The sequence below is a fragment of the Centroberyx gerrardi genome, chromosome 21 (genome assembly GCF_048128805.1).
Source record: "Centroberyx gerrardi isolate f3 chromosome 21, fCenGer3.hap1.cur.20231027, whole genome shotgun sequence".
NCBI classification, from domain to species: domain Eukaryota; kingdom Metazoa; phylum Chordata; class Actinopteri; order Beryciformes; family Berycidae; genus Centroberyx; species Centroberyx gerrardi.
This window is the reverse complement of record NC_136017.1, coordinates 7518299-7661618: the sequence shown is the minus strand read 5'-3', so window position 1 is coordinate 7661618 and position 143320 is coordinate 7518299. Positions and strand designations below refer to the sequence as shown.

Below are 143320 nucleotides of genomic sequence, written 5' to 3'. Positions count from 1 at the left end.
ATTTTTTATCTCCTATAATATCCCTATAGTACTCCTATAGGGACGTGTCGTATCTCAATGGTACTCAATAATGCGTTTTTAATAACCATATCCTACTTTGTCTCCTATTCTATCATTATTACATTCCTATAATATTCTTATAGGAACTTATAGTGTGTCTATGGCACTCATTGGTGAGTTTATAATAACTGTATCCTAATTAATGGTATTTTTATCTCATAATTTCCCTATAATATTCCTATAATGACTGAAAGTGTGTCAACATTATTCAATAGTGAGTTTATAATCACTTTTTCCTAATTTATGGTATTTTTATCTCCTATGATATCATTATAACATCCCTATAATATTCCTATAATATTCTTATAAGGATTTATAGTTGGTCTGTGGATCTCAGTATTGATTTTATAATGACCTGAGTGTACTTAATTGTATTTTTTCATCTCCTATGGTATCACTATCATGTTCCCAAAATATTCATATTCATAGTATTCTGTTACATCACCACAAGGCCATCTTGGTAGGAAACAAGTGACTGTAATAAATTAACAGGTGATTGTAATTATAATAGCACCATATTGGTAGGAAATGACATCATGGGAATACTATGAATATGACATTAGGTTGTTTTGATTTGATATTTGTGTAGTATCCTTCTAAAATTTATTACAGGGTTACTGTAAGTTCTTTTAAACATGCCCATAGATTACTGGTTTTAACCTTTAGTCTTTATTAGTGTAGCCTGATAAAATCAGTGGTGCTCTATTCAAAATGCCTCATCATTTTTGCATGACAGTGTCTGGACTGAGAGAGAGAGGAGAGAGAGAGAGAGAGAGAGAGAGAGAGAGAGAGAGAGAGAGAGAGATCTATAACATATATTATATATTAGAATATATATAATATGTGTCTGCGGTACTCAGTAGTGATTTTATAGCAATCATATCATATCATTTATGGTGTTTATATCTCTTATGGTATCACTATAACATTCCTATAAATACTTATAATTTTTGCTGTGATGTTTGCACAGCATCCTTCAAAAAGCATTACAGGATTACTGCAGTCCTGCACATTTAATACATTGTTATTCCAGCATTTGCATTGTAATTAGGCAGCCACTCCTTCGCCGGGCCTATAAAGATAAAAGTGATTTGCTGCCTGAGATCTAATGCAACATTAATATCTCTCCTTACAATATTTACCTGAGCGTTCAGCATTTCAACATAACCAGTAGTGGCAAAATGAAACGAATGCTCTTATCCAATTCTCGCTCATTGCAACATGAAAAATCCTCCCCGCTGCCTGCTCTAATCTAATATGCTTTTATTTCCATTACCTTATATTTGATTTTGCATCTCAGCCACCCACAGGCAAAAACCGCAATGCCATTGCCAAGTTTAGCTGACTTGATTACTGTAATATGCTAACCAGTTTCTACACAGGCTCCATCTGCAGACAGAGACTGTGTTATTATTCACCGGTGCAGGTAGACTACACAGTTCTGCTGTGAGTTAAGCCTGATGCAACCGGTTCCTCTCGACCTCAGGCTCCTCTGACGCAGTGTTGTGGTTCGCAGTGGCGTGTCCAGGCCATTTTGACTGGGGTGGCCGAGGTGGGGCACAGACTCAAGCAAGGGCGGCATTTAGGAAGGATGTAGGCAGGTCCCAGGTCAGAATTCTGAATTCCGAGTCAGAATTCTGACTTTAAACTCAGAATTCTGACTTTATTCTCAGAAATCTGAGATTAATCTCAGAATTTAAATACATTTTTCACATGTGGCCCTAATCCTCTTCCATACAAGGCCCAGGTTGAAAACAACCAGAATTATCAGGCATCACTGTCAACTGTATGCATGTAAAAAAATGTATGCTACTAACATTACTTGTTGGTCTTTATCTTCAGGTGCAAGCTGCATTCTGTTTTTTTCACATTGATCCCTAATTTGGTCTTCTCTTTGCTCCCCTTGGCGTGTTTCTTGGAACTCAAGGAGCATAGTTTTGGAAAAAGAAATTAACTGGCTTGATGGTCCGCCTCTAACATGGCCATCAGCCAGTCATAACTCAGGATTTTGGGGTGGCACCTGGGGTGGCCAATCAGATTTCAGGGGTGGCCAGTGCCACCCCTGGCCACCCCCTAGACACGCCCCTGGTGGTTCGTGCTGAGCTTCACTGATATTTCTGGGCCTGTACTGGATTTTGGAAGGGTTATCTACAGTATACTGGGCCTGAACCAGTATACCACCACACTAAACAGCATAGGAAGTGAACAGATTCCTTATATTTTACTTTTTTTGTTATGTTCTCGGATCCTTTTTGTGTTATTTTATTCTGTCTTACTGCTGGATTTTGTATTTGCTCTGTCAAACACTTTGTAACACTGTTAAGAAAGGTGCTATACAAATAAAGTTGATTATTGTTATTATTATTATAAAAGCCTGAAGCATTACTGAACTCCATTACTGCCAAAAGTGCCATTCAGCAAAGAAAAAGGCTTCAACAAACAGTATGACTTGATGACTGTCGCTCACAATCTTTCAGTTTTTTAAACTTTCCACATCCAGTTAACACACAGAGTTCCCTAATCGTAATCGTTTTTATTTTTCTGTTTTATTTCTGAAGGGGAACTTCTCTTTTTGCTTTCCCACCCTCCGCAGAGAGGTCAGAGGTCAAGTTTATAATAACCGTATACTACTTTATGGTATTTTTTATCTCCTATAGTGTCATCATAACATCCCTATAATATTCCTATAGGGACTTACAGTGTGTCTTGGTACTCAGTAATGACCTTATTGTGTTTTATGGTACTTATTATCTCCTATGGTATCACTATAATATTCATATAGGGGCTTATAGCATGTCTGTGGTACTCTATAGTAATTTTATAGTTAACTAATCATACTTACTAATACTAATCTCTATAATTGCTGTTGCACACATTCTGTCAGACTTTAATTTTCTACACAATCAGAGTTCCTTATCATCATCACTTTCATTTTTCTCTTTTATTTCTGAAGGGAAATTTTCTTTTTTCTCTCCACAGGGAGGTCAGAGGTCAGGGTCAGCAGCCCTGGAGCGTCTTGCAAGGCGCTTCAGCAGGGCGGATGCTCCCTTGTCACTACGTCACCCTGCTGCCCTCCATCACTCTCACCACCATCTCTACTGTCAAAAAAGACTTTTTGTCTCATCTGGTCCCAGCTTTGTGCTGCAGACTGGATTGGATACAAGTTACATTTATTAATCGAGGTCGCTCCTCTTTTGGAGTACAAGGGAGGCCTGTTGGGACAGCCGTATCCATAGCAACAGAGGATTATAATTTCTCTGGATGAGCTACGGAGCATCAGTTACGTAACGCGGTCGGTCTTGGAGGCATCTCTGATGCTGTTGTGCTTGAGTAAGCTCTTTAGGGTTAAAACCTCGCAGATACGCTGGATGCAGAGCTTCTCTCCCTGTAGATGCTTCATATGAATAAAAACATAAGCTATATATCTGTGAGGCCAGCAGCCCCGAGTATAATCCTTTTGTTTACACCTTACTCTACAAAGCACATCCATTTTGAAGAATTTAAAGGGGGAATACCACTCAAAACCAGAACTCATGCGTGTTATTTAACATAGTCTTGCATAGTCTAATCTATATTTGTGAATACAAGAGTCTTTCTCCCAAAGCTAAAAACCACAAAACTAAGAGCTGTGATTTTATAGAGTTCACGGCAAAATCGACAGTGTTAATTTAACTCTGAGAGTGTAAAAATCAACGCTATTCAACCATCAGTTGAATAGAGTTAATTTAATCGCTTTTACATAGTTTTGAACAGCCGCCTCGGAGCCATATCAGCTGTTTTAATGGACAAACAACTCTCTAATCAATACTTGTCAACTCCAAATAACTGTTACTGAAAAAAAACACACTGGAAAGTTAACTCCACATTAGTATTTTCACTTCTGAACCAGCAAACGTGCCGTTATCCCCGTAAAATTCCCACGTCTGCTATCACAGTCACCTTTACCATCACTCCCAATTCATTCTTCATGGAGCAGCTTCAGAGTTTACATCTCGACATCTTTAGGAGCGAATATTGATCGGGCGTGGCTAGACGTAGGGAGAATATTTATGAAATCCTTAACCTGAATGGTATTTCCCCTTTAAGGCTTCATCAGGATGTACTGATCAGCGTCTTTCATCCTCCTATAAGGATTACTTCAAATTCCAGTCCTTATTTGAACTCAAGTATTTTGTTTTGAATTATATAAACTAAGTACACAGGCGAGTGCCGCGGGGCCCGCAGATGATGGTCCAACAGCGAGGGGGGGGGTTAAGCAGCTGGTAAGATCTTCGTCAGTTATCTGGGACTGGAGGCTGTACAATGTGAGGAAGGCACTGCCATCATCATCAAGAGACAAATTCAGGTCAGTCAGTCAGGGATGAGACACTTCACCGTCAAACTTTGTCACGGTTTACAGCGCTTGAGAAAATCATTTTTTACAAACCATGTCCAAGGTTATTATCGGAAACTAAAACTAAGATGAAAGCGTTGGGGTTAGGTGTTAAAAAACTGAAATGATGTCGTAAACTGAAGAAAAAATACAAACGAGACTTTGTCAAATAACTAAAACTATCTTGTCTGCTTGTAAAAGTCAAATAAAATACAAATAGGCTATACAGTATGTGAAATGTTTTTAGTTTTCCTCTTTTTCTGACTGTTTTTGCTGAATACTAACTATGCCACTAGATGGCGCTGTCCTGTAGACTGATTTGTTCGGCCCCCATGAGGAAGTGCCGGTGTTGCCGACGCCATCGCTGTTTGATCGACTCATGACAAAAATACTTGGGAGAAAACGCCAGAGTCTGTTTGGGATTATTTGGAGCGAAATGTTCTGAATTCAGATCGCTGTTGAGTCTGCTGCTGCATTTCATCTGCAAGAAACCAAGAGGCCCAACTTTAAACTGGCCGAGGATATATTGAAAAATTTATGGAAATAACTTTTAAAAGGAATTTAGGAGTTATGGTTTGCATTACATAATACCTGTTGCAAACATATAATAAATGTTCTGAACATCTATCTTTTAAAATAACCCTTAAAAAACACCAAAACTACAACTGAAACTAAATAAAAATTAAACTAAAACTAAACATTTGCAAAAAAATAAACGAAACTAAAACTGCTAAACCCACACTGAAAACGAACTAAAACTAAACTGAAACTGAAATAACTACATTCAAAAAAATGTAAAACTACATTAAAAAATATCAGAAAAATCATAATAACCCTGAACATGTCAGATCAGAATCAAGGGATGTAAAAGTTGTGTATGAAAATTTCACATTAAGTATGATTCTTCACACCTGAGCTGTGAGTGCGATCTTCTCATTGTATCCACTAAGTTTGAAACACCATGGGACTGCAGAGTTTCTACTTGTTTAGTGTCAGGAAGCTCAAATGTAGCATCTGCATCTGTATTGTTTGCCCATTGGTTTTTGCTGATGCAGACATAAATGCAACACTCAAATGTGTGTGTATGCGTGTGTGTGTGTGTGTGTGTGTGTGTGTGTGCATACAGTGCAGTGATGTCAAAGTAGGGATTAGATTGGCTTATATTGCCTAGAGCAGCACATTTGCAATTCAGTGAACAGTACATTGGGGTTGCCAAATCGCTGATTATGTTAGTTTAACTGTTTTGCATCGTGGGGTGTAACTATTACCTCCGGTCATTCAGTTTGCATCCAGCGTGGGCTATTATAAGTCCTCTTTTTTTACACATTTGGAGCATAATGCCTGCAAAAGGAGATCATACCAAAGTACCTTACAGCAGTCGTGGCTAAAAAAGCAGCTCCTGAGTAATGATTTTCCAAAAATACGACTGTGTTTTGGGCCGGCGGCTGGAAGAGGAACGGCAATCAGGCTCGAAAGTCAACAGGCGAGCATGCAGCCTGCGCAAACTACCACTCTGCCACCACAGCAGACACATCACACACAGGCTGTGGACCAGACCACTTGCAGTACACACACAACTGGCTGTTAGTGGTTTCAGAGGGGAAGCCGTCGTCTCACCCAGCGCGGGCCCACATGAGTCAGACGCAGCGTGCAGACAAAGCGCGCCGACCTCAGCGCCATAAAGAGGTTTGCTTTGCCAGCGAGAAAACACCGACAGCACATTTGTATATCTGACAGCGCACGATGAGATTGTACAATAAACAGGCTGCCGGCCGCCGCGTGAAACTCTGACAGATATAATCATAAATCGATGGCACCTTTGTGAATTATCAGCCCCGCTCGGTAGGCCGTGTTAGGCGTATTTGAAAATGAGACACAAAATCTTTTCCACGCTGCCATGAGCCTCAAAAAGTGCAGGAACATTGGGGGGGGGGGGGGGGGGGGAGAGAAAAGAGAGCGAGAAAGACCCATAAAGAGTTCTTGTTAAAAAGAAGCAGAGTCAAGACTTCTTACAGCAGAGCCAGTTAGTCTAAAACTTTCCATCAAAGCCTCGCTGAGCTGCATGGAGTAATTACCTTTCACACAGCAACAGCTTCCAGGCCTTATTAGTGATAGTGTTTGTGCGTTGTGTGGGAGCCTGAGTGGGTGTTTGTAAGTGTGCATAGGTGTGTGTGTGTGTGTGTGGTAGCTGCATTATGCTTCCATGTGCCGGTCAGGGTGTGTATTTACATGTGTGTGTTTTTCTGAAGTGCACTCTCCCTCTCTCTCTCTGTGTGTGTGTGCCTGTGAAGTAACAGCACCCCAGAGCGCCCTGCTTTTCAGACATAAACCAGCTTGCCGGAGTGATAAACCGAGAAATGTTGTTATGACGGGTCGGTCCTAGCTGCTGCTGTCCTCATGACGGCGGAGAGGAGCCCACCCAATGTGCCGTTACAGAGCGTCTGTGTGAGATGGGTAAAAATAGAGCGAGGATGGCAGATAAAAAAAAAAAAAAAATCAAACCAAACTGGAAGAGCAAACCTCCTCCGGTGCCGAGCAATGCCACAACTCGCTGTTACACCATTTCTTTCACTTCAATTTTAAGTCAAATTGATTTCTTGACCTTACAAACATCCGTAAGATTTGGATTCAAGTCTCTATCTCTGTCGGTTTCATAGTTACGGCTAAAGAAAATGATAATCGTCTAATGGTGGAAATTCCAGATCCGGATTAGCAGCAAAATCGAATCAATTGCTCCTCGGGCCATAGGGCCGATCTGTCCACCAAATTCAATGGAAAGTACATTGATAAGTCTTTGAGCAATCCTGCTGACAGACAGACAGACAAACTAACAAGTGAAAACCAAACATAGCCTCCCAGGCAGAGGTGATGGCAGCTCCCTGACAGCTTCAATTTCAAATGTTTTCACGCTCGAGCTGCAGCGAAACCAGCATGGGAGACAGAAGACTTACGATCATGAGGTTTCAGGTCATGATAAGTGGGGATATATCACTGGACGTCCCGTTGGCTCAGTGGATATCGTCCCGTCTCTCCTGCTACCGTCCACTAGGGTTTGGACCGATATATCGCTTTGCCGATATCGACCTTTTATTAAATATCAGATATCGTCCAGTCATGTCGTCCACTGCCGATATGATGGAGGTTTCTCCCTGACCGCAGCTACATAAAAACAGTCTGTATTTATTCATCTAATTATTCAAAGTTTCCCCTACCACTGAATATTTGAGGTTGGTCTTTAAGCTGCTGACCCACCTAAAAGAATTTCATTAGTTTGGGTTTCAGTGGAAGGTTTTAGTGTCCTATGATGGACTAAATGCAGTTTCAGAGGCTTTTCCACCCTGACAAGACAATAAAATTCTGGGGGAAACACTGAATACTTGTTATGTTTTGGTATGAAAACAGTCAAATGTAAAGATATGGAATATATCTGCTATCAGTGAATGCACTCTAAAAATATCAGTATCGGTATACTGGCCTTCAAAAACCTATATCGTTCAAACCCAACTATCCACTGTCTAATAAAGCAAAACTTTCAAAAAATGAGAGTCTTGGTACAGAGTTAATATTCCCAAATTAATTAGACAACGAGACTTTTAACTCATGTGAATCAGAGCTGAAAAAACTCTTCGCTTGGCCAGAAAAGACCAAAAAAAACACGACGAAACAGGGAAACAGATCGATAAACTAAAGAGGAGCTAACCAGCATCGTAACTAATGTCATCTAATTTTCCAATGAGCAAGTTAGATGGCCTCTTCCAGCATAACTCATAAGCGAGTGGAGTGTTTATAAATCTCCCAGTCGCTGCAGATTTAAAACATTTAAATAATGTGCGCCCTGATGTTTCCAGGTTTCACCACATCATGAGATGGCTGTATTTTTCCAGAGTGGGGCAGCCAGTAAAACTCATTTGGGCATGCAGTCCGCGAGCCATGCCAGCAGCATATAGCATGAGACATAAAACTCCAACCAGAGAGCCTGAACTAGACAAATTATGTTAAGTGTTCATAAAATGTCTCTGGCCGGGCGAAGCTAAGATGGAGAGATTGGGAAAGAGAGGGAAGATCCTTTAAAAATGGAACACCGCTCCACGTGAAATGTTAATCCTGTTGTTTACTGCAGTCTAACGAATGTGTTTGAATGTGAACAAACTGTCGACCAAAACTAGAAACCGGAGAAGCAGGCTGCGGTTTTGGTGAGAAGATTGATGGGATCAGATCTGGGTCCAATCCTCTTGTATCAATTTTATTGGCCGAGTAAGTTTGCACATATTGGGAATTTGTCTTGGTGACACAAAACAAGTAGTACATAAAAATCAGAGGTGTGACCAAGTCAACTTTGCTCAAGTCCCAAGTCAGTCTCAAGTCTTGAGGCACAAGTCTCAAGTCAAGTCTCAAGTCTAAATGTAAACACCAAGTCAAGTCAGAACAAATCAAGAGTCCAGTATCAATTTCATATCTTAAAGAAAACTAAATATCTAGAACTTTTCAACTTTTTTTTTTTACTTTCCAATGCAATATCGTTTTAATAAGATACAAACTTGGTAAGAGCATCATGAGTTTGATTTCTATAATCAGTTTCAACTTCAATAAATTCAATCATTCCATACAAATTCAGAAAACAGAATTTAAATTCCATGTCATTTACACAAACACAAGATCTTTTGTCAAGACTTTAGAAACCTTTTCAAGTCATCAAAGCACAAGTCAAAGTCAAGTCCCAAGTCACCAGAAGTATTCTCTTCATGCATCAAGTCAAGTCTGAAGCAATTAAAATTAACTTGAATCTCACTTGAGTCCAAGTCATGTGACTCGAGTCCCCACCTCTGATAAAAATATCAAAAGTAGAAATTAGGGAATAGGTCTCTTTATGAGGCAGTATATAAAGAAGTAATATATAAGTAGTGTATAAATCTTAACTAAAAATAGAAATTCAAGACTTATGGATACTAGATCACATGTGAGACCAGAGATAAATGAATCCAAAAGGTTGACTCTTTAGTGTTCCCAGTCCCAGTGCAGTGACTTGCTTGCGGTCAAACCTCAAGGTTGGAGAAGTTAAATTGTGAGAGGAAGGTTGTAGTTTCAAATCCACAGATAAGCTGGGAAAATGAATATGTGAATGTGAGTCTGGAAAAATAAAAGTATAAAAAACAAAATAGATTACTTACGTGTTAATGAGGTTTGTGAGAAGGATAAACATAATGATGGATGGATGACGGCTTGATAACTTTTCTCCAGTAATTCAAATATACTTTAAGTTGGTCAATTCTTGTATTTCCCTGTCAAACCTCTTTCTCGTTTATTCATTTTTTACTCTACCGCCATCTTGTGGATTCTGGGTGAACGTGAGTATTATGGGACTCCGTGCGACTACGTCATCATTGTGCGCCTCGGTCGCCGCAACATGTGAATAAAATGTGGGGACGTTATATTTTGATTCTTCACTAGTGTGTATTATTGATTTGACAATTTGACAACGCCAAATGCGACTTTTGCGACTGAAAGTTTAATTTCTAAACAAATTACGACTCTGTACGTAGCTAACGTCAGCTAGCTTAGCTGCACTCGCTCGGTGGGACTTTTCGTGTGTGTTTTCCCCCTTTACTCCAGTAACGGTTAGCTGTTAGCTTGCTGACAACATGGATAACAGTGAAGAAAATATGATAGAGCTCCACGGAGATGAGGAAATCATTGAAGTCATCGACCTAAACGAGACGGAGCAGGGTCCTGGTAGGTAGCAAACAGTTTAAAACTTCATTACAGCTCATTAAAACTCACCTGCTGACAGGGTCTAGCTTTGAACACACGTTTGACAGCAGGTGTCAGGCTGTACATTTGCTTTTGGTAGCTGGAATTGGACTTAAAAGTTGTCTCTAGACGTTATGTCAAGGTTGACTAGAGCAACTGACAGTATTGGTGTCACCAGCAACACAGCTGCTGCTTGATGACAGTCCTAATTCCCATTTCTGACACCAACTCATTAATGAAGCTGAAAGGTTAAATCTCTCTTCTTTTCCTCTCTCCCTGCCACCAACAGATGATCTGGCCGATGACTTGGAGGATGTTGATTTTGAAGATCCTGGGATTGGAGACGAAGACAATGAAGGCTGGGAGACCGAGGATGAGATGGAGGCGGAGGCAGAGCAAGATGACAGCGAGCTCACCTTCTCCAAACACACTGGTACCAACCTCTCTTCTCTTACAAGACCCTAAGCTTGGGTTTCTACTCTTACTATTAGACACATCCAGTCTTTTAACTGTTTGACATGCTCTTCCATGCCTTTCTCCAGGCCCTGTGTTCTGTGTAAGCCTGGACCCTGTGACCAACAGCTTAGCTGTAACAGGAGGACAAGACGACAAGGCCTACGTCTGGAGGGTGAGCGACGGAGAAGTCCTGTTTGAATGCACCGGTGAGTGTCAAAGGCAGACTGTTTGCTCCTGTAGTTCAGTTTGTTTGGCCAGGTGAGAACAGTGGCATTATCTGGATAGCACCGAATAACATCACCGAGACGCCTGAAAATGCAGGTCTTGGTCCTCTTCCAGGAGAACTGTGGCGTTTGTGAGAAGATAATTCGAACCGACTACAGGAAACAACCCCAAAACGTAAGGGATTATGCACATTAGGAGACAGATGTTGACATCTGACACCAGCAGTTAGTCATACTTGGACAGTCTAGAATAACAAAATGAACTGAGGGCAAACTGCAGTCTTCTTAACTGGGTTGAACACCAGAGAAGGGAAATTATGGCAAACTCATGCTTAGCTAAAGTTACAGGGACTGGAATCAGATTTGTTTTGACTCCCCGCTGCCACCAAAATCTCAAACCTGACAGGATGACAGGGTACAAAAAATCTGTCCATTAAACGAGCTACTAGTGAGTCATGTGACTTTTGTTTACAAGCACTGGTTCACTTGTGATTGGGCAGCGTGAAAGTAAACAAACTAAATACAGAAATGCAACAAAGTAAACTTTTCCACTAAGGGTCAGGCCAAGGGAAACAAGCTGTAGGTGTGATCGCACCCTGAGATACATGATGCCACAACCAGAAATAAGCAGTGTGACACAGAAATAATTACAAAACAGTGGAAACCACCCATGATCTGTAACAGCAACCCGTTTCTCTCGAATCCTCAGGACACAAAGACTCGGTGACGTACGCCGTGTTCAGCCACGACTCTTCGCTGGTCGCTTCGGGTGACATGAGCGGCGTGATAAAGGTTTGGAAAGTAGAAACCAAAGAGGAGATCTGGTCCTTCGAAGTGGGCGACCTGGAGGTGAGGGCTTGTGTGTATTGAAGTGTGTGTGTTTGAAGGCCTGAGCAATATATGGGTGTCCAGATATTATTGGCTGATATTGGCCTTTCACAGATATATCAGTACTGGCAAATATACCCCAAAATATTCACAAAACATGGTAGATATTTTCCAAGGAGAAGTACTTCACCAATTGCCAGTTACATTGGATACTATTACTTTTCCTCTCCAGTAGGAAAATCCCGAAAATCCTGTAGCGGTCAGGCCGTAGTGTGTGTGTGTGTGTGTGTGTGTGTGTGTTTATGTGCATCTGCAAGTACTTGTGTAAGTCTTTTTATTGGGGCTGTAGGAATTTATGTGGTAGTAAGACAGGGGGATGACCGTCTCAGCCAAGAATTTCTGGTCTGGCGGCGGGATGTGAGCGATTAAACACTCTCCCCTTCCTCAACCACGACTCCCCTGTCGCCCTTTAGCAAGGCACTCAACCCCCAATCGCTCTAATAATATGCAGCGGGCGATTCCCGGGTGTATGTGTGTATGTAAATAAGATCTATGTGTGTGTGCTGGTCTGTAAAGTTGCCGTTAATGCCGGGTTGTCTGCTCTGCTTTCTCCCCAGTGGTTGGAGTGGCATCCCTGCGCTCCGGTGCTGCTGGCGGGAACAGACGACGGCAACATGTGGATGTGGAAGATCCCCGGCGGAGACTGTAAAACCTTCCAGAGTCCGGCGTGCCAGGCTACCCGTGGCAAAGTCCTCCCCGACGGTGAGAGATGGGGGGAAAAAGGACTCTCGAGTTGCTTGCAGAAAACAAAAAAAAATTATATTAAACTGAGTTTCTCTTGTCAAAAGGGAGTTATAAGGTGCTTTACAATAAATAAAAGTAAAATTAAAAGCCATTAAGAAACATTTAGAGTGCCAGACATAAATGAAACCACATAAAAAGGCAGTGGAAAAACCGGTTCCCAATGGGTCAGAGAGCATAAAATAGATAAGGTGGGAAACCGTATAATACACAAAACAAGTAGTTTATTTGCTATAAATAGTGCTGACAAATACAAGCAGTTCAAAGCAATAAATGACCACAAATATAGGCTTGGTTTAGCAGCTACTCAGATGCATCTTCCTCAGGTAGCATCAAAACTAGTTCCTCAGAAGTCTGTTTGCAAAAATAGAGTGAGTTGGTAAAAATAACCTTACTTGACTTACGAATTTACTCGGTGTGTGAAACGGCTTTATATTTTTCTTGTTTATTTCCAGGTAAAAGGGCTGTGGTGGGTTACGAGGATGGGACAGTCCGGCTGTGGGACCTGAAGCAGGGCAACACTATCCATGTCTTTAAAGGTGAGTCTGGCAGCTCTTATATGTAGTTAAATTATGCTATCACATGTGTATTTACATTTTAGGCATTTAGCAGAGTGACTACAGTAGAATAAGCTTTACAGAGTCACAGTAATCTGACGGAAAGATCATGTAAGAGATAAGTGCTTGGGAAAGAATCAAGGAGAGAGGTAGAGGGGATTTTTTATTTTCAAGATAAGAGCAAATTAGAGGAAGAAGACATGGGAGAGAGGATGTGATTCACTGGAGAGGGCGACGTCTGATGTGACTCTGCTGGTCTGACTGGACGGGGAAAGTCATGTCATCATTTGGAGCCAGGAAATGGAAGAGTCACCCTGCACATTTTAAATAACAGTAACATAGTAAACAGCAGCTTTATTAAATGGCACTTTTCATAGCATAGTTAACGAAGTTCTATACAAACGTTTAGACGGAAATGAATAAAAGCCAATAAGACAAACCATAAAACGTACCGGACATAAATCAGACACAGAGTTACAGCCGAATAAAACGGGCAAGTACAAACAAAATTAAAAATAGCCTGTCTTGGGAAAGGGTGGTATAAGAAGATATTTAGAAGACGAGCTTCTCAGGCAGGCTGCGCTTAAGTTTTTAAAATGATCGACAAGGTCACTGACAATACTTAGTGTAAACAATACAGAAAATAATTGAAAGTTAACGTTATACTATTTTCACGTGTCAAATCGGCGGTAAGCAAACAACACGACTATCACAGTTACAGTTAGGAGCCACAATTACCTGCTTCTTAGTTTCAAGTAGAACTATACATAGAATACAAGTTAGACACCATCTTCAGATTTATTTCCAGCTGCAGTGGTAGATGACATTTCAAAAGAAATAGAGTAGGCTAATAGCAAGCAGTTGGTGATTGAAAGCATCTCACAGGGGCTATAAAAATGTGCCAAGTGTCTGTATAATTTTGTATTTTTCTGTGATAGATTAAGTAACAGTAAAGTAGATTTAGTGTCCCTACACATCTTATGATACAATCCGTCTGTCTTATCAGCCTAAATCACAATGTGGGGCTGCAACAGAGAAGAGAGTCCGATCCCGCTTAACTGAGATTTGGTATATTTGCCCAAATTAATTGAAGAGTGAAATCCAAACTGTCTCCTAAACTGGACTCACCAACGTTAGATCTTTTTCCTCTCTTGTCCCTTTGGTATAAAGCGATCACAGACTTGCCAGGTTGTTAAACATGAGCTTGCAATTTACTGATGACATGATTTATGGGTATTGAAGTTTAAAATACTCAGATGGTTACCTTTTGCTGCCTAGTGCCTCTTTAAAGATAAAGTAATCACTCTGCTTAGGGTTTATCTGGGCAAATGATTGATTTTTTTAAATTTTCCTGCCTTTTGTTCACCGTCCTCCTTGATGTTGAGAAATCTTCATACAGCTTAGGGGCAGAATACAGTACAGCGAGTTCGTAAACGCCGCGTCTCCTTTAACAGGTCACGACGGGCACCGGGCGGCGATGACCTGCCTGGCGTGCAACAAGGACGGCTCTCTGGTGCTGACCGGCTCAGTGGACGGCACTGCCAAGCTCATCAACACCGCCACGGGCAAGGTGGGTGCGGACAGGACGGGACGGGACGGACAGTAGAGAGGGAATATACAGTGTATCTGTGCTGTGATGGTTATGTGAGCGCGTCCTCTACGTGTGTGGGCATGTAGACCTGTCTGTGTTGTGTGAAAATCCTTGAAAGTTTGTGGATTTGAGGAAAAATAAGGCTTTACAAGTGTTTGAAAATGAGTGGATGGCCTTAAAAGTACTTGATGTTTTTTTGTTTTTTTTAAACATTGCACCCAAATTCATCATTCCTCTCTCCGTCCAAAGATCAACACTTAACAACCTTCTGATGGAGATTTCTGTTGATGTAGCAGGAGTTCTAAAATGAATGATTTCACTGTGATTTCTTGACTTGACAAGATCATGAGTCATAAATGAGGCTTCCATGATGTCTGATTTTGATCAATGTCATGCCAGTTTTGTGTTCTTGAATTGCACCAAACAAGACCTTGAAAGTAATTGAATAGTCCTTGAATTTGATGTACAGATGAGTGTGGGAACCCTGTTGGAAACATTGCCCTGTTTTTTTTTGTGTGTTTTGTAAGACAGCATTGTTCAGCAACTTACGATCTGTGTGTGTGTGTGTGTGTGTGTGTGTGTGTGTGTGTGTGTGTGTGTGTGTGTGTGTGTGTTTAAAGGTGGTTGGAACATTCCCTGCGGAGGGAGGCAAACCCAAAGGCTCAAAAGACGAGGAAGAAATCAACTTTGTAGAGTCTGTGGGATTCTGCGACATGTGAGTGGCGATGCGCTGTTGCTTGTATTTGTGGAAATGAACGACTGCGTCACAAAGCCAGAGCTGAGATGTGGCTCACTGAAGATGAAGTAGATATTGACAATAACTGGAGAACTGATATTGAGGACCTGTAGCCTGTTTGTCTGAACAGAAGCAATAATAAATATCAGTAATATCTGCTCTTTTGTCTGACCAGGTGAATCCAGGTGAGGTTTGATCCCTTATTGATTTAAAATGGGGATATAAACGTAACTGTTCACACTGGAAAATGAATCAAACAGCACAAGACAAAAGTACAGCATAACAGCACTGGACTGGAGTGCTTCTAGCATAACTGGACTAGTGCATATTCCAGTTTATGTTTTAAAAAACGTGGGGAAAAAAGCAACTCCCAGTATAAATTGTAGGGATTAATGTTATGAATTCAACAAGGCACTAAGGCCTCACAGAGGGCAACTTATCAGATTTATTAAAAAGGTAATGGAGATGATCCCTCAAGGTTTGCTCATCCTTTTGTCTGGTCTGGAGCAGTTATATCTCTAGTGTGGATTTACAAAGTTTTCACCTGTTAAATCCACTTCAGTCATCAAGGGCATGTGTGGATGAAGAGGGGGATTGAATAGCCTTTATTTCTCCCTGATGTCAAAGTTGAGTATCTTTTTAGCTATTCACCACGGTTTGAAGGACCAGACAGGCCATTTACTGGATATAAATATGCTGTTTTTTGGAGAGGAAGCTGAAGTGTCCTTAGCTTTAAATTAGGATGAAGAGGACATTGATTTGCAGGTTTATTCAGAATCCCTTACCTGGGCAAATGAACCTGTGATGCATCAAACGATCCCTCATGGATAAGCTTACTAGTGAAAAGAGAAACATTTAGTAGTGATTTGATGTTGCTGAAACAACGGCTCATGGAGCAGCAGGTGGAATATGGCTTACATTTACACATGTATGCAACATACACAGTAAGACAGCACACAGTTGCATTGCACTGGAACAGAGTGCACAATGTGAGACGGATTTACAAATGGTTAAGATTATAGGAATAGTAACCTTTATTTACACAGGGAAAACATATTGAGAGCAAGTCCTCTTACAAATGTGCCCTGTTTACAGAATAGCAATAATACAGTACAATAAGACAATAGGAAAATAAACAGATAAACACCCACAAGCACACGGATACACACACACCTATACCTAACCTCTCTCTCATTAACACACAAACATACCTAACTGCAGAAAATATGAACAGAAACAAATTTTATGTATCTCATGTTAATAATAAGAAAACATTATCAAAAGTAATAATAACCACAGCTAGGTGAAACAAGAACGCTCAATAATAAAGAAGTCCTCAACTAAGGATATAGGATATAGGAATACTGCCATGATCTTTTTAAAAAAAAAACCCTTTGGTAACAAGCCAACACAACTCTTTTTTTTTTTTTTCAGTGTCATATTTCAGTGTTTCTTTTGACCTTAAGTCTTGACAACTGAGACACGGATTGTCCGCATGGGGGTGCAAATCAATTTAGCAAGGTGTTCCCAATGTTGTCGTACACTGAGTGAATACTAAAATTAAAGGCCGGGATCATTTTAATCGTCAAGGACAAAAAATGTAATGGTGGTTTCACAGTCAATACATACTGACAAGCCTGGCGCAGCTCTTCAATCCTCCGTCTCTCTTGTCTTTACCAGCCTGCCTCTGATAGCCGTGGCCCACCTGGACGGGACCCTGGCCATATACGACCTCTCCACACAGGCCCTGAGGCACAAGTGCCAACATGAGGTAACCAGCCATCAGAGAGAGTGTGTGTGTGTGTGTGTGGTCGTGTGTTAAGGTTTTTACATGTGTATGAGCTCATGCAGGTTCACACACACCCTCCCATGCATCCGCACTGTGTAACTCTGCAGAGGTCTGTTGTGTCACAAATCTCCTAGCAACCACATTTGGTGCCATCATGGAGGTCCATTATATATGGACATAGTGAATGTACTTTATTTTTCATTATCTTGAAGCCATTTTGATCTAAAGGCTTATGCTTAAATGCTTGAAATGTGTTTCTTAGACAAATATAAACAGTGAAGTTGATCCTATGTATGAATTTCTTTCCAAAGCCTTTGCCTTTCCATCAAGGCAAAGGGCGGCTACTTTAAAGAATCTAAAATATAAGATAGTTTTGATTTGTTTAACAGTTTTTTGGTCACTGAATAATTCCATTTGTGTTATTTCATTGTTTTGGTGTCTTTGCTATTATTCTAAAATGTGGAAAATAGTAAAAATAAAGAAAAATGTGGTGTGTCCAAACTTTTGACTGGTAGTGTAAGTCTGATAAGGTACATTTCTTTCCAAATTTAGTCAAAAACAACACAGAAATGAACAATGTCTACTCAATTCTGCCAAATCGTACGTTCAGAAACATCAGTTGTTCACAGCCATTGCTGCCCAAGATCTGACATCCTCCAATATGGCTGCCAGAAGGTGTGTTAACGTCACCTGAAAATCCTCTGCATGTTCTTCCAGGCTGGCATCGTCCACCTACGGTGGGAAGAGTCTTCTGCGGTGGTGTCTACCTGCAGCTTAGATGGAGCGCTGCGCTTATGGGACGCCCGTTCTGGCAACATGGTGTCCGAGTACCACGGCCACACAGCCGAGATCCTCGACTTCACCCTCAACAGGTAGGACTGATTAATAATAGGTGGTACGAATGAGGTTAAATGAGTAGTACTTGGATCGGTCGATCTACTTAATAAAGTACTTTGTATTGGTTTTGAATAATTAGTATCAGTGCATCTCTAATATACGACCTTGTATTCTCTGGGGATCTTGTTTCTTCAGACATTGATTTAGTCCCATTGATGAAAGAAATAGATTTTAGCATACATTTTTAAGCTGTCTTTTAGCACAACAGATCTCTGAGAAATCATTTCAAATTCTCTCACCGACTCCTCTCCGGACCTTTGACCCCTTACTGTCCTTTTCTCTGTCTCGCCTGCAGGGAAGGGTCTATAGCAATCACCGCTTCCGGAGACAACCAGGCGAAAGTCTTCTGCCTCCAAAGACCCGATCGGTAAAGAGAGTCCGGGGGGAAGAAAGGAGACGGGGAGGAGGAGAGAGAGGAAGGATTTAAGGGGGAAATAGCAGAGATGTGGGACAGGTTGATTTGACTGTTTTAGGATTATAGCAAACAGCGGTGAAAAGATTTTTTTTTTCCTGTGTGTTCGTTGCGCTCGATGCAGCCCGGCAGGCGCGTTTTTCCAGGGTTTTACCATCATGCTCTGGTGTCTTTTCTAACCTGCGAGCTAAATCAAGCGCACCTAAAGCAGCCGAGGAAAGAAAAGGAGTTTGTGCGTTTTGGTTCTGGTCTGCACAGCGTTTCGAAAGCACGATCCTTCAAAACAAACGGAGTCCTCATTAGTTTATCTCAAGTGTGCTATTGTACAGGAATCCCAAAGAGATTAAACAGAGTGAAATTCAAAAGAGTGATGCATTATAAACCCTTATGTGTTTAACTTTGCGATTCCTATTAATGTTTTGTCCTCTAGCAATGTTTTACAGATAATATCCCGTAATACTCAAAGCTTGTGATGAGATTGTTTTGATGTTGATTGTTTTGTTTTTTGTTCATAATCAGGTTTTTTTTTGGAGCGACGATCTAAAAGTTAGGACTAGATTGTCCAGACTCCCCTTCCTAGTTTATTATTCCCCGAGGATGTGTGTGTGGTCTTCCAGCTCTCAGACAGACCGCTCTGTCAACAATTATCTCGCCAAATTTTTGATGTGACCTCACCTCAAATGTAAATAATATAAAATAATTCATATCCTTTTCCTCTTGGTAACCATTAAAACACGTTTTCAACCAAAGACTCTGTAATTCGTCACTCCTACCCATTCCCAAGTGAACGTTATCGGTTTATGTTTGTCATCTATTTTGTCATTATTAATGTGTGCGCTATTATTTTAGTAGTGATTTGAGATAAGATGGAGATGCATCATGAAGCTGTGAGTTCATCCTTTGGGACAAAAGTGGTCGTTTTATTGGTCATGGTGACATTCGGAGGCCTGGGAAAGAGACCGGACTTACCGTAACATCTCAAAAAAACAAATAAAGTAGTCTCTTGCTTTATTTAGACTGTCTTTAGACTCTTTGATTCAATTATAACTTGGTTTCGTCTTATCTGTACTTCAGGGCAGACATGAGTAAAGCGAGCTGTTGAGTCAGACCGGAGACGACTCGACCCTTAAAGAAGTAGAGCATCTCAAAACCACAGCATCGATCAACAGGCTGTGTACTTTTACAGCTAGAACATTCTGTGATGCGAGTGTAGTGGTTGAGGTTGATCCATGTATATATTTGATCATAATCACAAATCTGCTCTTTATGTGTTGAATTTAGGCATGATCCACCTTAAAAACATTACAAAAATCTAAAAAAAATATAATAATAGTGAGGATTTGGAACTAAAATCGTGTAAGAAGGCTTTGACTAAAGATGCAGGAAAGCCCATATTCCGTTCTCATTAACGGCCTCTTTAATTTTTCAACGTTTTGTGGATCAGTTCATTTGAACAGAGGGCTTTTTGTCCTAGACAGATCTCATTAAGAGCCTTATTATGATCTATAGAAGTCATTTTTTTTTACTCATAATGCTATTTATGCCCTTCTGACTCCTTTCATTATGATGACAAATATATCATCCAACTCCTTTGGTCAGAGGGCAGAACTTTAAAATGGATTGATCCTATATAAAACCACCATTTCCTGGTCAGACATTTGACCAACCATAAACATATTTCAGCGTGATCATGTTAGGAAAACAATAAAGTCGAATCTGTCTTGTGCTCTGGTTTGATGCCAGCCACAAAAATGTTCACTCCATGCTAAAAGAAATTACATTTTGTCATTTGGTAGTACTGTTGACCTTTGCTACAGTTTTTTATGACCAGGTACAGACGTCTTTTTATGCTGAAGCACCAATAGGTGAAAGGAAAAGAAAAGGCAGGTACGTATGAACGAATTAACTAAATATGCCAATTGGAGAGAATCATATTTAATATATATATATATATTAAGAGAGAGAGATTAAGAGAAAATTAGATGTCCGGACCAAATGTGGGGAATTGATTTTCTGAATGAGAGTGAATTTGGCATTTTTCTTTCAGAATCCGAATCAGTTTATTGCCAAAAAGCATAGTGACAGAAATACAGACTGACACACATGGTAACAGGACCTTGTTTTCAGTGCAAGGAGACAGTCCAACACCTCCATTAGACTGTAGATATTATACATATCACTCTGTATGTTTATCATTATATCAATATTTGCATTCAGGCAGTGTGACCTACAGTGCGTTGCTGTGGATGGTGAGAGTCCAGCAGAGCATCGGAAAAACAAACCGTAAGATGGTTTTACTCACACAAGGATGGAAGTACAAGACTGTGTAATAATGAACAGGATGGAGTAAAACAGTTCATATAGTAGTATTGTATCCTAGAGCAGTGATTCTCAACCTTTTTCATATCTAGAACCCCTAATATAGTCCACATTAGGCCCATGGACCCCCCATTTGACCCAAATCTGAGAATATTTTTATTGTTAGATTTGATTTTGTCCAGAATTCCATGAATATCTGTAACTTGTAACATAACTATGACCAAAACAGTCATTCTTCTATCTTCTCTAACTGTGTCAACTTCTTGTAAATGAAATAATGGTGAAGTTTAACAATTCGTCAATTTGCTGGGGACCCCCTGGAACCCCCTCAAGGACCCCTGGACCTCCTGAGAACCACTGTCCCTAGAGTTTCCCCTGCCATTGAACAGATCTAGTGGGTCACCCTGCCTTAAAGAACTGCGATCATTTCATTAGTCTGGATTTCAGTGGAGAGTTTTAGTGTCCTATGATGCTCTAAATGCGGTTTCAGAGGCTTTTCCACCCTGACAAGAATAAAATAAAATTCAGAGGAAAACACAGAATCTTTGCATTTTTTGGCGTTAAAAACGACACATTTAAAGTTGAATGTTGAATATCTGCACCTTCAATACACAAATATCGGCCTTCAAAATCCCATATTGGTCAAACCCTGCTATTCACTTCTTGTTTTGCTTTCTATGGGTGACTGTGGCAAGCGTTTACCGTCTATGAAACGTCTATGTGGATGTTATTGCCTGTGCATCATGCCATTTTACTGCCCTGGCCCATATTTCCCCCGATCAGGAAAACACATTAGCTCACCAGCCAGCAAAGGCGCTATCTTGTTGCCATGCCAACGCTTTTAATCAGACTATACTGCCAAAGGAGGGCAAGGGTAACCCCGCGTGTGTAAGCCAGTGTGTGTGTGTGTGTATAAGAATGGGAGCCTGTAAAACGATATGGTCACAGCATTATTGCGTTTTATAGGTTCGCTAAGTATTTGTTTTTCACTCTTCAGGTAGAAAGTGCGCATGAAATCCCTCCCAGCAGGGATTCAATACTGTACCATCACTGTCCCATTCACTTGTATTGATGGATGCATATTTACAAGTCGTGATTTTAACCTGTGATATCTTACCTTTTTATGTAATTGCATTTTATTGTCATGTCTTTTTTATGTGCGTATTTCTCCTCTCTGTATTGTAAAGCACTTTGTAACTATGTTTTTCTTTTTTGTTATCAAATATTTTTTTTATTTTATTTAAACAGACGATAATGGACAACACAAATGGGCAATTCAACGATACGATAACGATTAGACAACTATCTAACAAAGACAAACAAAAAAGACACAACAAGAGTCATAGAAAAATGATAATAATAATAATAAAAACACCCTCCCATCACCACCCAACTTTGCCCTGCTCTGCAATTTGAGGCAACTTTGGCCAAACCTGTGAAGGGAAAGGAAACAGCTGCCTGTCATCCAGTGTAATGTATGTCTTCCCAACACTCCTACCAGTTCCTCTTTACAGCCTCCCTCCCCTCCTCCCATCCTCAACCCCTCCTTTAACCCCATATTTCAATTCTGCACCAACTCATGCGTTTGATTTTTTTGACTGATATTGCACCAGATAAAAGCCACCGCTAATTTTTCATCCCTTTCTGAAACACTGCTTAATATTTGCGTCAATTTTTTTGCTTAACCCCACATTGTTTTTAATCTCTCTTCTTCCGCTCCCTCCCTTTTCTTCTCTGCCCCCCGCTCGCCCTTTCGTCTCCAGATGAGGAAAAACAACCGTCCCGTCAGTATCCTGTGCACAAGAGCTTCTTCCTTGTACCTGGATCCTCCACTCGAGCTCATTGTGTGTGTCTGAATGTGTGCGTGTGAGCGTGTGCAGAGAGTCGCTTGCGAGCACAAACATGTTTTTACGTTTCTCATGGGCAGAGGTGGGGACTCGAGTCACATGACTTGGACTCAAGTGAGACTCAAGTCAGCTTTAATTGCTTGAGACTCGACTCGATGCATGAAGAGAGGACTTGAGGCTTGACTTGACGGGTTCTGGTGACTTGGGACTTGACTTTGACGATTTGAAAAGGTTTCTAAAGTCTTGACTTGAGATCTTGTGTTTGTGTAAATTAGTTTGATTGAAAGTGATGAGATTTGTTCCAGCAGACGACTGAATTTAAATTCTGTTTTCTGAATTTGTATGGAATGATTGAATTTATTGAAGTTGAAACTGATTATAGAAATCAAACTCATGATGCTCTTACCAAGTTTTTATCCTATTAAAACCATATTGCATTGAAAAGTCCTAGATATTTAGTTTTCTTTAAGATGTTAAATTGATACTGGACTTGGACTCGACTTGGTGTTCTACATTTAGACTTGGGGCTTGTCTTCAGACTTGTGCCTGAAGACTTAAGACTGACTTGGGACTTGAGCAAAGTTGACTCTGTGACCAAAGTGTGACCAAGCTTATGAGACATTTTAGGCACTAAGCAAACTCTCTGCTATGACTGAACAGTTAGGGATTACATTTTTTTCCCGAGAAACTAGGATGGGGTTTGGTTCACTTCTACAGGACAGGACAGACGGCTGTTTATGAACAGACACTGGCTGCTGTGGGAGTTGAACCTGTGATCTGTTGGCTGTAAAGTGCTTCTAAACTGCTAAACCACCCTGCTGCATCATACAGTAGAATACACTATGCAAAAGTCTAGTCTAGTCTAGTTTATTTATATAGCCCTTTGTCACAGTCAAGTCTCAAAGGGCTTTAAATACCATCACATACATGTCATATACCATACTAGATCACACATACACATACTACAATATATATACACATCACATACAGCCTATACTAGGTCTACTTTTTTTGTTTGTCAAGAATTTACTGAATGTTTTCAAGAATTTACTGTATGTTTTAGGTTTTGTTGTTCTTTTCTTTTTTGCCTATTTAATGGATTTTCTTGTTTTGTGTCTTATTTATTATGTTCGAAATAAACACACATAACATAACGTATACATACTTCATATACATAGTTTACTACATCATATACATACTATACATCATATACTACATTATCAAAAAACTTAGAAAATAGTCATATATGTTTTATTGCATGTCATTATGCATTGTATTGAATATGATCTTCTGAGGTGACCATAATGTGAAAAAGTACATATACTATTTTAAGAACATCTTCCTCATATTGAGTTTCAGTCCCTTTTGCACAATCCACATCTCAACTGTCTCAAAGCTTAAAAATCCTCCTCTAACTCGTCTGCTTCTCTTTTTCCACATCTCCTCCTTAGTGATTGGTATTGATTTATTAGGGGGAAATCAATAAGGGATAATGGCTTTTACCTGGATTCACCTCATCAGTGGACTTCATGAAAAGAGTAAATGTCCCTATTATTTTGTACAGTCAGTGTTAATTAAGATTATAATGTTCTGTTGGTGCCTTGCAAGTAAAGTGACCCCAGAAATTGCACTTTGCATCAATTCACATCCGGTCTGAACATGGAAGCAGCTGCACAACGCTCACCCAGCGTCACCTCAGTGGTTTCCCAGCATTACCGCATACAGCTGGAGCTTAACTAGCAACCAGGGGAAAATAACACCTGTGATGTGTGCAGTTCAGCCAGGATATTTTCCTCATCTGTCACTGGATGGTGTTTGGCCTCAAAGGTCAGCGTGTGTGAAGACAAAAGGCTGCAGGAGTGGCTGAGGGATTATCGCCCTGCTGGGAGCGACCGAAGCCCGTTCTATTAAATAACAGCTCGTATTCACCAGGGCTGCTGCGGTGACAGTAGATGCTGGAACAAATCAGTTAAGCAGAGGGGCAGGTGCCGCTGTCCTGCCAAGGTAAACATGTCTGAAGGAAAAGGAGTCAAGCAACATATCCATTAAAAATACATATTTCATAATGATGAAAGCGGAGTTAGAAAAAAAAACCTTTTACAACGTTTGCAGACATCTGGACTACTGATTAAAAAAATGATAAGAGGAGAATCAGCTTTAAATACCTGTGAAGAGCATGTATTATCAACGATTCCTGATAAAGTACCTTAAAAGGGCAACAAGTTATTAAGTTATAAGAGTTTTACTTCTGATGTCTGGCTTTCAAAACTCACTTTCCGGCCTGTACTGTGGTCTGGAACTTCCCACCTATTTGAGTTTCAAGAGCCTCTCTCTCTCTCTCTTCCTCCCACCCACTCGCATTTTCAACTGCTCAGCGATGGAGGTGCTACGAGCACGTGACCAGTGTCACAAGACATTTCAGCTACGAAGGCTAAAAAGCCCCTGCGGGGCCACTGTGGGGTTTTTGTGGGCAGTGTGGGCTGGGGCAAATTACCACTCTAATCCCACAAGGGCCCACTGTGGTTTTGCCCATGCAGTCTTTTCCCACCTATGGGCCCCGTATGGGTTTTTTGTGGGCTGCCCACACTTGAGCCAGCCAATAAAGTCATAGAGTAGGTGCACCTTTAATTGTCACATTCCACAGTTAGAAAGTCACCTTAACATCGTGTAGAAATCATTGAAAATATATTCATTTATTGTAGTGTATTCCCCCAAGGAAACCCAACTCTGACTTTGCCTTTGTAGCTTTATGTCCAGATTGTCCTCCCTGCACAGTGTCTTGTCAGACACTGAAAGCGGGGGAACGTTATGTTTAAAGCCATTATCTGCCCGGAGCTCATCCATCTCCACCGGACCAGGCCTCGTCCAAACTATCACTACTATCTTCCGTGTTTGGCCAACACCACAGGTCTGCCACCGGCCCTCCATCCAATGCTATGTTTAAATACCAGACATGTTTGACAGCTGTTACGAATTTATACATACACACTGTTGTATGTATATGTTTAGATCAGACCTGGGGCAAATAGTCGTAGCAAATAAGTCTTAGCGTTTGTTTTAACCTATACTTGGAGCACAGTATGACCAATTCAGGGCAATGGAGATAGTGTCAGGTACGTTGACTTCTCAGAAAAATATGCTAAATTGGCTTAGGCCTAAGAGAAGACCTATAAGCTGGCAATTGAAGGGGGAAAATATAAATGAATAAATATAATTTTGTTTATACAGAAGGTGGGAAAAGTCATTTTTTCAATTTTGAAAGCGAAGATATTTCAATTCTAAAACTTGAAACAACCATCAGTTGACAGCAGCTTGGCTTTTTTTTTGTGTTAAATACTTTCCTGTTCTTGTGTAAAGTTTCTAGAGGTGAAGTACACAATTTCCAAGTAAAAGTGTGAAGTACCAATTCAAATCCTTTACTCAAGTCAAAGTATAAAAGTACATTGTCTTAAATTTACTTAAAGTATATTGGTGTCGCTTTGCTGTACAAGTAGGCAGGAAAAAAGAAAAAAATCTGTTGATTTCCCGAGAGTAACGAGTCAGTTTTGAAGATGTAGTGAGTAGAAAGTGTAGATTTTACTTTTGAAATGTGGTAAAGGAGTAAAAGTAAAAAGTCTTAAGTGAAAGAAAAACTCCAGGAAAGTACAGATACTTGAAACTTGTACTTAAGTACTTCCCACCTCAGAGGATTTCTGGCACACATTGCATTGTCCTATGTGGCAGACCGAGTCCATGTGTCGCCTGAGAGGGTTAAAAAACACATAAAAAGCGTTTGCAAATACTTTTTTGATACAGATTTGGATTGGAACAGTGAGAAATATGGAGGACAATATGCTTGACAGAAGGACTGCAATATGTTGCTTCACTAGGTCAGGTGCTCTGTTGGGACTTATGTAACAAAGGAGAAAAAGGAGCAGAGCTGGATGTTGAAAATTATTCTCTTTCAGTTCATGCAGTGTATGCAGATCCCCGGCTCTTTCTCAGATCTCAAGACACAAACTCTCTCACTGAATAAAGTTGGCTTTAGTTGCAGATCATACTTACAGGCCAAGCGTCTTGCTGAGGCTGCCTTGAAGCATCTGGGGCCCATCATGGAGGGTGTGAAATGGGGGGGCCTCACGTGTCCAAAACCACATGCCATGCTACTGATGAACCTGGAATGTTATCATTTGCTGGCTACAGTGATAACAACTTTCCATCTTCACAGTGTACTGCGGTCCTGGACAGTATTGTAAAATCTGCACAGGGCCCATGAGAACAACATGGATAAAAGGTTGCGTAAAGATGACAGAGAACAAATTAGTAGGTCACGCGTCACTGGGTGCTGCTGTCTCATGTCGTGTGACACAAATAACCCCCCGACCCCCCCATCATCCCCACTGTGACCAGCAGCTCCCCTCTGGGAAGGAGAAACATACAACACCCGCCACCACTTCCCCTCCTCCTCCAGCATGTACTTCCCCTTTAAAAGTTTCAATCCGAGGAACACCCTTGCACTTGGCTGTTCTCTCTCTCTTTCTCTCTCTCTCTCTCTCTTTCTCTCTCTCTCTCTTTCAGTCTTTCTATCTCTATCTGTGCCTCTCTCTCAGTCTTTTAAGAGGTTTTGGAAAGGCTGCTGTGTAGCAGAGTTGATCTGCCGTTGGAACATGCAGAAGGAGCTCCAACAGTTCCTGATGGACGCCGTGTCTTGTCTGTGCCTCTGGATGTGGATATGACATGCAAGTCACAAGGAGAGGGATAAGGAACAGTGTTTTTATTGAATTTCCTCTGTCAAGCGATAGATGACCGGATTGCTCATCCCAAAAAGGTAAAGGCTGGACTAGTTTCATTGAGTTATGTTTCCAAAAGTTCACAGAAGTTTGCAAAAGGTCGTTCTGTAATTGTGGTGACATATTTTTGCATTATGTCACTGATACATTATTATATCAATTTCGAAATTGTAGTATTGTAGTAAAATTGTAGTTTATTATATTCATATTGTGAAAGACAATTTCATTCGATGAAAGTATCTGGCTCCTTTTACAGGTGCCTCTTAGAATGAAATGCAGTGCTGGCAAAAAACAAAAAAACAAAAAACAATTTGGGAAGGAAAAAAGCACTAAACCGAAGAGGTTAAGATTTGCCATAGTTCAACAAAACTATGTTCAACGCAGACATAGCATTGTGTTTTATAATAATATATCAATATCAATAATGTTTTCCCATGTATTTACCACACTGAGACCTTTTGAAGTCTGCATTTGTCAAAACTGACACAGGACTTTGATACCATAAAATTCCCTTATATTTAATTGGGTTTTAATGTGATTAGCAAATATAATGTTCCTTATATTTGCATTTGCACAGTTGCATTGAATATTTCTGTTTAGATTCTATTCTTAAACATAAGACACATTTTATGTTACACATAAAACTATGTGTAACATATAGGTGTGGTTTATTGTAGGTCTACATGGAAGATTATAATGCACAATAGAGACAGTGTGTGATCCTTGTAGACGTGAGATAGTATAACGTTATCTTAAGGATATGTGTCACTTTCTCCAACTCAATGCAAATGTAGCATTCATATTTGAAACTCAAGCACATTGACTATAAAAGGTACACCACAATCTTCCCTTATCAATTATTAAGTGATAGTTGCCTCACGTTCATTAGCTTCTATAGCTTCTTCTCATCTTACCTATTACCTAACACCGGGTTAAATTGGTTTTGTAGAAAGATGTAGAAAGGGAACCATACAATTGTTTTTCGACACACATCAGAAAGAAACGTCACACAATCATTCGTGAACACAATCACAATCATTTGAAAAACATTATACATATCAGCCATTCTTGTTGAGGGAGGGAGGGGGAGAGAGAGAGAGAGAGAGAGAGAGAGAGAGAGAGCAGAAAAGGGTTACCAGGGTGCTTTCGGACAAAAAGGACCTGGTTCTTTGTGAGAGAGAATAATTTCAAGCTATTTGCAAGTTAAACTTCAAATGGAGGAGTTTGATTCTATGTCATCCATAGTAGAGGATATCAAAAGTTACATCTGAAGACATCACTAGTGACATTCTTTAGTTTTAGTGACAAATATATCACAGTAAATACTGACACTAATTGAGGAAGATGATTGCAAAGGACATGGTTTGTTTTGTGTTTTGGGAAAGATGAAATATTGGCCAGGAATGTGTATTTATATTGTTCCAGCATCTGTGATCTTCTGCTTTCTGTATTTCCTTCCAAAACATGCAGCTATGCATCCTTGCTTCTTTGTCTCTGCCACCTGATGGAGAGGGAAACCGAAATGTATGTTGAAAAGTTTCAATAATTGCCTGCTTATCTCTAGGCCTACCTACTGCCCTTCTCTTCCAGCAATAGGATCTTTTCCATCAGTTCCTCCTCCCATTTCTTCCACTCTGCCTCCATTTTTTCCATCTTCAGCTGGTTGGCTCCTTTCCGCTGGAGTTGAAGGGTCTCAATTTTATCTTTGTCCAATGTGTCCTTCTCCTGAATAAGTTCCTGTGCTGCTCTTAGGTCCTTCTTGTCTTCTTCTGGGCCATCGGGGCCTTCTGCAGGCTTGCTCCTCATCCCTCTGGATGTGGTGGGACACCAGCTGATGTAAAGCCTCCTTTCTGTTCCTCTCCACATCATGGAGAGTGGCCCGAACTTTGGCAAAATCTTTGGCATTTCCCCTTTTGAGGTTGAGCTCCATCACAATTTCATAGGCAGCAAGGGTCTCCTTTTTCTCAACGAGGAGGGTTTCTCTCTTCCACAATGACAGCTGACACCTCAGTCTTCCTGGGTTGCTGTGATAACAGCTGGCTGGACTTCAGTTGACTCTTAAGCTCTGAGACTGTCACATTGCTAGACCTCAGCTGGCATGGTAGCTTTCTCGAACTTCAGCGGGCTCTCAAGGCCTCCCCACAACAGAAACCTGGTTCATCTCAGCAGCCGGAGTGGACGTTGCCAGGTTGAGCAGGACAATCTCTAGCTGGCTCTCGGTGTCTTTGATCTCTGGTATGTAGGACTTCAGCTGATCCATGGCAGCCAAATGTTGTTCTCTCTCACTGAGGAAAGTAGTCTGTTTACTCTCAGATTCACTAAGGTGCAATCTCAGCTGCTCCTCTACCTGTCTCTGGACTGACAGGGCCTTTTGAAAGCCTGAAAGGCCTTTGAGAGGCTACAGCATTCCTAGTCTTTGAACGCAGGGAGTCAGTATTTCTCTGCGATTTCCAGACAGCTACACTGGCAGATCCATTTCAGTCTCTCCATCTCCTTATCTTCAATCTTTCTCACCAGCCTGGAGTTCTTCCATGGCTTCATGCAGATGGACTCGCTTCCTCAGCCATTTTAAGCCTTTTCCTGCTCCATCCTGGCTCTCCCAACCTGGAACTCATCAATGGCTCCATGTAGAACTATGCATATTGAGACTGTTAGGCCTATCATTCTCCATGTCTTGCTCATCCTGGCTCTCCCAGCTTGGAGCTCATCAATTGCCAGGGCTTCAAGGAGCTCATCTATCTTTTCTTGTTCAATGAGGACAATCTGTAGCCTCTTGACTGTCTGAAGAGCTTTTGCAATCCTCTACTTTATCCCTCGCAATTCCTGCAGCACGCTCATCCAGCTGGACCGCTTTGAGCTCACTGTCTGCTATATGAGCTTCATGGTTTCCCTCTCTTTCTGCCCCATCTCAACATGTTCAAGATTGATTTGAGCATAGATCTTGTCCAGCACCAGTTGGTCCATATACATATGGTATCATGATTATACTCCTTCAGCGCCTCAATCTCTCCCAGCTGCTCTCTCATTCTCTGCTGGAGTTCTACCTTGAGCATGAGTCAGCATGTTCTTTATTTTCACAACCCATCTCTGACATTCCAACGTTCATATTTCATCCTTATACTCGGTTCTGTTTCCACTCCATGTCTTATCAGGCCAGTGGCTGCTTTTAGTGCTTCTCTACCTGAGGATTCCATAAAATATCTTTAGTTACTACCTTAATCGTGTCGCTTAAGAATTTTACTTTTCTAATTTTAAGGATTTGTTTTGGGCTCATTCATTTTAAGCTTCTCAAAGCCTTAAGCCAAGGGTTTCTATTTCTTGTTTTATGGTCATTTCAGGCAGGACACTGAAACCAGTCCAGCACCAGTCCAATGTTGGAACAATAAACAATAACTGTTACACTTAACATGCTTTATACAACACAAATTGATAATGTTATGCTATTTTAATCACCACAGCAATTAAGGAAGTGTTTTTGGGCCAATGTCAGCGAAGTCAATGAAGATGATTTCACCTGATTTAATTTTAATTTTAATTTAAAACTTCACAAATTTTTGCCAGACTGACAATTTGCTGAACATTACTCATCATTTATGGTTAAATTTGAAACATATGACTTGTTGATATGATACATGTGGCATTCATATGTGAGTAGCACTTGCTCACACACACTTTCCAGCTCCCTGTAGTGATGACATAGTTTTTGTGGCCCCAACTACCACCAAAGTTGCCTATCCCTCTATTTACCTTGTCATTGCCTCCTTTGAGAACTTTTGTGCTGTGCCTCCATACAGGACACCTGCACCTTGATGGGAGTGGAGACAGGCTCCAAGGCGGAGAAGGTCTGGTGGTCTGATTTCACCTGCGATGGACTGCAACGACTCCCAACCCCTGCTGTCCGGGGAACAGCTCATCTACGCCATCACCGTACCGCTGTCCACCTCCATCATCCTGGCCAACCTGGTCATCATCTTGGGCATCGCCTGCAACCGGCAGCTCCACAACACGCCCAACTACTTCTTCCTCAGCCTGCTGGTGGCCGACTTGTGCACGGGCGTGGCGCTCCCTTTCATACCGTGGATGGGCCTGAACCGAGAGTTGAGTTTTAGCTCCTGCCTGGTGGTTCACGTTTTCCCAAACTTCCTATTCCTGGCGTTCCTGTTCAACCTGGTGATGGTCCACTACGAGCGCTACATATGCATCGTCAGCCCCTTGCATTACAGCAGCTTGTGGATGCATCGCAGTTTTCCGCTTGCGTTGCTAGTAGTGTGGACACCACCACTACTGTACGCATCCCTACCTGCTTTTGGGTGGAACAACTGGACAGGCCCAGACTGGAACGGCTGTTGTGCCGGTAGTGGACGAATAACGCCGCTTACGAACTGCTCAACAAACGGAACCGCTTGCTGCTCGTACCGGCGAGTTTTCCCCAACGCTTTCATCTATTTGGAGGTGTACGGGCTCGTCTTACCCGCTATCCTTATCATTGCGGGCATGACGGGCCGCGTTCTGTGGATCACCCGAGGCCAGCTGAAGGACATTTGCCGCCTCCATCGCTCGGTGGAGAGGGGAAGTCAAGCCTCGGACCGGGAGCAGAGGCTGAACCTGCGATACGCGCGCTGCGTGGCGGCGGTGTCGCTGACGTTCCTCGCGTGCTGGGTGCCCTACATCATCTACATGCACGTCTGCGTGGCGTTCTTGCTGAGCGAGACCAAGTGGAGCTCCACCACTCATATCGTGCTTTCATGCACAGGCATCGGGAGTATGGCGGTCGTGCCGCTGGTGCTCGGCCTGGCAAACAGGCAGTACACAGAACCTGCGTATAAACTGATGCAAAAACTCCGAGACAGGTGGAGACGAAGAATGCGGGAATCGGAGGAGGTTTCGCTCTAATACAGATGGATTTTCATATTTATGATGATGAATGTGCAGTTAATGATGCAGCCAGTGATCTCAAACCAATGATGTGGATGGACGGCATTCCTACTGATCAAGGCTGCTGCGAGGAAATGTTGCAGGAAATCACCAGAAAATCTACAAAGCAACACTGCATATTTTTCTTTGATTCTCTGTTACATTTATTTATCAATGTTCTCCAAAAAAGCACTCTCTGGGGCTTTCCACTTCTTTAGGTTTACAGTTGCATTTACATTTTAGGCATTTAGCTGACAGTCTTATCTACAGTGACTTACAGTGAGTGTGTAGTTATACAGTAAGTGCAGTATCCAGGACAGCATGACAAATTACATTAATCTGTTTCACAACCCTTCATAACCAGCCTCAGTCTCAAGAATCAAGTCAGTTGAGTATATTGAAGACAAATAAAAAGAGAAATTAATTCTGTCTACTTGTGAAAGATTCTTTCAACCACCGATATCCATAAAACAGGTAACTTATGAGGTCTGTTTTTCTTTTCTGGCCTGCAATATATGAAAGTGGAAATGTAAATTATAGAACGCGAAATCAAAGCACCCTTGTATCTGAGTTGTACTTCATAGAAATATAATCAACCCTTTCAAAAGACATTATTTCTGTTGCTCTTTTCTGCTGTGGACTTTCTGGAGACATCGATGGACGTCAACTAAGCCGGTTGTAGATTTTCTCCATCCGTCACCCCCCTGCCTGCAGTGTTTACTCCTACTTCTCTCTCCAGTGTTTATCTACATGCTGGTATGTGAGCTGAGGGGGGGGAGAGGATGCATTCACAGTCCATAATACATCTGGAAGACATGGGGAGATTAAGCCTACAGCAAGAACACGAGGGGAAAACTAAGTTCACATGAATAACTCAACCCAAGAGTCTCATTATATACACTATATAGGGGTAGCCATTAGTACATGGCTACTCCTTAAAATAGCAAGCCTGCTTGATGTGAAAGCTGAAGTGAAAATCCACCAAGACATAAGTTTCAAATTCCAGCCATATTTGGATAAAATGTTAAATGAAGGTGAAATAAAATCATGCCTGTACTGTGGTTGTGCTTCACAGACATATCTGCTCTTTCAAAGACTTATGTCTTAACATCTTAAGTCTTTACTTTTATGCAAAATATCTCAATCTGTTTTGTTTCCCACTCAAAACTGTTTTTAATGTGCAGTGGATACATATATGGGGGGAATGAGACAAAGACCAATATTTTGTTTACCTACTAACGCTAACTTGATGCACTTGATGCAAACATACAATTTTCTTCCAGATATGTGTGTGTGTGTCTCTATGTGTGTGTGTGTGAGAGAGAGAGGGAGAGAGAGAGGAGGAGGAAGGCAGGGGGTGTTACTGTTGTTATTTTTATGAGCATTTCCAAGTTTGAAACAGTGGAAATATCAGGTACGTGCAGGGAGAAATGAATGCAGGATGAGACCGCAAGGCTTTCCCCTAACTCTCCTGCCGATGACTTATTCCCACCTACATGAACCGGTGTCCCTTCAGAAAGCCTCTCTCTGTTTCCATCGAACAAACACAGAGGGAACACACCGTGCTCAAACCATGTCTGGATCTTTTAAAGTAAGAACCAGATAGCATCTTCAGTTTATTTCCATAAGTTTGTGTGTGTGTTCTGGTCGAGAGAGAGAGGGAGGGAGAGAGGGAGAGAGAGAGAGAGAGAGAGGGAGAATGTGCGTGATGACCATCTATTGTGCGCTTGCTTAAAACTATGTACATACTGTCAGTATAAACATTAGCATCCTGGATACATATTCTGATATATATTCTGATTACTTTCAACCATACTTGAGGTATAAATGTACCAGTACAGATAGGAAAATGTGTAAAATTACTACTAATTATTAGGTTCAGCAAAATTATTTCAGGTTTGTATACAAACACACCTGACACTAAATGGCCTTCTGAGTTTCTTGCTTTCACTTTAAAAGTATTTCCAGAAGTAATCCTCTAATTTTTCACAAGTATCTCTGTATATCAGAATATATCATTTTTTTAGGTAACAGTTATATTTTTTTGTATTTAGAAGATGTAGTTCTTACAAGTATTACTACCCGACCCCAGTGATATGAGTATGCTGAACACACAATGTGTCTAGGAAACATTATCTCTGTGTATGTATGACACTGTTCACTTGTTTCTACCTTCAAGATATTAGTAGATGCGGAGCAGCCAACGGAAACACACGCTCGATACCACAAGTTCCCCTTTTTATTCTGCACTCCATCAAGACACCTTCAGACTGTTAGGTATGTGGGGCTTCCGATTCACAAAGACAGAATTGTATATATTTCCATTTGGCTCACAAAGCATGAGAAAAATCAACGGTAAGAAAGGTGAAAACAACACAAAGCGAAGTCAAGTTTGGTACAAGCATTGCTGCGAGTCCGCAAATATAAACAAAGATAAGAACTTTTTAAAAAAACACCATAATATGAACAAAATGTCTCCAACTTCAAACAAAACCTTCCAGGAAAAAGTATTGAACCTCCCAAGACAGTAGATAATAGTTAAACTCTTAAACTTGGCCAGATAAACCAGGAAGCACACAGAGGGAACATTCTGATCATTACATTCAGTATCATTTGTCGTTTCTTTTTTTCCTCAAGAGTGCAAGTACAGATTGTGAATGTGAATTTCATCTTTTTTTGTAGTGCTGACAGGACAGATCGTCTCAATCGTCAGCGTAATGGGAGCTTTCGGACACGACTCTGCCTGCCTCCACTTCCACTCGGACCAGCAGGCGCTTCTTGGAGACGGGGCTTGTTGTTGCCGGGGCAACGGCGGGTTCGATGAGGAGTGGCTTCACTGGTGGCTTTTGCTTCGATGGCGAACGGACAACGTCTGCGTGCAAGCAAGGACTTGGATTGGTTGGATTGTTTTTACAAATCTAAGCAAAAGAGAGGGTTGATTTTAGTTGGGACACAAAACATAAATCAATCATTAGTATAATGGGGAAATTTCTTGGCTTTTCTCATTGTCCGACTTGCCAAAATAGAATTAGCTCTCTCTGCTTGAAAAGTACTATGTCAATACTGTTATTATTAAAGGAAAAATCCACCGTCTGATACTCTTACACAGATAGATATCAGTCTGTGACGTTCAGTGCTTTCCAGGATCTATTTTGTGATGAAGTGTTCACCAAAAAAATTACTTTTTTGGTGAACCCACTTTCCTTTAACCCGCCTCGTCTACTTCTACTTCAGTTTGTGATCTCCTACATTTCCTAGGCTACTGTGGGTGGTCTCTCTCCTCTTCTACGATGGATTTCTCCCTGTGTGATTGTTGAACGTCTCTTGGTGCAACATGGCGGCTCTAGGAAGAAGCCCTCGGTCTTTGATTCTGAGGGACTGACACCAAAACCTGACGTAAAATATTTCATTGTGAAAAATAGCCAGTAGCTGTTTTTTTTTTTATCAGTGTTAAAGTGTTTTAGGTGGATTTTTCCTTTAAGAATTGATGTCAAAACTATTTAGAAACAGAATGTCTCTTACCTGCCTGACGCATCATGTCATTCATTCTTTAAAGAGATGGAGAGACAAATGTTAGTGTAAGCATTCATGTATCATGGTATGTACATTTTAACACCCAGCAACATGGGTGAATACACTGAATATGACCGCATGCATGTAGATATGTGTCCATACAGCCCCCCACCCACCTACACACACACATACACACTTACAGGCTTCCTCAACACACTCCCCTCTCAGCCACACCTTCACACCACTTTCCCCCGCTACTCTTCCCTCCTCCCCCCCCCCCCCCCCCCCCCCCCGCCTGCTCACCTCTTCTCCTCGCCCTCCAGCAGCTTGCGGTAGGTGGCGATCTCGATGTCCAGGGCCAGCTTGAGGTTCATCAGCTCCTGGTACTCCCTGACCTGCCGGGCCATGTCCTGCTTGGCCCGCCGCAGAGCCTCCTCCAGCTGGCCGATGTTCTCCCTCGCCTGGTCCAGGTTCTTCTGGCCGTCTGTTTCTGTGTCCATGATTTCCTTCTCCATGGCATCTTTCTGCAGGGGAAAGAGAGGATTACGAGGTGGAATTTATGAAGCAGTCAGTCGATGTGTATTTTGCGTTGTAGGCTACATTCACACTGCGGCTGAAAGTGTCAAATAGAGGGCTTTCAGTCTCAACAGAATTCAACATGGTTCATTTCTGTCCAGTATTTGACAGGGAACTGATCGTTCTGCTTCTGATAAATCTGATCAATTTTGTGTTTAGATGTCAGCTAGCTGTTCGGTTAGAAGTGTCTAGTAGTTGCATGTTAACAGTAACTTCAGTTGCTTTGCTAAATTAGCTCGCTGGCTAGTTAGCTAACAAAGCCAAAAACCAACTGTCAAGATTAACTGAACACTTTTCAAGCTACTGTGTCAAAATAACCTAAATTTGAACACAAATCTACCTTATCTGACTAGTCACTTTTACTTATAACATTAGTTAACTGACCTAAAGCCACATTGATCTTAATCTCTCTTTTTCTAGTGTGGTTGATATATATTTAGACATCATTTGCATACAGTTGTGGTTGCTAGGTGATGTGTGACACAACAGCAAAACCTCTATTCTGATTTTTTCTCACATGACAAAGATCTGATGTTTTCTGATCAGTGTGGATAACAAGCAGCTGCATGGAGTCCCATTCATTCAATTCTAATGTTGACCACAAAATTGGCCTTATATACTTAGTCTGAATGTGTGTGTGTGTGTGTGTGTGTGTGTGTGTGTGTGTGTGTGTGTGTGTGTGAGAGAGACCCCCACCTTCTTCCTGAGGGCGTCCAGCTCCCCATTGAGCCTCTGGATGAGGCGCAGCATGTCTGCGATCTCCTTCTTCACGTCACGGACGTCCTGCTCGTGCTTCCCTGCATTAAGGACCAGGGCGTCCATCTGAGGAGACGGGAGGGAACGGCAAAATGTGTTGTATGTTGTTGATGTATGTATTTTTAATCCAGGGAAGGTTCGCAGAGACACACACGCTCTTTTTCAACAATGTCCTGCTTCACATGCAGTTCACACACACTTGCATCGTGAGGGATTAAGTTTGAAATGAGATCCATATTGAACAAAATCTCTTGATGAGATCTATTTAGTAGTGTAAGGAAAAACAACTGAAATTAGGAATAGAATCAGAATAAAAATATGAAACCATGTAGCCTTAACTGAAAAAATCGGCTACTGATTGAAGCCAAAGACGTTCTGTGAATTCCAGCATGTGTCTTTTTGTTGGTTGTAGTTTTACTTTTTGAATAGTTTAAATAGTTAAAAAGTTGAAAATACTTGCAAGTCATGTGTCTAATTTACTGGCACAAATCTGCAGCAAGGCATGCCTCAACTGCTTCAAATATTTGCCCAGGTATAATTATTTATACTACTGGTTTAAGGAAACTCTCTGAAATTTCTTCAGTACATTTTTGAGCGATTAAGATGCACACAGTTACCATAGCTCATTGTTTGGTTATACTTGTTTATTAGAATTAGTAGTATAGTAGCTGTTGCAGTAGTAGTAGTAGTATATATTATTATCTCTTCTTATGTATATAAATCTCCTCCTTCCTCCTCCTCACCTTCTTCTGGTTCCACTGCTCGGCCTCCTCCCTGGTGCGGGAGGCCATGTCGGCGTACTGGACCTTGACGCCCTCGATGATCTCGTCCATGTCCAGCGCACGTTTATTGGTGTTACGCACAATCACCGTCTCGTTCTGGACCTGCGACTCCAGCTCCTTGATCTCCTGCGAGGAACAGACAGGAGGAACACAGAGTCAGTGAGAAGACGGTGATCTACATCCACTTCTTCTCTGCTTTTAATGTTGAAGGTATATTTGTAGAGTGATATGTGTTTCATGTCTTGCACTGTATGTGATGACCACCATGTTTCACTATGCACCGTGTTATTATGTATAAGTTATCGATTTGTCAATCAATTTTACCTCATCATAGCCCAGCCTGAGGAACTCCAGTTCTCCCATCAGGTCCTCCGCCTCCAGAGCCAGGTCCACTGTCCCCAAGTGACCTGCGTCCACCTCCTGTCTCACACACACACACACACACACACACACACACACACACACACACGTGGATAAACATGAACAATCTATGAGATTACTGTTTTAAGGACTTGTTTCCAAAATGTTGTGTATCCATGTTTGATAAAAACATTTAAAAAAAGCCTTAAATTCATTATTCAATATCTATAAAATACAGTAAATCTGTAAAATTTCAGTTACCTTCCATCCCTTAAAAAGTACCATAATATGTTTGAAATTTGTGTCATTTTATGAGTTGGTGTTCTTCATTTTTATCATTATTGGCTAAATAAATGAGCAGAAAGGCCAATCTTCTCACCTTTTTGTTGATGACAAACTCATTCTCCAGTTCATTTTTCTTTTGCAAATCTTCCTCATACCTGAAGGCAGACGGGCACACACTGAATCACTGAATGGTTCCTGTTTTGAAGCCTGTGTACGTGTGTGTGTGTGTGTGTGTGTGTGTGTGTGTGTGTGTGTGTGTACGTGTGTGTGTGCATGTGTGCTGAGCAGATCCAGACTGAGTTAGCAGGCCACAGGGTGGATGGATGTCCCGCCCCGGCCCCTGGATCTCTGCCCTGACAGTTACATATTCTCCCCCAAAATCCAAAATCCACAACCTCCATTCTTAACCTTAGACATAGTGCAGGATCCTCCTCGAACCCAAGTTAACCCCTCTGACACGAGCTTATTTTAAGCTTGATGAATGGTAGAAGCCCTCTCAAGAGCAGCGAACCAGGTGGGAAAACGGACAGCGAGAAAATGCCATTTGTCACTGCAGCAGGATATGAGGCTCAAAAACATAGCAGGGACTTTTACTGTCCTGTCTTTGCCTGTAGCATCTACACATGTATATTTGTGTGTGTTTTTGTGTGCCTGCATGCTTCATTATGCTTTAAAAAAATCCTGTCCACACTGAATAGAAAACTATCTGACTCTTGCTCAGTGATTCATCCTTTGTTCCTTTTATTTCTACATATTAGTCAACTAGCGAGGTCAAGAATCTTCCTTATGTGAATTGAAAACAGAACAGAAGAGAAAAGAAGAGTTGGTTGAGTTAAACCTCAGTGGGCAGAGCCAAAGAACCACAGTTTTTCAAACTAAGTAACAGACTGACTGAAGCCCAGTGAAAAGGATGAGGTAAGAGAGGAGGAAGCTAATATTAGGGAGGTCAAAACGTTCTGCCCACAGTGTAATTACTATGGCTAGATTGTATTTTTTAGTTAGTAGCAACTTATCTAGGTTAGCTAGTTAGCCTAGCTGACCTTCCAAGTTCAAACTAGCCATACTAGCCTATAGCTAGCTAGCTAACCTTCCAATATCATGAATGCCATGGTCATGAATGAATGGAAAAATTAGTCCTTGCCATTCATATTTTTATTTATAGTTTGAGTTCCTTCTTTACCATTCAAGTTTGTCAGTTAGCTAACTTGCAACTGTGGTTCTTTGGCTCCGCCCACTGAGGTTTGGAGTTGGAACTCAACCAATGAGATTATTTCTACCTCCAGACCAGCTCTGCCTCTGAGAAATGTCATGGTATAACTAAAACTGCAGTATGCAATCAATCAGTCAATCAATCAATCAATCAATCAATCAATCAATCAATCAATCAAGCAATCAATCAATCAATCAAGCAATCAATCAATCAAGCAATCAATCAATCAATCAACCAACCAACCAACCAACCAGTCAGTCAGTCAGTCAGTCAGTCAATCAATCAATCAATCAATCAATCAATCAGTCAATCAATCACTCAATGAAAGCAGGACGACAGACTGACTTGTTCTTGGTCTGCTCCACCTCCTCCTGGCTCCGGAGTAGCTCCGCCTCCAGTTTGGCTCGATCGCGCTTCAAGCCCTCGACCTGCTGCTGCAGCTCCACCGACAGGTGCTTCACCAGGTCCTCGATCTTCCCCTTGTAGTCCTCCTGCTCCTGGAGGATCTTCAGCCTCGTTTCAAGCACTTTGTTCTCATTCTCCAGGTGTTTCACCTGAGAGGGAGAGAGAGAGAGAGAGAGAGAGAGAGAGAGAGAGAGAGAGAGAGAGAGAGGGAACAGGTAGATGATAATAGTGAAAACAAAAAAAGGAGGAAAACAAAGACAGGTAAAGTTGACAGAAAGGAGAGAATGAAAAAGTTGGAGAAAAGAGTAGGTGCAAAAAAGTGTTGGAGTTTTGGAGTGAGGTAAATCATAATGATTTATATAAAGATAAAAGCTTTTTTTTGTCTACGTCTTGTCTCTGCGGCATGTCAAGATAACTTAAATCTGTATATCCTGTCAGGTGTAAAAAAATATGTAGGCTGAGGGCCAAAGTTTACGTTAAATTATGACTATGGTTCATGCTGATAATGACATGATGATTCCTAATGCATGTGTGTGTGTGTGTGTATGTGTATGTGTGTCTTAATGAGAGAGAAAAAAACCCAAATACCTAGACTGAAGAGAACACTGCTAAAGGTTTGTTGCAGTTATCTAATTGGCCGCAAGATGGCGTCTTAGCTGTAGACCATTCTTTGGTGTGTGTGTGTGTGTGTGTGTGTGTGTGTGTGTGAGGCGATAGACTGTAAAGGTGTGAGGAGACGAGAGGCTTTTTTTGGCCGCAGGCTCGGAAGCCTCAGTGCGTCTGACAGGTTTTCAGTGCAAATATTTTATCTCCCCAAGGCTTATAATTTACTGAGGACTTGACTTTGGTCTGTTTTTGAGACTGGCAAGAGCTTTTTTTTTTTTTTTTTTTGACAGAGAAGAAAAAAGAAGTAGAAAGAGTCACCCAGTCTAAAAAAAACAAAAAAAACAAAAAACAAAAACAAAGGCCTAAAAGAATACAAAATAACATAGATTTTTTATTTTTTATTTTTTATTTTTTTAAAATAAAATAGGCCTAGGCTTACACTTCATATATTATATAGCCTACACTATAACCCCCAAAAATAAGAGAAAAAAGGCCTAAAAGAATCATTTCTCAAGACCCATTTATACAAAAGGCCTTTTTATAATTTTACTTTCATGTTTATACTTAACTTACAATTATTTTTTTTTTTACCATATTAGGCCTATTATAGCCTACTTTTCAATAATTTCTTTTATTTCCCCTTACTGTTTTTCCCCCAGTTTTTTTCTTTTTACCACCTGTTTAAGCACTTTTTAACTTCGTTTTTAAAAGAAGTTAAAAGTTAACTTCGTTTTAAAAAGTGGCATAAATAGGCTAAATTGGGCTAATATTTGGGCTATAGCTAATTAGGCTAGTTATTTGGATTGTTATAACATAATAAAAGAAACGTTGCAGACCTTGTCGATGAAGGCAACGAACTTGTCGTTGAGTCCGACCATCTGGTCCTTCTCCTTGGTCTTGGCCGTCTGGTCCTTCGGGTCCACCTTACGGTCCACCGGGGCGAGCAGGGTGGGGTTGCTGGGCCCGACGGTCGGGTAGCTTTTGGGCGCTCCTGTCCTGCCGGCCGGGGAATAGGACTGGCTGCTGTATCCTCCACGTTTAGACATTTTGGTGCGTGTAGTAGAGTGAGATTTACCCCAAAAGTGGTTCGAAATGATCAAGTGCGCAGGCAAGGGAGTCTACCTGTATACCTGCACCCATAGGAGACACCTGCTTTTAAGGCGAGCGGGACCACCCCGCACCTCCTCAAAACTCTGCCTGCGTCCAATCAAGACAGGACAAGTGCAAAATTACAGTGAGGAAAATAAAAAAAATGAACTTGAAATACTTGATTTTCGACCCTGAACCTGTTTGTCAGGAGGGGTGCTGGACCCGGGGAGCCAATGGCATCAGCGGGGCCGGATTCATGCGTAAAACCCCCAAGTATAAAACGGTACCTGGATTCTGTACAGCTCTATACCTGACCAGGTGATACCAGCTCCAGTCGGACTCTCTCTCTCTCTGTCTGTCAGCTCACTCCCATCCAATCGTCGTCATGCCCAGGAACAGCGCCGGCAGCATGTTCGGTGGAGCCGGGGGAAGGGGCTCCAGGGTGTCCGTGGCCAGTCTGGAGGGGCTGCGGAACGTGATGCGCAGCGACCCGGAGAGGGACGCCGCCGCCGCCCCCGCCGCCGCGGCAGCTCCGGTGGCCGCCGCGGACGACAAGAAGACCATGCGGGGTCTGAACGAGCGGCTGTCCGGGTACCTGGGCAGGGTGAAGCATCTGGAGAAGGCCAACCAGGAGCTGCAGAAGCAGATCGATGACATTTTGGCCAAGAGGGGAACGCCCGATGGACGCGACTGGGAGGCGGTGGAGAAACCACTGGCTGGCCTCAGGAAGAAGGTGATTATCTATCTATCTATCTATCTATCTATCTATCTATCTATCTATACAAGTCGTTACATTTAGTATTGCACCCTAAAACCTTTTTTTCCCTAATTCCAAGTGAAATATTCTAACAATGAGCTGATAATTTGATCCAATGCAAATCAACTTGATACTAGAGGAAGAATAAAGCGGGTCACTCTACTAGATTATCCAGATAATCAGAATGATTGAGCAAGTTAATTTGTATTGGAAACAAGTTAAATTATCTCATTCACTTACAGATATTTTTTTTTTAGCCTATACTTGTGCTAAGGAAAACTACATTTTAAGACTAGGCTATATGAGTTGTCAAGATGGATATTTTTGCAGCGTGAATTAACCGGAGGGCCAAATGTTTCAACATACAGTTTGAAATGTTGAAATGCTAAATAAAATTAAATTTTACATCAAAACAATGTATTTGTTTATTTTTTTTAGCCTAATAGAAATATTAATAATACTTTGCATTCTTCCTCTCAGGTGAAGGACATGACCATGGAAAACGCCAAGCTGCTGCTCCAGATTGACAACACCAAACTGGCCAACGACGACTTCAAGACCAAGTAAATGACATGCATTTTTGATACAAAATCAATAACAACTGATGGTAAAATATTAGTTACTGGCAAAATGATGCATGATGGTCTAGCAAACCTATAATGTAACATTATTCCCACGAGAGAGAGATGTGGATCAAGCAGTGAATTAACAGGCTTTGCATACATTTTGCCTGCCACATCATTTAATGAATTTACATGATTTCATACATTTATTAGCATAACTATAATTTGCATTGCCGTTTCTGCTGTTCACGGCTCACTGTCGGGTTCCTCCTCCCCCCTGTGCAGGCTGGACGGTGAGAAGCAGGCGTGTCAGATGATAGAACAAGACCTGGCTGGTCTGAAGAAGACCATCGATGAGACCCAGCTGAACCGCATGCAGCTGGAGAACCAGATCGAGTCTGTGAAGGAGGAGCTGGCCCGCATCAAGAAGGAGCACAAGGATGTGAGGCCAAAAAACACACACATACACATCTCCACCCCCCCAAAAAAACCAGCATATGCATATTAACACATGTTCATATTGCAAAAACACCCATAAAAACACACATAGCACAAAGATGCAGACTTGCAGCACATGCCATATTTGCAGAAACATGTTATCTGAAATTAGGGACAAATTTACAACTGCTCTTCCGTGGCTCCTGTAGGAAGTCGACGCCCTCCGTAAGAAGGTCAAGGACTCCAGAGTTGTGGTGGAGATGGATTCTCAGGACTCCAACCTGGCCGAGACTCTTAAGAAGATCCGCGGCCAGTACGACAAACTGGCCAAGAAGAACCTGAAGGAGACCGACGACTGGTACCAGAGCAAGGTGCGTCAACCAAAAGCATGTCTTTTCCTCTTCCTCTCTAATTATCTTGCTGTGTTCCTAATAATCCTCTCTCCCTTCCCTTTTTTCCCTTTCCCTCTCCCCCTCCCTTTCTCACTTCCCGCCTCCATCTTGTTTTCCCCTTCTCAGTTTGACAACATCAAGGTGGAGGTGGCCCAAAACACCGAGGCCTTGCAGTCGGGCAAGACGGAGCTCAACGACCTGCACAGACAGAGGCAGCAGCTGGAGATCGACATCGAGACTATGCTCAACATGGTAGCCTCACACACACACACACACACACACACACACACACACACACATCAGGTCAAATACACACACATGCGCACATACACCCCCCTCCAGCCTGTTCGCAAACCTCACTTGTAATAATATACACAAGACGAGAACAAAGTGAAATGTATGACCTGGAGCTATAGCCTACCGCAGACAGATATACAAGGAAAACAATGGAGTTGAGCTTTATTGTCAATGCTTCAATGGCAAAGTCACTCTCAAGACAAGTTTGGAGACGCCCTGATTTGACACAAAACCCCTCAACATCAACGTCTTCTTGTTTTCTTAACATCGTTACAACGCAGCTCATTCAAGACACCAGGCACACTTCGCATTAAACACCAAAGGCAAAGCTCTAAAAAAGCCTTCTAATGTCATGTAAAGAATGAGAAAACCGCCTGGAGGGGTGTAAGTGCGCCTGTCCTTTTCACGAGCATTCCTGACTACCTTGTTATTACACTGTAAAACTGATAGTTCAAACCAGACAAGCTCTCCGTCTCCGTCTCCGTCTCCGTCTCCGTCTCCGTCTCCGTCTCCGTCTCCGTCTCACTCCGCCAGCTGGAACTGGTCTTACGCAACAAAACAAAACAAATTGAGAACACGGAAAAAGGTCAAAGGTCCCGAAGATGTTTATCCCGATTGCTTTGGGGCAGGTGTGTGTGAAGTGCATTGTGAGCAGTGTGTGGTGAAGCTTTGGCCAAATTGCAAAGTCAACACACGGAGCAGACTTCTGCACCAGCCACCCACCCTTCATACTTCCCTTCCATCCCTCCTCCTCCTGCCTCTTCCTCCCACACAAAGCCCATACAAAACCTCCAAAGTATGTAAATCCATGCTGTTATATTGATATTTCTCTGTCTACCTATGTGTCTTTCTTAATATGTGTTCTTGTGATGCGTTTGACGAACTATCTATCGGCTGAAGTACGATTCTAAAGCAAAAGAATGCAAAGAACGAAGGACGGATAAAGATCCAGGAAGTGTACTTGCCCACCAAGGCTGCATCAGATAATGACTTCTCCATTGAGAATCACTAATAACTTAAATAATAATAATAATGCAGTTTTATTTGTATAGCACTTTTCTAAAACCAGTGTTTACAAAGTGCTTTACATACAATAAAACCCAAAGAGACAGTGATGTAAAAGTACCACAATTAAATAAAATAAAGTGGAATAAAAAATAATAAATAAATAAAAAAATAGAAATAAAAGGTAATACAAGAGATACACAGATACAACTAGAAAACAGACATACAACTAAAAACAGATAGAATTTTACATAAAAGTTGTCCCCTAAAGAGTCAGTAAATAATAACTAGTAAGTAAAAAAACATGTAATAAAACAAGAAACACAATTACAAAATTAAAGATAAAATGGAGATACAAGTATAAGGAGCGCTCCTGGATTTGCTGATCACATTATATCCTTGTCTCAGATCCGCTCTCTGGAGGAAACCCTGAACAACACCGAGGGGCGCTACGGTCACGAGCTGAACCGCCTCAACCAGATCCTGCTGGGCCTGGAGGCGGACCTGGGCCAGGTGAGGTCGCAGGTGGAGCGGCAGGTGGACGACTACCAGGACCTGCTGCACGTCAAGATGAAGCTGGAGGCGGAGATCACCAAATACCAGCACCTGCTGCACGGCATCACCGCCGACGAGGCGAGGTGAGAGGACGGGCGCGCTGCTTTTTTGGTACCGGAGGAGGGTTGGAGATGCTCTGTGCACACGGGGCTTGTCTCTGGTGCCGGTTAGAAGCAGGAGTAGAAGAAGAAGGTCGTTCCCAAAATGATACATATACATCCATTAAAAAAAAGAATTACCTGAAGTTCATCATTCACTATCTGCAAAACAGAGATGATCCAGTCTATGAAAGTGTCAAGCGAGGGACTTAAGTTACCTACTATCTTTAAAAAGTTTTGAAATTTGAAGAACAAGGACCTTCTTCATGCAGTTTGATGCGATAACGGCAAGTTGGTTTTAATGTGTTCTTTTGAACTAGCCATGAAGTAAAGGCTTTTCAAGTTTTTGCTAGAAGTGTACCTTGGAACTCCTTCTTTTCCATTTAAAGCTGCACTAGGCAAGATTTAGGCAAGATTTAGGCAAGACACACAAGATTTATCATGTAAAAATGCACCTGTCTTATCAGTCTAAATCACAAAGTGAGGCTGCAATAAAGAAGTGTCCCATCTTCCCTAATTGAGAATCTGTAGATTTGCCTTGTTTGCTCAAATGACATTGAGAGACCCAGAAATCACCACCAACATCATCACATACACACACCCAAACACACCCAAATCCACACAGATGTCGAGCCTTTACACATTTATTTAAGTCAGCTTGGTATAACTGTTGGTGCGTTAGTGTCAGTGTACTTATCCTCTTCTTCCCCGACAGCTTGGAGTTTTCTTTAGAGGACGCGCTGAAGAGCGGTAAGTTCTGGACCCTGCTGGAAAACATTCGGGAGAAAATCACAGCGGCATGTTTGTGTTGTGACCCAATCAAGCAGTTTAGCTCTAAGCCCAGGTTACGAAACTTACATCTATACAGAGCTGAGTCAATTACCGACTGAAATGCTTTCAATTACCGGGCAAAATTAGTCTTCCCCTGAAAAGTAATTGATTCCATTTCAAAGAGTGATTTGATTCATGTCTAGCATTACAACGTTGCTGTAGAGAGGTGTAAGCTATATGGTTGACGTTCTACCCCAAATAAAATAACCATATGGCTTAAACCTTTTCATTCTGGAGTTTATACGGTAGGGAATAGGGTTAAATTTGGAATCTAACCCTCACACCACTTCTGGTAATGGCTAGTAGTGTCACTAAACTTCACCTAAACAAAGTGTAATTTTCACCTGTTGCACCTTGTAGTTGCATGCAGTCACACACATGATCTTAACACAATGTATGGGAAGCAGAAATGTCATGATTCTTTTTTTTTTTGCAGTCACACACGGGGAAAAGGAAAGGTGAAGGACAAATAAAGCCTGATGTGTCTTTCTGCTTGAATCCATGTGAAATCTGATTCACCCTCTTGTTTCCTCCTAAAGGCCAGCAAAAGCCTGCTGATAAGGCGCCCGAAAAGCAGGAAGATGTGAAAGAAGAAGCCCCCGTGAAGCAAGAAAATGCCCCCTCCGATAAAGCCGCCCCCCCAAAAAACACCAAAGCCCCTCAGGAGAGCACCCCAAAACCAGACGAACCCCCTAAGGCGGAGACGGTTGCTGTCAATAATGCAGCGCCCGCAGTTAGCGCTGAAGCCCCGACCGCTCCGAACAACGACCCCGCTAAAAAGAAAACCCCCAAGACCAAAACTAAGAAGGGCTCATCTTCTTCTTCTTCCTCCTCTTCCTCCTCCTCCTCCTCCTCTTCTTCTTCTTCTTCTTCTTCTTCTGAGTCAGAGAATGAAGATAAAAAGGCCAAGAACAAAGATAAGAAGCTCAAGAACGAAGATGAAAAGCTCAAGAACGAAGATGAAAAGGCCAAAGATTGATCTTATCTCTTTTCCGCACTTTTCTTTCACTTAGCTTTGCATCACATCAATGATATTTTAAACCCGGTATCGCACTGATGCTGTGAACCCTGTGATGTGACTTGGAGGCTGTTACAATGCATTTTCTGTCTGATTTGTGGTGGTGAAATAAATATATTTGACTTCAACAGAATGTCTTCCAACAATGCTTCATTTACCCACTTATCTACTTTGACAGAGGAATTATGTGGCAACTAAATAGTAGATTTTCTAAACTAGTTTTTCTATCCTCATTTACCTAGAAGATACAGTATATCAACATGTGCCGTAAATGTTTTCGTCGCTAAGTAAGGCGGTGAGTGAAAAGAGAATTTGGCCTTTGAGGACTAGTAGAGACAAGTAGAGTAGATATGAAAACCCCATATCTTTAAAACATCAACAGCAGCCTTGTTTTTAGCCTGACCACCATGCATTTTTGAGTTTCCAAAGGGGTTTGAAATGTTTTTTTAAACTCCAAGGATGGTAGAAATTTCTCAACCCATAGCAGTAATACTTAAATTGAAGTTACATGACTTACAAGGTTTTCACATGACAGAAACATGTATATACACACATTAGTAAACCCACAAATATGTCTAAATGAGAAAATATTTCAAGAGAACCTTACACATGAAGGTTTAGCATTGAAAACACACACAAGTCATTTATGGCCTAATTTCCCCTTTAATAGTGTACAGTAATGTCTTTGAGTGATTTATCTAATTACCTATGGTTGTAAAGATTTTGGGGATATATAAACTTTGATGATACTGTGAAGAATGACAACATTATAAGCCAAAATATAAGCCTAAAAAGGTATAGGAACAGATGGGACAGTTAATGGTGGGTCCTGCAGTTAAAGGACAGTTACTCTGACCATCAGCCCACCTTGCTGCCCTCAATGGGGAAAGACTGTGGCTTCAGTCATGCTTGTATAATAGATTTTCTTATTTAGTGCAGTGTCCACATCCCCACCCATCCGATCCCATTAACCAAGTCACACCAAAATGAGCTCATTCTATCATGTCATACAAAAAAAGGAAGAAAATCTGACTAAAAATTCCAACCAATAAAACCATCACATACTGTATTTTTGAGCAGTCCTGCCCCTCCACCCCCTCCCACCAAAAAAACCCGTTTCACATTAGTTTTTGAATGAACTTTCCCTGTGTTATGTCCCAACCCAATATCCTGTTTCAGCAGGAAATACATCACATTACGGAAGCAAGACGCTCTCGGTTTCATTGTGACTTTCACGTGCGTCAAGTCAATACGCTGTTCCTTGGTTCCATGTAAATCTGTGACAGAACTTATCAAAGGAAACAGAACAAACAATCTTCTGAACCACTAGAGATAAGCTCAGCGCAAAACTCTTTTCAAAAGCCAACTTGTTTTTCTAAAAACTGATAAAATCGGGGGAGAAAGAGATTCTGTGGAGTCATGGTCGGACCAGATTCTAAAGAAAAAAAAGGTAAAAAAAAAAACAACACACACCATTTGCCAGAGAGATGTGCTTTTTGTAAGAGTGATTTATTATTTTTTTCCAATGACAATGGTACAGACGACATGAAAGCACAGAGAGATAGAAGGAGAGGGAGAGGGAGAGGGAGAGGAGGTTTGAAATCATCAAATGCATGGATACTATTGGGGGGAGGAGGGGGGAGATGGGGGGAGGGAGGGCAAGCAAGAGTACCAAATGGAGTAAAAGATATCGTATCAAAAATTTCTTTTTTTTTTTTCATATATATATTTATATAGGACTAATAATTCTCTTTAACTATGCAAAGCAAGGAATGCCCTTTTTCCATTATCTTAAGCCTCGGCTTTCCCTAAGTAGAGCCAACTTTATTCAAAAGAAGAGCCAACTTTATTATTCGTTCTTTTTTGTTGTTTTTTTTTTAAAAAGACTGGACACGGTTTGGGGCTGGGCGGGGCATTAGAGGCGTCCTGGAGTCCTGTCCAATCGAGTCTCGGTGTGGCGCGTTTCGGCGTGTCCGGGGGGAGGGGGGGGAGTCGGATTACTGTGGTGGGGGGTGGGGGGGGGGCGGCCTCAGCGGGAGAAGGTCTTGCCCCTGGAAACACAAACAGAGACACATTAGGCCTCGCCATCGTACGCTACGCAGATGATGTCATTCAGTTTAGTACAGGGTGTAGACTGGAGTAACACACACACACACACACACACACACACACACACGAGGAGATATGTTGCAATACACAACTGTCTCAGCTGCTTCATAGCTACATCAATGAGATACTTTACAAAGTATTCATGGTATGCTTTAAGATATCATCTGTCTCATGTCTTTATCACACTAATTAAACAATATATGATTGATGCTGCCTGTTGGGTTTTAGCAGACTTGGGAAATTCTTAGTCGACAGAGTTGTTTTTGTGTTTGTAACTGGTCCTTTTTTTATTTCATTTTTTAAAAATATTTTACATGCAGCTTCGATGCTTATAGGAAACTTAGGCCAATAAAACAAGTGTTTTCCCCTATAGGGTCCCAGTGTATTTGGATAGTCCAATGCTGATACTCAACTTTCTATCAAGTGACTATAATGTGTCACTAAAAAGCCTACAGAGTTTCAAGTGATACTCATAATAGTGTGAAGAGTAGTGTATTTGGGGTTTGGGTTAGAAATGGGGTTGGGGTTACATAGACTGCAGATGGTGTCGGCCGATATCAGCTTTAAAAAGCAATATCGGTATCGGTCGTATAATATTTTAACTGCTGATATTTGGCCGATTATGGAACTGGCATTTTTGTGACCTTTTTTTCTAGGAGTGTGTCACTTAATACAACTGTAAAATTAGCAACAGAATATAACTAACATGGTCTTTTGTTTAAAAGGTCACTTAATTATCTTAAGATAGGCCTGTCTGGAAAGCTTAACTTGTTGTGCATCTGCATTTATACTAAAACACCATATCCCTACTAGTCTGTAGAGATACTGCAAATAGGCAAGCCAGACTTTGTTAAACATTTACTTTTTGTCACCCGATAGTTGAGTATCAACACTGGACTATCCAAATAATATGGTGTTAAAAATAAAAAAAAGGTAGAAACTCCCTCCCTGCCCTCATATTTATTGACCAAAACCCAGGAGTCATGTGAAACCAATCCCTTTTCCAAACTCACAAAGACAGCAGCTATGGGGTTTCCCTTCGTTTTCCAGTTACACATTAACCACAGAACAAAGGATTTCTGTGTGCTGGCAGCCTGGATTCAGCAGTTATTTTGGAACAATAAGGCTAAAAACAATTTATGTGTGTGACCGTGTCTAGGTTTTAGCGTATGTGTGTAGAAAGCTGTAAAAATTCCAACCTGGCTGACTTCAAACAGTGCAAAACGTAGTACCTGCAAACACTCGTACACACACCTCAAAAGCACACAAAGATTACGTCCCTGCAGACCGCAGTCGGGCTCGCACAGTAGATCATAAACCGACAAGAGAAGAAAAATACTTCCATCTGTAACCACATGGGGAACAAATATCGCATACCTGCACACTCCTAGACAGGCTACCTAAACCCTGAATCTTGTCGTATTTTGCTTTCAGCCACAAAAATGGCTCAAGAGCATTGCTGTGGGTTGAATTTGAATAGAGAGATGAGATTTGAATATTGCAGCTATTGGAGACCTAAGGGCTTGCGGAGATGAGTTAAGATCCAACTTGTCTTTAAAATCCCATGATCTGTCTACAAATAGAAGAAAATCTGTTTATTTACACTTGAATGACAAACAGTTGGCTCTGTTTGCTGGAATCTGAGTTATGAGGAGCAAAACACAACCACAGCCACACAAAGAATCCTCAAGTTCTTTCTTATGATTAGAAGGGCAGAAGTGCAAACCTTGGTTAAATACCTGACTTGCCCTTGTCTTATCTTGTTCTTACATGAATGCGTTCGAGTTCACAAACCCCCGCACTATAAATCCACACTGGGGGAGTGGATCCGGGGGCCGAGGAGGGGAGCGGAGGCTACTTACGAGATGGTCTTCATCTCCTTCTTCTCGGCGTCGGGCCGGGCGCGGTTCAGCACCTTGAGGAAGTCTGACGTCTTGGCCCTCATGCGTGTGTGAATGTAGGCCTGTGGAGGGACGCAGAAGTCTTTTAAGTACGTTACGCATCAGGGAGATTTTCATCAAGTACCTACACTGCAAACTATCCATCTTAACTCGGCATTTACTTATAGTCCCGTCATTGGAGTGAGATAATTCCATTTGTCTCCAATGCAGTTTCACCCGTTTGGGATAATTTCACTGAAACGGGTGACAATATTTTGAAATAAGGCAGAATAAGCCAGATCGCTCCGCGAGTATCAACCATAGACTGTAAAAAAAATCAACATAATGTCATTTAATTAATGGAAACTGTCTAGACAACTTGATTTGCATTAGAAACAAGTAGAAGTATCCAACCTAAATGGCAGATTTTTCCAGATTTTAATACTCAAAATTATACTAAATGACTTTTTGCAGTATATACATTATTATTGTGTACTTACAATACACTTCCATAAATGAATACACAAGAATACAGTCAATGTAAGTTGTTGACATAAAGACAGTGTGCAGCTCGGCACACCACACTGGAAAATAACAAACACAGAGTAATGATCGGTGAATGCGAATCCAGATACCCACAATTCCCCATTCCCCACCCACAGCTGTCCATAAATCCATCTACCATGTCACCAATGCTGACATTCAAAAACCCAAGACATTTACAAAACAAGACAAAAGCCAAGCGCATGCCTCTGCAAATGCAAGACATGCCAAACAACAACTGAGATTAGGGGTTACGGTGGAGGTGAAGCCCTTTGAAGAGCCATTTGAGCCTTTTTTATTTGTCATACATAAGTACACAAAAACACCCACACACTTCTCCAGAAACCTGTATGATCACTGAGGGAGAAAGAGCGACTCCCATCCGACTGGGTCTTCTTTTGATCTCACCTGTGACTGGACTTTCTATTGTGGAGAAGGTACTGTAAGGCCTAATCAGGAAGTGGAACGTACTATTACAGGGGAGGACCCGGACGCTCGTTTTGAAGCCGGTCATAAAGTAAGAGGCTTTCAAGTTGGTGTGCGACGAGTGTCTCCTTAATATTCATTTAGCTGCGGTGGCCCCTCGCACTGAACAGTCATCATCTGGCCTTATAGCTCAGCCTCGGCCCCCTAAATAATTAGAAATGCAGCACAACTGCCCATATATCATTGTATAAATACCCATAAAAGAGCCTTTCTTAAACTATAACACCTATTGGATTTGGATTGGATTTTATTATAGCATTTTAATGTACTTATTTTGCTTCCCGAGAAAAAACTCAAGAATAAACGGGATTCTTGAAAAGCAAACTTCTCAAATTTAAGATTATCTTGCAGTTAAAAAGGTAAGCCTCTAAATTTATTAATTTAAACATGCATTTTAGACAATTAAGCAGGTATTTCAAAGTATTAATAGTTTTACTTACGTACTTGAACAGAAAAGAAGCTGGCACAGATTAGGCCTTTAGCCAAAGGCAGTAACCAGTGTCTGACCCTTTTCCTATACTTAAAGAAAACCATAAATAAAGCCACCCTAAATAATTGTTCCAAATTAATTTCCAGATGAAGTACTACGGGTCGCAGCTAGGGAGGAAAATCCCCCAAGACCACTGAGAGCAGAACGGACCCCCTCACACTTCCTGATCATAGTGTAAGGCTGATTATTAAAGGTTTGCATTAGCTGATACTGTTTATACCATTAATGTTTTGTTAAAAATTTCAAACCAACAAAGGTTATATTGCTACAGCTAGCAGACAGAGTGCTAGAGTGCAGAGTAATATCATATGCGTATGCTTATTTGAATTACTGAAAATTATTTTTTTTGTCCTTTTATGTTTGTTTACATCGCGGTTGCTAGGTAGGTCCTATTTGACAAGTTCGTACGTAAGAAACCAAGAGAAATTGGTAAGAGATGAGACTAATCTTAAGAAAAAGTTGGGGAATTGCAGTTAAGAGCTTTCTTAAGAACTTCCTAAAATTGATAAAATAAAACATCTTCACAGCACTTTTGTGAACCTGGGTCTGAGAGACAAAAGGTCTACAGGAAACAACGTATAAGACAATACAGGAGGGTCAACCTGGTGCGTGTCATGTGTTGGAGGCTGAAGGGAAACGGCACTGCAACCAGACAGAACTCACTACTGCAGTGTTTTGTGGTCGTTCAGATATTAACTCACTAACCTTGGAGCACTTTATGTGGTAGTGCAGGTAGTCCCTGAAGGTGTGGATGAGGTTGATGGTGTTGTCTCTGGCGTTGGCATTGGTGTGACGAGGGAACAGGACTGGACACAGTGAGAGAACACAGACCGATGTCAGTCAGCTGGCTAACACTTCCAAATATATGTATCTTTGTCAGTGTTTAAAAAAATAAATAAATAAAAATAAATACATGTATGGGAGAAAACAAGCAATTTGGAACTTGCAAGTCAAAATTGTGATTTCAATATTTTGGGGATTAATTGTGCAGCCCTAATAAATATCAGTAAAATAAAGAAACTTCCTAATTCATTTATTTAAGACATTGACAACGCTTATGTGGTATGTATAGCAGGCAAACAGAAGATACAGAAGTCAGTGCTTTCACACAGTATCGCTCTCCTGTACAGAAAAAAGGGCTCAGATGACGCCAAACATTCACTGTAAGTTTTGTTAACTAGTGAATGTTATGTACGTGTTCCACCATTGCCTGTAAAGTCTTCTGTGCAGGCCCTGCAAACTGGACCTGAGACTGAGATAACCACTGTAACTGGTAACCTGACGGTGAGCGGTGTTACGGTGGGAACCGACCGAAGGTGATGTATCCAATGTTGTCCCCGACGGCGGCGTCTGTGTCCTTCAGCTCCAGCGGCGGCTCCCTGTGGCTGAACAGCACCTGGGGGGCTGTGTGGCTCGCTCGCCGGCCCTCCTTGAACTCCTGCGCATGGAAATATGTCGTACGTTTTTTTTTTTACCCTTCATTTATTGTAAAATAAACATTTCTCAGAGGCACAAATTATCTCATTGGTTGAGATAAACCTCAATGGGCAGAGCTAACAACAGTTTTGCAAGTTAGCTAACTGGTAAACTTGAAGGGCAAAGAAGGAACTCCAGTCAAAATCTACATAAAAAATGTAAATGGTAATGTCATTTTGTGTCGTATCATTCATGTTCTTGGAAGGTCAGCAGCTAGCTAACTAGCTTACCTTGATAGCTATAGGCTAGGCTTGTGTGGCTAGTCTGAACTTGGAAGGTCAGCTAAGCTAACTAGCTAACCTAGATAACTTAAAATGGTTAGATTTCTTTTTTTTTTAGCTAGTAGTGAGAGTGCTGGGCTTCATAATATTAGGTTTCTCCTCCCTTGACTCTTGCCTTTTTCACTGGGTTTCAGTCTAACACAAATTCAACCAACCTAACCTTGAAAACCTCAATGACTCGTTACAACCTGCATGCGGCTCACTGACCTGCATGAAGACTTTGCCGATGATGACGTCGTCGTCGTCTTTGAACACTGTGCTGAACACCACCGTCACTCTGTCTTTCTTGGCCTCCACGTACCTGATGAGGAGATGAGAGAGAGGCGCCAAAACATGTCAGCAGTTTCAGACCCCCCGGCAAATGTGGAATACCACAAAAATGAAAAACAAGTGGCAAAATTGACTGTAAATTCATTGTACTCGCTTGTCCTTGAGGTTGAGCGTATAATCCCCTGAGGCATCCAAAATATTTCCTTTACAGAAGACGTTCTATCACTCACTTTGTGATTAAAGAAATGTTTTGAGTCAATCTGCGGGACAGGAAACTACCTCTTTAGCTAGAGGCCACGGTAGCTGGCAGGTAATGAACCATGGTTGGGTGAATGCAACCTATTCAATGCAGCTGATAAGAGTACACTAACTTTCCAGCCACATTCAAAATTTAGCAGCATTTGGCTTATAGCTGTGGTGATTTCCCATGCTGGCCTGGACCTGCACTGATATCCAGGCACAAGCCAATGGATATGAGTGCATCTCTTTCAAATTGGCACATACTGCAAGTTACATTTTATGACAGAATAATGGAGACACATCTTAAGTTTAATAAATAGTCTTTATGTCTAATTTTCATAACTTTCCCTTCGACTTTTCCTGCATGTCCAAAAGTTTCTTGTAGCTTCCCCATGAGACTCTCAAACTCTAACTAGAGAGATCAAGCACATGAAGGACTTATACAATATGAACAAAGCCCTGCAAGAGCTTTCACACTCTTCACAGGCAGTGGAGCGGCCACCTACATGGACTCATCGTCTCTGTAGTGGACCACGGCCCTCGACTCGCCCTCTTTGCCCTCTTCCTGGAACTTGAAGTATTTCTCGAAGACGGAGGCGAAGCAGTTCCTCTTCAGCATGCCGGCCTGGTGGATCACCTCTTCCTTATTGGCTGGTACAGCGTCCAGGTCAAAGAGGAGGGACACGTTGTAGCCTGAGGGGCAGCCAATCAGAGAGAGAGAGAGAGAGAGAGTGAAGAGTAAGTCATATGATACAGAATCTACAGCAGACAGTCACAACTTTTTATTTCACAATTTTCGATAAAGAAACAAAGTCTGGTACCACAAAATAACGACAAAAGCAGAGTGTTAACAGTCAAGAGTGTTGCGTTATTAAGAATCTTCTTCTGCAACTTAAGAAGTTTTAGGTTAGAAGCTGCAACCTTTCACATCTGGATGAAAGGACCATAAAGTGTAAGGAGCCAGACACATTAATGGCTAAAGCTTTGGACTCTGAATCAGCTCTTACAGCTTCAAAATCTTAAAACTGATCTGAGGTCAGCTGTCCAACAGTCTCGCAGCCATATCCGTCACACAATGGTCAGTTATTTCTGAAAGAGGCAGTAAACAGGGGGATGGGCAGAACTTACCAGCCTCTGGTGAAACCAGGAAAATCCCATAGACCCTCTTCAGCAGCTAAAATAAAAAATAAAAAAAACATAATTTGTATTGCACTTCTCTAAAATCAGAGTTTACAGAAGAGAAAAGTGAAGAGAAAAACAGAAGCAATTAAAATAGAAAGGAATTAAAAGAAACAATATAATAAGTTATGGTCACAGGAACGCAAACACGATAAAACAATTACAGGAAAACAGGACTGTAAAAGTTTGTATTAAGAAATTATTTAAAAGGATTATGTTGATTTTGCAGGCCTAAGCTCCTCAGGCAGGTCAATCCACAGTCTAAGGGCTCTGATGCCAAAACCTCCATCACCTTTAGTCTTGAGTCAATCTGTGCTACATGTTAGGGTCAGATCCAGCTGACCTTTAAAAGTCATCCTTGAAATATTTAAAATTAATTCTAACTTAGTACAAATCATCAGTAGTTGCGGAGAGAAGAGTGCCCCCCCTCCCCAAAATTCTCAAAATTGTCATATTTTGGGGTAACACATGACATTGGTCAGAATTAGACATCATTAGCCTAATTTTTTCCTCATGATCATGTCAAGTAAAGAAATCCTGGTGACATCATTCATTTTAAAACTGCTGCTAGGGTTTTCCTCAGGATGTGAAGTATTGATCCAAAAGATGGAGAAAGGCTGGAGAGTTGAGGCATATTGATAAATGTATATATTATATTGTAATAAAAAAAAATCTTCTTTCAAGGCCATAAATTCATTTTCAAAATATTTTAGGAGCTTTTTTATTTTTCTCAAATCTACAAACTTTCAAGGATTTTCAAGGCCCGTGGGAACCTTGAAGACTAGGCATGCGGTTAGAGAGAGAAGAAGAGGGAAGTGTGTTTTGGGGGGGGGGGCGTCGGCTTACAACAGTGTCAATCAACACCAATAAAAGTAAACAGACAACTACACAAACTTGCAATACAACAAAAGACTTAGAATCCGGCGAAGAGGAGGTGGGCGTCTCCAGCTGGTAAATGAAGGGGTTCGAACAAAAATCCTGAACATGGGGCCTCCTCTCCTCTAATGGCTACCTGTCAGTCTGGAATGGACTGAGGCAGACTGAGTAGAAATATGCAAATCAGACTCAGGTATGGGGAAAATGTACTGCTTGCGTACTGAAGGTAAACAAAAGAACATTAGAATTAGGCTTGAAAAATGAAAGGCTTGAAAAAACGCACGAAAAATTGATAGAATTCAAATCCAGAGTTACATAGATGGGAACTTTGACGCCTTCAGCTGAGCATAATAAATATATTTGTCGGGATTTATGCTTCATTATACAATAAAACTTGAAAATGATTTACAATAGAGTGTTCTTTATTGCCAGAAAGCAAACAAAAGCCCTTTGACAGTAGTAAAGCTCTCTGCTACGCTCCTACATCCTTTCCTGCTTTCCAAGTAGACTTCTCACAGGCCGAACGTCTGAATGCGATACTGTTGAATCCCGTCCACTCATCCATCTGCACTTGTGGAGTTTGAGAAAACAAGGAGGGCAGCCGCTGGACGGCAGCCAAGACACTCATGCAGCCGCTGCTGGTTCGCAGTCAGCACTTCCTTGCCCAGGGTGAGTCACAGAGCGCACTTCCTGTTTCGACCAGAAGCCTCGGCAGCTGCTTTCTTCCTTACATGGCAAGACAGCGCTTGTTGCGGCGTGTGTGTGTGAGTGTGTGTGTGTGCAGAGAGCGATCCTGACATATTCTGCTTTTTTTTTTTTTTTTTTTTTTTTTGCAATTTTATCATCTCAGGTTTACACAGTCATGTGAAAGCAGACAGAAATCAACTCAACCATCAACCATAAGGTTTTTGTCTTTCAGCTAAAGGCCAGGTCAACTGTGGATATATTACTACAGTAGTATCCCACTCAACGTTAACAAATAGATATGACTTGTTAATAACAATGCAAATGTAGTAGACTGTATGAGAGTGCATGTTTGTGTATAAATATGTCTATGTGCGCATGTGCTTGAGGATGTGAAAAAGCATGTTTAAATTTGAAACCACACACACAACTGCACATTGTGGGCAGTTGAGGCGCTAGTGTAATAATAGCCTAACTAAAATCTGTCAGTTTCTGTTTTGACAAGAAAAATGTGTCAGGTGGCCATGCATGTGTGTGTGTGCATGTCATGGCAAGGGCACACTCATACCAATAGTGGCACATTAAAGACATTTTCCAGATTCAGATAAAGATTTTATCTGTCTCCTTCTGTGTGTGTGTGTGTGTGTGTGTGTGTCGCACCTCGTCAGCCCCATGCTCCTGTAGCTCCTTGTAGAACTTCAGGGAGATGCTGACCATCACCTTGGTCTTGTCCCCATTGGGGTTGGAGATGTGGTACAAGACGCCATCGAAATCTACAGCAGAGAGGAACATCATTAAAGTCTACAGGTGATTAATGAGGGACACTAAAGGCCTGAATGTAAAACATGTTGACAGGAGGATCTATGGGAAGATAAATAACCTCTGGTAGACAGTCACATGTTCCTAAAGCCTTCCTCCAGCTTAAAGAGTAACTAAAAACCAAACCAAAATCTGTGTAAAACCTTACATCTAATGATAAAATGCACGATACTGAAATTGCTATCTACTATCAGACAATAGCAGATGCCACTTTCAGTCGCATGCCTTTTACCATTAGATATCAGGAAGTGGGAGGTGATAAGGATGGTATAATATTCCAGTAAATAATGGAGAAAGAAAGGAAAAATTGAAACTTGTTCAGTACGAACTAATGGGTGTTTATAGCCCAAAAAGGCTGAATAATACATCACATCCCTGATATAAATACGCAACGTTACTTGACACCAAACAACCTGTGCATAGTTTTGATGTGGTTGCTTTACTTCAAATAGCATCATTAAAATCATGGACATTAATCGCTGTTTACCAAGTCAATATGAAAAAGTTTGATGATAAGGTGTTATGCAAGGTGTCATATATCCTCACCTGCAAACGTCACCTCAACTGCCTCTGGCTTGGTTCTGCAAAGAGAAAACACAATCTGATGTCAATAATGAAGGAAAACAACCTTCTGGAAAGGTCAACAGCTATACACAACTGACAGGCACTGACAAATCCACTCTTATTATTAGGAGATGCAAGGAAACTAAGTTGGTTTATTGACAAAACTGTTGCCAAAACGAACCATCCTGGCAACATCCTTCTGAATTAAGCTTTTAATTACATGCAGGTTTCTTATCAGTTCTCTGGTATTCTTGGGACTAAATGAATACTGTATGGCTGGTGCTGCAGCAACTTGTCCAAGCTGCATACTGTTCTTGCACCAAGGAGCTGCTAACTATGCACCGACTTGACTCGGCTTGATCACTGGAATGCGGAAGCTGGAGAAAGGGGCGATGGCTAGCATACAATAGCCGTGTAATTGGTTTTGTGGTACAAACTGCAATTTACTGTCGATAACAACTTAAACCGTACACATTTCATGTTTGTACATCGTGATTAATCTTGAGTGGTCTGGGTATAAAACACCAGTTAGGAGCAGTGTCTCTTATCTCAGGTCAGCTTGACAGATCGAGTGTTAAGATTAGCAGTGACGGCTCACTTTACGACTCAGTTGAGGTTAAATGGGAAATTATTAACGTTACTTAGAAATGCTATTTCGTCTACTCTAAGCATAACGAGAGGCAGAAATGGACACTTCTGCCAAGTTAAGTTAGCAAAATAGCCGGCTAGCTGGTTAGCAGCATTACAGGCGAGCCATTCAGACACACCCCACCTTTCGGCAAATCAGCCACCGCGACCTAGCGCCCAGGCTAACGCCGTCTGCGGCTGTGTTTTATTTAATACACACAATACGGTTATCTGGCTTGCTCGTACGCTGCCGTAAACATTTAAGAGCTGCATCCCAAATCTCCCATGCATCATCTAATCCACCCGTCATCTTTTCGAAAAGATGATGAGGAAGCTAGCTGACGTTAGCAAAGCTGTTAGCCCAGTTAGCCTGGAACAATGATTTCTCACCCGTTGGATGCGCCGTCAAACTTCAACGTCAGCGTCTCTTCTATAATCCGGTTGTTGATTTCTAACAGAATCATTGCAGCGGACGCTGATGTGGAGAAGGGGGGATGATCGGGGTGATTTTATGCGATTTAGCCTCTTTGTGTCAAATTCTGCAATTTTTTTCTTCCTTGACAGACCGCTTCCGTCGAGGCTTCCGCCTGTCGCTTCCGCGTATTTCACACTCAGGACCCTAAAGGGGTGCCGGGCGGATTGCCTGTAATAAATTTGTAACAACCTGTTTTATCAAATTGAATCTCAGGTGTCTGGTATTCCTATTGTTTAAAAAAAAAAAATGCTTTCATGATATAAGTATAGATTGGGAAGAGCTAGAATATGCGATGATCACACACATAGAAAGAGAGAGAGAGAGAGAGAGAGAGAGAGAGAGAGAAATGAAAAATACAAATCCACCTTGGTTTAAATTTTACTTTGCAAACCAGTTTAGTATGGCACGGTCTAACCCCTGTGTCAGACACTTCTCCACCCAACCATGAAAACCTGGGAAAAACACTGAAACACTCACAATACAAGACTGTACACTATAAATTGTGTAGGCAGCATTTGGGTGTACATACAACGTGTATAACATTGACATGTGAGTAGGCCTGTAAGTCTGTAGACCTAACACGTCAATTTCATAATGTCTTTTCAATTATATGAACAGACAGGCGTAGTAGGTAATGCATTAATTTACATTATATTTGATGAAAACAACGCTAAAGAGCAACCTCACAGCACAGGCCTCCTTCATTTTCACACTTTGTCCATAATGCAGCAACGTACATTCTGCTTTCATTCCACAAAGAAAACAGACAGACAGACGGCAGCAAAAGTCATAAATTTTCCTTTTGAGTTTTTCCATGTAATGATGGGTATCTCTCAGGTCAGGTGCTGTAAATGAGAAATATGCCTCAGTTTAAACACAAGGTATGTTAAAATTATAGCCAGTGAAGACAAAAATGTCTGTAAAAGCTTTCAGCACCAATAGAATACCGTTGAGTTTGACTGACATGAGTGACAACTAAACCTTCATTAATTTTGTGACCTTTCAACTGATTTGTCTGATGAGAGGAGTAGGGAAGTACAGAAGCTAATGGAGGAATGTGATGTTGAAAAAAAAAAAAGTGTTACACCTGAATCTGAAAAACATGTAATAATTCTAAACATGTAAATATAAGTAACTTTATATCTCGAGCACTTTTTGAAACAAGCTTACAAGAGCAACATACAAGGAAGACAAGACAAATAAAACCATGAACTGTGATAAAACCACAAGGATAAACAGATAATAAAACCAAAGAGAAATAGTTCCAATGAAAATTGATACCTCCTTAGATTTCTTTGATACAGTACACTCTCTTTTTTTTTAATTGTGTTTTTATTTGGGATTTGTACGGAAGTACAACGGCCGTGCTTGCAATTTTTTTTTTAATGCCGTTATCTTGAGATCACAAGTTAATTATCTTGTGATCTCGAGAAAACAAGCTTTGTTATCTCGAGATAACGAGATAATCAACCCATTATAACGAGAAAACAAAATGTAATTTCCTCTTATTACTTATAATGTTTATCAGAGATCAGGAGTGCCATGCCAGCATGCATAGATGGCGTCTTGACAACTGTAGCAACTGATTTAAGCTGAAAATGTCAGATCAACGCATCAGACAGTACTTCAATCAAGGTCTAACACAGGCAGAAATTGCATTGTGTCTTGTTTTCTCGAGATAACTAGATAAATTAACCCGTTTATCTCGAGAAAACGACCTTTGTTATCTCGAGATAACGACATAATTAACTCGTGATCTCGAGATAACGGCATCAAAAAAAAAATTGCAAGCACAGCCGTTCTCGGCTTCCGTAGATTTGAAAGCAGATATAAATGAAAAGACTGACTCTCCTGTTGAGGTTGTAGCCAAAATGAAGCCCTCTTCTTGTGCTCTTGACATTCTGCCCACAAGTTTTCTCATGGAAGTATGTGAATCTGTTGTCCATATATCTTATCACTTATCAAGCTCTCATGAACAACCAGTACAATTGTTCAACCACTTCTTAGGAAGCCTTCTCTAGACCCGAACTCCCTGAACAACTACCTTAAAAAAATACCACCCCTACCAAAAATACTAAAACTAGCACTGAAACTGAATAAAAACGAAACTAAAACGACCAATCAACTCCAAATGTTTTATCCAAGGTTTTGGAAAACACCAGTGGCCGACCAGGTGACTGCTTACATGAATGGAAATGGACTCTTTGAGAAGTTTCAGTCTGGTTTCAGAGCTCTACGCAGTACTGAGACTCCCTTCTTAAAGTGAAGAACGATCCGCTTTTAGTCACTGATGCAGGGAAATCCTCAGTTTTAGCTCTTTTAGACCTCAGCGCTGCATTTGATACTGCTGATCACGATATTCTGCTTGATCGTCTTAAACACTGGATTGGCATCTAGTGTTTTTAATTGGTTTTACTCCTACGTGCAAGGTAGGACTTTTAGTGACTCCTGTGCAAAGATAGCCTGTGGGGTCCCCCAGGGCTCTATCCTCGGGCCCATTTTATTTTCCACCTATGCGATTATTCCCAAACATAATATCAGTTTCCGTTGTTATGCAGATGATACACAGCTGTACCTCCTGTGTCTCCTTTATCCCAAAGAACAGAAAGCAGTTAGAGACGCTCCGTGACCGCTTTCTAGATCTAGAACAAACCCAATGTTGTGATGCTAGGATAAACCTTTTCCATGATATTACTCCCTCATTTGACATTGCACAAACCTGTCTTTAGTTTGCATGGTATATGTGATTTTGAGCCTAAAATCAGGAGTGCAGAAATTTGCATTAAGATTGCATTAAGATAATTTTGCACTTTGAAATTCTGTTGTGAAAAATGAGTCAGAGCAATCCTAAAATAAACAAAGTAATTTTAGCGACCAAGTCCTCTTCTGATTCTCAGTGCCTTTTATACAATGCACTTAGCTGCTTCTAAAAAACTCGCAAAATGGATGTCATATGGCGTGTGTGCAGCCAATGGACATTTTGCCATGGCTGTATGTATGTGTGTGTGTGTGTGTGTGTGTGTGTTGGTGGCACTTGTATTGTCATTTTCTCTGCCATCACTCCTGACAAGCAAGAGTACATCTCCTGAAATCAAAAGGTAGATGTTTAAAGAAAACAATATTAAGATTAGCAGCAGACTTCTCGGGAAAAATCTACTTATCTTTGAAGATGTTTGAGTTTGTGGAGAAGTCACTTAGCTGTTTTTGACACGACATGGTGTGTGTCCATGCAAAGTTTCAGGCAATTTTGCACTGGGACAATTCAAGTGCGACACTGGCGGATCGAACTCGTGACCTCTGACCTTCCAGCTGTGCCTTGTTCCTCCTCCTCCTCGTTGCGACATGTGGCGTCCTGCTGGGCTGAAATATGGATGAGGTTAGGTGTCTTAGGTGTAATTTCCTGCTGAGTGGGGTGCTTTCTGAGGAACAAACAAGTATGTGTTGTTTCAGATTTCATTACTGGTGGCGGTATGTGGATTCAGACCAAAATTTTGAGACTTGAGGAAACAATTGCAACAAAGCACCTCTGTGTTTTTGTCTATGTGTTTTTTTTCGGCTTCCCTCGCTTTACCGCTCTTTCGTGTCGTCTTATCTTTCTTTCTCTTGTGGCGCAGCCGCAGTGTGTCTGACTCCAGATCAGACAGGTGTGTTTACATCAGTCAAAGCTGTCAGTGTGAACTCAGGTGGGTCTTTTTTTTTCAGGTTTAGTTCCTGAAACAGCCATGTGTCATACATCCTTGATCCAGATACTGAACCAGTCTGGTATTCCATTGAAATTAGGATCAAATCTGGAGCTCTTCCCATTGAGATCCTGTTACTGGGATATTGTTGATCTGAGTGGGATTTAGTTTCATTTCCTTGAGACCAGTTTGGAGTTAAGTGCCTTGCTCTGTGGCACCATGATGGTGGCTGTTGAGGGAAAGAAGAGTGTTATTTATCCCGTTTCTATGCCTATGATTTTCCCAGCTGATCCAATGATTCAACCCTCCAATCACTAACAACATCCAATTATTACTGTATCTGTGGCTGCTTGTTTGACTTGATACAGTTTGACCTCTACCTTCAAAAGACAAAAGCATCATAAATCTATATGCCAAACATATTGTAGATCCATATGTAGCTAATTAGAAAGAAGGTGGTAACAGGAAAATAATGTACTATGGTCAGTGCCTTGTCAAACAGAGAAACTCATTAAATGTGTTAGCATACATGGATACTCCCACACTAACAAAATAAAGTAAATTCCAAGTGTACTTGGTGATTTAAGAGGATTACAACCTTTAAATCTGTTGGAATTATTTTCAGCATGCAGTACATCTTCGATAACAAAAATGTTGATGCCGTTTGGCGCAGAAATAGAGCCTTGTGTTCTCTTCTGACTTCTGACGGGTGAAGGTATCATTATTGCGGTCAGCAGCATAACAAACATTATTGCTTCACTGAAACTTGACAAAGAAAATTCTCAGCAAGTCGATAAGAATCCAGTCCAGGAAGTTATTTTATCTACCTATCATCAGTTTCTGGGGAACTGGATTGTATTTACAGATTATACAGATTCCCGAGAAGTTGCATGTCAATGTCAAGTGGGCTGCTTTCTTAGGAATTAACGGTTACGTGTCGTTTCAGATTTCATTGCTGGATTCGGACCAAAATGCTTGAGGTATCCTCCAGACGGGACTGCTCCTTTTTCTGCACTGTTTTGATGTCGGAGTGACTCGCTGTCTGCAAAGTTGAGAGAAAACAGTCTGTAGTGCGTAAACATGAGAGAGAGAGATACAGCAAAGAGAGAGAGATACAGCAAAGAGAGAGAGATACAGCAAATAGAGAGAGAGACAGCAGGTGCTGATGCTCCATCATCAGCACCTGCTGTCTCTCTCTCTCTCTCTCTCTCTCTCTCTCTGTCTCCCTCTCTTTCTATCTCTGTCTGTCTACCTGTCTCTCTCTCTGCCTCTCTGTCTGTCTCTCTGTCTCTCTCTCTCTCTGTCTACCTCTCTCTCTCTCTGCCTCTCTCTCTGTCTGTCTCTCTCTCTCTCTCTCTCTGCCTCTCTCTCTGTCTGTCTCTCTCTCTCTCAATTTCAATCCAATTCAATGAGCTTTATTAGCATGACATATGTATGAGTTGCAAAAGCATTTAAATTGTGAAAAGAAAAAACAAGAACAAAAACATGGTACATCAAACAGGAACAATAATAATATAATAATAATAATAATAATAATAACAATAATAATAATCTCTCTCTCTCCCTTTTTTTTAATATAGTTTCAAAATTTTTATTTAAATTCAACTGTAGTTTTAGTCAGTTTTCAGTGTGTTTGGTCATTTTAGTTTAGTTTTTATTCAGTTTCAGGGTTGGCTTGAGTGCTGGTTTTAGTATTTTTGGTAGGGGTGGTATTTTTTTAAGGTATAATGAGTTCAAAACAGGTATTTTATATGTGTTTACAACAAGTACTATGAGATACAAACAATAGGTTTCTCAAATAAATTCTTTTTTTTATTTATTTGCATGAATTTTTCAGTTAGTGCTTAGTAAAAATAATCAAAAATTCCCCGTCCAAAAATGTACAGTGTTTTTTTTTTACCCTGCACATAAACAACAAGATGAAAACTTTAAGAAACAACAAAAATGTAAGAAAAACTACAAGAAAAGACTAAAACTGCATTTCAGTTAGTTTTACAAATAGACCAGATAGTTTTAGCTCAGTTTGATTTTTTTCACAAAGTCTGTTTTATTTTTATTTCAGTTTACGTTCAATGCTCTTTCACACCTAGTTTATGTTTTAGTTTCAGTTTGAGTTTATGGCACACGCACACCCACACCCACACACACACACACACACACACACACACACTGTTGACCCATTGTTGGCCAAAGTAACCGCAGAAACAGGCCGTTCTAGTTCTGGGACTGTCATGTTTCCGGATGGAGGCAGGCAGGCCGACAATACAATCAGTCACACAGCACTGTGATGCTTCTGGAGCCTGTGTGTCTCCTCCTGCTTCTGTGACAGCAAAGGGACAACAGCAGTGAGGCAACACATCGCTATGTTTATTATTGTGCATTTTACCTCTTCAAACCTGAATGAAGTGATTTATGTAGACAAGGGGGAGGGAATGTAGATACTTGTCTTGTGTCTGCCCATGTAAATCGAAATAGTTGTAACAGACGATTTGTCTATAGACTTAGAGAGGAGGAGGCTTGTGTCATTGTTGCCTCCCCATCATGCCCTTTTCCCCTGTCATTACTGAGCACAGGTTATAATTTTTACTCTGCATGCTGACTGATGCTTGTCATGCCATCTAGGTATAAAAAAACATCCATCCGTCTTGTACCTGGAAATTCAACCTGTGGATGAAGATGCAGTTACAGGTTTCAAAATAGTTTTCGTATAACAAATCCTCAAACCCAGAGCCAAAACAAAAACACCCGGGCAAAGTTGGTATTTTCAGTCGGAAGCACTGACGTTGCTCCTTCCGCCTAAAGACCCACTAAGTTAGTCATATATGTTGTTTTTGTGGTGTTGAAGCGTCACTGGAAGATGTAAGAGCAAATTCAGGCTCTTACTTCATCTCAAGTGCTACACATCACGTTTCTTGCCTTGCACAACAGCACAATGACCCAACACACCCTCTGTAGACCTCTACGTGTTATCTGTCATATGGTCAGTCAACTCTATTATGGCTGTATATTTATATATATTTTTTACTTATTTATACTCTTAAAGATAAGACCTTGGACAACTTCAATCAATATTTATGAACAATAAAAGCTACAATGCAGATAACCAAGAGTAGAAATGACGATGCTATTCAATGAAAACCTCTCCTGACTTTTTTGAGTTAGTTTTATTCCCATGTGATCTGAAGATGAGAGAAAGAAAAAATACAAATTGTGCAGGTGAGATTAATAAAACCCCAAGGGTTTATAAGAGCATTTCACCTCAAAGAAGACAATAAATTAACATGATAAATCGGGACACAACTCAAGTGGATAACAGAAACTAAATGACAATAAAATACAATAAGGAGGAAAGGAGCTGGTTGGTGGCATCTTAGACTTGAATTTCACTTGTTTCTATAGCTTTGGACAGACTTGTTCATGTACAGAAATTTAGACTTCACTCATCAAAAATCACAGGAGTAATATAATGATTTCTGTTTTTGGGGTGGATCGTCCACTTAACCAAGGAATTATCTGATATTCATTTTGTTCTTGAACTGTGTTTTAAGCTCCTAACAAGACATAAGGAGGGGAAAAAAACTCAAGGACACAATGATAGTGGATTATTACAAAACCAGCATGAGAACAAAGTGTTTCTTGTATTCCAGAAAGTGTCACGTTTGACATCCTGAGCTGAAAGAACTGATGTTTTGTAAAACACCTTACCCCACATCCACGATTGCCCAATGACTTGCAACAGACAAATCACAAGTGGTCAGTTCCCATCTTGACTGGGAAATCTTGTGCATTAGCCTGACCCAAAGAACTCAACAGTTTTATTCCAAAATGCTATACAAAAAAAACAAAACTCATTCAATATATCTAAAAAATAGAGGATCCAGTTTATAAAAGTGTTTCCAAGCCTTTAAACAGTACTTTCATTTGGTTTAATTTTACACTATCAATCATTTTGTACGAGTAGATGTCACTTTTTTTTATTATTTTGGAAAGAAAGTTTTCAATGGTACACATATATGATGCTTGTGTTGTGAGATTTTTTTTAAATTTTTTTTTCAATTCAAGGGTCATTGGTGGTCTGTAGTCCTAAAAAGGCTTCCTTCCTCATAATCAAATGGGAGCCACATTACATTTTTTATTTTTTTTACTGAAATCCATATAACTATGGTCTAAGCCATCTAAATGTTTTAATTTAATCTGGTCAAATTGTGTTATAAATTGTACAACTCACCATTTTCAAAACAGGGTCTGGGATCAATTCAGTTTAAAATCAATTTATTCAAAATCTACCAGTCAAAAGTTTGGACACACCGCATTTTTCTTTCTTTTTTTTTTTTTTTTTTTTTTACTATTTTCCACATTTTAGAATAATAGTAAAGACATCAGAACTATGAAATAACACAAATGGAATTATGCAGTGACCAAAAAAGTGTTAAACAAACCAAAATGATCTCATATTTTAGATTCTTTAAAGTAGCCGCCCTTTGCCTTGGCAAAGGTTTTGGAAAGACATTCAAACATAGGCATCAACTTCACTGTTTATATTTGTCTAAGAAACAAATTTCAAGCATTTAAGCATAAGCCTTTAGATCAAAATGGCTTTAAGAGAATGAAAAACATAGAACATTCAATCAGGTGTGTCCAAACTTTTGACTGGTAGTGTAAATAGAAATTGAGTTGCATCTATTTGTGGCAATGCATTCATTCTCAAGTGTATTAATAGGCCTTATATATATAAAGAAAATCCCTACTTGAAATTTGCCTGTCCCTATATCTCCTAATAATAAATGGGTTATCTACTGTGATTGTATAAATCAAATGAACAAGTGATAAAATGTCAGCTTCCTTTTTATGTTGTGAAATCGAGCTTTGAGGCTTCATAATTGAAGACCATGAGATTGCTGCTTGCACTGCATGTTGACGCATACAGGTGCAGTGACATTTTGGGGAAGGAAACAGGAAATTGTGGCAACTCTCCCTGACGAACACATCACTCTTAAAGGGATGCTCTTAAATACTGACTCATTTGGGCAACAGCTCTTCATGTCAAGTACTTGTCATCCGTCTAAGCCACAACATGGAAGGTCAGTACTTAAACTGGTTTCATGTCTATGGGGTTTCAAGTAATGGTAATGGTGGTAAAATCTTGCTTAGTGCAGCTTTAAATCTAAATCTTGTACACAGCAGAAGCTGAATGAATGTTTTTCGGGTTTTGATGCTTACGATAATATAGTGTCCATCTCTCTTCCATCCATAGCCATGTCCATCACCTTTGAGCTTGGAGATTTCTATGACCAAGAGAACAACACCAACAATCTGACCACCTACATCGTCGACCCAAGGACTTTACCATGCGAGCCCAAGCTGCTGGTTCCTACAACAGCTGTGGCCATGTGTCTCATACACATTACCATCTTTTTTTTGGCAATACCAGGAAATTTGTTGGTGGGCTGGGTAATTGCCGCCAATTGGCAAGCCATGAGTCCATCAGATGTGTATTTGTTCCACCTGACACTAGCGGACGGTCTGCTGGCCCTCGCCCTCCCATTTTGGGCAGTGGATGCGATCCGAGGCTGGATCTTTGGAGACTTTCTGTGCAAGGTCATTAGCATCACCATCGAAGCAAATTTCTACACCAGCATCCTCTTCTTGGCATGCATTAGCATCGATCGCTATCTCGCAATTGTTCGCGCCGCTGAGACTCGCAAAGATCGCCAACAGCTTTGCAGCTGGATTGTCTGCGCGTCAGTATGGATCGTCGGTTGCGCCCTGGCGCTACCAGCACTTTTTAACGACGCTTTCAAACCGGAAAATGACTCAAAGAGGATGGTTTGCTCTGAACGCTACGACTTCGGCAGCGCCACCTTATGGAGACGTATGACTCGAGGGCTGCGACACATTCTGGGCTTCTTGCTCCCGCTGGTCGTCATGCTAACATGCTACGGCATCACTATCACGAGGCTGCTGCGCACTCGTGGCTTCCAGAAGCACCGGGCCATGCGGGTCATCGTGGCCGTAGTGATTGCGTTCCTGCTCTGCTGGACGCCGTACCATCTGACAGTGATCGTAGACACACTGATGAGGTCCGATGTGGTGCCTTTCACCTGCGCCATGAGGAATAGAGTCGACATGGCCCTGCAAGTAACCCACAGCCTGGCGCTGCTCCACAGCTGCATCAACCCCGTTCTCTACGCCTTTGTTGGAGCCAAGTTCAGGAAGAACCTGAGGCTGCTCGTTGAGAAGAATTTCAGACAGGAGAGGAAGTCGGTGTCCAGATCCAGCTCTAGGTCTAGGTCTACGTCTCAGACCTCCGAGGGCAACGGGGCTCTCTTCTGAAAGCGTGGTGGACGCCTGCGTTCAACCCAAAGACTTTTCTGAAGGTTTCAATGTTTGTTAGTTTTCAACCTATGAAATCCAGTTGAATCTGGTTTTCAACTGAAGAAGTGGAACAATTTCATGTGATTCCCCCTTATCAACCATGGCAAAATTCTCAGAGGTCCCAGTACAGAACCAGACTAAAGAAGTAATATTTCTGAATAAAAATTGCATCTTGGCCTATAGGTGATGAATGCTAACTGAACAAATATGGACCAGAAATTGACGCATGAGGACTATAGGACAAAAAGCCCAAGAAGGGACACACGTGAAAATTAAACTAAAATTACATTATGTTTGTCAGTGTTGTTAACCTGAACTGTGTCTGTGTCTGTGTGTATATATTGCCCTGTTTGTCGCTATTTCTGCAAAGCAGTTTGGAACAAATTTGTTTTGTGTAAATAAATAATATAAATAAACTCTATAAATAAAGTTGACTTGACTAATGGGGAAGTGATGTGTGTGGGTGCATGGCAAAAGTGGAAAATACGCAACACCATGAATGTGCTAACACTGAGGAGATAAGTAGCTTTTAAGTCGATGACATTTCACCCAACGTGCCTACCAGCCCTTATCCCTAATTAATTTTGATATCCACTTTATTGTCTGTGCAGGTCTTCTGTTTGTCAGCATTTGTTCAGGTTCCAGTTCAAGTCCATTTATTTATTCAGCCCTTTATCACAAGCCTGTTTCAAAGGACTTTACAGAGAATAAGCCTAACTAGATACAACTGATCAACAATCAATTATAGAACAGAATGATGTAAGACAAACACAAGATAGCAGTTATTAAAGCATCATAGAATTAAATACATTTCCGCTATACAGGAAAATCTCTCTAGTTGTTTTGGGGTATTTCAAGACGCAGCCAGTGTGACAAAGTTTGCCAGCTTACCATGAAAAAAGAGGTTTGGGACAATCAGCTTGAATATCACGTCTTTTAGGGATAAGCCTCCTGGCCAGTTGGTTGGTCAGCTTCCACACCATTATTTTTTATATGAGCCCCGCCAAAAAATCCTTGATTAGTAGAGGATGTTTTAGAATATCTAATCGCAAAACCTGTGAATTGATCAACACCCTGGTCTCCATTATGGGCCTTTGATTTGGAAGGAACATTGCTGCCATCTACTGGATTTTTACCTTCTGGTGATGTCAGCCTCCGTTTCCCTCTCAGAATTAATGTAAAACTGTGGATTAGGCTTTGTTAGATATAGCCAAACTTACATGGTGATGCATAATGTTGGACCTGATGCCAGCTGACATAAGAGATACAATTCTTATATCGTATGTCACATGCTGGATGTTTTTATCCAAAGCATCTTAGAGTACATGCACTTTGAGAACAGGTGTCTCCATGGGAAGTGAATCTTCAACAGTGTCAGTGCTTCATTCTTCTAGTTGAGCTTCACAGGACTTCAATTACTGTATACTTTCTTTGTTAATTTCTATGTGTGGCAAAGCTCAGTGAATTCTTTTCACAATAAAAGCCTAGAGATTGCTAAATGCTTCAAATGATATTCAAATTTCAAGTTCTAATGAGTTAATCAATTAAAAATAAAAGGATTTGCAATTTTCCCAGCACTGACTGTGTGATTATTCCTGTAGGTCTTTGCCAGGTAAGTATTCCCTGGTCAAAATCACATAAAATAATTACCCAGTAACTCATCATTTAAGACCAAGAACCTCAATGGAAATGAGTTGATAAATAATGAACATTTGTGACAAACATCCAATCTGAAGATATTCACTCAAAAGTTAAATATTGTTGGAACTGGATGACTGAATCAATGAAATTCACAAATTAACTTTTAATAAGTGGGGTGCCTATAAGGGTCAAGACAGTGTCATGACTTAATGTAACTTGTTAGGATGTGAGGAAAATACAGCCTTTACAGCTTGAATATAGATTAAATATGGTGTTAATATTTACATTTTATTAAATGAACAAAACCTTTAAAACAACTGCCCCCATTGCAGCAGGATGGACCGGCTGGACAGTCAATGAGAAATATTCTTGTGAACCTTCATTTTATATAGGGTCCTTGAATTAATGAATGAAAATAGTTTGCAGAGAATGGGAGGTTTTGTTTTGAATTATTTTGACATGCAATGATACTTTGAATTTTGCCCATAAGTTGTTATACATTGTATACTTGTGCATAAGTGAATAAAAGTAACATACTGTAGGTCTTTTACACGTTTTCATCGAGCTCACTCAGATCTTTTTGGCATAACATGTTGTAACATTATTTGTCCAGCAGATAGCGAGCTAGAGGTGTATTTCAGGACTGCAAATCTGGATTCTGTAATCTTGATTTTGTGGGATCTGGATCAGAATGAATCAGAATCAGCCAGATCAGTCTGATTCTGCATTGGATCAGAAAGGGGATCAGAAACTCTGTATAATTTTGACCCAGATTAAAAATTTAGAAAAAGTTGGTCCTGGTGATCCGCTCTTAAATAATGTTTTTCCAGCTTTGTCGCAGAAGTCTAGCTGACCCCAAAAACTACACATCCCAGAAGTCAATGCGAACGAAAAGCAGTCCGACTGTCTGCTGCTGACCGACTACACGCTGCAACCGATGGAATACACGAGATGTGTTTCTGCTGGGTACTCATGTGAGGTATGTTGTAACGTTAACCATGCAAATAGTATGTTCTTACAGGAATGTCAACAAGGCGTACTAAAGCGGTCTATACTTGATATAAAGCTCATGTTAGCCTGCGTTGGTGCCAACGGTCACAAGGGTGCATGAACCTCATGTAACTAGCTAGCTAGCTTGGTGTTAGCTATGCAAGTTTGTAGCTGGATCAGAAATTGTTAACTGAAAGTGATTGCATGCATGGCTAGATCGTTGTCCCGCCTGAACAACACAACCCAAGCCAGTTTAGCGTATTGGTGTAACAGTTAACAGTGTACACATTACAGATTCGCCCTCATTAATACATTTAACGTTATTACGTTACATCAGCAAGTAACGTAACATTAGCACCTCGGCCTTTTGTTTTGAGGCGCTAACGTGTGTCAGCAGCTAACTAGATAACATACATGACCCTCGTGTTACCAGATGGCTCGTGTAACTTGTTTGTGGTTTCTACTTGGCTAACCCTGAGATGTTAAGCTCCTTTGTCATGAGAGAACTTCACACCAAACTGCATTCAAAAATCTGGCAATGTAATGATGCTTTGCTCATCAGCACACCTGTACATGTCATGGAACATGATTTAGGACCTTTTGTGAATCGTTAGTCTACTGGTAAATTCGGCATTACACGTGATCCACTAAATAGCACATTATTTCAGTCAAATTTCAACTTTATAATTGGTTCACATTGCTGGCTACCTTCCACAACAGTGTGATTTGCGGGGAGAAGGCTGTGGCAATCACAGGCGAAACAATTGGGATTTTACTGAAATAAGAAGCTCTTGAGATATTATATATATGCCGAATTGACCAGTGGACGCTAATGATTCAGTGAAGTCAGTCAGTTAGATCCTACGAGGCGTGTCCCATTGACTATAAGTAAGACCACACAAAAATACCAGATTTTTTTAATGGAGTGTGGCGTACTTTTCTCTCTGGCGCGTATCGGGGTCATACTTAGCTAGCCTTAGTGTTATTTCACAACGGTCAGATTGTGTTTTTAATGCACTGTTTCCCAAACTGGATCCCAGAGATCCTTGGGGGTGGGGGCTCCAGAGGCTCCCCCAACATAACAGTTTAATTTCACTTACTTCATTCACCAGAACTTGGCACCAGGAGAGAATATATAATAATGACTTCTGGTTAGAGTTGTTACTCTCTCCACTGTTATCGACCCACCCACAGTAGAGACAGACAATTTTATCAGATGAGGGTCCCTGGACCAAAAAGAAGTAAAGCACCTCTATTTGGAGGTCTTTGACTCAAAAGTGCGGGAACCCCTGATGCACCACTAGGCTATATCATGTCCAGCAAAACACACCAAGCTTTGCCAGCTGATATAATCTAACTTGTTTGAGCTACAACAGCATGTAATGTTATGGGTTTTGGCTCTGCAATGTTCTGCCACCTTTTTACTTAACAGTGGAGTGTTGCAACGTCACCCACCATATGACTCTGCTTGGTGTCAGAATAGTCTGACTAATTGACAACATTGTTATCTTTTACAGGTTCACAATGACATGAGACCCAGCTGTTGGATAGCTTGCTTTCAATCATTGTCACAGTGTGGAATGGAGCAAAGGTCAACATTCTCTCGTACATGCAAATGGCAGCATGTAGCAGTTTAACTTCCTTTTCACTGCTTTGTTAAATGGTTTGTTCTCACCCTCTCGATATTCTCTGACATGAGAGGCTTGGCATCGGGCACAAGGATATGGTGGAGAGCAAACCAAAGCTCTGAAACAGCCCGTTGATTTACTGAACCCAAACGGTTGGGTGACTACACTTATTCCATTTGCAAGTCGCCAGTCTTTCACTGCAAAACAAGTCTTCACATGGTAATTTGACACCGCAAAGAAGTACACAAACCAACCAGACAACACAATGGTGGCAGATGACGCTGCGGGAACTGGGGACAGACCGGAGGCAGGAAGAGAGATGGACCAGAAGGAGCCTACACCTGAAGACCCGGGAGGACATGAAGACCGAGACGCGGAGCTGGCTGCCTCCGCCGCAGAGGCCCTCGCTCCCGCCGATGGTCTCCCAGACGCCAAGGATCCCCAGACCTGGAAGTGGTCCGTCATATTCTTGTGCTTCTATGGGTTTATGGCGTCGATAAAGCCTGGGGAGCCCTTCATAACACCGTACCTACTCAGTCCTGAGAAGAACTTCACCACGAAACAGGTTAGTGAAGGCCCCAGATTGAAATATATGTGTGTGTGTGTGTGTGTGCACAGGCATTCGGCTTATTTGCAGTGGTTTATTTGGCTTATTTGTATTGGCAGAAAGCTACAATTTCATGTCAAAACAGAGCATGAATTGGAAAAATATGCAACCACATATAAAATGTCTTGATACAGTGAAATCAAATATTGGCAAGCAGCAAATATTTAAAGTTGGATGGCATTCCAGTATCAACCATTGTATTGATTTTTATTTTCAGGAGAGTTTTGCAGAGTTTGAGTCTAGCCTCATATACAGGAGGCTGTCCGGAATTAAATCCAAAACTTAATGCAATTTTAAGTCCCAAAAGATTGTTTTCTATGAGTTTTTCCTCCATGCAGTTTAGCACTCATTATCCATTGGCATTAATGAATGCCCGTGGGACGTCTGCTGATCCTAAGAAGTGTGGTCAAAGTTCACATTCCTGCAAAGTGGGTCAGTGAGGTCTTAATAGATTTGTCATGGTGAAGCAACTAGCAAGTTATGAGTAGACTGTGATTTGTGGAATGGGACCAGGGCAAGAAACAAACCTGTCTGTCAGGCCATTGTGACTAATAAATCCCCAAATTACTATTTTACCAGCCAATTCATTTTTCCCCCAAACAGAATATGGCATCAAGCTGAGAGTTTGTTACCCGCCAAAGTGTGTGGGAGAGGAGAAGCTCTTACCAGGCACAGCCAAAAATTACCAGCATTTGACTGGTGGTATTTTCTCACACTGATTAGGACAGTGTTGTGGAAAAATACTGCTTGCTGGACCTGAGTGGGATTTGAGAAGCTCAGCCACTTCTTTCAAACAGACTTCTTGTTGTATTGAAAGCACATCACCCAACTGCCCTGCCTTATCCAAGGAGGTGACATTTCGCCATATTCCATAAATTCTTGTATTTCATCATGTAGGCTTATCTGCCTTCTCACGTGCCTCCTCCCAGGCAAAATGCTGCCTGGATTATTGCCCATCATCTGACATCTACCACGACAATTTTTTTGTGAATGAAAACATTTCAATTTATGTGTTCATCTGGCTTAATTTGTGTGTTTCAGTGTGGGAAAATAAATACCTCATTGTTCCTTAACTGGTGGGGCTTTTACATTCATGAACACAGTAGCTGTAAGTGCGCCTAAGGGTGCAAAATTAGGTTAAGGCTTATTTATTTAGGATGTGGCCAGATCAGACTTCAGATTTGATGATCATGCCCCTGAATCATGTTCTGTGGGTCATGTTTGCAGTTTAGGCCAGCGTTGTGTGTAGATCTGTTTCATGCTGTTCAGCAGCAGTGGAGTGGTTGCATGACAACATTGATCCTGGTCCTAAGTGTGGTCAATGTTCAAAGTTCCTCCCCGAAACATTCATTATGTAATTTGGAATTCCAGTGCAAACACAGCACTTTGGTACTTTAAAGCTACTTTACTTCCTTGTTTTGGCCTTGTGAGGTAATGCTTGATAATACTGGGTCACGCTCTTGAAAATTGTTCCAAGTGTTCAACAAGAACGAATGCCTCCAGGAATAGATGGTCATCAACAGGTTGAATACGCTATTGGAGACAGTGTAAGTGAATTGAAGGTGATGTCTCAGCTAATTATTAAGGCATCAACTGTTGGCACAGAAAGGCCCATAGACTTATAGAAATCCTTGTAAGTGCATTCTGCCAAGAGAATGCAGGATTTATATTAACCCAATAAGAATACAGCTCTTAAATTGAGTTGTATTCCACAGATGAATGTGATTTCTCTCTCTGCATGCATTGGCAAGTACATAACAAATGCAACCACTCATGTATCCATCAACTGAAATGGAAAACTACACTGCGTGTACTAAATATTTGGGACACTTACTCTTTTCATGAAGAACACTGATGAGGTGAATCCAGGTAAAAGCCATTACCCCTTTTTGATGTCCCATGTTAAATCTATACCAATCACAAAGGAGCAGATGTAGCTAAAGAGAAGCAGATGAGTTGGAGGAAGATTTTTAAGCACTGAGACAACTGAGATGTGGATTGTGAAACGGAGGCTGCAACTTGATATCAGGAAGATGTCTCTAATATTTTTTACATTCAATGTATTACCGATACTATTCCGACACAAAGTACCAACATTTATTATCCACCTTGTTGGTTTTTCATGCGGACGTGGCCTTTTTTAAATTAATTTCCCTGTCCTTTCTAGGTGACCAATGAGATCACTCCAGTGCTGACGTACTCCTACATGGCCGTGCTGGTGCCCGCCTTCTTGTTGACGGATTATCTGCGCTACAAGCCGGTGCTGATCATCCAGGGCATCAGCCAGGTGGCCATCTGGCTCATCCTGCTGCTGGGCACCAGCCTCCTGGAGATGCAGTTCATGGAGTTCTTCTACGGCATCACCATGGCCTCCCGCGTGGCCTACTCCTCCTACATCTTCTCCCTGGTCAGCCCGGGCATGTACCAGCGCGTGGCCAGCTACTCGCGCTCCTCGGTGCTCATGGGAGTGTTCACCAGCTCGGTGGTGGGCCAGCTGTGCATGTCCTTCGGCAACGTGAACTACTCCACCCTCAGCATCTTGTCTTTGGGCTTCGTCAGCTTCGGCCTGCTCCTCTCGATGTGCCTGCCCTGGCCCAAGCGCTCCATGTTTTTCAACCGGGCGCAGTATGACAAGCAGCAGAAAGAGCTGGCTGCGGCGGACGCAACAAAGGCGGAACTGGCCAAAATGAACCTGGATGACGGCCAGGCGTCCTCGCCGGCATCTCCGCACTCTGCGTCTTCCTGGAGGGAGTCGGTGTTTGTGCAGATGCTGCTGGAGGTGAGGAATGTGGTGCGGAGGCCCAGCCTGAGGCTCTGGTCCCTGTGGTGGGTGTTCAACTCCACAGGCTACTACCTGGTGCTGTTCTACGTTCACATCCTGTGGAACAAAGTCTACCCGGCCACTGAGAACAAAAATGTTTACAACGGGGGAGTGGAGGCTGCTTCCACTCTGCTGGGTGAGAGAGTTTTCTGGAGCTTAGAAGCCAAGTATTAAAGTCCCTGTGAAATGAACTCCCATTACTTTTACTTTCATGGTGACCTCATGCTGCACTAATAGGCGTAAATATACATTTCTAACCAATAAAACCATCAGGTTTTTGAACAATCCCACCCCTCCGATCAAATAAAACTGCCTTTCTCTCCCTGACTCATATTCCATTGGTTCACACTTTTTAATGTTCCGCCCCAACATCCTGTTTCAACAGGAAATTCATCAAATCAAGGAAGTAACGATGCCATTTCATGGGGTCTTTAAGTCTAAAGGTTAGATGTTGAATATGAATGAAAAAGCCTATGTGTTAAACAGGGATGAGCGTGTTCAAGTTTATTTGACAGATTCATTCATGACATGATTTAATCAATTCATCAAACATAAGAGTATTCAAGAGTTTAGGAAATACATACAGAGTTTGGAAAATTATGGAAATAGATGTTCAGTCCTGATACACATGACTACACATCTTATGTTATAAAAAATAAACTATAGAGTGATATGAGTTGACAGTCATATTGCAAAGCCACTACTATGACCAAAATACAGTCAAGAAATTAAAGTCTGGAAAAAAGTGTCTAATTTTGAAATGGAAAATGTGAAGGAAGCCTGACTGTAGTGAACTGACTGTACAGCTCTCACCTGTAGTTAAGAGGTTGAGTTATTAATATCTCGGCCTTATAAAGCCGAAGTGATGGCATCAGGTTTTGAGATTACGTCAGTAATTGTACTTTAAACAGCTGTAAAGCAGAAAGACAGCAACCTCTGCATATAACCTGGATGTCGCTTTCAAGCATCAGAATGTGACATTTCAAAGCAAAGTCTATTAGTAGGTAAATGATAAGGAGAGAACATACTTCCTATCAGGAATGTCAGTTATTCATAGGCTATTAGTAATGTATTGATAAGGATGGGAGAGACTAACTGTCTAGAGTGTCAATTATCCCGTTGTATTTCCTCATTATTTGGAGGTAAGCAGATTTTGAAGAGATTAGACTAGAGTGTGGATATAACTAGGTTAAAAAACAAGCTAGTTGTCCCAATGAAGAGTTTTGTTCTATTCTGTTCTACTAAATGAAATTATCTACCATTTGAAAAGTGACACTACAAAATTAACACAAGTGGTGGTACCTTCTTAAAGGAAACTAGTTAATGCAAGTAATTGGATGACAAAATAACAGACTGTATCCTCTACCATGTAGATATGTAATGTTCTACTTCAGGCATTTTTAATTTCTCAACTGAAAACTCCAGCAACTTGAAGTCATGTGACTATTTTCCTGTGTCTCATGTATCTTTCCGTAGGTGCGATGACGTCATTCATGGCGGGCTTCGTGAAAATTCGGTGGAACGTCTGGTCCGAGCTGGTCATCGGCATCATCACGGCCCTGCAGGCGGGTCTGTTGCTCCTCATGGGCACCACAGAAAACATCTGGGTCTGCTACGTGGCCTATGTTCTCTTCAGGGGTTTCTACCAGTTCCTGGTGCCTATTGCCATGTAAGTGTAGCAAAAACACAAGTATTCATCGTCACTGCGCAGTCTGAAGCTACAAAATTAACTTTTGAAAACACACCTGTTGGATTAGATGAAACTAATGATCCTGAGGGTTAGGGTGTTTCCTTTTGCATTTTCAGAGTTACACTTATGCACAGTAGCCTGTTGTAAAAGACTGTTACAGTAATGTATATCTATGCAAATATAGTAACACATATACTTTATTTCAACACTTGGATGTGTCAGATATGTGAAGTGTTCTACATAGAAAACAGTGCAGTGGGACAAACAGAAATATGTTTTCTGGAAGAAAAAAAAAGGCTGCATCCTGCTTCCTATTTTCTTTCATGTGACTTTGTTTGTTTTCTTTGGCCTGACAGCAAAGCCTCTGAATTTCGAATAACAAGCAGAAATTTCTCTTTTAAAAATAATCTATAAAAATACACACCGTTGACTCACAAGTGCCATTTGTAGCCCTGCATGCGCCCCCAATTAATTAAACAAACAAAATGTTTCAGCCTCTCCCAGACTCAAATTGTGAAATAGGGACAGATGTTGTTTTGCTCCCATCCAGCTCTCCAGTTTGAGAGCCAAGTCCACTGTGTTGTAAATAAAGTGAAGTATCAACAAACAAAAAGTTCAGATTATGAACTGACCGCAGATCAGTTTGGTGACGTTGGATAAAGTTGTTCAGTGGCCTTGTAATTGAGCCTGAGGGAATAACTACACTAAATATCTGGGTGTATACTGCAGTGTTTCCTCCATGTTTTTTATTCCTCAGTTCAAAAAATCATGTACCTGACTCGTCACTTATTTAACTGTTGTTTTAAAAGGTTTTAGTGGGGTGTATATGTAGTATCTGTGCTATGTTTTGGCTATGTTTCTTGACATTTCAGTTAGCGAGCTCAATATCTTTGCTCAGATACTAGCCTCAAATGAAGCTAAAGTCTCTCAATCTATCCTAAACTAATAATGCTAATATTAGCTAATTTATAAATGCAAAGTTGCCTATTATACTCCGATTGGATTCTCAGTATATGGGAAACACTGTATTGTATTACATAATTAACTGAAAGCGTGAAAGACAGCTCTTGCAACCAATTCATGACAATTAATTTTGCGAGTCGTACTAATCTTTTATCATTTGTCCATAGTTTCCAGATTGCCTCGTCGCTCACCAAGGAGCTCTGTGCCTTGGTGTTTGGCATCAACACCTTCTTGGGGACCATACTGAAGACCATCATCAGCCTGATTGTTGCTGACAAGAGGGGACTTGCATTGCCAGTCCATTCTCAGGTAAAACACAGTCCTTTAATACCTTCAAGAGTCACACACAGACACATAAGTTCAAAAACCTTTGGCAGTGTTTTCCCCTGGGTTCATTTTTATCTCACTGTAAGGTAAATTCTCGGTTCTGTGACGAGGGTTCATCTCCATTATTGGTGATTTTCAGGCATGGAAATTTCTTACTAATATATAAGCAGTGTGTCAGTGGATCTAGTTACTTTTTAAGGAATAATGACTCAAATAAAAAAAAAAAAATTTGATTACCTAAATCCAAAATGAGAAAGCAAAGCAATACTTGGTACATTCAGCCTAGCTAAAATGCATCAGAAAGTACGTTTAACATACAGTAGATGCAGACAAATATTGGTCATGAAAATTATTCGTCATGTCATGTCATGATAAGGGAAAAGTAATTGAATTTAATCAGCAATTTAGAAAACCTACAAGCTAATATTTTTAATTTTTGATACTAGACTTCTAGCATCAGTACAGATCGTCATCTAATGTGTATATTTTTTCTTTTACAGTTTCTGGTGTACTTCTTTTACTTCGCCCTGCTTACTGTCGTCTACCTGGTCTGCGCTGCTGTGGTTATCATCCGTCACTATAGAAACGAACGCAGGGCAGGAGGCGGGGCTAATGACCAGGCCACGCCCACCGAGCTTAGTCCTGTGGCAGCAAATTCAGAAGCGGAACCTCTGTCTAATGGCAAAAGCGCCAAGGCATAAGCACAAGGAGAGTGTCTTGCCTTAACTCCCTCTCCGTCAACGTCTTACCTTACCTAGACCTCGATTTCTGCTAGGAAGCTCTAAGACTCGACCTGGGAAGTATTCCATGGTTTTAACCTTCTGATGATGATGATGATGATGATGGAGTGGTTTCTTCAGTGTTAGCAACTGAGCCTTAATTATTCAAGTGCCTCATCTGGTACCTAAGACTCCTGCACTACGCAAGACGGACCAGCTACAGACTTATTGTTTCTCTAGCGTTGAGAAGTTATGCTCTTTGAATGATATTGTAGTTATTAATGGTGGACTAATGCAGGGGTAGGCAGCCATGTGCCACGGAGGGCCGAGAGTACGCAGGTCTCTTTCTTTCCAACCAAACAACACGACCAGGGTTCTTTCTCAATATGCGTCCTTGTGTCCGCTGAAGTACGATTCCAAAACAAAAGGACGCGAGGATGGAGGATGGATAAAGATCCCAGAAGTTCACTTGCCAGTCAAGGATGTGTCAGATGGAATAGGAATAGGAAGCCCCAAGATTCATTGCGAGACCAGCGCATCATATATAGTCTACAGTACACAGACGGTTGAAACAGGTGGGGAAAATGAACAGCTGTGCGACGTCAAGCACACAGCCCATCTCAAACTGTAAAGAAGTAGTTTTGAGTAGATCGTTCTCTCCGAAACAACTTGGGAAGAAGTTTCTCCACAAGGACACGAGCATCGGCTTGACTTTCTTGGATTTGACGTTCAGCCCAGGTGATTTCACCGATGAGCTCACCTTCCAACCAGAGAAGAGGATCGAATCAGTGAACTCACCTGGTGTAGTGTTTGGTTGGAATGAAAACCTGCAGACTCTCGGCCCTCCAAGGCACACGGTCGCCCATGCCTGGTCTAATGGATCATTGTTAGTGATGGTCTGGAATTGTGAAAAGTTTTGCAAATTCTACCTTTTTTTTTTTTAATGCAAAGCACCAAGTGACACTATGCTTTTGTATCGAGACAAATCATCTCTAAATGAAGAGAGGGACCATAATGTAATGGTCAGAATTTTGCTATGTTTTTTTTTTTGTATTTCCATCTACAAATATAGGAAACAGGGAGAATCATGCTGCAGCTGTCCTCGTGACAGTGACTTGTCCTTGTCATGATTGCTGTGCGATCACTAAAACATTGCTTTAGAATAAGCATTTGCTTCAGAGGGTGAGCTGCTTTGGGAGCTGCATTTTAATGGTTTGACATACATTTTTTTATTAGGGACACTCCTACTGTGTTTAATGTTATAGTTTAATTATTCTGTGTGAGTGTCATTTGAAAAAAGCCATGAAATGAACCATATCAGTATAATTGTGTTTTATAAATCTTTTTCTTTCTGCTTTTATATAGGAAATACATTTTTGGAAGTTTTTCCCTTCAGCTTGGATTACACAGTACTACAATTCAGTATTTGAGGCTATAAACTACTGTATTACGCTGTATACTGCACACCAGTTTTTTTGCAGTATGTTATATAATGGGGTTTTATCACGAAAATGATTTTATTGTTGCTGCAATACTGTTGTATTGCCTTTGTTTGCGTCTTGAAAACCAGTTGTAATGTTGAACGATCAGCATCTGTAGGATTACTTGAATATTTGAAACTGTCGGTCGGATCTACGAAACACAGGCATTCATGCTTGTTTATATCTTATTTGACCATTTTATTATTATAACTACACCCCCCTAAATGCAGTTAAGTACTGAACAACTTGTGTTACGTTTTTTTCCCAATTTAGTGCTTAATTTTCAGAGGTGTTGCAGATAAAGCGTTGCCCATGGCTTGTAAGTTTCTGTACCCCTACTTTTCCAAGTAACCAACCATCATTTGGGGCTCTTATTCTAAAAACTTGATTCTTTATTTTGGGTTAAAGAACAACAATGAGAATGGGTAGTTTCATATTTATCAAAATTGCAGGCAACACTTATCTCGGTCACTTACAGAATGTAGAAATGCATTGGAACTGCTCTGCAGACATGCAGTGGGGCTTGAAAACTGTTTATTTGCATATACTTGAATAGCAAATATGTCCCTTAGTTGATGTCATAAAACAAAACTCTGCAAATGTACTTTTTTTCTTGCAAATAGACACAACAGTAGTTTTGTATGTCACATTAACTGATTTTTGAGTTCCTGGTTGTCTTTAAATTGAGAATATATAGATTTATTTTAATTATTTCGATTGACATAATTGCTGAGAAGTAGCGAACAACTGTGAACTTATTTGAATGCTGTAAAAAGGAAAACAACACTGACTGTCTTTATTAACTTTAATCAGATGTTTATTTTTTATTCTTAAATAAATCAGCTTCTGTGGGAAAAAAAACTCTATTTATTTGTGTCACATTTTAAGTTTGTTATTGGTGATTTCTGCTTCCTCAGCCAGATTTTTCCAGACAGTTTGGGGATTCTAACCTCCACTCTCAATGGAGATTAATAGCAAAGCTAAAAAACTAGAAATACAAAAGAGAAGGTAAGAGGAAAACTGAGGTTTTTGCTTCACTGTAAATAATCCCATTTTCAATATATCTTCAGATTTCCACACAGGTTTATTCAATGAGATGCAGCAGAACATTGCTCACATAATCAGAACAATAGATTATAATCTGTAAGAGTTAATACAAATCTTACTGCATTCGGCATGGCTCTGCTAGTACATAGGAATGCCATTCTGCTGTCCACTTTCAACAGAAAATGAAGAATGACACTCGAGTTTGACATCAGCGTCCATTTCCTCAATAACACCAGAAGCCTCACTACAGCGCAGTGCATTTACTGTTCTGGATACAAAAAGTCCTGTAATAAAAAGCAAAACAAATAATAAAACGATGCTTCCAAACAGTGCATGGACAAAAACACATTTATGGCTGATTCCTTATTTGACATCTGTACACAAATGTTATTTGTTTGCATATTATGTTTACATCTATCCCTTGGAAATTGGTCCCGAACCTTTTTCAGGATTTCGATATGCATGACAAATCCTTGTGTAGGGTTTTACATATTTACTATATATGATATTTTGATACTATATGGCAATTTTATTATTTTAGTATTCTTCGTGAAAACAATCACTACACACAGTAAGGTTTGATATAACATTCAAATGGTTAATCAAAAATAAATATCCCTTTGTTACTGCTAGAAATATGATTTGAAAATATCTTCCCTTGTGTGACAATAGCAGAGTGAAAAGGATGTTATTCAAGTGCCACGGGTTAAAGATAACAGTGTAAAAAAAAAAAATAAACAACCATACATTTCATATACAACAGTTTAAAGTTTATCTTGGCCTCTATAGTTGAAGTGTGTGTTGATATCAACTAAACACACCATTCTCTGGCACACACTGTTATGAAATAAGGTGGATCGGATAGATTGGAAATCCTTGTTCAACACATTATTAAAGTATTGGACAGACGTACTGTGTAGTTCTAGACTTGGTCTGCATGTAAAGTTGTTTGGTCAGCTGCAGTCATCGCTCACGGCAGGAGGACGGGGAAATATGTAGGCAAAGGGTTACTACTTTCTCTGTATTTCTTGTTTCACAGTTCTTAGTGGGGGTTCAGCTGTTTATCAAGATGTGTTTCTGCAGCTGAACACAGTGGTGTACTCCCCGCTGGCATAAATGAAGTTGATCTAGCCCACAATGGCCTGGTAATGTGCACAAGGCCTAGTTTTTGTGACGAAAATGAATAGAGGCTTTGCAGGTACGTCACTAATCTCCTAGCAACCACGTCTGGTGCCATCATGGAGGTCCACTGGAGAACTGGCTGTGTGCAAATAATGACTAAATATATAACAACCAGGCTAGAAGAAGAGATACAATTGAAAACACTGAAAAGGAAACATCGAATCAACTTTGATTTATGGTAGCCACATGGTACCTTTACATTTCTTTTTTCTGTTTGAAATGTGAAAGTTCCCAAAGGCTCAAAGTGCTACTCTGCTATCTTTGCATTTTGATGTTCTGGGTTCAAGGCTTAGGCCCACTTTCCACTCTTGGGTTGCATGTAAATTTTGAAAGCCAACATCGTAAGCAAAGACTGAAGCAGTGTGACCCAGTGGCTCAAAGAGCTGCATAGCTGTGCGAAAGTTTTGAGTTTATGGGTTCAGGGGTCAGGCTCACTTTCCACTCTTAGTTTGCCAGTCACTTCTGAAAGCCAACAGCCCAAGTAAAGATTGACAAGCTCTGAGAAAAGACTCTGCTCAACCTGAATGACCCAGTGGCTTGTAGAGTTGAGCAACTACATGAAGGTTTTTAGGTTGTGGGTTCAAGCCTGAAACAGTTAATGAATTTTGAGAGAAGAGCGGTGATTGTGAAGGCGGCCTGGTGGTGTGACGGAATCACAGACTGCTTAATCGTCTCGTCTGAGAACATGAGAACGTGCGGACCCTGGTTCGAATCCCTCTCCACTGTCAGTAACTGGAGCGACCATTCCTGCTATGGTGGGTGAGGGGGGGGCCGTGTCCCAGAGAGCTGTAAGGAGGCGGTTATGAAGGTTTCACCAACATGTCAAGTTGTTTTTAAAAATGTTGGAAGTGTCTTGCCATTACATAGTATATTGAAGTTATATGTAGCCCGCTGCCTGCCTGTAGGGCTAAAATCCAAATTCCCAAAGCTGACTCTATAAGCATTTTATGTCTACATGTTGTTGATTGCTTTACATATAGTATCTGTGTCTACATATTGTAAATGTGTATGTAACTGACTTTAGGAGCCAGTATGTATTACATTCCTGACAGCAGCCTGTCTGTTGTCACTTATTTCCTTGGAGCGGCCTATAGGAGTGTCTCTGCTCTATAAACCAGTCTTTACCAGTCAGGTTAAAGACATTGCAGACTGGCTTCAACAAGAACAGTCCCCATCAGGGATTGAACCAAGACTCAGACTGACTTTAGGGAATGAGTGACAACCCAGCTACTTATTCTGCTGAGCTATTTTCAAGGTAGGATGTGCTTTTGTTCATTATCTTATCTCTACAAGTGTTCACACTACTGACAACAATAAGGAGGTCTGGGATTTGAACCAGGAACCTCCAACATAACAAGGACATATCAGTCTCACTGAGCTATAGACAAGGATCTCTCTCAGAGCTTTCTTAGTGTTCAAACTACTGATGATAGGGTGCATCATTGCATTTTAAGCAACAACCACACTGCTTGTACCTTACATTAATCAGCTGATAATTGTTAATAAGAAGACTGGAGGCTTTGACCTGCATCCTAGTGCATCATATCCACCTGTTCATCTCACTCATGTTATCTCCTCCTTCTGGACCAATGAGCTGGCGATGAGTCCAGCCCACAGTTAAGTTCATCACATCTCGTAACTAAATATCAGATTTATGAGTTGAGTGCATTTGAACGATATTCACAAGAAAAAAGTCTGGATTTTCTGTCGAGTTGCTGAGATGTGATGCTTACAGGAAGAGAACATGGAAACCTTGTCAACCACTGATGGTAAAACTGATGTATTCTTTATTATATTTTGAATTAAAATGTATCACTCCATATGTAAAATGCCAATTTCATTTTAAAGATTCTAGAAAACACGTTATATCTCTAATAATACTCCATGTGTCCATATTGTGAAGGCTGGAGTGTCTGTATCAACATTATTTCAGGGTGCAAAACTGATGTTGAATCAGTATTTCAATGTTGATTCAATGTTGTGTTGATGCATTAACACTGAATCTGCATTGATACAATGTGTGTTTGCTACTGGGCAGTTAATCTAAATAGTTTTGACTTATTTAGCTAGCTAACTAGCCAGCAGGCTAATTTAGCAAAGCAACCAACGTTAATGCTAACATTATAGCTACTAATAACATGGTTAGCTACCCAAGGAGCTGACACTGTCTGAACACAAAAATGATAAAAATTTTCAGTGGCGAAGATATCAGTTCCCAGTAAAAAAACAGCACAAAAATTAAGTCATATGTTTAGAAACACAATCAGCTTCACAGCCACTGTTGCCCAAGAGCTGTGGACCTCCAATATGGCCGCCAGAGGGTGTGTTACGTCACCTGCAAGCCGTCTATCAAGCAAGTCCAGAACGATGCAGTTGTGTCACATGAGCATGGAAGACTGCTTAGGTTCAACCTCTGGGATAATCTTAATGTATAGCACCATATAGGAGGGACTATCAAACATAAACTAATCATTAATTAAAAAAACTTTTATTTACAAAGCACCACATACTGCGCATAGATGAATGTGTATTTGTGTGTGTGTGTGTGTGTGTGTGTGTACGTGCAACTATGAGGACATTAGTATGACTGACTGTGACTGTGAGGATTGGGGCTATCCTTTTGTCCAGCTGATGCGGCAGTATATGTTGTGTGTGTGTGTGTGTGTGTGTGTGTGTGCGGGTGAGGTCTATCTCTTGGACTGGCCGATGTAGCTATTCTCGACGCACAGCACGGCGTAGCTGCTGGAGCAGCTGTTGGAGCTCTGCTGCAGCAGGCTGCCGCTCTGCAGGGACGAGGCCATGCCGGTCAGCGCCCGCTCGCCCACACGCCACGTCTCACAGTAGCTGTCCACCTGCCGCTGCCCCCCGCTGGTCGAGCCGTGCCACATCAGCTTCTCTGGCCTGGGATGAGACGGAGAGGGTAGAATTAAAAAGAAGAAGATCCCTCGAGTTTTGGTGTTAAGTGCTCATCATTACCAGCACAATAGTGATTTTTTCCCCATTTTTTTCTCGGTTTAGTCACTTCAATTCTGTGTTATCACTGTGCAACTAAATAAACCATTTTGTTTTTCCATTTTTCCAATATATCCGATAGCACATGAACACATAATATGGCTTGGTGATCTCTTTGTACTTTGTGAAATGATGAATTGAATATGATTTGTGACAATTACCATCACTTTATTTCAGAAACTTTCATACTGAGGTTGTACAGACTGTGACAGTCTCTGTTCATGATGGTGTTGTTTTGTTACGGTCATTTAGGGCACATGATCTGTGGCTCACCATGCATCGTCCCTGAGGATGTCCTTGCCGTCGAAGGAGTAGATGGGCACATTGTCCTTCATTCTGCCCTCACTGAAGATGGAGTCCCAGCTGTCAAACAGAACCTCGTCCTGAGTTAGAGAGTGGCAAGACAACACAATCAGGGAAAAATATCTGGTACACACAAGGCCATTTGCTAAGTTAACATAGCATTAAGATTTGAAATCAAGTCTCCATCTCTGTTAATTTCATAGTTATGACTAAAAAAATGAGTCTGGAAATCCCAGATCTCGATCTCCACCAAAATCGAATCAATTATTCCTTGGTCCTTTTTGAGATATCCTGCTGAATAATGAATACCTAATTATACTGAAAATATATCTTAAAGTATACATCACAGTCAAATAGAGTCAAATATGTATTCAGAAAAACATCAAATATGTGTATTGATGCTTTGGAGACTATTGATCAGATTAAACAGCTGATAAGCCCTTGTACCTTCAGGTTGACTATCGGCAGACGGTCGCGGTCGGTCTTGCGGACGATGCTGTGGAGGTCTTGGAGCTTGGAGGACAGGAAGGCCCGGAACGTTCCCGTCATCCCGATGGCCCGGGCCTGGGTGAAGCACAGGTAGTCTGCTCCCCGGATGCCCTGCATCGCGCCTGTCTTCGGGCTGTTCAGGGCGATCAGGTGGAGCTGTGGGGGAACAGAGCGGCTTAAACCAACAGGCCACCAGTAAATGATAACCATCAACTATTAATTCACGATTGCACCTTATCACGGTACTTTTACTTTAGGGAGATTGCCCTTACATTGACTGCAAAATGATAGGGAAAAGGTTTAAAAATGCAGGTTCAACAATTCCCATAAGTAATGATGGAACTGTATATATGCAAAAATACGAAATAACCACCATTCCAGAACCATAAAACACAAGAATGATGATATTTATTGAGTGTATTTTTATATAACAATCTTGCCCAGTACTCATATTGCTTCAGATGTATGAGTGTGTTTCTAAGTTGCTCCTCTTACCCCTGGACCTGAGGTGTGATGGTGGACTGGAGTCTGGGGCTCGGGGGGACTCGGCCTTCGCTGAGGGGTGACTGGGTAGCGATGGTCTGGGTAGACTGGGCGCTCCTGGGCCGGATGGACCGGTTGCCTACCGTCCGGCTGGTTTAACCGGTCGGAATAGCTCGGATACCTCGGATCGGTAGGCGCCGGGTATCGTGGGTCTGGCTGTGACGGGTATCGAGGGTCTGGTTGCGATGGGTAGCGAGGATCTGGTTGCGATGGATAACGAGGATCTGGTTGCGATGGGTGATGTGGATCTGGTTGCGATGGATAACGAGGATCTGGTTGCGATGGGTGATGTGGATCTGGTTGCGATGGATAACGAGGATCTGGTTGCGATGGGTGATGTGGATCTGGTTGCGATGGATAACGAGGATCTGGTTGCGATGGGTGATGTGGATCTGGTTGCGATGGGTAATGTGGGTCTGGTTGGGATGGGTATCTATGGTCCGGATGTGTTGGATGATGCGTGTCAGGCTGTAACGGATGCCCAGAATCCGGATGGACAGGAGTCTGGCCCTCTGGTGGTCTTTGAGACCGGTCGTCTGTGTTGGACTCGTGATCCGGGGAATAGTGGACGACCGGTGGGGGCTCCACAGCTGCAACCTCATTACCCTGAAAATTGTGGGTATGATTGATGAAAAATGAAATGATGAAAAGACAAAGATAGAAACTCCAATTTGGGTATTTGTTGCAGTAAAATTCCCCCTAAATTCATCTCTCATCTCATCACAAAGACTCACATCTGCACTGGGCAAAGCAATGTAGTTCCCGAGCTGAAAAATGAAAGGAGAAAATATATAAGCAAACTGAATATCAAATGCATGAAAATATCAAGTATTCCTGTATTTTGTGTCACTCCTGCTGATTTGTGTTCATAGCAAAAGGGGGATATTTCACCTGGACTTGGCGGACTCCATCTCGGACTCGTAGGTAGAGATCTGTCTGTTCTATAATGTAGACCAGAGTCCCCTCGGCTTGTCTTCTAGCTGTGGCTGTCATGGTGTCATAGGACCTCAACACTGTCACCTACACACACACACACACACACACACACACACACGTACAGGCACTTTGCATCATTCTGTTTACCCACAAAACTACACTAGAAACACTAAAGGCCATGTAAGTTACACATGCAATTTAGTATGTTCAAAATAGAAATCCATGTTTTAGACTTATCCAATCCAGTCCAAACAGTCTGTGAAATGTAAGCTAGTATGTGATCGGCAATGCCCAGCAAACAAAATCAAACTTGAAATTGTGACGACTACAAATGTGATGAAATACTGGTTGAACATTTTTAGCATCTGTGGAAACACCCTTTGATGGTCGATTTTAAAATGCCTTGCAGATATTGTTCCCAAAGTTTCAGGAATGGATAAACTGTTCTGGGACTCATGGGAAATGATGTGATCAGGCATCTACTTTCTGAGATTCATTACTTAATTGCAGCCATATTGTTTATCTGATTGGACCGGTTTCATTTATGTACGTCAGTCCAATAAAGCATGTTGAGACTTTGGCACACATTTGTAAAACAAGGTCAGCTGTGCCAAGTGTCACAACACTAAGAGTCACAGAGTGGAGTTATGGCCTTTAAATCTATTTAAACTATCTCAACTTTATACCGTCTTAATCAATACTTTACAATGTTATTACTGTGCCCCCTTCAGGTCATTTTTGTCCTACAGCTGCAATGACTGTGAGGCTTTGTGTTTCATAATTCTATCTTAAACAGTTTAGATGATTGGTGGATGGACACTCAAAAGAACGCACACACGCACACACACACACACACACACACACACACACACACACACACACATACAGTATATAACAAATCCAGCTAAAGTGATACACTGATGAGAACTTGGACAGTGTAAACGAGTTGAACTCACCCCTGACGACTGTCCAGGTATCCCAGGTGCTCCAGGTGGTCCCGGGGGTCCAGGAATACTGATAGCTGGCAAATCAAAGGGTCACATGTTAACTGAGCTCAAATCAGACTGAACACAAACTTCATCTTGAATATTTGTGTGTGTGTGACTGTAACTCACTCTGTGTGCCTCTGTACGCCCCGGGCAGGGAGGATCCTGGAGGTCCAGGCGGCCCCGGTGGTCCAGGGTTTCCCGGCCGCCCATCGTAGCCCCGTCCCGGGGACCCAGGCGGTCCCTGGGGGCCTGGAGGGCCGATGACGGGTTCGCCTTTAGGGCCCTGGTGGGACAAGGACAGAAATGAGTCTTTCACAGGAGTCAGAAGTGAATTTCACAGATGGAATTCAAACCTCCTCTAATGGAAAATACACATAACAGGTATGTAGAAGCTTTATTTGGTCAAATGAGATTATTTGGAAGAAGACACTGACTGATAAAATGACTGCTGGCATGAAAGTAAAACACATTATGGGATACTACTGAAGTTATAATTCATCTTAAGACATTTGCTTACAAAATAATGATGTTTTGGAGGTCATAATTATTTGTGTTTTGGAAATGTTGACTGATAAATTTCAGGTAGCAACATTTTTCTCAGATGTATTATGTTTGGAAATCAAACCCTTCAAATATTCTATTATTAATTGACAAGTATTTATTTTAACTTTTGGGGGATTGGTGGCTATAACCTGACTATAACACCATATGACCCTATGACATTTATATCTCCACTTGACATACTATAATATAATTTCTAAATTTCTTTCTAAAGTGACTTTCCATGACACTATGTTGCATAGTAATAAGGGTTAGCCATTGTTTTTTAGTTTTCATATTTCATTATTTCATTCTTCTTCTTACCGGAGGTCCTGGGGGTCCGACTCCGCTCCCTCCGTAGCGAGGGTCATAATATCCTCCGCCTGGCTCTCCCTTGTCTCCCTTCAGGCCTGGATTGCCTGGATCACCTTTCATCTCATTCTGGGTGGAAGCGGGGGGCGAGAGACCGTTAAACATTAGGAAACATCAAGAAACCTGCACACTATTCCAATAACGGGAATGTCCACACAAAAGGCTTACTGATGCTCAAATATTTTAACCATAATGACGTGTTTCAGTGGTTAGAAGTATTTGTCTCTAGAGTTGAGGCTTACCTTGAAGGCGTAAATGTCAAAGTTTGAGGTGAGACCTGGGACAGAAAACAAATGTGCTGCTGTGAATTTGTTTAAGAGCATGTGCTGAAAACATAAATTATTTTTCAGCGTTTTGTGTAAGCGCTGACAGAGGAACCGTTAACTACCTGGTATGCCGGGTATCCCTGGTGTTCCCCGATCACCTTTGTCTCCTTTAGAATCTGTAAAGAAACAGGAACAGCATATTAACTTAAGCATTGTGCTAATTTAAAACAATTTTACCCCCAATTCTTTATTCCAGTCACAATATGAAGTTAACTTACTGGGATAATATCTGGAGAATTCGTCATATCCCTGAAATCAAAAACGAAGATATTAGTACTGAGATTGGTTGTAACATCTGCAAATAAGTGTAGTAACACATGTAGGTTAATCCATACTGTAGTAACCCAAATACTCATATTTTCCACTCTTACAGTCTACTTAACATTATATATTATTGCCTCACTGTTTTGTTTTTATTGCTTACTTTATATTCTATTTTGTGCTCATATTCTATTTGTCTTTTTCCTTGCTGAATCCTATCACTTTTGCTGCTGCAACAACATAATTTACCAACCGGGATCAATACAGTTTCATCTTTTCTTATTACTAATGTATGTTTTGATCCATTCAAATGTTTCCATTGAGTCCATACTTGCCGAATCAATTTTTCTTTTATTCAACAGTCAGTAGGCGATCAGCTGTTAATCACTAAGTTAGGAGAAACTGATATTAAATGTTACAGTGTGGTAAATGTGTGACGTCTTTACTCACGCTGAACCTGTCGAGGGGAACAGGAGGTCCAGGGGGTCCAGGAGGGCCTGGTGGACCTGGAGCACCCTGGGATACAAGGCATATTGATTATTGATTGTTGTGTGTTCAGTGTGTTTTGATGGACTGATCATACAAGCTGCATGAGTTTTACAAATGGACCATGAAAAAGGGAAACACGACGTTTGATCTCTGATGAAAAAATGATCAGTGAGACTCACTGGGTATCCATATCCAGCTCCAGAGCCTGAGTCTCCCTTCTCTCCTCTGGCACCGTTCAGCCCGGGTCGGCCCTAAAACAAAACATCACATCACAGAATTACATTAAAGTAACGCCACTCACCAAAGACATTAATCATTTCATACAAAATTATGCTTAAAAATTATTTTATTGCAAGTGAAAGTAATTTACACTTTGGCCAAAAAAACAATAGTTCAGCAGGACTGCAACCATAGAAACACATGTAGCTAGTACTAGAACTGTAGTAGAAACGTAACCATGGCAATGTAAACAAATCCGATAAGATTCCCGTTCAGTCTCTAACCAGCGATGAAAAGTTTCATGCTCTCTGAATAAATTAAAAGTCAATGTGATTTGATTAGATGTGAAACGGGAAATAACAGACCTCCAGATGACTTCATCGGCCAATCAGAAATGAGTATTCAACAAAGCTGTGTAATAATTTACAATAACAACTAAAGGGATTTTCTAGTAACGTTCTGACAACTGTGTATCGTCTTAAGATCTGAACTTAGTCCTCCCAGCCATATTATTATTATTCTGATTATTACACTAGATCACCATAAAAGAACAGATTGGTGTTAAGGATTGGTGCAAATTTCTGGTATCGATTCAGACTCTAATTCTAATTCTATTCTTCACTCCTATAGAATAAACCAGAGGAAGCTGCATTAAGAATGCTGTGTATGCAGCACGCAAAAGTCTAAACTCACAACTTAAGACGTTTTATCTTAACCTAAAGCTAATTCACGCAAATTAAGATATCTGAATAATATTGCAAGAACACTAATAATAATAATAACATTTGCTCTGTCAAGTGCATTTTTGACATCCACAAGAAATGCACTTTAAACCGGTAAAACTTGACACTTTAAAGTGTTATGATGGGTTGGTGTGATGCATTTGTGCTGGAACACCATGTACAGTGATAAGTCGATGAAACCTACTCACCGGTCGGCCTGGAAGCCCGATCTCTCCCTTCTGACCAGCGGGACCAAACTGACCCTACGGAGGAAAAGGTTCACAGAGGTTTGTTAAGCCGATGTTCTGCTGTTAGCTTGTTGAATATGAACACAACGCTTCAAGAGAACAAGAGGATACGGTACGTACAGGAGGTCCCACAGGGCCGGGGGGGCCACTCTCTCCCTAGAAACAGACACACACATTAAATGGAAAAAGTCTAGATGTTTTGTGCATCATTTTATACATATTTCCCAGCAATTGAGCATGACATATTTGGTATCTTTGGAAACCCTGTAATCTTGACTAGAATTTAGAATAAAGTTCTGTGGGTTTGAACAAAGCTTGGCTGTGAAACTTGTCTGTAATGATGGACCCGAAGAAGTGCTAGGAAAAGAAATAAAACAAGTTGATTGGAAGTTTTTTAAGAGCAATGAGAGTGAGTAGAGGAGAGGGGATGTGTACAGTTTGAGGTATTACTGTAAAATGAAAAGGTGAATGCATCCTAATGTGAGGTCGTCTGGTCACTAATTAGGCGCTGAGCCCTTTACCGGCTGTCCTGCCAGCCCTCCCAGGTACATCGGTCTTCCATCAGGTCCCATGATGATGCCAGGCTCTCCTTTCTCTCCCTGAACAAAACATCCACAACAAACAGAAAGTTTCTAGTCATCAAATATTTGAAAAAATGTAAGAACTTCTCTTGAAAAATGATTGATAGCACTAAAGTAAAAACAATTAGGATACTTTTTTAAAGAAAAAGAGTTAATATAAGTTGAAAAATGACATTTTTACAGACTAGATCTCCTATATTTAGTCTAGTTTACATCCTATACATACTTCATATACATAATTCTTTACTATATCATAGACATACATCATATACCATACTACAATTTCAAAAAAATAAAATGATGGAACTTGTTGGATCGATTTTTCCCCAAATTGATATACAGTTTTCTTCAAATACAGCCTTACTAAAATGAAGAACAAGAACATGTTTTTTTTTAGAGTGTAAAATTCACAATTATTGAATGAAAAAGAGGATTCATCTACCTTAGCTGCATTTCCTGAAGGACCCGTCTCCCCTTTGTCTCCCTTTGGTCCCATGGGTCCCTACATCAACACATAAAACACTTAAATTCCCTCCAGTGTTTTTGTTTTGATTGTATTTTTCCAAACATGAGCTGCATGGACGAGGATACACACCGGGAATCCTGCTCTTCCTGGAATACCCTGTCCTCCCTGGAGAGGAGAGAACAATAACGCATGAAATATGCTAAAATAAGTGCTGGCAGAGTGAAGTTAATGGTGAGATGGGTTAGGGACCACAGGGTGTGTTCACTCACCTGCGACCCTTCGCTCCAAAAAACTTCGTTATACTACAGCAAGACAAAGTTAGGTCAGTTAGTAGGGAAGTGAATCACTGATCGAGCAAGTCAGTGATTGTTAGTTTATCTATAGACAAACATCCATTAATGAGTCATTTAGTGAGTGAGTGGTGCAGTTACAGTAGCAGGCTAGCATGTGGGTTATTTTCTGTGCAGGTGTGTGCAGGACAGGTGCGTTTCTGTGACTCACATCGCCTCCTGTCTGGTGGACGATCTGTCCTGGAGGTCCGGGAGGCCCTGGAGGTCCAGGTGGCCCGCCGTCTCGCCCCGGTGAACCCTGCGTCACAAACAGACACAAGATCAACAGGAAAAAGACTTCTAGTTTTGAAAATGCCACAACAAAGTGGTAAGAATGATGCATCATTCCCCCAAGTTTTGTCAAAATCCGATCAAAGATGGGATATCATACATAACAGATGGACGAACAAACAAACACACAAAAAAACCAGAAGGAAACTGACCAAACTGCAAAAAATGTCCGTCTTCACAAGTATGTTAATCTAGAAGTATTTTAATCGTATATTTGAAAAAGTTTAATTGAAACTGAAAAAAGTCAAGTTAAGTTAAGTTAAGTTAAGTTAAGTTAAGTTAAGTTGAAGTTAAGTTAAAGTTAAGTTAAAGTTAAAAAGGATTACTCACCGCCTCTCCTCTCTCTCCTCTGTCTCCCTTCTCACCCTAAAAATAGAGCATGAGAAGTTATCAATACCATGAAAAGAAACTGCTGTAATACTGGAATATGGTATATTGCTACTGGACTACAGTAAGTATTATAATGGTGTATTACTGACATATGGTTATAAGGTAAACAACTGCAACTGAACTACAAAACCCAGAGTTCAGCTGGCTTCCTACCCATTTCCCAGGGAATCCGTCCAGGCCCGGAACTCCAGGTGGGCCTCGTGGTCCTTCTGCTCCTTTATCTCCAGGGATGCCCGGGAAACCTGGTTTCCCCTAGAAATCATAATTCTAAAAATTACTAAAAAGTACACTCAGTGATGGAGTGGTAAATAAAAAGGAGGGTAAATTATGACCCACTTTCAATCATCATCATACGGAAAACAAACACCAATATAGACACACATGAACAATACTTTCAGAAAAGCATTAATTTATGCTTTTTTTCATCATATATAACTTACATCAGTTGAATATTACTTACATTGATGTACTGTATACTATGAATTTACATTATAAAGATACAGAATACAGAATATTCTGCAAATAAAGGAGGAGAGGTTAGGAGATAAGAAATAAGGTGGATTTACTCTATACTACATTCCTGATGATACTACTACACCAAATACTTCTACTACACCTACTACACCTACTACTACTACTACTACTACTACTACTACTATTACTGCTACTAGCAATAATAAACAATATTTGTATAGCACTTTTCTCAACAAGCGACAAAATGCTGTTAAATAAAATTAAGAAAACAATCATATTGACAAAACCAGTTAGAGAGACAGAGATGGATTGGCTGTGAGAGAGAGAGAGAGAGAGAGAGAGAGAGAGTGAGAGACTTACTGGCAGGCCTGCGATACCAGGTGGACCCTGCAACACACAACACAGGACAGCATGAGGCAGTGAACCTACTGTGATGTCACCTGTGGGTGAGAGAGAGGCAGTGATTGGGTACCTGTGGACCTTGTAGGCCTCTGATTCCAGGCACGCCATTGGTCACTCCAGATCCCTCCTGGTCACCCTGCAGAGAGAGGAGAGGGACTGTAAAATGGACAATGAACAAAGCAATTTCTAAAGGTGCGATCACACCTGCAGTTTGTTTTGTTTGGTCCAAACCATTGGTCCCAACAATTGTTCTTTGTTGCATTTTTGTATTTGCCCAATTACAAGTGAGCCAGGGCTTGTCAACAAAAGTCACATGACTCAGAAGTAGCTCATTTATTGGACAGTTTTGGTGACCTGGTTGTCATCCTGCCAGGTTAGAGATTTTGAAACAAATCTGATTCCAGTCCCTGTAACCTTGGCTAAGCAGGATGAACATGTCTGCATTCTTTCTTCATGCCAGCTAAGATAGTGATCCATATCCTTATACCCATAAAACCTTGTGTTTGGGGTAGTTTCCTATGGATAGTTTGGATTAAGTTCGAATGGCATTGTTCTCACCTGCCCAAACAAACCAAACTAAGAGTTCAAATAAACCGCTCCAAACATGCTTGGTACCCGTACTCACATAGCCAACTCTGTACGGCGGTCCCGGCGGCCCGGGCGGTCCCGCGGGCCCGACGGGTCCCATGGGACCCGGAAGCCCCGCCAGCCCTCCCTCTCCTGGCTGACCCGGCTGTCCTGGGTTACCGTGGGCACCCTGGGGTGACGAGGAAAAGCATGTGGGTGTTAAAGACCTGTGTCTCTCTGCTGGACTACACTCTTAAAAAGGGCCGACTACGTTGTTGTGTTGTTATTGACAGATGTCCTTTTTAAAGAGTGCGTATAAAACTAGATGCTTCTGGTGTTAGCACAAGCAGTAGGAGGATGAATGAGGAAAGTCTGAAGGCAAAAAAAGATGTGTGCAGAGTGCGGTAAAAGTTTTGTAGAGTTAAACGATCAAAAACACAAGAAAGTGAAGGTAAGCAGGTGACGATGAGGAGCAGCTGAAGATTCAAACAAACCATCAGTGCTTTGAAGTATTTGAAAAGGGATTAAAGGGATTCAAGAAATCTAACAAGCGAAGGAAATAACTCAGGTTTGAAAGCCTGGATTTTCATTCAAAGTTAGATTTGAAGAACAAACAAGTAGGGAAATGGGAACAGCTGAGTAGAAAAAATGGAATCACCAAAGCAGAGACCCAGTACCTGCGACCCATTAGACACCGGAGTGGAAGGGTTAAAGTAAGTCAGCAGACCGCTGAAGAAGCTGGAGCCCTGCGAGTCTTGCTGGAGGAGGGCAAACACGGAGGAGAAAATCGTGATTCACTGGCCTTGTGAAATAAATTTGACTTGACTTGACATCATTCATGCTTTTAAAAGACAAAGCCACAGCTTTCAGTTTGAAGTGAGGATAAAAATGAACTGGTTTGACTCACCTTTTCCCCAGCCGCTCCTGGAAGACCGAGCTCCCCGCAATCACCCTGGAGGGATGGGATGCATTGAAGAAAACATGAGAACAACATGATACATGCTACTTATCTTTCCCTCAACAGGACTCACAGGCAAGACCAAGCAGGAAAATGCAGGTTCAATAGAAAGAGTACAATCAGATCAACTGTAACTGGGCAGATCATCTATTGAGGCCGCAGTAGGCTTTGACCGGAAGGTTGCCGGGTCAAATCCCCTGACTGACTGAGATCTACTTCAAACTGCTTCCTCACCTTGGCTCCTGCTGGTCCAGGCAGACCTGGTCGGCCGAGGGGACCTGGGGGCCCCTGAAACAATTCACACAATCAGAGAATCAGTGAGACGGCCTGTACCGCACTTTGAGTTCATCTCAGTCGGCAAGCTAAACTGAGGCAACTAAGAAAGTCATACAGAATATCCTTTACAATGGAAAAATATCATTGAAAGAATGCTTGAAAGTCTGAAATCTTGAAGGGATTTGTGGTATTTTATTGAATTTTTAGTGCTCTAAGGCATGTTATTGCAGTATTGCAGTATTGGCAGTATTTTTGTATCTTGCAAGTTGTGCTCAAGTATTGTGATAATATCATACTGGATGCTGTTTGGTGATTCCAAACCTTATACACATTGCACCCTTAAAATTGCTATAATATTAGACAATTTCACAATCAAAGAAAGCAGAGAAACTCACTGGTAGACCGGGGGCTCCGTCCTGTCCTGGTGGTCCAGGAGGTCCGAAGGCTACCGGCCCGTTGGGTCCCATTGCCACTGATGTACCAGGGGGCCCAGGAGGGCCAGGGGGGCCTGGGAGGCCACGCAGACCCTGGACAACCACACACAAAATTAGAATTTTTGCTTCTTTTTGAGTTTAATATAACCCTATCAGATTTTTATACGATAATCAACGTACCCGCAATTTCTCCAGATCGGGGTATCCGGAGCCCTCCATGTCAACAAATGTCTAAAGAAACAAAATATGCAAAAGAAAATGACATGTGAGACTTGAAAAAAAATCTAACTGCTGTAAGAAGAGTGTGTTTGAAGAGCAGGCGGTGCGTACTGGGCGGTCACCTCCTGGACCAGTCCCAGGTCCAGGAGGTCCAGGAGGTCCTGGGGGGCCCCGGGGTCCTGGGTGACCCTCGCCTTGGTCGCCCTGGAAAGATCCAGAGGTCAAACATTATCATCCTGCACAAATCAATAGGATATTAAACCATAACAGTTCACCGTCTATTTCATCCGAACATTTCTCCGAAGTTTTGCATCAGAAGAAGTTCTGGTCCACATAATTTCCGTTGCTTTAATTTATGCGGACCTCAAATACATTAAAAATTTTTGCAGTTAATATAAAATGTTTTCTACCTTCAGCCCTTTAGTGCCAGGATTTCCTGGTGTTCCTGGGAAACCTCGAGGCCCAGCGGGACCCTGGGAATGGAAGCCAAAAACAAAATGAAAGCAGTGTTTTTTACAGCTAAGAGACCGCAACTAATTATGTTTTTATCTAAATATCTAAATCTAATGAATAAAAAACAATACAAACTTACAGCTTTTCCATCCTCTCCTGGATCGCCCTGAGGGATAACGCAACATCAGTGAGTAACTCTTATCTTAAAAAAGTGGAATATTTGCAGAATTCAGGATTTAGCCTCATCTGTCTCTGGTACTCACAGCCTCCCCCTCGGGTCCCGGGGGTCCCGCGGGCCCCTCTATCCCCGGCGGTCCCATCGGCCCTGGGGGTCCAGACACCTGCTGAACCACGGAGCCGTCCCCAAGCCGGACCACCTGAGCTGCGGGTCCCGGAGAACCGGGGGGCCCCGCGGGCCCAGGAGGCCCCCGGTCCCCTTTATTACCAGGGTATCCAAACCCTGAACTGCCCTGGTGAGAGAGAGGAGGGAATTAACAAGTGAGCAAAGATATTCAGTTTGAGAATGGACTGAAAAATTAACTGTCAGCTGGTTAGAGTGACATCACACCTACAGTTTGTTTTCTTTGGTCTCTCAACCACAGTGGAAATGTTTGTTGCATCTTTGTGTTTGGTTCATTTAGTTTCAAGATGCCCAAATACAAGTGAACCAGAGCTTGTAAACAAAAGTCACATGACTCACAAGCAGCTTGTTTATTGGACAAAGTTTTGGTCACCTGTCATCCTGCAGGTTAGAGAGTTTGAAACAAATCTAATTCCATAACTTTAGCTCAGCATGATGCACTTGTCTGCACTATTTTCTGTTATTTACCTTCTCTGATGTTCATACCAGGTAAGAATACATGAAGAAATAGCTGAATATGAGCTGAATATGATTTTGTTATGCTTGGCTTTCCAAGCATGAAGAACTTCTGACTCTCAGATGTCAACATCCATCTCCTTCTACACTTAAAACTGAGCGCGGTTTGGAGTCAGATCCTGTTTGAGTGATTGATTGAATTTATTATGGGCAAAAAAACGAATCAAACATGTTGAAAGACTTAGCTGAGCTGTTTCAGATTATGTTCTCAGTCCTAGTGAACTGCACCACAGAGGAGGGAGGAGGGAGAGACACATTTCACACTTTTGATGCAGTTATTTGGTGGGAACCCAAGTTGAAATGGCATTGTTCTCAATAAACTGAACTAAAGGTGTAAACACTCCAGAGTTTGAATAAAGTTAGCATACCTTTGTGCCTTTGTCACCCTGAAATAAGAAAATAAGACAATCATATTTCAGTTATCTGTCTGTTGCAGTTCATGCATCTCAATCCGAATGCCCATTCATGCACACAAACATGCAGATGTTCTACCTTCTGTCCTCGTTCTCCACCTTGTGAGGAGGAACTGGAACCGGAGCCGGAGCCGGAGCTGGAACCCGAATCTCCTTTGGGCCCTGCGGGGCCTCTGTCCCCCGCGCTGCCTTTGTCCCCTCTGTCCCCTTTATCTCCTTTAGCACCGGTGGAACCTGGAGGACAAGCAGTATTTTTCACGGGGTTGGCTCGGGATTCAGTAATACATCACACAATTTTGGAATGATGCGTCAATATCACATGATTATTAACAATGCTTAAATTTGGCTTATTTTAAATTTAACACCTATTTTGTGTATTTAAAAAACTAAAGAGGGTAAAACCTTAATGAATCAAAGACACTTAACTCTTAAAAAATTACAAAAAAACCTTAAAACCTTGATTTCTCTTGGCTAATGTATTGCTAAATACTTAAAAAGATGCTTACAATGCTTATTGTTTTGCAATGCCTTAGCAATGCAAAGATTTTCTAAGAGTTGAGTTTTTGAAGACTTGCCCTTTTCACTTTTTTTTTTTTAACCTGTATAGATGCAACACTGTCTATAACTGTATATAACTATAAGGTAACACTTTACAATGGCCTCTCTAATACATAATATACTTACAACAGTGTAACACACCATCCAAATGGCTTCAATAAACACCATTGTAAGAAAACATTATGTATTAGTGACATTTTCATCAAGTACCTGCACAGTAAAACTACTGTCTACTTGCAGTACTTTTCCACAGGTTCATACACAGGTTAACACACTGGATTAAGGCCATTGTAAAGTAAAGTGTTGGCTTTGAAGCGATGGCAGCAGTCTTCCTCTGTGCTTCGTGGTTGAAGCACATATTTCATGCACTTTAAGAAAGAATCACTCACTTAAACATTTTGGAATGTCACTGGAAATATATTCAGTTAGATTTGAATATTATTGATGAAAATGTCCCTTTAATGATCCAGGCTGTGAACGGGCCTGTGGAGGCACGTGTGCTCACTCCAATTTCTGCTTTAAGGCTGTTAATGAAAGGCGACTTAATGGTGTTCAAGCAAAGGATGTTCTTGAAAAAAGCCCCTAGAAAAGTGTTTGAAAGTCTGAAAGGCTTTTAATTTTATCTAGCACTTGATTTGTGGCCTTGACAGAAGATAAAATTTACTAAGTACAGTTGATTTTGGCATTTATATAATATCATATGAGCTTTTTGCTGATGTTAATTAAAGCTAAAATTGAGTCAAAGTCAAATGAAAGTGAAACAAAAAATATAAATTGGCACATATTATTAGTATCGTAATAATCATATTGGGATCTTTCTCAAACCACTGAGCACAACTTTGACCCCATTTGTGCATGAACCTGGTCAAATTGATCCAGTGAGGAACATCAGCATCATCACTCCAGTCATCATTATCATCACCACCACCCTCACCACCACATTCATAACATGTAATCATCATGAGGATCATAACAGCAATCATTAAAACTAGAAAGCACAGAACGGCCACTCTGAAAACAGAAAGCCTGAAATGAAATGAAAAAGAGAGAAACTGAGTAAAATGCAAAAGGAGATCTTGTGTTCTCATCAGTATTGAGATGAATGTGGATACAAGGTGACTCTGGCTGTATTTCTATGGTAGTTTGACTTCTTTCCCTCAGTTGGCTTATATACCACCTGGTGGAGTTGACAGGCACGGCTCGGTCAGTAGAAGCAGTGTAGCAGAACGTCCTGTAGAGGGCGCTATTGTATAAGGAATACCTATTATCCCTTGTTTCTGAATGGTACTCCTCTGCAGTTCCTCTCCATATATAGATGTACACATACTTAAACCCATCCAACACCATACTCCATGTCTTTGTCCATAAAGCATCTAGTGAAACTGTATATGTATATGTTTTTATTAGTATGTTTTATTTTGTATTCATGAATTTGTATTAATTCAAGTGTTTTAATATAGAACTTAATGTAAAAGAAATCCAAATAAAAGAAAGAAATGCCTTTAGATCTGCTACCAGCTGGCAGTAGATAATACAGAAGATAACAGCAGGAGGTTGCTGGTTTGACTCCCAGAACCCATCAGGAACATGTGGAGGTGCCCCTGTGCAAGGCACTTAACCCCCCCAAAATGCCCCAGTAGAGACTTTGGTTGTACTGGGCAACTCTTAGGTGTGAATGTCTGTAACTGTATGAATGTGAAGCAGGGCGTTGCTGGAAAATTGACTTTCCCTGGATAAATAAATGTTAAAGAACTTAAAAAAAAATGCCAGTTATACGGAAATATTCCAAGTGGGACAGTGTTTACCCAAGATAAACTGAAGAAAGAGAATTGGGGTGCTTGCACTTCCAGCTTCTCCAAGGACGATTCATGATGGATCAACATATCGTCAACTTTTCACTAAATCCATCTTGTTTTCAGCTTGACCGACATTTGACTTTATGGAAGTGATTTTAAAAGGCTTTCATAAGACCTAAAGGTGGCAGAATCCCCTCAACCCACAGAGAAGCATGGACTCCTTCAAGGGAAGTTAAAACATTGAAAACCACGAAGACGGGAGTTACGAGGTTTTCCACACGAAGCGGCCACGGATTGCACTGGAACAACGAGATGCCAACCGCCCTCCACCAACATGCCCACAGCCCACAGCTCCATGCCGAGTGCCACGCTCCACTCAGCATGATGACACACCGTATTATTGCACAACGCTCGTTCTATGCTGTGATAGGACGGCCAGGATCCCTTTCCCACCCAGCCACCCACCTCTTGGACCCGGCGATCCAGGCCTGAACTCCACCGAAGGCTGATGATGCCTGGCGTCTAAAGTCAACACAGATGCAACACAAACACAACTTTACCTCGGTTGCCTTTCAGCGGCTGCATGAAGGCTGCAAGTGTCGGCTTGCAGAGCGAGGCTTGTAACGCCTTGTTAATGTCTGTCTGAATGTCTTATGATGGACGAAGAAAAGCGTTCTTGCTTCAGAGCAACAATTGGGCAAGGGTGGAAGTTTTTTACATTTACGTTACTGTAATTGAGTAGCTTTTTTTGTGTACTTTCTTTTTTGAGTAAGTCAGTAATTTTACTTTTACTTAAGTATGTTTTCACTTAAGTATCGTATACTTCACTACATTTTAAATCACATCCATTACAGAGTAAAATTTTGTGTCTATCAGCATCAGAAACTGGACCATCATAAATTGAAAAACTGTGGAGCCGTTAACAGTGAGAAGAGAAATCTGGCATTACTTTGTGCGCTTTATTTTGTAATTTCTAAATTCTCCAATTAAAAGAATCCAGTTTCAACTCTGTCCTTTCATTCTTTTAGAGTCGCATGGGAAAAAAATCACATCTAACTGCTCTCTTTTCTGAGAAGTAACTTTTACTCTGAGGACATTTTAAATGAGCTATTTTTTACTTTTACTTCAGTAGATTTTTACACCAGTACTGTTACATCTACTTAGGTAAAATATCAGCAAAGTAACAATACTTGAGTAGGATATTTTTGTACTCTTTCCACCACTGCATTTGGGCTTTATATTTTGACATTTCACTCATCCAAGTCTATGGCTATAAACATACTGTAAACATGACTTTAAAGCCAGAACTGTATTTCAGACAGTTTCCCTTTAATCTTGTGAGCCAGTTGTCTTTAAAGTTGTTTGCGAGGCTGATTTCTATACAACAATATCAATATGTCACTGGGGAAAAATGTGTTACATCCTTTAGTGTCCACTGGAGGGAGCTAGAGAGCTTGACTTCACCCTGGCGTGCTGAAACTCCCTGGCAAAACCCCCCAGACTTTCAAGCCCAGACAAGCGCTATAATGTGCATATTTCTAACACAAATGACTTCACAGCTATTCTGGGAAGATTTTCTGGCAATGGCTGCTGTATGATTAAAAACTGCCATTACAAGTTCCCCCACTGTTTTTTTTCTGTTGCTGTGATGAGTATCTTGGCAGTGGTGCGTGCTTATAGGTGAATCTTTGGAGATTTGCAGTCGTTAAGAGATTTCACCGCTGGTAATGAAGCGCTCCTACCTCCTTCTGTGAGTCTGGTTCCCTGTGAAGATGTCAGTGGGGGTTCTGGCACCGGCTGCAGGGACGCAGGGGTGGTCTAGAATAGAATAGAATAGAATAGAATAGAATAGAATGGTTGAAAACATCTGCAGCCACTTTACCCCTTGATTTTTCAACTGCCAGCATAGATTCCCAGTGTTAATCTTCCATATTAGATGATTGCACTGATTTGTTTTTACCTGTCAGTGGTTCTCAACCTGTAACTAGGGTTCAACTGATATGAGGTTTTTGATGTCTGATACTGATATTTTTGTACTGAAGCTGCTGATATGTTGTGCCATATTCAAAATCTTTAAATTTTTCAATTTCTCAATTTTGGAAAAGTCTCCAGTGTTTACGCCCAGACTTTTATTCTCATCAGGGTGGGAAAGCCTCTGAAACGGCATTTATACCATCATGGGACACTAAAACTCTCCATTGAAATCCATATTACTATAATTCTTTTGGGGTTAGCAGCTCTTTATAGCAGGGGAACCCACTTGCTACCTTTAAATGAAGAATTAACTTGTAAATGAGTAAATGAATTGATAAAATGTGCAAAGAAAACGACAGGTTTTCCAGACATTTAATAAAAAGCCAATAACAACCCTAGCTGCAACCCATCAGATGGTCACAAGGTGATTATAGATGTTTTATGTAATGTAGAAAAAAAATACATATCTAATCTACACATTTACTGTATTATCATGTTTTTAATCCTTGTGATGAAAGTCTTTTTCTTGTGAACCGCTGAATATTTGCAGCCTCTAGGCTTCTTCCAACAATTAATCACTGAAACAGCCTGAAAGGGGAAAATATAAATCATTATTTGGAATCAAAGATCACCATTCTGATGATTCACGCCTGCATTAGGGGAGTTGTGAGTCACTTTGATTTGGGGTTTTGACCACTGCACTTACATCCTCATTCATGTACTTTAATATTAAATTACTGCTGAAGGTCATACTGTACAGATTTGAAAGTTGGTCGAAGTGAAAAGACAAACTGATGATGATAAAGACCTTCACAGTGTGACTGGTCTGTCTCCTCTCTCCATCACCACTGCCAAAGTCTCCAGACGCCTGAGAGAGAGAGAGAGAGAGAGAGAGAGAGAGAGAGAGAGAGAGAGAGAGAGAGAGGGAGAGAGAGAAACATTCGATAACAGTATTTTGACAGTGAAGCTCACCTTTGAATGAAATATCAAATACACAAATACTCACAGCGTCAGAATCGTCCTCATCGTCGCACAAACGCTCCGCTGCCCGAGGGTTTCCCACCACTTTCAGCTCTGCGATTTCACCCTACACACACACACACACACACACACACACACAGTGAATGAGTTTTTTCACTAAGTGACAAAAACTCACAGTAGTTAACTCTTATCTTCCATTGCTCGCGATCAGTCGTGACATATGTTTTCCCCTGAAGCCTCCGAAGAGATGGAAAGTATGAGAGAGGCAGAGAAGTGACTCATGCCGCAGCAGAGTATTGTGTCAGCTGCCTTCGCCCCTCTGTCCCGGGACGATCTTCTTAATCTCATTCTGCATGGGCCCATGTTCCTACACCATGCGCAGCGGAGCCTGCTGCTAAACACCACACAGGCGGTTTGGGCTCCAGGTGGACTTTAATGACGCTTGACCAGTGAGAATATTCTAAACTGAGGCTTTTGTAACACTTCCACTTAAAAAAGAAAATTCAAGTCGCACACTCTACTCTTTTCTTTTAGTTAAATGCTTTATTTATCCCGTTTATCCCAAAAGTTTGGTGGAATAAAACACGAAACTAAGAGAAAAGAGAGGAGTGTGTGACTTGAATTTTCTCTATCAGTGAGAATACCCTGCCATAGAGAATAAGGCTTAGAAAGGTATCAAATGATAGAATAGAATAGAATAGAATAGAATAGCACCCAGAACTGCAAACCCTTTTCATTTGGGGCTTCAAACAATCTTAAATTCGCCAAAAAAAGTATTTGGGCGAATTTGGATTTGGACTTTTAATGAACATGACTCCCCACTTTTCCCAACTTCAAAGCCCATGTGACCATCACATGTGGTCAGCTGGGTCACTGACTGGGTGCAGGCCAAGGGTCAGGGGTCAAAGGTGAGAGAGGTGAAGTAATAGTTTCACAGGGAGAGGGAGGGTTGAGTCTGCCTGCCTGCCCTGCTGCCAGTGACCCAGACACAAAACCTGCGGTGAGATGCCTCAGGGAGAAATTAAAAGAGGGATTTAACCCAAGGTAGAGGTTAGGTTAACAAATGCACAGACATTCAAGCACATACCACACACACACACACACACACACACACACACACACACACACACACACACACACTCACACCTGCTCTTTTAGCACACAGTGTACTATTCTGACTTTTCCATGCCCCCTGGGAGATATTTGGATGAGGATTCCTTTCTGTTTTTCACTCATCTCTGTCTGTGTTTAGAAATATGACCAGGAAATATCTTCTCTTCAGCGCTGGAGCATTTCCTCTCTCGGTGCTCTTCAGTTTTACGGTTAGATAATTGACTTCTCTCCCAAGAGCTAGTTTGGCAAAAAAACCCTCATTGTTCAGTATCTCTAAAATACAAGAGGATCCAATCTGTAAAAGTGATCATTTTGTTCACCAAAGACATGTTATCTTACGAGTTACGACTATACTTTAGTAAGTACACAATGAGTTTAAATATTTGCTACTGAGGTAGGTAGTGTAGTAGGTGACAATTTTTCCCAATGGTTGATACCTTATTTTGGAATGAAATTAATTTGACTGTACAAAATGTGGCCACCTTTTCAGCTGAAAATGGTAGGTAGTATTTAATTTAAGAGTTAAAGAAAACACTCTTAGAAATGAAGTGTAATTTTCATCAAATCCATGTATCTAGTTTGGGACAACATCAATTTTGTGTTACTTTTCTACACATTTGAGCACATTAAAGCTGCACTAGGTACCTTCACTCTTTGGCGGCCCCATGTGGCAGCAGGAGATCACTGCTTGAATTTGAAGTACTTCATTACCCAGAACCTCATTATCCTTTCAAAACCCATTGGATAATATAAAAATACACTGTCATGAAGCTAACAAGGCTGCTTTTCATAGATAATGCAGTTGTCCTTTGTCCTAAACACTTGACACTTGAATGTGCATAACAAAATTAGACCTCCTTATTACAAACAGTGAAAGAAAAACACGCAAATAAACACGATTCAGGTAAATACTCTTGATAATGGTCCACAACAAAGATTCATGCTTCATACATTCATTTGTAAATCATACATTACCTGGAACTTATCAGGGTCGGCTCCTCCCGCCTGACCCACAAAGATCCCCGCCCCGCTGTCCAGGTCCATGTCATCCGGCGAGCGCTCGAACTTCACCACCTGAGGCTCCGAGTCGCAGCCCTGGTAGAAAGTCACTTGGTCCTCGAAGACGGACAGGGAGAAGCGGCTCCAGCTGTCCTCCAGGCTCGGCATTTCGAAGCTGGCCGCCTCGTACGAGGCCTCCGAGTCGGGCTCGGTGTAGAAGAACTGCACCCTCCGGCGGCCGGACCGCGCCTCGCTCAGCTTGACGCCGACGTACATGAACCTCTGGGAGCCGTCGGTGATGGAGAAGAGGACGGAGGCGGCGGGGGTGGAGGGCTTGACGTGGAAGAGGAGGGAGAAGTGGCGGTAGAAGGGGTTGGGGACGTGGGCTAGAGCCGGCTGGCCCCACGCCGCCGCCGGGGTGAAGAGGTACGCCGCGGTGCCGCCCGGCCCGTACAGCCTGGTGATCTCATCCGGCGGCGGGTCTCCGATTAGCTGCAGCAGAGAGATGCCGCTGTCCTCTGCAAGGGGAGGAGAGAGAGGAAATCAAGATTCACAGGCAGGGAGATGATGGTGCTTTTTTAAAAATCAGACTATGGACTGACGTTGCCTTCAAGTGCTGTCGTAAATACCAAATTTATGAGTTGCATGTAACTGATTTAAACAATGATGTAGGTTCACTTATTACTGTATGTTATATAGTAAATAACTGTTATTGCTGCATGTTTCTATTTTCACTCTTTGTTCAACTTCAAGTCAACCTGTACTCCTAAAGTAAAACATCAGCTGACCAAAAAATATTTTTGTTATGGGGTCTATTTTGCAATAATTTCTGACCAAAAGCACTTGAATGCACAACAAGTCATATTTACGTTTTACAGTCTCAGAATTAGGAGTTTACGAGGTGCACTTGAAGGCAGCACGACTTCCCAAGCTGTCGGTTTGAAGCACAGAAATGATCAGCAAAGTTCTTGAAGTTATTAATGGTTCTTTGTGTTCAGTTTATAAACTGTGACCACAGGATTGATGTTATTTGGATGACAGGCCATCTGCAATGCTTTAACAGTCTATGTGAACATACAGTAACTCTCCACAGGAGTGCGGAGTTGCCAGTAGACAAATTAGCTATTTCTCATATTGTAGCCAGATGAAGTTATGTCAGTTTTTTTTTCCAATTAGGTTAAGAGGAAGTTTAAAGATTTTAAGACCAAATTCAAGATTAAATGAACTTGTTAGGATGCATTAGTTTTACAGTGCAGGAAGTGCAGAAAGTTAGAAAACCCCTTTCAATCAGTGAGCCTCACCAACTAACTGAACCATGATAAGAGCCTCTGGTCATAATGTGCTGGAACAACAAACCCTAAACCACACTGAGCCTCCGGGTCAAATGGTAAACCGCAGACCTCAATGTGTAAATCAGCATACTGCTGACTCCAGTCCAGTTCATTAACCACAAGTGGTTTCACTAATGTTGGATTCCTGTTTTCTACAAATTCAGTGTCTCTGAGACAGAGGGAGTGGGTCAAATTAATGGAAAAACTGCTGATAATTCAGTTCCCATAGACCGAAATAGCCTGAAGGGAATTGAGCAGCAGCTATGAGACCATTAACTTCACATGAATCGGCTTCACAAGGGAGCCAGCCTCTATGTTGCTCGACACGGCGCTCTCTTGAGGGTGGCCTGTCACAGCAGATTCATAACGAGGGAGTTTTTTTGTTGAGAGAAGCTAACCACAAAGTCCGATCTGTGCATTAAAGGGTCACACAGATCAGCGATTATGGGGATTTCCCAAGCCTTCCGAACGATGTGAAAGTATTGTATATAGCCTGTTAAGTGTAAGTGTAAGGGTTCAGTCAGGGAGGGCAGAGGAAGACATAACTCACTTAGAGAAAGGGCAACCGACCTTAAGTGAGACATGCCTGCAGGACAGACAGCTCACTTTATTGTACATCATTCATAATGACGACTTGACTCTGAAAATCACTAGCCTCTTTCATTATTTTACCAGCCAAATATAAACTAGGAAAACATTCAGACTACACCAAACACCTGCCGAAGAAGCCTGTAGAGGAGATTTCCACCAATTATGTTGCTTAGTTTGACTTCAAATGAACTGGTTTGACAAACTTACCAGCCAGAACCAAAAATAGCAGCAGTTCCATCTACTTCTAATTTCCCTTCTGACTCGAAATGCTTAACCAAGAAACTCAATTTGTACAGTAATTACAAGGCACTTTGTGTGTTCATTAAAAATAGGCTTACTTTCCACATAATTAAGTATAAAATATTGTATATGCAGCCCTACATGCAGTATGGAGTGATTAATTAGTTTAAACCGCTTTCCTATTCAAAGTAAATGGATTGCATGTCCAAAATTAACTAAAACATTGCAAGATTGTCAACTTTATTGAATGCAATCCCATTCCTTTGGATAGACATTTTGTATAAAGATTACCTACTGACTAGAGCGCAGTGTTTGGCTACAAATGAAGTTTCAACAACTGTCCATTAGGAAAACAGACGTCTCCCTGAAGTCAAAATCTGAATGCTACAGTATCTTATCAGGAGAGTTTTCCCTCACAGCCAGAACCTTTTACCTGACAGTTACAGGATGAGAAGACACATTATGTTGAGCAAGAATCTGCCATGGAAAGCTATTTATGGGATAATCAGTTTATAACTAACTGTGTCTGCACACTGCACAGCAAGCAACTTTCACATCTGCACTAACCAACCCAAAACTGGCTGGGGATAATCCTAAACACATGTTTTCTCACACCCACACCCACACACACACACACACACACACACACACTCACTCTCCCATAATCAGTGTTGCTACGTCATCTAGACATCAGCTACAGTTTAGCATGGATCCTGTGGGATTTCAGCCAATTAGAGACAGAGAGTGGCATGCAGGCTGGTCAACTTCCCACTGAGGGCACCTGCTATTGGTTAATCTCACATGACATCATGGCTGATCCAGCTGTGGCCCAAAGCACAAATCAGGTGGGTAAAATCTTGATTAAATGTAAAATTAAACGTTTGAAGTGATGAATACAACTGAAGAAAATCCCACACTGCTCTTGCTCAGCACCATGTGAATATTTCTAACCTGTATCTGTTTTTTTTAAGCATCTCCTACTGTTGGCCACTGAACAGTCCAACTGGCAAGTAACTGTTGAGATGCCCATGGGAGAGCTTTTCTCATTCACATTTCCCAGCCATTCTGGGGTTCATATTGGCAAACTTTTGTTTTACAAGCCCCCATCTGTAACCTTAATGCCAACTCCTCTAGTTCTCTATCAGGGCTACAACCTCACACTCAGCCTTGGAATGGATTATTCTAGTTCTGTGAGCCAAAAGGCGAAAGCATGAATTAGGCCTGCATCAGTTTTCACAAGATCATGATCCTTAGTTTGATGTTTATCGTGTGGCAAAGTGCAAAAAAGTGCAAAGTGGAGTGTTTTGGCCTTCAACAATGCAGACCTTTCTTTCTAAATAAAGGAACTAAATACAGGTGAGTGAGTCACATGGGCAGGTTGAGACTCTTCACTTTAGTCTGAGCTCTGAGGGCCAAACATCTCTTGCTCTGATGCTATGAATGAAGGAGCCAGTGTAGGGGAAAGTTACTTTTTACTTACTTGTTACTTGTTTTAAAAGTAACTCGTTAGAGTACTTTTGCGTTACCCACTTCAAATACATGTCGTAGAAATATGTGACAATGTGTGTTGACGTTTGTTGTTTTAAAAAGTTTTAAAACAATTAAGTCATTCTCATTTACATCAAGCATACTAGATTGAATTTTTTCAGTTAGCAGCAGTTTGTCTGTACAAGATGCCACCGGATTTTCACTTTTTTCTACTTTTTTTTTCTAAAATGTGCTCTAACAAAACATGAAAAACAAAACAAAAAAGTGTAAGAAAACGTGACAACACTCTAATTTTAAAAGGTGAATAATAACAGATTACTAGAACTAAAAACTAACGCTTTAAGTTACTATTTACCACAAAAAAGTAATTATTCTGCTACTCCCCATCCCATCACTACCCACGAGACTTCACTTTAACCACTGTGCCAAAGTCAGTGATCAGCTGTTCCCTCGCCACACTGCCCTGGCTGTCTGCCGACGGACAGATGGAAGCTGGCATAACTTGCAGACGTGGGAACCGTGCTTCCAAATCAATAGTCATATTAACCCAGATGGCTGGCTGTGGCTTCCTGCCCTGCTCCTGTCTCTCCATCCAACACGTCTCCCTTTCTCCATGCTAGCAGGATCCGTCACATGGAGGGGAAACGCGCTGTACTGTGTCACGGCCCTGCAGGCGTTGGCAAAAAAAGACGATCTTATGTATTCTGTTACAGAGGATTATTGAAGGAGAGTGTCTACATTTCCCGACATGTAACCCACAGGGAATTCAACGCCTATATCACGGGTGATATGAGAAAGAGAGAGAGAGAGGGAGAGAGAGAGAGAGAGAGGTGTAGAAAGACAGAGATAAAAAAGATAGATAGACAGACAGATGGACAGACAGAGGAAGGAAACACGTGTCAGATGTCCATGGGAAAGTGGACCACGAGGGACTCCAATAGGACGCAGCACACAGAAAGTATCAGTCCCCAAAGCCCGTGTTGAGTCGACACGCCAGTTAAAACATACTGAAGTCTTCTTGGGACTAGCAGCCTCCTCCAGAGGTTTAGGAGTGTGAGGCGTGTGAGGCGCCTCCCCAGGGGCGAGAGAGACAGCTTTGAGGGAAGCGCAGAGACGTCAGGAGGGAAAAAACAGCTGCTGGCTCTGTGATGAATGAAATACACTCATTTTTTATCTTTAAAGCTAGGCAAGATTTTTATGTAAAAATCCACTCGTCTGATCAGCCTAAATCACTAAGTGGGGCTGGTTGCAGCGGAGAAGAGAGTCCCGTCCCCACCGATTGAAACCTAAGAGCGACATCCAAACTGTCTCCTAAACAGCAGTGAGAGAAAGCTGGACTCACCAACGTTAGATCTTTTCCTCTCTCTCATCTCTTTTCCAAACAGTTTCCTCTTCCATTTATAGGAAATATAGCTGTAGCCAAAGTTTTAAATGGGCTTTTTCACTCTTTTTTCACTCGTTTTTTCAAACAAAAAAGTGCAATTTCTTCTATTCACATAGAGTGAAATGATAAAAAATAAGGGTGTTTTTATTGTAATCTCAAGACAGTTTTCTCATTGAGAAATATGAGGAAATGCAATGACCTATGCTGGATAGAAAGGACTTTCAACTAAAATGTATCATAACAAAAAGACACTAGAGTTAACTTCACCCTCAGTCTGTTTGACTCGGTGCAACAACCTTCCTTTTCTGCATGACCTAAAATGCCCTTACATCCATAATTTGGTAAAAGCAGGTCTGACTTCCAATCTGTGTGAGCAATGTCTGTAATTTTAGTCTGTTGCATGCAAAACACTACCTCATTCTCAAAGTACGTATTGCCTCAACCGTGTAGAGGACAGCTTACTTTACCTTGCATCTGAAAACTGTAATCCTTATTTGGAAATGTGAGCGCTGCACCGGCGTGCAACAACAAACTCGTTTCATTGTCTAATGAGACACCATAAGGCAGAGGGCCAATAAAGTTGAAATGAACCACTGCACTTGCCTGGCGGTTATTTGTAATATGGTTAAAGACTGTTCTGTGGTGTCTGTAAACTACATTTGAAAAACTTAACAGATGTTTCCAGCAATTGCTGCTATGCCTTTAAAACAGAAAGGAGAAAAAAGCTGTTTAACCACTAAATCCTGAGCAACTCTGGAGGGAACGAGAGACATTCAATATTTGCCCGACCGAACACCCGACACTTCCATTCATACAAACAAGTGATCATACCCCCCCCTACTCTGCCAATAAGCCAGTGGGTTCAACCATTAACACACCCAGCTGCAATTCTACCCTCCTGGGCCTGGACCAACGGGACTTTGTGCTACTGAAACGGGGAGACGCAGGCAGATCATCAGTTAACACTTCAAACGGAGGCGACGCAGCTGGGACATCTACGGCCGCCTCTGTTCCCCAGTCAGCCCTTAATCCGTGTTTGGCTAAGCCGAGAGCGGGGCCAATTAAAGCTGACTGATGGGGGATCAGGCAGAGAAAGCGATACTCTCCGTTCAACTGACATCAGCTGGTCCAGAGTTTTTTTCTCATCTAGCTTTGTGAAGGCTTTAAAATACAGTTTGGTTCCCTTGGCTCAGATCCAATCCAACTATTGTCTCTCTGTGTGTGGAATTTGGTCAGTGTGTTGAAATGGCAAATGGCAAACTTTGACATTTGGTTTCTTTGAGAGATTCCTCTAGTTGCTAAGGATTGATGCACATTCCCTTAACAGCTCTTGCAATGTGTGGCTATGTTCCTTTTAAACCTTTTAGTGCAACTTTTTGCTTTGAGATAGAAAAGTATAATGCTAGTCCCGCCCTCCTCGCCCTCAGTTGGGCAGCTTCACGCCCAAACCCTTGTCACTCAATCTTTTTGAGCATGCATCTAGTCTGAGGAAACCGGTGTTCACTTTTGAACATGTCTGCCGCACATTTAGCTTTGCTGCACTTTCTTTTATTACTAACATCCTCCATTGTTATGGTTAACCGCTACCCTCACCTTGATAGCCAAAACCCACTGGCCACGCCCACAGCAAATGGTTTACGCCCCAAAACATCGCAAACATAATTGAAAAGCAAATTGAAAGCCAAAAGTTCAAGTCAAATTTAGGCATGAACACACTCTGGGTCAATTTCAGATGCAAACTGATAATGTATAATATATCCTATTGGTTTATTGTTATTTTAATGTCAGAAAACTTGCACATTGCAGCTTTAAAACATGATAATAATGTAATGCATGATGAAATGGATCCCATGCAGGGGTTTAGAGACACTGTGCATTAAACCCCTTGTCTCACAGCGACCTACTGTGAACCACTCTGAATGGAAGGACGGGTAATTCCCCACTCACATAAAAGTCTCTCTCACATGCTCACACTTTGTCCTACTCTCTCCGTCTCTGCTCATCTACTGCCGGGCCGGCCGAAAGCCTAATTACCACCCATTAAGTGTTGCTGGTCGCTACTGGCAGCGGCTGTGTGCATGAGAGTGTGGGTGACTGGGTGTGACCTCTGACCCCTGGCGGAGCCTCCGAGCCGCCCCGTCTCATCTCAGTCACAAGGCCGCCTTGTTATCCGCCGCGACACCCCTGCCCTTTCTCCCAAACCGAGGACACAATCGCCGCACTCTTGTCCCTGGACTGGACCATTTTCCCACCCACAACATCATATCTATCATAAATGCCAACCACAGCACCCCCCCCCCCCCCCCCCCCCCCCCCAATCCAATTGTCCAATTGTTTCTCTGTCTGTGACTCTGGATGCTAAAACAGCAGTCCCCTCTAAATAGACAAATGGTAAATTCCAGCCCAGCTGATCACGGACTGCAGAATACGATCAGCGACGACAATCAGAGAATACAATTATGCAAATGTGTGGTGTGATTGCGTTGTTAGGGAGATTGGCATGTGAGGGTGGGATGCGATGGTAAGATAGGGGAGCAATAGACTGATTATCAGCCGAATGCTGTGGGAAACAGAAGGCATTGTCAATATGTCCTGTGGAGAATGATATATGTATCTGCATCATCTCCCACAAAATGTATCCATTCTTCTGTGGAAGGAGAATAGAAAGTATCAGAGACTATATCAGATTATAAACATGGAACGATAAGTACAGACATAGAATCAAGGGATCAATTTCTTGGGCATTTCCTGATAAATGCAGTCTATTGAAAATAATTTAGCTAACAAGAACCTAAACCTCTTATTTCCCACCTCTCCCTCTCTCTCTCGTTCCCTCTCTCTCTCTCTATGGGCTAATGAATGGGCAAATGCAGGTGTTTGGAAATTCACACCCAATGAAAACAGCATAACGACAAGCACAGTGATTTTGTGGTTTATGGTTTCATATCCTGCCTTGGCATGTGCAGCAGCACAATGTAAATCAACAGTGTGCCTTATGCAGAGCCAAGGTCTTGTCAAGCTAAATATGAGCACAAACAAAAAAATGGACAAATTCTCTGCCCCGCACAACAGGTGTTCAAAGAAAGCACACATTTTTATCAACTCTTCTTACTGTATACTACCATAGTGTAAAACAGTCTCACACACCGCACACATAACTGTATGTTTTATAGCAAAGGGCTTTCCAAATTTAGACATTGAGAGTGTGGTTTATGTTGAAGTTGATAGGTTATCCAAACAAAAACCCTACTTGGTAAAAGTGGCACATGGAAAATCACAAAACTATCCATTTACAAAAACCCAGACCTTTTACGTTAGAGTATCCCTATGGAAAAACAAATGACATGATAAACAGTGTTTTATGTACTGGAGTTCATATCAACCCCCAAATGAATACTCTATATTGCAACGATCTGCTCCCTAATGAATATGCTATAGAGCGCAATTTATGGAGCCACTAAAACTTGGGCCTCTAGAACATTTCCTGTCTTGAGGGTTTATACTGAGGGAATGGCTTCTGAACACTGCACATCACACCCATTCCCTATCCCAAACTAAGGAAAATCCCTTTCTCAATGAGGAAAATATAAAGAGGCATTTATGTAGTATCATACGAGAGCTTTGAGAGTTTTTTTGTTTTTGTTTTACATCAATAAAGTTATCTTTAAACGTTTTCTGTGCAACCAGGAAGGACTTGGATGCATGTATTCACTCAATTCCCACCTGTCCCCACCTCCTGCACACGTGTGTAAAATGGAATGCATGGTAGCAATAATTCCACATGTTCTTCTTTGGTGTTCTCAATATTGTTGAATGCAAGATAACTTATTTGCATTAGCATTAGCTTGCTCAACAACTTTAAATTCAATGCAAAGTAAATAAAAGTTGCAACCAAGAATTGCCTGCAGTCTGCAGTTATCAGTTTAGCAATAATGATTTTCAAAGAACCAATAACATTGCTATTGCTGACCATTGCTGAGTTATCACATATCTGTGTTATACATTAAAAAATTGTGCTTTTGAGGATGCAGTTCTATGCTGTGCAGTTGACAAGACAATGACATGACTGTAGCATGCAGCCGGTCACAGTGAAGTGATCTAAGGTGTGTGCCATGCGTGTGTGCTAAAGCCACTTCTCAAAACATGTGCAGTGGAGAGTGAGTGACGCCACAGCGGTAGGAACAATCATCTGCAGCACCACACTCACAACAGGATGAACGAACGGCCGCCAAGCATTTAAAGTGAATCACGTGACTCGCCAAGAAATCCAAAAAAGCAACGTGTGGCAAGTCTCGCAGCTTTTACTAAAACAAACACTACACAGTCTGCAACAAACACACACACACAGACTAACGCATAAACATCAACGACAAAGAGAGGCGTGACATCGGATTCAAAATGTATCGCCAGGACAGGATACATTCTAACCCGCTGGAGTTACCTTTACGGTTACTAACTGACAGGCACGCCGGACGCCCGGGCTCCTGCGCTCTGTCAGGCAGGAGGTCACACTCCACCGGGAGCCGCCCGTTTTCCAGGGACGCCCAGCAGCTGTCTCGCAGCACATGGCAGAAGCTGCGACAGGGCAGGTAAGGGAGTGCGGGCAACTGGGTGGCTGTTGCGTTGGGTCTGGGGCATCTGGGTGCCAGCAGGAGGCAGAGGAACCACTCTGCGCCGTGGTGACACCCCGCCCTTGCCAGCCAGGCCCACTCCTGTAGGACCGCCCCCACCTCCTCCACAGAGGTGTGGTTGAAAAAGTTGGGCAGCGTGAAATACTTCGGCTTTTTGCCAGAGCAAATGGGCCAATGAGAGGGGACGGGCAGACAAGGTGAGTCAGAACCATTGATGCGGCTATCAGGGGGGGTTAGCGTGGAGTTCAAGACACCCTCAACAGTTTCATTGATGCTAGAAACATTACCCACAAGCCCAGTTAAATTTGTTAGCAGGACCACATCCCTTTCAAGGTCTGGCTCTACAGTGATGTCTGACCATTCAACCCTCCCTGATGTAGATCCAGAAACAGACTCTATACCTGACCCAGACCCAGAATCAGCCCTGGACTCTGCTCCTAACCCAGACCCGTCCCCTACCCCTATCCCAGACCCCTCCTCCACCCTCTCCCCTCCGGACCTGTCTGCATTACCCGTCATGTTAGGGTTAGGCTTCTCCACCTTCTCTCCCAGTCCTCCGTTAGTAGTCCAAGTGGTCGGGGTGGCGTCCCACGTCTCAACAAACTTACGGATTCCTGAGGCCACATCGATGATTTGTGCCCCGACCCCGGCCAAGTTGTCCTCCTCCTCCTTCTTTGTGCCACTGGGCTTCGAGGTGCCTTCGGATCCTGCCGTTGTTGCCGACGTCTCCGTTGGCGCCTCGGTGGGTTCTGGATCACTGCTCCAAAACCAGGCCTCCAGGCGCCCGGCACACAGGACCAGGAGAAGAAACCACATCTGGAACCTCAACATGCTGCCTCGCTCTGCCAACGGTCTTCCAAGTGTCTCAGAGAACAACGGTACTCCAACAATGCCCTAACTGTTTCCCAAACTCCACCTGTTAGCCAGCGGGTCAACAGTTAAATCCAAGCTGTCCGAGGGCCATTGAGTGACTAGTGAATGAATGCAGACACACATAAAAACTCACAGACCCTCCCTCTAGTAAAGCTCCCAGCGCACTCAGTCCATCCACTCAAGCTGCTGCATACCCCTTCACGAAGATTAACACATACACACACACACATACTTACATGGACAGGGGGAGACCCCAGTGCGGAGGCAGGCTTGCCTTACTGAAGAAGTCATTGGCTAATCAGAGTTGCTCCCTCACACACTGCGACTCCTCCCCTGCACAAGTTGATGAGTGGGTCCCCTTAGACCGTTTCCAGCATGGAGAACATGCTTGCAGGCATTCGTGTTACCACAGTGACACACCCGATGTGCACAGAAATAACCTCAGTAAAATATGGACTTTTCAAAATGTTTTCAAAATAGGCCACAAGAAAATCTTAACTGTGTCTCTGCTGGTTCAGTTCATGCTATGTTCACGTTCTACGGATTTCAAGCGTATCATGAGGGGCGGTAAAGGATCTCAAGTTCAGAAGAGTTCGAGGAGTCCTTGAGATGCTTAACTCCAACCTGCTCAGTTCCCAGCAAGCATTTGATGGACGTAGACATGCAGGAGGTGGCCAAGTTACACAAGTTAAACAAGCATATTATAAAAGCTTTGTCAGAATGTAGAACAGCCACCGCTCACCCAGCTGAAGGCTTAGCAAAGGTGTTGGAGTCAGACATCCGCAAACTTAGATCTATGCAGAATCTAATTTATTTGCAAGATTTCAGTCTCAGCAGACCTTCTTTAAGGCATACCTGGCAAACCTATTATAAGCAAACATATTATAAGCTTTGGAAAATACTTACTTACTGATATCAGAAAGATATTTAGGTCCCAATTTCACAAAACAGTGCAGGTAGCAGACGACAGATATTGTTTCAACTTTCATTTTGGCAAGTCAAAACAGTTGCTGGGTCATTTTGTGACATGTGCTCCAAAGGCCAAAAAAACAATATTTACTGTTAAGGGGAGGAAGAACATGTGGCCAGTGGGTCATGACTGAACTAATGTTCTTAAAAGCAGGGAAGCTTAATTTCACATGCCTGGCATTGATTTTGATCAAGTAAGAAGAAATCGTACATAAATCATAATTTGGTAAACTTTGAAATTGGAGTTTGAATACATGCAAAATGATGAACTTGAGGAACACATGACTGATGTGGGAAAAAAAAGCATATGAACAGAAGGCTGGAGGCCCACCCATGAAGGTGAACTTCATCCAAACCACTCTTGAGAGGATGAAGCAGCTGACGGCTTAAGATGACACTGTGGGCACATTAGGCTGTTAGTGCTGAGACTGACAGCGGGTAATTTACCTTGAGCAGAACTGAAATGATTTAATTTGCTCTTGCAAACAACCACAAAAGGAAAAGAGGGCTTCAGAAAATAAGAAATTACACTATACTGACAGGTCAGTGTTTATCTATTTGATTTATTGTCCTGTCCCAAGGAAAAAGAGTAGAAAAAATACCATATAGTACCACATATAGTACCACAAAGCATACCAAAAAGTATCACAAAACAAATCACAAAATACCACAAAGTACCACAAAACATGCCAAAAAGTACCACAAAGCATGACACAATACCATAAATCCAATCAGACACGCCATTTCTGGTATGTTGTGGTACTTTGCGGTGATTTGCAGTTCTTAATGGAACTTCGTGGCACTTTGACGTATGTTTTGTGGTACTTTGTGGTGATTAGTAGGATTACTGGTAAAATAGAGACGAGTCAGATGTTAGAGAATAGACAGTAGGGCAAAGAAATGAACCGAACAATGCTGCAGCAAACAGGAGACGGGCTGAAGGGAACAGCAGCAGGAGACGAGCGAAGCCGACAGCGCGAGGGATGAATGAAAGGCAGCAGCTGAGAGAGAGCGAGGCGGCAGGGGAGGGGAGGGCGTATCTGATTGGATCGATGTCTTAAGCCCCTCTCTCCCCGGGGACGGACTCCATTGCCTCATCGGAGAAAAAGCTCGGAAATTGCACCGGCTCCAGGTTCTCACAGATGGGAGATGAGGGAGGAGTTGCCCCCCCCCCCCCCCCCCACCCCTCCCGTCCCGGTCCCCCTCCTCCTCCACATGGCCCTGAGTGCCCCCGTCATCCAGCCACCCGCCTCATCTGCCAAGCTAGGACATCCAGCTGTTACACATTCCAGCACACGGACCTCCCACGCCCACGCTGCATGACATTTGGAGGCTTGGAAGCTGCCACATCTTGATACTTTGCACATTCATAAAACACCAATACTTCTGTCAACAATAGCGGTTAAGTGCATCCTGCTGGACTCTAGCTGGGACCGAGTGAAAAGGCAGAATGAAATCGCTGTTTTTTTTTAATGTGAGAAACAGATTGAATATTTCTGGGAGTGATGCGAAAGCAGCTGTCAGAGATAGCAGCACAAATGAGTGTTTGGCTCTGAGGTCCACTATTACAAAATCCAGGCTAGAATCAATGCATCAGCTTTTCCTCGGAGCCAATTCACAATCTTGTCAAGTGAATCGTGACTCATTCAAAGTTTTAAGATTCCTTACGCTTTCCTTCTCTAATACAGAATGTAATGACTTTCCGGGTAACTGCAATGGAAAAGCGAGTAACCTCCTTATCCACCAGTTAAAATGGCTGGATTTTCCCCAAACTGCTGCTTGTAGTCCCAAGGATCTTTCATTACATGGCAAGAAATACTGTGCCAAGACAAGCAGGCTTCCACAAGACGTCTAACTATGGAAAACTGATTCTACATTATGTTGAGATATATATTTTGACAGCACAAGTGCTGTACTGGCAATGGTACATCAACAAAGCATTAAAAAATCATTATACAAATAATATAAAACTCACGTACTTCGCGGTTGCAGACGGTCATTACCAGTGGCAATTAGGGAGGCTGAGATTTCCTGTCCAGTTTTTTGCCAAAGCTGATCATTTCACAAGAATTATTTCTTTTTCCACAACAGAAAACCAGACAAATGTCAACATGTTTTCAAATGTGACCGAATACTTAATTACACTATATTACAATACAAGATTGGCGTGTGAAGTACATCCATTGTTAAAGACAATAGAGGCCTGTGCATATTGCCTGACACACACACACACACACACACACACACACACACACACACACACACACACACACACACAAGAGATAATGGTAGGCTGTGAAATTTCAAGTTCATTGATTGCTCAAATTGTTTGAAACAATAAAATGCAAAGTTCCTTTCAAAAATGAAATGAGATATTCACAATTTGAAACCAACTTGACACCTACTCTTACAGAATAACCAACAAAAACCAACAAATGAAAACAAAATCTATCATTTTAAAGGATTTTTGCCAAATTAAACTCTTGGTTGACTTTTACATATCTCAATATTTTAGAGGTTTTGAATCATCTTTTCGCCAAAATGAATGTTGTTTTGGACTAGATCTTCTTAAATGCAGTGTAATATATCAATGTGAATGCCCTGCTACTCCCACATACATTCAGCTCTCCTGCCCCTTCCCTCCCTCCTTGACATTTCCAACACTTTTTCATCAGCATTAGCTGTCAGCTGCACCGACCCGCACAGGGCCATGAGCAGGGTAAGTAAACAAACCCAAAGCATTATGGGTCAGTGACCTCAGGGATGTGAATATTAGAGCCACCTGGTACTTAACATTTTAATTATTATGCATGCACACATACACATGCACCTATACACATTCCAGTGGCAGTTTGCATCTAGTCATGTGCTCACATCTACTTGTGCAGACACATGCTCGCACAAAACACACACACACAAATACAGACGCTTAAAGGAAAAGTCCACCCTCAAGTAATCTTACAGTTATATATCTTCAGTGTGTGATGTTCAACGCATGCAGTTATGTTGTAATGAATTTACTTTTTTGATGTACCCACTTTCCTTCAACCTGCATGATTTCTCCTCTCCCTGTATGATTGTTGAACGTCTCTTGGTGCAAAATGGCGTCTCTAGAAAGAAGCCCTCTTTGATTCTGAGGGACTGACACCAAAACAGACGTTTACTGTTAATGTTTTAGATTGCTGAAACATTTTCTACTATTAAACTCCATTGTAGCTGCACTGGAAATGTTTTGACATGTCACATTGTCTATGTTTGGCCAGTTATCCACAGGAATACAAAAAATATACCACTGTTGAGGAAGAAATGGAAAAGTACCTATAAGCATCATTCCTATATGCTCATATGTAACCTTTGACCCATATGTACATATATTTAACACCTTAAGTCAGTGATTCTCAACCTTTTTCATATCAAGTTAGTCCACATCAGAGCCACGGACCCCCATTTGATGAGATTTCGTCTCTCGGACCCAAACTATGATCAAAACAGTCATTCTTCTACATTCTCTAATGGTTTCAACTTCCTGTAAATGAAATAATGCTGAAGTTTAACAATTCATCAATTTGCTGGGGACCCCCTGGAACCCCCTCAAGGACCCCTTGTGGTCCCCGGACCCCACGTTGAGAACCACTGCCTTAAGTGACTAAACTCAAGAATACTAAATCTGCTTCACCATTATAAAAGTAAGTAGCTTAAACACTAAAGGGACATCTTGTGTGTTTCTCAGAACTGTGAGCCTGGAATGTGCAAATGCCCAAATCTCATAGAAAACACTGACCAAGTGGCCTTGACAAAATAATATAATAACTATGTTGTTATATTAAATAACAATGTAATAATGTAAATAACTTGTTGTCTTCTTATTATGCATCTCCTTAAAGTGCTATACAACTATATCATTGGTTGTTCAGTCTTGTTCATATGACCTTATACTTTTTGACCAATAGCTTTGTTATATTCCATCTCTATTAACATATTCATGAATATTCAACACTATAAAACTCCAGACTTTGAGTTCCTTGGCTCCCAACCTGCAGAATGAATAAACTGTCAAACTGCCACTCTCTTGTCCTGAGTTTTCTTCCACACCACCGAACAACAAAATGGGCCCAGGAATGCAAGGTGCATCACCAACAGCTGCTTTTTTTACGCTAGGGTGGATTTTTCCTTTAAATAAGTCACTGACCAAACAGCTGACACAACACTTGACTTAGAGTTTTGGATTTGGATGCACAAAATGCGTTGTCTGCTCCAAGAGAAAAGTAAAAGCCCTGCATTAATGAGCTTGGTAGGTAGAGATCTCCAATGTTTTTGTCCTGCCACCTACACCCACACACACACACACACACACACACACAGCTGAGGTATACACAATAGCCTGTGTGTTTGCACACAAACGTTTTATGATTAATGAACGTGTGTGTGAGCGTGTGAACTGTGCGGCTTCCCCAGGGGGAAAGAGCATGAGGAGAGAAACACGATATCCCAATTAAACAGAGAGACAATGACGGGGTCCTGTCTACTGGGCCTCTGAAATCCTAGCAGGGACAGTTGGGAGGGCTGAGACACACACACACACAAACACACACACACACACACACGTACACACACACACACACAATCTTATATCTTGATATTTATTTGATAAAGGACAGCCGACGAGCAGAAGAATGAGCAAGGAGTGAGAGTCAGGCTTTGATGTGGCCATGCTGTATAGGTGTGTATGGTGACAAAAAGAGAGAGAGAGAGAGAGAGAGAGAGAGAGAGAGGAAGAAAAGAGAGGGAAGGGAGGAGAACATCAAAGAGAGGAGGAAAAAGTAAAAGTAAGAGAGAGAAAGAGATGGAGAGAAAGAAGATAAGATAAGTGTGGGGGACAGTGCAAGAAAACATTGAGAGAACGTGTGTGTGTGTGTGTGTGTGTGTGTGTGTGAGTGTGTGTGTGAGTGTGAGAGAGAGAGAGAGAGAGAGAGAGGATTAAGTGAGTGAGAGAAAGAGAATAGGTTAAATGGGGAGAGGGAAGGGGAAAAAGTGTCAAGGATGAAATGTGTGAGTGTGTGAAGTGGGTGGTCCACACAATTACTGTCTTCAGATAGCAGTGGTAAAGATGTAATTGCAACCAATCACAGTCTGAATATCTGCTGGTGACAGGTATGAACTTTGCGCCTGTGTTGGGAAAGACACAATCCCCCAAAATTGAATTAAAATTAAATGTTTTATCTTCTTTGTGGGTAAAACATTTTCTTCCAGAGAACACTTCTCTAATAAATCTTACACAGAAATGCAGAGTGCAGACTAGTGGTTTTTCAGTGATTTGCATGGGCTCTAACTAAGGCAAACACACACACACACACACACACAGGGACAGAAGTCCCTTGGCAGTCATACAGCTCTGGAGGAATCTAGTTGCCGTGGCGATTAGTTCAGGTTTGGGAGATTTAGACCCTCCACCGGTAATTTAGCACAGCTGCAACCAACACTCCCACACACACACACACACACACCCACACACACACACACTCTCTCTCTCTCACTTTCTCGTTCTTACTTTTTCTTGCTCTCTCTTCTATGGTCTGATTCTTTCTTTCTTTCTTTCTTTCTTTCTTTCTTTCTCTCTCTGTCTCTCTCTCTCTCGCTCACACACATACACACACAGGGCGTTGGGATCAGGGATGGGTGAAACACACACGCACACACACATACATTTATATGCATGTACACTCTTGTGGCTTATGATAAGGTAACAAGCAATTTTCACCGGTTATAAAAAACTCCATGACCTCAGTCTCATTCATAACTCATGGCTGTTTAAAACTGACAACACTGAAAAATGATGTTTATAATGGAATGTAGTCGCAATGTCTGCTGTACCCGAATCCACCAGCAGATGGCAGCAGCACAGAGATTGCAAGGTTCATTTTTGCATTACTGTACATTTCAAGGGAACTTGTCCACATAAAGAATAGGTTTCAATGAAATAGGAAAGGATAAAAAGTAAAAATAGCTGATCAATTATTGTATTTTAATCACAATTTACTACTTTTCACTATTTACTACTTTTCACTGTCCCTCGCCCTTCCACAGAATTTGGGAATATGGCTTTTAGTTATTATGCTCCATGGTCCTGGAATCAGCTCCAGAAAGATGCAAACCTGGATCACTTCATCCCTCTGGGTGATTTTAAAAGTCTTTTGCAGTCTTTAAAAACTGATGTGTTAAAAAACTGCTGTTTTACTTGAGATTGTATACTGTGTAATTTGTATATTTGTATGTATTCCTTGTAATTTTATATTGTGGTTTTGTGTTGTATTTTTGTAATATCTGTTTGCTGCTCTCTTGGCCAGGGCTCCCTTGCAAAAGAGATGAACATCTCAATGGGACTCACCTGGTTACATAAAGGAGAAATAAATAAAATAAAACAAGAGTACATTCAATGACTTAGGAATATACTGTATATAAACCATTGTTTACAGTCAAAATCGACTTGTATATCACCATCAGTGGATAATCGTGGGCATTTTTTCCTACACAAACCTCAGTGCTTTGGAATCAGTGACAGATAGTGGAGATAATTACTTGCATGAAGGCAGAACTATGTTGAAACTGAACATCACTGTTGTCAAGTGAAAACCTCACAACTCCAGTTTGGTGATTTTCATGTTAACTCCGGTTGAAGGATTACATGCTCCTCTATGGGGCCAGAAAATACTGCGACACTTGGTCTTATGAAACGCTTTCAAAACTCGAAAATGCATGGAGGTCGAACTAAAAACAAGCCTGCTTTTCCTGAAGAGTTGACATTTTGGAGATACAAGGTTTTCAACTGACAGCAACAATATGCAGGGAGAAGAGAGATCATGAAATACTGCCATCTGTTGCCTGAAGCCTACAGTACTTGGAGTTGGTAGGAAGGAGGAAAGGCGGTTGGAAGACAAAAACAACACATCTCTACATCAAGTTTTCTTACCACATTATTGTCTATAACATCATTGTCATCCTTTTTATTAGGGTGAACGGATACGCTAAGGGTGAAAGTAGAGAGCAAGTGCATTTATTTATATATTTGTATGACTGTGAATTATTCCTCACATTATTGCTACATTGTTACATCTTTTCATCACGGTAATAAAGTCTCTCACACTCCTCAAAGACTTTTTTTTTATTGTGTTTTCAAGATATCAAACAAATCAAATTCTTCAAAGCGAAGAAGAGAAAGCTCCCTGCAGGGCATCTTGGCAGAAGCTCGGGAAAAATCAACACCCATGACACTCGTCCCCCAAACCCCCCCCCCCCCGTCCCATCCCCGATCCCAACACCCTGTGGCATGCTGAAGTGGGCTTTTTTTGGCACGGAGGAAAGCAGGGCATTTTCAGACAAGAGGGTGTGAGACAGTTCATGTTGGTCCCTTACCAAGACTCAATGCACGATTCATCAAGGAGCACAGGAGGCAGAAGCGAGAGGACAGTCGGTTCCTTGTTTGTGAGAATCTGAACCCATGAACGAGAGCATTTGTCGGACACCAGGCGGCAAAAATGAAGAGTATGGCGGGTCATCTTGGATGCCGGGAAGCCAAAAAACACAAAACGAGGAGTTCTGTTGCAAGAACAGCAGGTGAAAAACAGTGTCACCTCCTCTTACAAGATGATTGACGGCACAAAATTAAAAGTAATTATGGCACTTTTTAAAGGATATTAGGTAACTTGAGTCCTTCGTTGACAAATGTGGCAACAATTTTACCTACTGGATCCTCTATATTTGAGATATTGAATGATGAACTTTGCATAATGATTGTGTTTTGGAATATAACTCTATATATTGTATGCTGAGTCACAAATCTGTGTCACCATGTCACATCATAAATTATACATCTCCTATGTCATAGAAATACTGTGACAAATAAAATCAAACGCAAACATTTTCCCTTTTCTTCGATTCTCCTGCCTCTTCCTTTTCCTTTTCTCCTTCTGCCTCTCTCTCACCTGTCAGAGGCGAATGAGCTTCTATGGATGTGGCATTCAAGTCAAGTGGAAGGAGGCCGTAAACCTCGGGGCTCAGTGCTTGGGTTACATTCCAGGACAGAGGAGCTCTTTCCCTGCAGCCTAGATACTGTACTCCGGGGCACGTAATTCCACTAATGCGCACAGTGAGTCATAAAATGTCAAACCGCACAGTGTCTCACCCAAACCGCCGAGCCCGATCCAGCAGCTATCAATGGACAATACAAAGTTCATCGCTCAGCATTCCTAAAAAACGGCATTGTTCTGTGTCTGAAACGTCATTTTGTCAACCGAGGAATTGAAGCTGCACTAGGCCAGATTTTGATGTACAAAGGCAGCAGTCCTATCAGCATAGACCACAAAGTGGGGCTGCAACAGAGAAGCGTCTCATCCCCACTAATGGAGACGATTTGCCCAAATGAAATTCTGGCATATGGTCACTTCTCTGTCGACAGAAAGTGACGAATTGAAACTTAAAAGCGAAATCCAGTTTACTGACGTCACCTTGCAGGATTGTTGGGTAATTTTGCTTTAGTTTTGTGCTATCAATCATTTTATAAGGCTAGGCGGCACTTTTTCAAATGGTGGGTATCTCATTTTGGATTCTTCAGATGCTCTTTGGTGAACTTTTTTTTAATCCAAAGAGCTCTACAGTATCATGAGTGCAGACATTTTGGGGCAGGTGGCTCCAGTGTGACTCGAACCCCATCATGCTTTATCCAGGCCTTCTTCGGTCATATCTGATGACCTGCATCTGGTCTTTTCCCAATAAACATAAACAATGCAAACAGGGGGATTCGTACACATACATGATGCTGTGCTTCAATTGCAAACTACAAAAATCAACCTTGTTCCTCGAGATGACATTGGTATCTGATCGCCTACTTTGTACAAAATTGCCTCGTTCTAGACAAAGAATTAGATCTTTTGAAGTTCAGGAGGTGAAAATGAATATTGTACATGCGTGTTAAGTATTTGTTTTAACAGTCTCATCACTTTCCCACATATCTCTAACCTGACCCTAACTGGGAATCTAACGCCAACAAACACCATCACCGAGCTTCACCCACAGGCGGAATTCAGTGATTCATCTCTAGACAGTAAATCTGCAAGTCAGTAAAAACAAGCACAATGTGAAGACCGGCCTCGAAGCCACTTCTTTGTCCGTTCCGCTCCTTGGCTGATTAATAGCGGTGTGAATCTATCTATAAGTCTTAAGAGGTCCGCGGCCCCCGGTCTTGGCAGGGGTCCAGTTCCCCTGGATGATATGGGCATAGCGCCTGTTTGGCCACCATGGTGGAAATGATTAAGAGCGCTTCCTCCTCATGTCGCTGTCCTGCACCTCCCCAGACCGATGAGAGGTGAGGTGCCACGCAAACATGTTGTCCCCTAAAACGGAAAAAATGAGAGGGAATCGCCATGAGAGTCACCTCTGCCTCGGGTTCAGGACTGGAAGAAACACAGTAAGATCCCGCTGTAAAGCAGTTTCACAGCCAGTAAGCTCTTTATGGTGGATAGAAATGAGTGAGTCTGTAAATAAAGGTATTGGCTAGCGGCTAACAGAAAGCCCTCTGTTTGTTTAGGGGTTAGGCACAGCGAGAGTTATCATGGCCTGTGCTCGTGCAGTCAAGTGAAGCGGAGATATCTAAGGCCTTTTATGTGCAACTACCTTCCAGTGTAGTTTCTCTCCTTCTTTGCTGACTCTTGTCCTTTTAGCCTGCACAAGCACTAAGTCAGACAGAAGGCAAGTGAGAAGGAGGTGGTAAAGGAGAGAGAGTTTCATTTCATTATCAGCACATTTCTCCAGGGTTGGGGAAAGTTACTTTTAAAAGTGATTTGTTACTTTACTTCTTTAAAAAGTAACTACGTTAGAGTTATTCTACTATCTACTTTTACATTACCCACTTAAAGAACATGTAGCAATATGGCTTGTGCTGCCAAGTGTGTTGTCCATCACTAAGTAAAACATTACCTCCAACACTACATCTCTCTGAGTTTTATTAAACTTTCTGAATCAGAAAAATGAAAGTCGCTTTTATCACAATGTTTTCATCACTTCACCTCTATCTTTTATAACTGCAAATAAACAAAGCACAGCAAAACTAACTTCAAACTAACTTCTAACCATCCATAATTAAGTAATAATCTGCAATTTTTTTATATAAATGTCCATTTTACTTTTCTCTATTGCTGATTGATACCATACAATAGTGATTCAACCTACAGCCAGTTCATGAAAGCTTTTACATTTGTTGTTCTGAACACCTATGACGGGATCCATCTTTCCCGGGAAAAAGGCACAGCAAGTGATTTGCAGTTTTACTTTTACAGAAGCAACAACAGTGATTTTGTTTGGAATAAATATAAGAAGCCACAGTCTGCATTGAATGTCTTTATTATTACAGTATGATGGGCCAGGGCCTACATTGACTGCAAAACACCAAAGCAATGACCGTTTATCACCAAGGGTGTCGCAAAAATCAAGAAAAAACAAAAATCTTGTGGATTATCAGTTTAGGTTTTAGGCATTTTAGTTGTTGCTATTATCCACAGTGGCTTACAATGATTGAGGGGTTCAATATCTTGCTAAAGGGCACTTCAACAGGCCTTTTAGTTACAGGATTCATATCAGATATGAATTCCTACATCTAGCAATTAGCCACTAAACCACCCAAATGTGTCAGTTACTGAAGCTTTACATGCTATTTGTTCATAACTGCTGGTTAAACAATGCTGTCCTAAAGAGCTGAGCAGGTGGGAGAAGCAAACCTCTTTCAGTGTCCCTTCATTCCCCATTAGCAGCACCTCACCACCTCAAAGCCACCAGCTTAGTCTGCAGCTGGGAAAACAAAGCATTCCCCAGTATCAAAAAGCAGCTACTGACTGGCCAGTTTTAGATGGGAGATCAGATAGAGCGCATAGAAAGATGGAGGAGGGAACCAAAACATCCTGTCACCTCTCAGCGTGAGATCATACCTGCGCCTCGTTTGACTGTCACCCTCAAACAGCCGGCAGGTTTTCAGTCTCAGAAAACACCCGCGACCGAACCTGCCTGTACAATGCTCCTCAAATCCTCTATAGATATAATGAGAGAGATTTTGTTTTTTTCAAAGCACTTAGTTACATATTCTTGAAACTCGAGAAAGGGCTTAGATGCTTAATTTGTTTTTCTGTCTAGGTCTAATCAGTCGACATGGGCTTGGCCAAGTGCTGAAACGGTACACAGTGAAGATGAAAGCAGTAATTACAGATAAAATGGGAGTTAACCTGTGAAGGACTGTCCTCGAGGCGACACAGAAATAGGGAGGAGTGCCGCAACTTTGTTTTTGGAAACTAAACTTGTGGGAGGAAGACTGCTGCTGCTGTTTATTCAACCTGAAGTTACCACCTTATTCTCTAACGTACACATATTTGAGACACACCATAGGTTGCTGCTGTATGAAATGACAAAAACAAAGCATCGATTCAATAAAAAAAAGAGTGCAGAGTTTAAAAAGCAGTTGTTAATGGATGCTAACCTGCCCTTTGTTGCATTAACAGTAGGACAGGGAAGCACCACCTACTTCCTAAAAGGCCTTTGATGTTGCCGTGGTAACAGGGGTCAAGCAGCTTAAATGACCGGTCCCCATTCATTTGACCCACTCATGTTGCTCCAGACTTGCAATTTAGCACCTTTAATCTCAGAGAGCGACAGAGGAGACGAGTGATGTGTGCTGAGGTAGCAACTGAGTCCATATTATGTCTGGTTTATTGTAGGTTAAATTGTATACTTTATTTACTCATATTTAAATAATGAAACTATCAAACTGCCTATTCTAGTATAGTTTTTCTCATTATTCAACTGATATATATACAACTGCCCCTTTAATATAAACACATACCATATTCAAAATATCTTCATATTTCTCATTACTCATTAAGAGAGAAAGATTTTTCTTACTAATTTAATAATTTACCTTCTCATTTACAATCTATTGCCTCTTTTGGTCTGTTTAAAACTGCTTTACTTTCGCATCTGAAAATTATTTTCTCATGCTTTTAATGTTTTGTATATATTTTCAGACCATGGTCCTACTTGCTCAATGTTATTTTGGTTTTGTTTGATGTCTTTCTGTTTTTCTCAAGGGGCTTATCCTACTACTAAATACAACTTCAGACAATATGAAGATCATTTAAAGAAAAAACATCTTAACTAGTGCAGTGAGAAGCTTCATGTGAGGTATCCCTGGTTATTCTACTCGTGTGTTGTGGTAGATCGTTATCTAAAACAGCTGAGCCAGACGTGTTTTCCAGCCAAGCCCAAACAGTTGGATTCTCCATCGTGGCTTAAGAGCAGCATACAGGTTTACACCATAATTAGCAGTGCAACTGAGGGGGAACCGCAAGGGATGTGATTCAAATATTGCATTCCAACCCACAACCCCGACTCAAAGTGATAATCTGTGGCATTTTCATATAAATAAATGTCTGTATCCTCATCTGATTTAACACAATAGGGAGGAATACGCAAAGAACAAACTCCTAATTACACTATTATATATGTAATATGGCAAATAAGGTGCTCTAACAACACATTACTACTCTATAGTATCTAATATATGAGCTATCTCTAACTGGGCCTGCGGCTGTAACGCCTGCTTATGTACACAAGTGAATTTTCCAAAGTGGAGGAGACTATAACGCTCAGCATCTGTTTGCACTTAATGACTCTGAAACATCAACACTTCAAAACATCAGCCCACAAATGCTCATAAAATGCGACGCAGACAGCTACAATGGCAGAGATGGGACTCGTGTTCACACAGGTTGAAACAGCTGCTGGGAAGAACCAGGAAAAACATACATGACGGGTATGAAATAAACAGTCTGTGACGCTCCCTCTGGTGTAATTATCCCATCAGATTCCCTATATCATATTTCCGTTGCATCCTGAATGTCTAGTAGCGCCTGGTTTGGCGTAGAACTACTGATCTGAAAGTACTGTACATAGATAGAGGGCCATATATTATGGAGATGGGGCTGTTTGGCCACCCAGGGGAAACGTCTGGTCCTTGAATTACAGCATACTTTCAGAAGGAGGCTTGCATATTATGTAAACATGACGACAGTAAATCTGAGAGGCAATGCAAAGCTGATAAATCCTTCCAGGAGTTGTTCTGCAAATGGAAGTGATAGAAAACAGAAACGATGAGGTAAATTCTGAAGATGCACTTAAAAGAAACATCCAGCCTCGGATAGCATCAATTTATGATGTTCAGTGCATTCCAGCAGCTGTGATAAAGTGTCATAATTTAGTACTCTTTTGGTGTACCCACTTTCCCTCAACATGCCTCAAAGTTATTTCCTACGTTTCCCAGAATGCCTTTCAACAACCCCCAGAGAAAGCCTGAATTTGTTACACCAAACGACAAAATAGACACAGAAATACAAGATACATCATCAATAACTGTTTTTTTTAATAGAGTTAAAGTGTTTCAGGGAGGATTTTACCTTTAATAATCATCCAAGTGACTATATACACTGATTGATGTCTACTGTGTATGTGTGTGTGTGTGCACAAGCATGCATGTGTGTGCATATACTGTATGTTGTGTGAATGTTTCTGCATGTATGTGTACATGCATGTGTGTATGCCTGCATTTGTGTGTGTGTGTATCTGTATGCCTACTTTTGCATGCCTGCTGTTTGCCTGTGTTTCTGTGTGTGTGTGTGTGTGTGTGTGTGTGTTTCTGTGTGAGAGGGAAACAAAGCCGGATGAAGTCAGGCGAGAAGACGAAGTGTGTCTGTTTCCCTGGGAGGGACTGACGAGCCCTGAAGAAGGGAAAATCTGAGCACACCGCAAATCACTACCCTCTACACACACACACACACACACACACAGACCTGCTCCAACACACTCACACACGCTTGCACATGCACACTCGCGCTCACACACACAAGTTTGTATTACTATACTTGTTAGGACTTTTATTGACTCAACTGAATTCACTGCTTAACACCTTATCCCTCTCTAGTATATAGGCTACCTTACCTACCCAGCTCTAAACGAACCCTAAATTTAGTCCCTTCCCTCACCTAATCCTAAACTAACCTCTTAAAGAGGTGAGGAGCAGCAAAATGTTCCATCCTTGTGAGGTCCTATGTATAGAAAAACAAGTGCACACACACACACACACACACACAACCCAGTGCCCAACTGCCTTAAACTCAGCCATCTATTTCAATGCAAAAATGACAAGGTCTTCCATAGAATAAGCAAGAGTTTGTTCAAAAACACTTGACATTTATATTGTGTTTTATATTCACTGCCTGGCTTGATAAAAAACAAAAAAACGTATCCTACTTTATTTCCATTCACTGCTGTGAGTATGAACGAGCAAACCTAAGCCTGCATGCATTAGACATATCTCAGCAGAGATGGTATAAGCTATTCATAACTCCAAAGAGACAAGTCCAGACATTCACAACAACCACAACCTCATTCCATCCTCAAAAAACCGAAGCTTTCAGATCATGTATCACCATCAAGCCCACTCATTACTCCACATCCATTTACACGTGTGACTCAACATTCTGAATTTAAATCAATGTTTTGGGGATTTAATGTGTTGGATTTTGCACTGGAAATGCTATTACTGTAACAAAACAACTAGAAAAAAGTAAAAAGTCACTGTAAAATCATGATTCCTATAGGGACTATAGCATAGTCTGTGGCACTAAATAGTGAGTTTATAGTGAATTTATAGCGCTTTAGTATTATTAGGATTATCTCCTATGGTATCACTATAATATTGCTGCAGCGACCTATAGTTTTGCTGTGATATTTGTTTAGAATCCCTCTAAAATCTAGCCTACTATAGGATTACTATAGTTATTTTTCTACATGCACACTGTTCCTTTGCACAAGTCCTGCTTCAGTCCACTGCATCAGGGTTTTGACAGATACACCAAATGATGAAAATGTGACAAAACATCCAACATCCATTTACCTCTTCGCTGTGTCTGTATCTGTGTGACCGCGGAGAGCAGGAGGAGGATGCAGGTCGGCCAGCTCAGTGTCGACCACCTGTCGCGTCCACGCATCCTTGAAGCGATTGAAACAGTTTGTTATTTAAAAAGAAAAATCCTTTCAGAGACTTGAAGGAGGAGGTCCGCGCATTTCAGCAGCTTCTGGAGACTAATAAATGTCTGTGAGGGCAGTTTCTCCGACCTCTTGTCTACCTGTCGAGGCTGTTCGCACCTTGACGCTCCGCACTGTGCCAATGCGACCGGTGTCAAGCGAGACAGAATAAGAAACCGTAGTTTCCGGTCAGGCCTTTCAAAATAAAACCCGTATTGATGAATGTGTTGCATTGTTTGTTGAGTAAAATCTAGTACCAAAGCGAAAATAGATAATATATTTATGAAGAAATCTGATAAATATCAAACGCCATCTGCCATAATAAATATAAAATGTTATAATTTTAGTGGGCAGGTAAAAGTAAATGTTTTTTTTATATAGCGCATTTCCTACACATGAAAACTTAATGCACTCAACATAAAAGCAAAACTTAAACATAGGAAAATAGTACAAGTAGTACAAATACACATATAGGCTAGGCTACATATAGGCCTATAGGCATTCACACATTGAAAAAAGTGGTTTAAATAAACCATCCTCTACCTTGCATTAGGCTACTTACAGCTACAGTTTCACTCCATATTTAATAAAAATGATTCCACTACGTATTCTGATACGGATTTTGGTGTTCTGTTCTTTTTCTTTTTTTCTATATGACAAATGTTATGCTTTTATTTTGAAGGCAACGCCGCCTAAATTCCGGTCCGATTCGGGCTAGCTCTCGCGGGCTTGGACGGCAGCTGCCAGCAGTTTTACAGTACAACCTGCGGGGCTTGAGGGCAAAATATTCAACGAACTTTGTGAAGTTTGAAACTTCATAAACTTTCCCCTCAGGCGGCTAAAGAGCTTTTAAAACGACTGTGACTAATCTGTAAGTGGCAGCTGACAAAATTACAGTGTCTAGTGACAGTGTAATACAATCTGAGTTTCTCAAGTTTTGGAGGATAATATCACAGCAAAACTACAAGTCCCTGTATGAATATTATAGTGATGCCATGGGAAATAAACGTCATTACGTTCAGTAAAGTCACTGTTAATTCACTACTGAGTACCACACCTAAGCCCATATAGTGGTTTTTCATAGTCCTTATAATTCTGATGCACAGTAAAATCTGCATTATAAGCAGAGGTCACAGCTTTCCATGTGTTTGGCTGTGCCTCTGTTCAGACATGTTGGTCTAGTAGTGCAGCACCTGTCTACAGTCTGGACGAAAACCTACATTCCTTAAAGAGAGAAAGGCTTCTCACAATGACAGATCCCCCCCAACACACACACACACACACACTGAAGAGTCCAACCACCAACTACTACCACTAAAATAAATCAAGTACAGTGTGGAAGCCAATGTGATAAATGACTGTTTCAGTGACACATGACTAATTTCAGTCAACTTCTTACAAGAACAAGTAGTGATGGTGAAGGTTTGCCAGTAGGGGGAACTGCCCAGATCCCAGATGGACCCAGAGCACTATCAGAATAGAATAGAATAGAATAGAACATGAGCTGCTCTTGAGGAATAAGACAAGAAAGACACTCTAAAACTCTAAAGTGTGACTTTCACTCAGAAGGATTTCCACTTGGAGGGAAAACAAAAGGCTGCCGTTTGTTTTTCATCGCACAGTATAAGCCAAGGAAAGTAAATGTCAGTGCCATCTCATAAGGGTTTGTCAGAACATGCCCTCCTCCCTAAGAGGCGAACCCTACAAGTGAATAGAAAAATCCCTTTGACACACACACACACACACACACACACACACTCTCTCTCTCTCCCTCTGTGGTAAAGCAGAGGAATCTCCGTCGTCTGGATCCTCATTTCAGTGTCAATCCTGTCTGCACACGTAAGATAAGTCCACTTTTCCACGGTGATTTCACCACGCTGCTCTGCAAGATTCCCCCACCGGCTGTACTTCTGCATGGAAGACCCTCGCTCCACATCGAAATTCCATCCGTCTTCCCTCTTGCTATTAGCTGTCAGAGCTCAGGAAGAGTCATTTTGAAGGTAGCACTTATGTTGCAACCTGCATGTGTGAGTGTAACACACACACACACACCTGCCAGGTTTATCTGCACTGCAAAATCTGACAACCTTGTTAAGTAATTTTATCTTGTATCCAGACTTATCAAGATTATTTTAGGACTTTTTTTAGTGAAATCATCTTGCTGCACTGGCACTTTTTTCAGGAGAATGTAACTTGTTTCAGGACTTGGTAAAAGTGAAATTGTCTTGGAGAAAGTTTCTTATTTCAATATTTTCTTCATTGTTTTATGATGATTTCTTGAAAGAAGTCATATTGGCATGTATCAAGTGAAATGCATTGAAACCAGCAAGATTATCTGCCAGTGCAGTGAGATAATTTGACTGAAAATATCATGAAATAAACTTGATAGGTCTGGAAATGTGGAAAATCACTTGACAACTTGTCATTTTTGCAGTGTAACCTCGTAGATTACCTGTGCGTGGAAAACATTTTGATTGACACTGGCAAAGGTGAGCTCTGTGGCTTTCGGCGGCAAAACAAAGCACACACACACACACACACACACACACTATATGAGAGTCATGCCCTCCCACCCACCATCAAGGAAGTGAGCTGAGGCCGCCTGCACTTATGTTCTTGGCAGAGGCGAGGATCTGTATCTCTTTCCGACAAGTGTTGTTGGACTGCGGCTGCCAGTGGAAGAACACAGCGACAGACCGCTCCATCTCCATGGCAGGAGGGCGGACCGGAAAGTCCCGTAACAGAAAGGTCATAGGTTCGATCCACGCAACGGCTAATGCTTCCCGTCAAAATGTTCTGGATCAAAACACTGAACCCCTGCCTCTGCCTCTCTGGATGAGAGCATTAGCTAAATGCCTAAAAATGTAAATGTAACCACCCATCAGGCAGCTTACTGCTTATTTTCCTCCATACATTCATCGACACTTTGAATTTGAAATAATTGTAGATGCATTTTAAAGATGCACTAAGCAACTTCATAGGTCGCAGCAAGAGGTAACTGCTTGAAAACTGTTTTTAATTTCACTAGAAATCTTTGATCGCTTCATACGATACCAAAGGCCATTTAAGAGACAGTTTGTATGTCACTCTTAAGTTTTGATTGGTCAATGCCTGATAAGTGTTCATACCTGCCACCAGAATTTAATTTAAACACATAGGGTGAATTTATGGAGTCTCAATTAGTAGAGATGGGACGCTCTTCTCTACTGCAGGATAACTTTGTGATTTAGACTGATAAAACAGGCAGACTTTTATATAAAATTCTTGCCTATAGTGCAGCTTTAAGATCTCATTTAACAATACACACAATCTGACTTTCTCTATTAAACTAGGGTGAGCACCTATATAGAAACTTGGATGTTAGTGGAAAGAGGAGCAGAGGAGAGCCTGAAAAAACACCCCAAAAAAAGTGTTTCTTGGGGTTCCAACTGAGTTGATTGACATTCTAGTGGGAACAACGCGATCTCCATCAATCTTCCTCGGCGTTTGATATTGAAATCCGATCTCAGGACAAAGTCCGACGCTATGCTTTTGACTCCTGGTGCGGTCATCGTACCTAACAGCTGCTGAGGGATGAGTGCAGGGAGGAGAATGTCAGAGGTACCAGCAGCCGTACATGGAGCGGTAGCTGTGTTGTGAGTCCTCCAAATGACTCTCCAAATTCATTTAGTAAATTGTTTACCGGGGCGTGCTCGTTAGCGGAGGTCATTGGTCTCTTTTAACCAGAGGAGGGAAGTAAATAAGTACATTTACTCAAGTAGATGCACTTAAGTACAGTTTTGAGGTACTGACACTTAACTTGAGTTAGACTTTATACTTTTAGAGGGAAATCTTGTACTTTTTCCTCCACTACATTTATCTGGCGGCTGGAGTTACTAGTTACTTTGCAGAATAAGGTTTTACACGCAAAACATACAATAAGCTCATAAAATATGTTGCATTGTTAGAGTTTAAACTCCCCAACAGTATATGGAGCAGTTAGACCGACAACATTAAAATACTTCTGACAGGTTAATGCATCAATAATTTAACTCTCTGAAAGAATGAGTACTTTTACTTTTGATACTTAAGTTCATTTTACTGCTAATACTTCTATATTTTTACTTAAGTAAAACTTTTAATGCAGGACTTTTACTTTTAATGGAGTATTTTTCCATTATGGTATTGCTATTTTAACTTATGTAAAGGAATTTTACACCACTGCTTTTAACTGTGAAACTATTCAAAACCTGGTCATATCTGGTCAAGATAATCCTGTTTTCTGGGATTTTAACACTTTAGAAGACAACTCTAAATGATTCATGTCGTGTTGTACTTCCACAAAGAAAAGTAGATTTAGGGGTAAAAAACATACAGAAAAGACTAACAAAACTCCAAAACCTGCTGCCCCAAAGGCAGGTGGACCATCATGCATATAAAACAGTGATTACGCTGCACAGGAGTTTGAGATGGCATGTCAAGTGCTGTCAGTCAGCAGCCGTCATGCTAATGAAACAAAAGGATCGAAAGCTATGCGACCTCCGCTGAAGGCCAAATATCTATGACGACAGTTTGCAGTTTGTGTGTATCAGTGGCTTTGGCCGTCCCAACCACTCCACTGCAGTGATAGCGGAGCGAGCTATCGTCTGAGAATGCAGGAGACGCATGTCAACACCGGATTCAGTGTGTCAATTCCGTTGCTCACCACATAAGCACCGGTACTTGTTGGGGGGAAAAAACAACACATTTTGTGGATTTTCATGGATTGTGTGTCTGTCAAACACAATATCTCTGACACCACTGGTCTGATTTTGATGAAATTTGAGGGGATGATGCATCTTCACACTGTGTTCCAGTGTTCAAAAAATTACACTGATTGAACTGATGATGGCACTTTTATTAAAGGGTTAGATAGGTTAGGTTAAATCAAATATGATATCTCAGACACCACGGGTGTGATTTTGACGAAACTTGGAGAGATGATGCATTTTGGCTCTGTGTTCTGGTGTTTAAAAACTGATTGGCCTGATGGAGGCACTATAATTAAAGATCAAGGCCCAAAATCACATTTGATTAACATGAAACTTTCTACAAAAACTTTAAAACTCAAATGTGATATCTCAAACACCACTGACATTTGGAAAAATTCCACTGATTGAGCTGATGGGAGCACTACATCTGTAGGTCAAAATTTTAAACTCTGTGAGGCCGTAACTGCTACACCACCATTTCTATTGAAATTGAGCAATGATGCATCTTATTACTGATTGGCCCGAGGACTGCCTGCATCATCCATGGGCGTCGACATGTTTCACTTGTTTTTCCATTGGTTTGTAACCCGGTGAATTCTACCGCTCCCTTTTTTTAGACCCCTGTCAGATGGTTTGCATAGACAAAGCCCAACCTGGAAAGCCAACGGCTGTAAGCTATTTAGAGGCAGTGAGAGCAGCTCTTTGCATCCCACTTCTGTGAAACGCTGATGAAACACTGAAGCAGACTCCTGACACCCTGATGGTGAGGATGTCATGTGCCAGATCATAATGGGCTTCGATGCACAGCACTTCCATAATCTTTCCCTTATCAGTGTCCCATACATTATAGAGAGTGGTTTATGTGGCTGGCTTTATTCACCTATGTGTTGAATAAGATGCCTTCTCCATTGATTTTGCAGTATGGGTACAAAGTTGTTTTTTTTCTGAGGGATTAGCAAAACCACAAGGTAGCGCCTATGGGTATGCATGAATTTAGGTATAAAGTAAATGGTATAGCTGCATTTTAGTTGTTGTTAGAAGTATCTTAATTTGAAAGTCAACACTAGAAAGGCCAGTGGATTTTGGGGTTCGACAACGAGGCTAACAAGCTTCACCTGAAGGGGGTAAATATGATAATAACTACTCTTTTCTTGTGTGATTTTGAGAATCTAACACTGCTTGTATAAAAACTGGATTGAGGAAAAGTTATGGAGAGACATTTTGAAATCGGAAATATGTCCATTCTACAGTTCAAAACAGCAATCAGTTGACAGTGGCTTGGCCGTTCTAGTATTAAAAGAATAATTATGCTTTCAAGTAAAACTGAGATTTGAACTAAGGTCATATCGAAAGAACGGTATAATTCAACCATGGTCATCATCTATTAGTAGGACTGTGTGTCAAAGGAAATTCACCAACACAGCTACTGGTTTTCATTAAAGCAAATTCTGTCTATTGATATCCTTTGCTTTTTAACAAACAAAATTCAACTGATTTTCCTTCAACAAATAGCCATAAATTAGTGGAAACTTGAGAACCCATTGGGAGAATTCATATTCTAACACTGATCTGACACTAACTTGACCCTCTTTATGGCTTAACGTGCATCATGACTCAAGGAGCCAGAGCCCCGGCAGGTGGGGCGTCCTTCTCTTCGGAGGTTTAAGTCAGGATATCTGTTAAGCTGAGTGATCCAGCGCAGAGCTCGCCCTCCCCTCTATCTTTAGTCGGCCACGCTCTGTGAATGGAGTGCCTAACTTTATCTGCCCCACTGTCATCGAAGCTGCTGGTATTTTTAGGGGGCGGCTTGCAGTGGCAGCAGCTGCGAAAGCATTTAATGCCCCCCCCCTACCCCCCATTCCCAACTCTCTCTCTCTCTCTGTATCTCTCTCTCTCTCTCTACCTCTATGCCATTGGACAATGACGATATCAAGGCACCACTGGACTGGCTGACGCATAA

At 41.5% G+C, this 143320-nt stretch overlaps 8 protein-coding genes across 14 annotated transcripts; 5 read left to right on the top strand and 3 right to left on the bottom strand.

Annotated features, from left to right (window-relative positions):
• The first annotated feature begins 9842 nt into the window (after window positions 1-9842).
• Window positions 9843-19482, top strand: aamp (angio-associated, migratory cell protein). The gene is made up of 11 exons (XM_071918083.2): window positions 9843-10162; window positions 10470-10613; window positions 10723-10842; window positions 11570-11709; window positions 12306-12450; window positions 12945-13028; window positions 14501-14616; window positions 15258-15352; window positions 17054-17144; window positions 17880-18034; window positions 18355-19482. The coding sequence occupies exons 1-11, from the start codon at window positions 10072-10074 to the stop codon at window positions 18428-18430; spliced, it is 1257 nt and encodes a 418-aa protein (XP_071774184.1). The 5' UTR covers window positions 9843-10071; the 3' UTR covers window positions 18431-19482.
• Window positions 19483-31273: 11791 nt separating this feature from the next.
• gpbar1 (G protein-coupled bile acid receptor 1) lies at window positions 31274-32299 on the top strand. Its single transcript, XM_071918303.2, has one exon. It carries the CDS (start codon window positions 31274-31276, stop codon window positions 32297-32299), a length of 1026 nt encoding a protein of 341 aa, XP_071774404.1.
• A 2237-nt stretch (window positions 32300-34536) lies between these two features.
• LOC139926276 (intermediate filament protein ON3-like) lies at window positions 34537-42341 on the bottom strand. 3 transcript variants are annotated; one of them, XM_078291116.1, is made up of 10 exons: window positions 42213-42341; window positions 41650-42010; window positions 40148-40356; window positions 38687-38747; window positions 38272-38367; window positions 37909-38073; window positions 37106-37231; window positions 36137-36357; window positions 35843-35868; window positions 34537-35192 (listed from the first exon to the last, which is right to left on the bottom strand). In XM_078291116.1, exons 2-10 carry the CDS (start codon window positions 41857-41859, stop codon window positions 35023-35025), a joined length of 1284 nt encoding a protein of 427 aa, XP_078147242.1. In that variant the 5' UTR covers window positions 41860-42010; window positions 42213-42341; the 3' UTR covers window positions 34537-35022. The 3 variants fall into 3 exon arrangements, with proteins under 3 accessions (XP_078147242.1, XP_078147241.1, XP_078147243.1); XM_078291115.1 differs by having other exon boundaries at window positions 41650-42341; XM_078291117.1 differs by having other exon boundaries at window positions 35051-35238; window positions 41650-42341.
• Window positions 42202-47973, top strand: LOC139931614 (keratin, type I cytoskeletal 18). 2 transcript variants are annotated; one of them, XM_078291113.1, is made up of 8 exons: window positions 42202-42635; window positions 43140-43222; window positions 43508-43664; window positions 43870-44031; window positions 44179-44304; window positions 45763-45992; window positions 46723-46757; window positions 47378-47973. In XM_078291113.1, exons 1-8 carry the CDS (start codon window positions 42288-42290, stop codon window positions 47815-47817), a joined length of 1581 nt encoding a protein of 526 aa, XP_078147239.1. In that variant the 5' UTR covers window positions 42202-42287; the 3' UTR covers window positions 47818-47973. The 2 variants fall into 2 exon arrangements, with proteins under 2 accessions (XP_078147239.1, XP_078147240.1); XM_078291114.1 differs by lacking the exon at window positions 46723-46757 and having other exon boundaries at window positions 47378-47526.
• A 1373-nt stretch (window positions 47974-49346) lies between these two features.
• On the bottom strand, window positions 49347-60985 carry arpc2 (actin related protein 2/3 complex, subunit 2). The gene is made up of 10 exons (XM_078291130.1): window positions 60771-60985; window positions 59736-59770; window positions 59031-59143; window positions 56760-56805; window positions 56138-56324; window positions 55329-55422; window positions 54676-54802; window positions 54070-54170; window positions 51828-51928; window positions 49347-49907 (listed from the first exon to the last, which is right to left on the bottom strand). Exons 1-10 carry the CDS (start codon window positions 60842-60844, stop codon window positions 49886-49888), a joined length of 900 nt encoding a protein of 299 aa, XP_078147256.1. The 5' UTR covers window positions 60845-60985; the 3' UTR covers window positions 49347-49885.
• Window positions 60986-69791: 8806 nt separating this feature from the next.
• LOC139921161 (C-X-C chemokine receptor type 2-like) lies at window positions 69792-71353 on the top strand. Its single transcript, XM_071911322.2, has one exon. The coding sequence runs from the start codon at window positions 69792-69794 to the stop codon at window positions 70866-70868; it is 1077 nt and encodes a 358-aa protein (XP_071767423.2). The 3' UTR covers window positions 70869-71353.
• Window positions 71354-73468: 2115 nt separating this feature from the next.
• Window positions 73469-83661, top strand: slc19a1 (solute carrier family 19 member 1). Its single transcript, XM_071911333.2, has 7 exons — window positions 73469-73530; window positions 75059-75734; window positions 77944-78733; window positions 80074-80266; window positions 81418-81559; window positions 82078-83209; window positions 83248-83661. Exons 2-6 carry the CDS (start codon window positions 75435-75437, stop codon window positions 82276-82278), a joined length of 1626 nt encoding a protein of 541 aa, XP_071767434.1. The 5' UTR covers window positions 73469-73530; window positions 75059-75434; the 3' UTR covers window positions 82279-83209; window positions 83248-83661.
• A 1181-nt stretch (window positions 83662-84842) lies between these two features.
• On the bottom strand, window positions 84843-136733 carry col18a1b (collagen type XVIII alpha 1 chain b). 4 transcript variants are annotated; one of them, XM_078291052.1, is made up of 42 exons: window positions 136500-136733; window positions 109983-110524; window positions 107920-108000; window positions 107722-107781; window positions 106682-106757; window positions 105405-105461; window positions 102665-102819; window positions 102541-102558; window positions 101559-101765; window positions 101435-101461; window positions 101253-101315; window positions 100954-101046; window positions 100804-100854; window positions 100585-100716; window positions 100148-100201; window positions 99863-99907; window positions 99014-99145; window positions 98459-98524; window positions 98347-98373; window positions 97666-97764; window positions 97453-97488; window positions 97004-97090; window positions 96772-96804; window positions 96632-96667; window positions 96479-96538; window positions 95977-96054; window positions 95576-95611; window positions 95417-95470; window positions 94446-94517; window positions 94228-94293; window positions 93735-93765; window positions 93579-93632; window positions 93433-93467; window positions 93143-93259; window positions 92405-92561; window positions 92246-92310; window positions 91245-91373; window positions 91088-91120; window positions 90306-90959; window positions 89769-89966; window positions 89292-89401; window positions 84843-88907 (listed from the first exon to the last, which is right to left on the bottom strand). In XM_078291052.1, the coding sequence occupies exons 1-42, from the start codon at window positions 136591-136593 to the stop codon at window positions 88694-88696; spliced, it is 4434 nt and encodes a 1477-aa protein (XP_078147178.1). In that variant the 5' UTR covers window positions 136594-136733; the 3' UTR covers window positions 84843-88693. The 4 variants fall into 4 exon arrangements, with proteins under 4 accessions (XP_078147178.1, XP_078147174.1, XP_078147175.1 ...); XM_078291048.1 differs by lacking the exon at window positions 136500-136733 and adding an exon at window positions 120280-120502; XM_078291049.1 differs by lacking the exons at window positions 96772-96804; window positions 136500-136733 and adding an exon at window positions 120280-120502.
• Window positions 136734-143320: the final 6587 nt, after the last annotated feature.

Bases quoted from the DNA above. Each gene is read 5' to 3' on its own strand.
- slc19a1 (XM_071911333.2), top strand. From the start codon at position 75,435: ATGGTGGCAGATGACGCTGCGGGAACTGGGGACAGACCGGAGGCAGGA. The intron at 78,734-80,073 runs GTGAGAGAGTTT...ATCTTTCCGTAG, and splicing joins GGCTGCTTCCACTCTGCTGG to GTGCGATGACGTCATTCATG. The intron at 81,560-82,077 runs GTAAAACACAGT...TTTCTTTTACAG, and splicing joins CATTGCCAGTCCATTCTCAG to TTTCTGGTGTACTTCTTTTA.
- col18a1b (XM_078291048.1), bottom strand. From the start codon at position 120,502: ATGTTGAGGTTCCAGATGTGGTTTCTTCTCCTGGTCCTGTGTGCCGGG. The intron at 101,462-101,558 runs GTGAGTACCAGA...GTTATCCCTCAG, and splicing joins CGGGACCCGAGGGGGAGGCT to GGCGATCCAGGAGAGGATGG. The intron at 91,374-92,245 runs GTGAGTTCAACT...GTGTGTGTGTAG, and splicing joins TACCTGGACAGTCGTCAGGG to GTGACAGTGTTGAGGTCCTA.
- LOC139921161 (XM_071911322.2), top strand. From the start codon at position 69,792: ATGTCCATCACCTTTGAGCTTGGAGATTTCTATGACCAAGAGAACAAC.
- gpbar1 (XM_071918303.2), top strand. From the start codon at position 31,274: ATGGACTGCAACGACTCCCAACCCCTGCTGTCCGGGGAACAGCTCATC.
- LOC139931614 (XM_078291113.1), top strand. From the start codon at position 42,288: ATGCCCAGGAACAGCGCCGGCAGCATGTTCGGTGGAGCCGGGGGAAGG. The intron at 42,636-43,139 runs GTGATTATCTAT...TCTTCCTCTCAG, and splicing joins TGGCTGGCCTCAGGAAGAAG to GTGAAGGACATGACCATGGA. The intron at 46,758-47,377 runs GTAAGTTCTGGA...TTCCTCCTAAAG, and splicing joins AGAGGACGCGCTGAAGAGCG to GCCAGCAAAAGCCTGCTGAT.
- LOC139926276 (XM_078291115.1), bottom strand. From the start codon at position 41,859: ATGTCTAAACGTGGAGGATACAGCAGCCAGTCCTATTCCCCGGCCGGC. The intron at 38,368-38,686 runs GTGAGAAGATTG...TGTGTGAGACAG, and splicing joins AGTTTGTCATCAACAAAAAG to GAGGTGGACGCAGGTCACTT. The intron at 35,869-36,136 runs GTGAGCAGGCGG...ATCTCTTTAAAG, and splicing joins CTGGAGGGCGAGGAGAAGAG to AATGAATGACATGATGCGTC.
- arpc2 (XM_078291130.1), bottom strand. From the start codon at position 60,844: ATGATTCTGTTAGAAATCAACAACCGGATTATAGAAGAGACGCTGACG. The intron at 51,929-54,069 runs GTTAGTGAGTTA...GTCCCTCCACAG, and splicing joins ACCACATAAAGTGCTCCAAG to GCCTACATTCACACACGCAT. The intron at 49,908-51,827 runs GTAAGTAGCCTC...TTGTGTTTCCAG, and splicing joins AAGGAGATGAAGACCATCTC to GGGCAAGACCTTCTCCCGCT.
- aamp (XM_071918083.2), top strand. From the start codon at position 10,072: ATGGATAACAGTGAAGAAAATATGATAGAGCTCCACGGAGATGAGGAA. The intron at 15,353-17,053 runs GTGAGTGGCGAT...TGTCTTTACCAG, and splicing joins TCTGTGGGATTCTGCGACAT to CCTGCCTCTGATAGCCGTGG. The intron at 17,145-17,879 runs GTAACCAGCCAT...ATGTTCTTCCAG, and splicing joins GGCACAAGTGCCAACATGAG to GCTGGCATCGTCCACCTACG.